Raw genomic sequence first — 144,179 nt, 5'->3', positions numbered from 1 at the left:
GACACATACAAACCTATCAAAATCAACGGAATTCAAATAAACATCGCATCAACAATGACCTTGCACTGGTAGCACAAACTAAACGTAATATTCGTAGCTTATGCATGCAAGCACAGAAAATAGTGAAATACCAAAATATATACATAGATACGATATGTACAAATGTAGTAAAAAAAGCTGAATAGAAATACAGTTAAATGTCATTATGTTGTTATGAAATCCGAATTCAAAATTCAGCAACGATTGTCTGGCCGCAGGAAGCGTCAAAAACATATACAAATACACGAATAACATGCCATGTCTAACTATATAAATCTATACATGTGTATGTGTGCAAATATTTGAATATGTATTGCATTTGGTATTTTTGCATAATTTGGCATGTAAAACATTTACAATATTGCAGTGCAATGCAAGTGCATGTAAATATTGCATTCGATGTTGGCAAAGCTGTGCGGCTTTTCATTTTGATTGCAGCTGTTGCTGTTGTTGTTGTGGTTGTAGCTGGAAAATACGTCAAACGTCGAACAACAACTTGCACGTGCTTAGGCGCAGCTCTGCTCTGCTTCCCACAAAATTATATGCAGTAAAATCTGTTGAATAAAATATGTATGTATATGTTTTTCTCTCTCACGGAAACACACAGAACTTGCATTGTTTATCGCCCGGTTTTGCTGTTGACAATATTTATATAGACATTTTTGGTCTCGTTTTTTACCTGTTCTGTTGTTGCCTGTTTATGTTTCGGTGTCAGAGTGGAACATTTTTTATGCAAATATGCCAAGTTTACTGCAGTCTTTTGCTCTTCATCTCTCTTCTTTTCACACGACTCTCTCGCTTTCGTATTCAGTTTTTCATTTATATAGTTTTTATTGAACCAAAAACAATGCGACAAACTTCTGTGGCGTCGCTTTCGCATATATTTTTTTTCGACTTCAGTTGTTTGTCTTTTGTGTGTTGGAATCATTGCTAATGTTGGAATTTTTTTTCTTGTGCAATTCTTGCTTCTATTGAAGTTTTTAGACTCGGTATCCAACGGAATAGTCTGTTCGTCTGTCTCACTGTTGATATGAACACCTAAATCTCAGAAACTTCTGTTATAGTTTAGTATCAACAATTTTTGTATAGGAAGTATTTCTTTAAAAGCTATATCCATAAGATTTGACACTGATGATCTGTGCAGACGTAAAGTATGTGAATATTGTTAATTAGCAAAAAAAAAACGCTATATGTAAAACTTACAAGTTATTCAATTTCTTAGAAAATGTTTTCATAATGCTTGAGTATCTACAGCTTATTATTTGCCGTGCAGTTATGGTTTTTACATATGTGTATGTATTTTATAATTTTATTGTTTATTTTAATAAGCAATTTCTATACATCAGTCTAGCTTTCAGTTATGGCAGAATTTTTAACGGCCTATTTATCCAATCCTCACATAGAGTTATGTAAATATTTGTGTGTACGTATAAATGAATGGTTGTTATATACACATATGTATATGTACATATTCCAGGTATATGTAAGCATCTCTTTGTAGGGAAAAGGTAAAACAGCATTCTTTTTCCGCTAGCCATAAAACGTTTTTATTACTCATTTGACAATATGGTCGGTACCCCTTGAGCTTGCTTCCCTTTGGGAGATGTGGATGTTGTTGTTTTGATGATGCCTGTAAATCTAAATAATTTGGCAATTTTGTGCGGATTTTATTACACACCACAAAGGTACATTAAAAACGCAACTCTCTGTGTGGCAGATATGTCGACAAGATCGGAATAAATTTCGCCCGCATTCATGGCGTATACGTAATCTGTGCAGTTTCCTTTTGTAAAGTGGCTGGCATAAATTTCAAATTGCAATAGCTGAATAATGAAAAATTTGCTAATTAAGTGACGACCTGCACTTCATCTGCAGGTAAACCAAAAGCAAAATCTCAAGTGTTTCCCAAACTTTACTTGTAATTTTCTTCACTTTTAATTTTCCCACATATTTTTTGTGGCCTGCAAAGGTATGCATTTTATGGCAAGTGGCTGATTAAACTTTTTCAGCTGCACTTTTGGGCTGGTTGCTAGGAGCAACTAAATGTGCTTAACTTTAAGTGAATTGCTGCAGGGCAAGGAAGTTTTCAGCTTTAATTTCTTCATGCCACCACGTTGTAAGCAACTGAGCAACTGTGAGAGCTGTGGCACAAGATAACTCCATGCGGGCAAAGAGTTTATCATTTTTTTCCTTACTGGAAAGGCAAATGAAAATTCATGAAATTTACTTGCGTTTTTCGAGTGCACACTATTGCTCTGGGAATATAGTGACAGATTTTACTCGGTATTCATCTCTTCTTTTTTGTCCAGTCGAAAGGCAGTTCAGTTTTTAGTTCCATTGTGACATTTGAAAGCGGATTAGATAAATATCATGATATATATGTATATTTAATAATAAGCTTTCAAAGATCTGTATTTATTGTAGAAAAAGATAGCTTATTACAATTTGAATAATAATTTAAAAGCGTCTTTGAACTAAATCAGCATTCTATATAAACTAAAAAAAAATATATCAAATATTTTTGTCAAACTTAATAACAGTTTCGGTCAACATCTTTTCATCAAATAGAGTGCAATTCTGGTCATTTAATGGTCGACTTTAAATAGTGCAATTTACAAGAGTGAAGGCAAAAAATATTCTCGTCCATCCTTGAACAACAAGTTTTTAATTATAAAATAACTTTGACCAGCTTTACTGCCACAACACAGGCGATGTGCATGTGCAAAAGAATTACGTATGCCACCCACTCTTGGGCTACAACAAGAAGAGCAACATTAGTCCGGCTACAATTGATGGCAATGCTGTGTAATTAGCCACAAATTGTTTAGGCCTAGTTGCACACGCTGCCAGATGTTCGACTTGCCAGTCTAAATCCAAATATGCGCACATCCAAAACCAAAGATGACACAATTTGGGGCATTCGCCTATCTGTGGCTATGTCGGGTGTCCACATGTGTGTGTGTGTGTGTGTGAGTCTGTTTCTGTTTCTGTGCATGGCAGTTTGTGTGTTTAACCGTATTTGGTCAATTAAGTAAGCTGCCCTCGTACACACAACGGCTCATGTCCACGCAAATTAAAATTAAATTTTTCTTGTTTTTTGACCCAAAAGCTGTTGAAATTTTGCGGCAACTTGTCGCAATTGAACTTTTATGGACGTTGAGTGCGTTGCACGTGTCGCATACGCAATTACGCGTGGCAGCAGCAACGGCAGCAGTATATTGTGTAATATGTTATACTTATGCATGCAACAGTAAATCCAGCCTAGAATGTTTTCAAGCATTAATTGGATTTTTGAAACATTTTTATTGGCAAGTATTTGTTTTGATTTTAAATAAACTTGTCCATAAACGAGAACGTCTCCAAAATAACTTTCAGTTTTGCATTCCTACAATATATATTATATATAAGGAATTTTAAAAAAATAAAGATTTGTACCAAAAGACCGCATTAGCTGCCATCATTTTTATTTTGCGACTCCCACTAACATCTCCTTATCTCATGAACCAGGTGATCGGTATATAGCTCGATCTGATCGGACGGTATTAGCAAATTTTGCATTTCAGCTGTATATATTGCAGGTCGCCATTCGCACCCTTCGTGCTGCTTTCGTTGCTAGTATATACTATTATATATAAATATATATGCCATTAATATTTGTTATTATAAGACAAATAATAATAAAATCAAGAATACTGGGAAAATGAATGAAAATCAAAAATAATTATAATTTTCTGGCTTATTAATTGAGAATATATAATGATTGTTATTTGTTATTATTTCTTTTTACAAAAACAGGTTTATTATCAGATCAGATTTTTTGTATCAAAAGGAAATGTGTTGGGACATAGCCCCTTTTTTGTTTTTATTTAAAATTTACTAAATAACTGTTATTTTCAGTTCCTGATGCATCTAATTAATTTGCTGTAGTAAAAAGAATTATTGCAATATTTTTTTAGCGTTAGTTGCTAAAAATGTTATCTTTTCATTTTGCGTTGTAGCCGTAGTTGGCTAATAAATTGCATTGAAATAATGTTGCGCATACGCAACGTTGCCGCAGTGTAACAACAAAAGCTATTGCCATTTCAGCAGACATTTTCAGCAGACATTTCATAGCATTTTGGCCATTTCAATGCATTTCAAGCAGTTGTTGGCTGCTTGTCGACAACAGATGCAGGTCCTTTGCTCCAGCTAGAGTTCTACTTTCTCCGTGCTCTCTCACTCAATTTATCCTTCTCTCTTTCTCTCTCTCTGTATTTCTTACAGAGCCATCTCCTTTGTCTGTGTAACAGGTGCAGGCATGCAGTATTTTTTGTTTGTTGCCATTGTTGCTGTTGCTGCCACAACTCAATTTATTTCAACATGTACTTTTGAAACAATGAATTTCACTTTAGTTGCTAATGGATTTTGTACGAAGCAGGCGAAATGTGTATGTGTGTGCTTATGGCTGCTTGGTTGGCTTTTTTGTGGGTCGGGTCAGCTGCCAAGAAATTGCGTGAGACAAGCCAAGCACCAGTCGAGGAGTCGAGTCCTTGCTCTTGCCTTGTGTTAATGCATTTTGTTTGCTTTTGGGTGACATTTTCCCTTACACTCGCACTCACACTCACACACACTCACTCTCACACACAATGACAAATGAAAGTTGACGTGCAAGGCGTCCTCATTGAGACAAACGGCTGACGCAAGGACATTGCATTGGATTTAAGTCCTGCTTGAGCAGGACAAATAATTATGCAAATGCAAATGATTGCAGCTCTGCTCTGACGCTAACACAATGCAATTAAAAATGCACCGAAATTGCTGCTGGACAGTTGAGCGGCGACTGTGATGAACTTCAATGCAGGACACTTAATTAATTTTCTTTTTGCATTACAAGTGCCGCACAGTTGAATCAACATTTTGTGGCAGCCACGGGCTAACGGCCAGCAATTCAATTCATTGTTGACACTGGAAAGTAAATTTTCTCCTCTATTCAAGCAATTGTTGTTGTTCTTCTTGTCTACGCAAATACTCTAAGCCATTTTGAGGCCCTGGACCTGCTTGTCCTGCCGTTGTCCTGCCATTTGTCCTTGCGGCCATTGCCAATGTCATTGTGTTGTTGTCGTACACTTTTATGCTGTGTTTATAGTTTTCATGTTATTTTGTGCCTACGGCCAGACACACAGTGCCACATAATAAAAGTTGCCTCGTTGCAACCTGCTGCCACAGTTTCCAGCGATCTTCCCCCTCTCCATCTTATGCTCCCCTGTAGGCTTTACATTTACATTACATCTACATGTGTCTCTGATTTAGTAAACAACTCGTATTACACGCCGTGAACTTGTAAGCCCCAATTGCTTTCTGCAACAGATATACTTATGTTATTTTTTGCCGAGACACGAGAAAGTTAAGACAGGTTGACTGTATACATATTTTTGTGAGTGTGTATGCCACATAAATACCTGATGGCCTGCAGCGTTATGACCATAAATGCTTAACCAAAAATATAGTTATATTAATGTAGCAAATGCCAACATATAAAAATATTAAAAAAAATATATTCGACAATAGACAATTCGAGAATAAAAAGCTATATATAGTAACAACATGATTTGCTTGAAAAAAGAAATTCCAGTCTACTTGGCTTTTTTTATTTTAACATTTCCATTAAACCTACTTAGCACAACTTTATCCATTTATTTATTATTTTAAAAAATCTCGTCACAAATGACTTTGTTAGATGAAAGATAGATTTGTTTATAATCTTTTTTATTCAAATTGAAGCTATTAGTAAGATTTCATATGTCTAGAAATATGCAATTTTTTTGTTTTCTTTTTATTTTTTACCTTTGTAAATTTAATAATATTAAATTTGTTAAAAAAATTCAAATATTTATTATCTCGTTTTCTAATAGCATATCCAAAAAATCAGTTAGCAATTGGTAATTGGTAGTCGAAGCACTAAATCAAGTCAATAAATAAAGCCATATACAAACACTTTGAGTTTGTGCTGAGATTTAGTTACCGTTAACATGTGTCAGGTGCAATCAAATACGCTTTCAAAGCTTAAACGCTTTTGTGGCGTTTTGAGCAAAATTCAAAGAGAGATATAGAGAGAGAAGTTTCCGTAGCAACAGAGAAGTGAAATAGGTTGAGGAAGAGAAGCCGTCACGTTATGTGGCCAAAAATGTAGGCTGGCAAGCTGCACATATGTGTGAGTGTGTGAGTGTGTGTGTGTGTGTGTGAGTGTGTGAATGTGTGTGAATGTGTGTGTGTGTATAGGTGCCGAGTTTGGTTATGCCTTTACTTTTGTGGCATTGCTTACTAATTAAATTAATGTACACAATTTCCAAACAAAGTTTCTTACAGGAAAGCCCGAAAATGCTGTGAGAGTGTGGGGCGGGTAAGGGGGGCGGGGTGTGCCCATGTTGTTGGTATTCCTGTATTTGCCACGACACATGTGCGCGATTGAAATCAGTTTTGGCAGCGCCAAGCGAATTGAATTTGTAGTCGTCGTCTCGCTCTTCTCTCTCTCCCCCTCTCTCACTCACTTTTGCTTTCTATCTTTCTATCTGTTGCTCTCTCTGTGTGTGAAGCAATTTTAAAACAATTTGCTCGTTTAATGCCAAAACATGTAAAGTTTTTTAATTGTGTACAAATTGGCAACATTTGTCGCTGGCAGCAGTCGACGGGTGACAAGGGGCATGAAACGTGAGGCATGTGGCGGGTCTCCAGATTTAAAGACAAAGCCAAAGACATTGAAAAGTCGTCGCCAAAGTTGGCGTCGCCTTCTGCCCAAAATTGTTGGCGTCACATGTTGCACTTGGCGCCTGTTTCACAGACTTTTAATTATATTTAATTGAAATTCGAAACCACAACAGGCCGCATTCGTTTCTATCTTAAATGAGTTTCATTTGCGCATTAAAAGCAGTTTGTGCAATTATCCGAAATTTTAAGATATAAATCTATTTTATGACTTCATTTGTTTTTAAATAATTCTAAATTGCATTTTGATTTTAACAAAATTTATGCGGAAAAGTAAAGTTGAAATTAAACCTATGTCTAAAGCTGTTTACACAGTACGCCTATGGGTAAATTGACTGATATATATATATCTCTACGAGTATTACAGCAGAAGAACGAAAATTTTTTAAGAGGTCTGAAAAGAATACATATTTATGGAGTAAAAATAAAGTTAATAATCGAATAAAAAGACTTAAAATCAATTTGAAATTAACCTATTTACTATATAAAATCTGCCATTTAATAAAAATTATATTAAAATCAGAAGTAAGAAGAAGTGGCAGTCGAACTTTGTGATTCTGAGAATACGTTCAAATATTGAAATCTCTGACATTTAAAAGCATTTGTCACCAATACCTGTAGAGAACTGCGGAACTCGCCTGATACTTTGTTATTAAACATTTATTCGTGTCACCAGCAGGTTAATTTGTCACTTTCTGTGACCTTTAGCCGAGGTGTGATTAAGCCCCACAGCAATAGACACTCACACACTCACACACTCACAGACGGGCGTAGTGTGTGTAAATGCAAATTTATGTGTAATTTTTATTGTGCAATGAAATTTCAGACTACTGTGACACTATATCTCTTCCGCTCACTCTGTTTTGCTCTCTCTCTCTCTCTCTCTATCTCAGCAGTTGCCACAAGCAACTTGAGAGCGACAGTTTTGTAGCGTGCACAAAACTAATTTGCACTTGAAACCACAACAGCTAAAGTCAGAGAGCCGCCGAGGCAACCGCAAGTGTGCCGCATGCCGCATGCCACATGTCGCATGCCCCTTGTTTCTGCCCCATGTCGCAGTTGCAGGCAGTTTTAAGCAGCGGGTCATGTGTCCTTGGTGTCCCTGCCGAATGGACTGTAAATGAGATTTTTATGCAACACCAGAAACGACCACAAGATGCAACCAAGTACTGTTGCTTTTTGTAAAGCCAACATTGCGACAGTTGTCCCCGCTCTTTGTTGTTGTTGTTGTTGTTTTATTTTATTGCTTAAGTTGCAAGTCATAAAGCTCATTATGGCCAGGAAATTGCATATAACATTACAGACACACAAGACGCTACGTTAGCAGCTAAGCAACCGAAGAGCCAAGTGATGCAGAGCTTAATTAATGTTCTAGTTACACAGGCAACATCAGCAACCAGAACAACAACAACACATGCAACAGCTTGTGGCAGGCAACTCGTCTTGCAACACTTTTACCGCTGCCTACCCATTCGCCTCGACTCGGCTGCTGTTGACGTTGGTAAACGATATAGAAAATGAGAACATGTCAGGCTTCAAAAACATAATTGTGTTAAATTTGCATCAAATATGTTTTTCTTAGTAACCATTGTTGTTTCTTGCGAAAATATTGCCATTTTGCTATTTGCCATTTGCCATTTGCCATTTTCCGGTTTTGCCCATTTTCTCTAGTTCCCTTCAACTTCTGTGGCTTGACGTATGCGCAACGTGTGTGCATAAGATTAAGCATACGCACGGTTGGCTAACCTCAAACTATAAATGCTACACGAATGTCAAGGCATGACATTCAACGTAGCTCCTATGCATATTTATAAACACATGTACAGTGTACAAGTATGTGAATTTTACATACATTCGAAATAGAAATGGCAAATGTATTCGTATTTACATTCACATTCACATTCCCAAATATAGTAAACTACCTGTCGTAAGCTCTCAATTTACTGCTGAGGGATAGTCTGACTCGACAGCAGCCCAGTGCTAAGATAACTTACAATTAACCTAACCATATAGCGTATAAAATATCTCGAGAGAAATGCAAAGCAAGAGTTTGCACAGCAAATGTTATAAATTAGATGCAATCAATCAAGTTAATGAAATAAGTGTAGAAAATAGAAAAAAGAATTCATAAAGATTTTAAGTTATTTTTCATTTTACTTCAGTTTTCTAAATTAAATTGCAATTGATAACGAAATCAACGCTTAATTACAACTGCCATAAACTTCACTGGCGATGAAACTTTTAGAAGTTAACTTTTCGAATAAGCCAATTTTAGCAAGCGTTTTTTATGCTTCATAATTATGAGAAAATTGACTCTCAATTATTGACATTAGTCAACTTTAAATAATTAACGAGATGATGCCTAAATTTATTTATTTGAAAAAGTAAGCATTATTGAAAATTCTTATCAGATTTTTGTAACTTTTCTAAAATTCGATTTACCTAATTTGTATTGAGTAATAAAATGCAACAAGCGGTTGTGAGAATAGTAATCAACGAGGAATTCTAAAAAGGTTTTCCCCAGAAAATAAATTCTCGAATGGTGGGCGACTTTTGATGAATGATGAAGCTCAATTTTGATTTTTAAGCAGTCCTTTTTAGAATCGTTTTAGATTACGACTTTGATAGCCATTTGGTAGCGAAAAAATTACCCACTCTAATACACACATTCATTGTATTTAATTATTATTAAAAGCTTGGAATTTTTACGTTAAAACAAGTGTCATTTAATTGTTTGCATAAATTCAAAGCTAATTTGAATTTAATATTATAAGGATAAAGTATAAAAACAATAAAGTTGATAAAATTCTCTTAACTAAACAAATCTCTTTATGTTATTAAAACCAATTAATTGGTGTCCGTTGAAACTGTCAAACTTCGCACAACTCATCAGAAACAGTTCTGTGTGTGTTTGTGTGTGCGGTTAATTAGTTCTGTCATCGTGTAAATTTCGCCAAATTATTATCAAAACTGTTTACAATTTATAACTATGGAGGGTTTGTACGTGAAAGTGCAATTGCGATATGACAATAATGCTATCAAACAATCAATCAATTTATGTCTGCTTGAATTAATGTTGAATATTATGTATTATCATCAATGTCATCATTAGCACTAAATTCAATTATCTCATGGCAGGAAGGCAGTTCGTCGGGCAAATGCTGCTTGACATCAACAACCGATGATTCATCATTGTTAAATGATTTGAGATGGGGAAGAATGGGGAAGGGATGCCAAACGGAGTATTCCTTGCTTTTAAGATCCAATTCAGCAAAATGAAATAAAATATTGAAAGATTATCGAAATTCAAGTAACAGAGAGGCATGCCTGGCAATAACTATTGCCCAACAAGTCGCATTCATCGTGGTGAAGTCGTGGAGGTGTACTATGATGTCTATAACACTGGATTCTTTTCCGTCTGCTGCACACTGCTTGCATTTACCGTCTTTGTGCTCTTCCACCTAACAAGACAACAGTAGAAACCAGTGAAACCAATTTCGCAGACATGTTAATATTCAAAGAGTGCTCATTTCAAACAACATTCTAACTTAATTCAATACGCCAAACGGATTTGTTAATCTCATAAAAATTAATTTTTTTTTTAATTAATCTATTTTTTTTGATATTATTATAATTATAAAATATTAAAAATTATACAAAATTATTAAAAACTGAATAATAACTGTTCAACTCATACTTAAAATATTTTAAAAGTATTTGAGTTTGCACTCATAATTACATGCACACGTAATTATATTTATTTTGTGGACCTTGCAATGTGGAAAATGTGTTTAAAATAGTTTGTGAAATATTCAGCTATTTGCAAACATCACAAAAACCTTGATAATCAGTTTGGTATCGCTAGTTAACACAAAGTAAGTTTTTGAAAGAGGTGCGGTATTCGGCTAAAACACACCCAGTGAAGGTAACAATTAAGTAGCTATGACAAAACAGTTATATTCAAAATTGTAGTATTTCATTACAATTTTGCAAAGTTGTCAATTGGAATATACCCTTTATAAAGATAAACAAAACAATATTTGTTTTCTAATTCTGTAATATTAACTTATTCTACATATCTATTTGTTTTTTCATATAATATATATGACCTTTGAATGTACGCAATTATGCGGCGATCCAATAAAGTTATGTTTATTTATCAACAAGCGACTCACCTTAATGCAATTTGCTTTACACTTTAAATGTGTGGATGCATGCATATACACAGATACACACACTCATATGTCTACCACAATCAGTGTGTGTCCAAAAAAAGTGTGCTTCACTTTTTTTACGCACAGTCGAATGCCTCGACAAAGACTCATTCGTCCTGTCGCTGCCATGTATATAATATTTTAACTTTATTTGATTTATGCATCATTCACGAGCAATTTATCGAGAATGAGGAGAGAGTAAAGAGGTGTGTAAGTATGAGGGCTTTGTATTCATTTTCATATTCATACTCATATTCATATAGTCGAGTGTCGTTTGACTTTTTGATACATAATGCAGAGAACATAACTGATTTTCAATGTTTACTCGACTTACAAGCATTTTGATTTATACTGGTTGTGTGTGTGTGCATCAATAACAACATCAACATGCAGCTACAACAACAACAGTTACAGCAAAAACAACAGAGAAACTGACAGTCAGGCATGCGTAAGCCGCTGCGTGTTTATATGTTTACTTAACTTTTATGGCCTTGCCTCTTTGTTTCTGTGTGCGTGTGTGTATGTGTGTGTGTGTGTGTGACTGTATTTGTTTTCTCCAGCACTCACACACAGAAAATTTGCATAATATTATGTAAACTTTACACACTACCACATATACACAACCGCATTAATATTTGCATATGTCACAAGCACAACGAGAAAGAGACATCGGGCGTACATCTCGTATGAGTGATGCTAGCAACGCCTATTTTTACGCATCTTAACTCTTGTCTGCCACGCCAACAAACCAACATTCAAATAAATGTTGTAGTTGCCCTCATTTTAATAATATTATAGTATTGACATTAGGTAAAATTCAAATGATTGACAAAGTTGTAAGAAAGACTAACAAAAAAATGGAAAGTAAGTTTTCTTAATTTTTCGTGCAAAAGTAAATTAAAAAAAGAGAAAAAAATAAATATTTCGGTAATAGGTTCTACTTCGGCTCTGTCCATTCGATTCCAGTATCAGAAGCAAGTCAACAAGCAAATAAACTTGCGGAAGTTGCTCTTTTGAAATGCAAAACTTACAGCATCACAGAGTTTTGCAGTTCAAAATTTTTGTTTTTTATCTCTGCATTTTGCAGTCAGTAATAGAGCTTGAGCGATTGACGAGAGAGAAAAACACTGTGTTACGATGTGCCACAAAATTTAGAATGCTGCGTCAGGGTGGATGTCAGAGGGTGTCAAGTTACTGGGGACTTTAGGGGGCGGCAACCAACTTGAGACAGATGCCGCAGGATGTCATCCTGCAACACTGGCAACTGCCTTTGTCAGTCCTCACTGTACTAAGTTAATGTACAGTTGATGTACATTCTAATGGGCAAGCCTTAACCAAGGACTCTTTGCCACAACTGTCTGCAGATTTGTAGCACAAAGTGATTGCCTAATGCCATTGTCAAGCTGCTGCTCTTTTCAGTTGCCGAACTGCAAAATCTAGTTAACATTTCCGCTGCTGGCACTTTAACAGGTAGCCTGAAGCTCTTCTACCCAGTTCTCAATTCACCATGAATATGACTTTTAGCATGCTGATAACAACAACAACAACAGCAACAACGCATTGAATGGGACAACAACAAAAGCCTTGCCTTGCCTGAAAAGCAAAACAGCAACAACAACAACAACAACAACAACCATTACTACAACAACGGCAACAGCATAAACTTGCGGAAGTTGCTAAATGTTGGTTTTAGTTAAAATTTTGGGCATTAAAATCAACTGTGCATGTTTTTTGGAATTATTCTTTCTGGCGGCAGCTGCGGCACATTTTACTTAATTTGCAACCTACTTTCTGGCCAACGCGCCATTGCAAATAACAGCAGTTAAAAGCCAAAATAACACAATTTACAGTTAATCTAAATGTTGGTTTTTATTAGCCAAGAGAGCGGCTCGAGTGAACTTGATAAATGGGAGTGCCACAGGAAGGCGGAGAAGATGCTGCTGGGGAAGGGGAGTGCATGATATAGCAACAGCACAAGTGACTTTATTATAATTCTCAACTTTTGATTTACTGCGCACTTTGAGCATGTCTCTCTGTCTCCCTCTCTTTCACTCTCTCTCCTTCTCTATTCTTCTCCATCTACAGTTGACTATGGCTTTGTGTGTGTATGTACGGCTCAAGATGCCAACAAGGCCAATTCCTACTCCTACTCCAACACAGCCGACTCGGCCTTAGGCAGCCAACACAAAAGGCAGCAACAACCAACCACACACAAAATGATGCTAATTTTTACACACAACAACAGCAACAACAACTGCTACAACATTTACAATAACAACAGTAACAACAATTGTTGCCAGAAAGATAGCAACGGCAAAGACAACGGCAAGAAAACACAATTGCAAAAGTTTCTCACAAAAAGATTTACGAAATAACAATAATAAAAACAACAATAAAATTAAGCATTGTAATATGGTGACACAAAAATTGTGGAACAATGGAACAAATTATATCAATCTGAATACAAAACGAATTAGAAATACTCTTGTCAATTTAAGTATACCAGAAAAAATTATTTATTATTAATTGAGTGGAAAATTACACATTAAAATGAAAAATACTTTGGTAATCATAAAGCTCAAGTGACGGACTTCAACTCTAATAAAATATGCTTGATATAAGTATGGTCAGAGAACTTGACTAAAACATATGACACTTGAATACCTCAACATATTTCAAGATGTGGCCAGTTTGAAGTGCTTGTTAAATGGATGCTTGAGATGAAATTTCAACAGACACATAAATTGCACATTCCCCAAAAGCGATTTTCGGCTTTATATTTTGATCTGAGAGGTGCGACTTTAAACGACGATACTTGGCGAATAACTGTGAATTTATAATTGGGTTTGGGTGTATATATAGGTGTGCATGTGTGTGTGTGTGACTGTGTGTCTTTACAGCGTACCTGGCACGTGTCATAATTGCAAATCAATGAGGTGCAATACAATGGTGGCACTGATTATGACGATGCCATAACGATGATTACGCCAATTGTATACGAGTGTGTGTGTGTGTGTGTGTGCGGCACGCCTAGCTGTAAATGTACGTGCATGGGCTGTATGTGTGTGTGTGTGTGTGTGTGTGTATGGCATTTTAATAAATTACGTGACAAACTGCATTGCTCTAAGCCTTCCCATGTGGCTCACACATTGGACAATCAGGAGGAGAACGCACTGTGGTAAGGGACGGCAGGGAGGGAGGTGAAGCAGCAGGTGGCACTCGCTGCGGTGCGTGCCCGAATTCCGTTAATGTAGGCTCATTAGTTGGAGCATTAAAGCAGTATTATGAGCACCATTACAAGTAAGAGATTACGCTTTGAATTGGTCGAGTTGCATTTGCATTTTGCTGTTGGCAACGTCTTGCCACAATTTGAATACTCCTGATTGTATCTTGTAGCTATTTCACCTCCTCTTCCTCTATTACCTCCCCCCCTCTTCGCACTGGTATCTGTCGCGCTTTTAGTGTAATTTGCAAAATTAAATGACAAAGTTTTGCGCACAGTTAACAATATTAAATCGGATTTCAAAGGCAACGCCGACATAGTCCCGGCTCCAAATGTAATTACATTTTCTGTTTTGTGTGTTAACAAACCGTATAATTGGCCTGGCGCTTTGTCGCGCTGAATGTTATCGTAGAATTCAGCTAGCTGCCTTTGCCGTTGTCGTTACCATTACTCTTGCCCCTGTTTGCCTTGGCCAATGAGCAACAGCCAAAAGCAACAGTTAGTCACATCGACATACGTACTTTTCTCATTCATCACTTCCTCCCTTCCCATGGTTAATGACTTTGGACAGTGACTTGCATGCAATTAATGTGAAAGCAATGCGATTAACCTTATGGATTAAAATAATCAGAAAAATGAATGCAAGCCTTGGCTGCAGTCTACAAAAGGATCCACATGTCGTATTATCAAGTTAAATAATAATAATAATAATAATAATAATAATAATAATAATAATAATAATAATAATAATAATAATAATAATAATAATAATATAATAATAATAATAATAATAATACAATAATAATAATAATAATAATAATAATAATAATAATAATAATAATAATAACACAATAATAATAATAATAATGTAATTATAATAATAATAAAATAACAATAACAATGTATAATATCAATAATAATAATAACAATAACATAATAATAACACACAATAATCATAATAACAATAATACAATAACAATAACAATAACAATAATAATAATAACAATAATAAATAACATATAATAATAATAATAAACAATAACAATAATAATAACAATAATAACAATAATAACAATAACAAATAAAATAACAATAATAACAATAATAACAATTAATAACAATAATAATAATAACAACAATAACAATAATAACAACAATAATAATAATTAGAATTAATTATTTAATCATTGAGAATTTCAGTTAGAGATCTTCATTATATGTCATCTGCCTAACAACTGGAATAATGCTTTGCATTGTGGTTTGACGCTTTTCCAGTTACCAACATCTCCGAGTAGATATGTGCACCTGCGTCAATCCGCATTGAGGGATAGAACGAGAAAGGGAGAGGGGGAGTGGGAAAGAGATGCGCTCGTGTGTAAATATGCAGCTGGCATATTACTTGGGTACAATTGCATAGTCCCTTTGTCATATTTTCGGCATGCCATCAAGTAAATTTAATGAAATTGTTGCGGCTTTCCGAGTAGAGTTGCTAGGGAGTAGAGCAAAGTCTGCGGCTCGGATGAGTCGTCAACGTCAGAGTCATCAGCGCCATCATCGTCATCGTCGTTGTGATCATCATTATCGTTGGCACTTGCCTGTTTGCTCAAGCGTTTGCCCAATTCTCAACCCCCAATCCCCAGCCCTCTCCGGTTGCCCACATTGCAGCAGGGGGCGGGGCTGGTCCAAAAGTGGGTCAGTTGCACAGGCAATGCGGCATGAAATTTGAGTTGCTTGGCATGTTAAACAAATTTTGTGGTCAGTTGTCAGCAACAAAAAGCGAAGCAACCAAATATTTGCTCAACCAGCTCAATATGTATCCCAAGACTCCCCATCCCTGTCCTTCCTCCCATCCCTTTAGTCCGAGTCCCAAGTTCTCAGTCTCAATTCAACTTTTCTTGATCTCATTATAAAAGCGAACTACAAAATTTACCACAACAGAGACTTTGCTCTGGCCACACTCAAACCCACTTCCTATTTTTACCCCTTGGTAGGAAATTTAGGGGCTGTTTACCCAAAATTGATTTGCTCTCTCGGGTCCCAGGTTTGTTTGAGTTGCACTTGACACATGCTGAAGCCATGCGTAAATCTTTTAAAACAACTTAAAAAGGAAACATCACATTAATTGATTTCCAACACACATGAATGAACGTACGCACACGCATGCACCCAAACATTCATCCACACACATACATATAAGAACTAGATATATATGTTAGGAAAAAGAAATAAAGGACTTTGAAATACTCAATTTGATACTGTAATTATCTAACAAATATATTCCATAACAAAATATGTATAAAATGATAGGAAAATAATTTGGAAACAACATTCGATTGCAATGAGTTTTCAGAGTCTTATCAGGTAATAATTAATGCTGATCTGTATGCTTATAAAGCGAATGACCAGAGAAGACAATATTGGAATACAGAAAATAATTATTGCTTATGTATTTACTTAATTTGAAAAAAAAAAAAAAAATCTTAAAGATTTTATTGAAAAAAAATTGTTGAACAACATTCTTGTACTGGATCTCCAAAATATTAGAAAATGTTTAAGCTTATCTGTATGCTAATCGAACGAAAAATATTTAATATTATCATAAAATAGCTATACTTTGTTAAAATTTCTATATTAATTATTATTATCAATAGTTTTTTTTATACTTATAACTTTTTGTAGCAGATGTTCTGCCTGTCACTGCCTTGGTAGACATACGAGTATTACAGGGTATTTTGCAAAAATTAAGCTGATTTGTGGCGCGACAGAAGCTGAAAGACTAGCAGAAGGAGACATGGGAAAGAATCCAGGGCCAGGGCCAGTGAAGCGTGTCAGGCGCGTGGCCAACTGACAATGGCAGCACAAAAGCAAAAGGCAGAAAGCAGAAAAAGTTGAAAAAAAAAACCAAAGAGATACAAAAAAACAAGAAAGAAAGAAAGAAAATGTTGAAATAGTTGATTTGCATGCCAAGCGGCGCAGTGTGCCAATTTTTCATTTAAGAGGCCGAAGAACGAAGAAAAAAATTGTGAAAAAGCAATGTAATAAATGCGTCTGCATTGTGTGGCGGCAACTGATGAGGAGCCGCAGGAGCGAAACAGGCGACCGATAGAAACAAAAACAACAGGGGGCGGAACAGAAACGCTAAACTGAAAATGAAACTGATACTGAAAATGAAGCCGCACTTTTGCCTTTGGCCTATAAACGCGAAACGTTTCTCTTCCCTTTCTTTGCCCCCATGCTTGAAACAATTTTCACATTTTGTGTAGTCACATCCATGCATTCCATCAGATGTTACCTGTATCTCAGTCTCTGTGTGTCAGTCATTTTTATGTAGCTCACTTTAAGGCGCATAAAAATGTCCATTGCCATTTGGGGGCTGTTTTGGGCCCGCTTTATCTTTTAGCCGTTTTATGTCGCATTTGCGTAGTCGGCGCTCCAGCTCGTTTTATTGTAATAAATTTAAAACATTTTGCACTCATACACATTTTATGAATCTTCAAGATGCCGGCGAATAAAGTGCAGCTGAGCTAAGCTGCCGTTGCCGGGGCAAATATTTTATTTGGCCATTGAGACACACGGGTATGGCAAAGTGCACTGCAATTGGGATTTATGCAAATGGTGATATATATGTACACTTATATGTATATATGGGAAGCCCTCTATCTCTTTCTACGTGTTGACTCTTTCCCTCTCTTGTTGTGTGCAGAAAACTTTCAACATAGATTAAAAAATGTCAGCGGAATTTATGCGAAATTATGCAGCAGCAACAGCAACAGCAAAAACAACAACAACAACAACAACAACTTCAAGTCTCTTGCATGCATATGCAAAGTTGATATTACGTATACGCCACATACGGCAAAAGTTGTTGAGTTGCTTTCAATGCCACACGCGCTGCTAACAATGCACCTACTCGTTGTTGTTCTCTATTTTTTAATAATGCTGCCAAATACATATTTTATAATAGCACAAATCGTTGCCAGCTGCGCGGTAAATCAACATGCATTTTAATAACTTGAACTGCAAATACAACTACAAATATAACTGCAAATACAACAACAATTGTAACTGTAACTTTGAATTGCGACAGCAAAAGCATCGGCAGAAATATCAACAAGAAAATGAAGCTTCATTATGGCAGCCAGCAAAATTGTTATGAAAATTGACTTTTTAGCCTCAAGCTAAACTAATTTTGTGGCGTTCTCTCTCGCTCGCTGCCTGGCATAAAACTCAATTGGCAACGGCATTGACTTTGGCTTTCAGTCTGCCTCTGACTTGGTTGGGGCAGCAGTTATCGATACAGTCGTTATCGTTATCATTTGACTGGCCATTTGCTGCTTATCAAAGCTGATTGCAAATGCCCCAAGCTTCACTGTAGTTGCTGCTCTTTTTCAGTTTCTGATGCGCTTTCTGTTGCTCCAATAAAGTCATTCTGCATACTTATTGCACAGTCTTTCGGTATTGTCCTTTTTCATTGTTTTTTTTTTTTTTTGTGTTTTCCTGCCTTTTGATTTTGGTTGTTCTCTCTTTGCCCTGTTATTGCATATAAAGTTCATAAATCTTTTGCTCGCTTAAACTTTTGCAATTGAGTTGTGGATACAAATTAACTTAACTTGCTGCTCAAAAGTTTTTCCTAAATAACAACAATAATAACAACAATATTCGCTGCAGCCGACCTCGCTCCTGTGGCATCTGTGGCAGCAACAATAATATTTGCAAATAGTATATCTCAAGTTTAACAACTTCTTCCTTCCAAGTATCGCAAGATCTCGTTGGGGTCAGACTTAAAGCTGTCTGTTACCTAAATGTTGAAAATTCTTCTTTGGAGTCTATGATTGAGGCAGACGGAGGAGAGAGCAGAAAGGAACGGAAAGAGAGACTTTAATACATCTTCACTATTTATCTAGAAAGATGTATTTTAAGATCCATCGACATATAGTACATCGAGTAAAACAATAAAAAAACTAAGAAAAGAAAATTTAAATTTATTAAAAAAATTTAAATTTGAATTTTATTACGTGTACTAGTTTATCTATAGGAGAGAAATTTGTATTCCAGCAGAGTTAATCGCGTTTTTATTTATATGCTTAAAATAAAGTCGTTTGCAATAAAGAAATTTTATACAGTTGCTCTAGCACACTCAAAGTATTTCAATGCATAATACAAAATAAGAGATTTTAAACTTGACTAAGACGAACTCAACACATAAATAGCATGCAGTCAAGTTTAATTTCGGATCATTGTAGAAAAACACATTTGTTTTGCTATGGGGAGAGTCCTTAAAATGTAGGCCTAGTTTGCCAGTGTCCAACCATTTAGAAATTTACTTTTCTGGCTTTGTCTGCCTTCTCACAAATATTTTTCATTTTTTCTGCCAGTAATTTTTTTCCCCTTTTGACCAACTTTCAGCTTTTGTGGTTGTGCAGAAAGTTGTCGTCGGTCGGAAATGGGCAGCATTTGGTTTGGGATCTGTGATGGGTCCGAGTTCGAGTTCGAGACCGAGTTGGTGTCCAAGTCGCGAGTGACTCGATTTACACTTGAGTAAACATTAACGTGCCGGACGCCGCATTGAAATTCAAGCGTGCAATTCATTTCCACTTAATTTTCAACGTTTTCCTTGTGTTTTTCATTGCTTTTCCATTGCTGTTCTTTTTTTGTCGTTCACACAAGTTTTGTGCACTGATTTTTGTGATTTTTGTCATTTCCGTTTTTGTCCAGAATACCCTGTAGAGTGTAATTAAGAGAAGGAGTAGCATAAAAAGAGGACAATAAGAAAATGGGAAAGCTTTTATTCTAGTATTAATCTCTATCGACTCCAGCACTTTCAAATATTTCAAATATTTATAAGGTAGCTGTCTCTATTATTTTTTCTTTTTTTAAAAATAAATTTTTTAGAATTTAAATATTTTTTTTTGACAAAGTTTTGAGTGCAATGTGTTGCAAAATTGTCGCAAGTGTCTTTATTCAAAATCACGATGCGTCTTTAAGTCAATTTCAGTCAAAATGTTTCAAAAATTAGAAGATAAAAAATAAAAGAAAGTAAAAGAAAGTATAAATAGAGATGCCATGCTTCTGTCTCTTTGCGGTCACTCTCACTGACTTTGCTGGCCGAGTAATTTGTTGTAATTTGTGGCACATTGAGTGTCTAAATTGAAAGTAATTAAGTGAGGCACGTGGCAGTAGCATAACTTACATATAGCAGTGTGGCAGAGTGTGTGTTGGTGATTTGATTAGCCGCATGGGCCTTATTGAAATTGATGGAGCGTGTGTTAGTTTTGAGGCAAGTGTTTGTTTTCCCCATTTTTAGTTGAGAGCCAATAATATTGCCTGTGAACATAACATTAATTTTGATGGTCTGATGAAATTTATTGAATTGTTTGCTCGACCGATTACAAATGGTATCTCAGTTTGTTTATTTGTGTTGAATGTGAATGTCGAACATAATCATTAGCTTCAATCTGCCAAAGTGCTTCTGGTTGTTTCTGTCTCCATTTAACTGTCACTCATAGCTCCGTTCCGGCTCTTCATTTGCCTATAATTTGTTTTGTTTTCCTGCCTATTTAGCGTTGATTTCATTTCCCGCCAGCCTAATTGTGAGGCGGCAAAAACTTAATTAGATTGCGGCATTTGCCACCTCAGGTAATGATGGGATTCACTCAGCTCTTCACCTACTACAATTGTCATCTTCATCAGGCAGCCTCCATTTCAGTTGGGGCTGTCTGACTGGAGGGTCGGGTGGTTACGGTGGTTGAGTGGCTCAACATTTTGTTGTAAATTGATTAACTGACTGGCAAAGTGAACGACTGTAACTGACTTGCAGGCCCCATTGGCGTTTTGCTGTTTGTTTTAATTAAATTTCTATTTATCATTAAATATATAATTACCTTATTTCATTATGCTCCAAGTTATATAAAACTAATTGAATGTACTTGTGCCATCAGTTCTGTAAGCAATATGCAGATAGTTGTTTGATTCTAGGCTGTAGAGAAGCTAATCAATTAATTTGTGTGAAAGTCAATCCAAAGATAACAAATTAAAAATATACAGGGTTTATAGATAAATTAAGGAGAGCTGTTTGACAAACAATTGAAAGAGTTAAATACTTTGTTTGAATGGGAGAGTCAATGCCAACAAATTGATGTTTAAAATATAGTTTGGATCAGAATTTCAGAGAGAGTCAACGCAAAAAGGTTTGAGCTTCTGTCAAGTTCGAGCAGAATCACAGTTCTAGCTTAAATCCAATAGAAAGTTTTTAATCCTTCTCTTCTTAAACCTTCAAATGACACTCACTCTCCGATTTCACTCAATTATAAGTTGAGTTGTTTTGAACTTTTAGCAATGGGCAGCAAAATTCAACCTTCAGCATCACTTGAGTCAAATGTTTACAAACTGCCAGACAATGTCGTCTTTTTTCCAGCATTAAACCCGTCTGGGATTATGCTCTAGAACATATTTGTTGTTTTGGCCACAACACGAAACAACCTGTGTTCAAGTTAGTTTATTACTTAATTTTTACTAGCTGCCAATTTCAGGCGACAATTTTGTGCACACACACACAAAATCACCTCAGACGCCAATGAACTCTGTAGCATTCCGCAACTTCGACTCCGGGTCCGTGTCCGTGTCCGTGTCCGGGTTCGACTGCGACTCCGACTCCGACTCCGACTCCATGAATGTCTACAGATCATCCTGCTTATGCGGGCTGTGAGTTGCACTTGTTACGCACCCGCAGCGGGCAACGAGTACATTTACGGGTTACATTATAGCCAACAGTTGCTCTAATCCTGTACAGTACTGTTCACCCGCCTCCCCTTGAAATCCTCATCCCAAACTTGCACTGTCCGGCTTTTATGGCACGTTGTAAACACTGCGCATAAACTTTGCACTAAAGTGTTGTCGTATAAATTGTATTATGGCAGCTCCCAGGCCGGCCATTTTATGTGTGTTGGCCAAAGAGAAGAGCGTGAATGAACATAGGGGATAGGGGCGATGTTGGTAGATTGTGTGAAAAGTAACAAACAGCTCAACGTCCAGACAAAGCGCACAAAAACGACAAAAGCAAAAGTAAAAGCACAAGTTTTTGTTTTACTTTTTGCCAAGTTGCTGTTTGCCAAGATATTTATCATTTTGGTTAGCGTTGCTTTTAATTACAATTGTTGTGGCAAGCTTATTCTTTTTTTTTCGGTCTTCATGTTTGTTGCACTTGCCCTTAAACAAAGTCCACAGCCAGCAGCAAGTTCTGTTGATTCTGATCACCACTTTCCTTATTTTCTCCACTTTCCTCACTTCCATCACTCTCCAATCGTAGCCAGTAAATTGCATTTTCACGCCCAACTGCATGGCAGACGAAAACGCATCCCATTCCATCGTTTCACATCGCATCGCATTCAACATTTACAGTTTCTGGCAACGGCTCGTCAGTATACACATCCACATCCACATCCCCATCATCATCATCACCATCATCATAATCTTTATCATTGGCACTGACTGGCCCTTTTTTTTTTGACCGCTTTTTCTGCCCAGACTTTGATAGCTGTCTGTCTGTCCGTCCGTCCGTCCATCTGTCTGGTTGGCGGACAGTGAATTGCCCAGATTCGTTTTCATTCCATGACCATTATTTCGGCTGTACTATACTACGTACGTACTGCACAGAACACCCGGAGAATTCGATCTGCCGCTGACATAAACGATGCCATCCCGTTGGCCACACATTTCTGCATTTCTGTTGCTAAACTCATTAACATGATTTTTGGCTGCGTTTCTTTTCTTTATGTTCAGTTTCATTACACTAGCCTACAAAATATAGAAAAAAACTGAATCCAAACTATCGATGTTTTTTCCTTGTCTGTGTTTGACTTTAGTTCGATTATTGTTTAAGCTGAAATGATTTATACATTTTAGCTTCATGGCTGTCAATTTATATTTTTGTAGTAAAACTATATAAAAATACTTGACTTATTTTTCGTACTTTTAAAGTGCATTTAATTCGATAGTTATTTCATTGATAATAATCTTTGTCGAATTGAGATTAAATTACTATAGTCTTTTATTTTAATGCAAATTAAGTGTTTTTTAAATAGTTTAGTACAAAATATTCTATCCTATTTTATTCGTTACAGTTCATCATAGTATCTTTCCAACTTCTGAGCAACATTTTGTGACTCTGTGGACTAAAATTTGAAACTACTTATTGACTTTTAAAATATTCGATGATCTAATTTGTTCGTATCGTTTATAATTAATTTTCATAGTCCAGTCAATTTCAATGTGTAATAATTTTAAATGTAATTTATAATTATTTTTTATCCGTTAAAATATCTTAGTTATCTCAAACCTTACCTGGACATTGAAAAAAAAAAATTTAAAAATATATATATTTTTCAATAAATAATAAATATATATTTTTTATTGTATTAAACCAACTTTAAAGATACACTATTTTGTTACCTTGAGTCGTTGTATGCCAGAATCTATGTTATTGCACTTTTTGTGCTAGTGTCGAATATATGGATATTCAATAATTTAATAGGTACCTTGTGGCAACTTTCCTTTGCCACCGCCTGTGCTGCATGGCCATAAATCATAGTTACCCTTACGATTGTTTTGTGTTTATTGTTGGGCCTACGGCTGCTGTCGCTTGGCTGACAGTTTTGAAGGCCAACACGCGCATGTCGACCACAAAACTGGCCACATAACGACCAATTGAAGGGGGAGTTGAAGGAGGAGGTGCAACAGCAGGAGGCGTGGCATTTATATTGCAGCGATGACTACAAATTGGTCGCATTTTCCTTGCGTAAAGTTGCCGAGCACAGGAGATTCGGGCTGTGGATGTGGATGTGAACCTGAAGCTGGGCCTGCGACGACAGACGACAGACGATGAGTCAGCCGCGGGCGAGCATAATTTTTCCTTGAAATAAAAATATTTTCATACTTTTTTCTCTGTTTATTTTTTTGTTCGAGTTCTGTCTTTATTCGCTGCAATTTGAGTTTTAGTTTTTGTGTTTTCTGCATTTGACATTCTGTGACTTTTGCTGCCGCGCGCGTAATTTATGTGAGTTTTGCAATGCGAAGTTTGCTTTGCCTCCGAGGGCACTAGAGAATGCCAGGGCGAGAGAGGAAGAGAGAAAGAGCGGAGAAAAATAGAATAGAGCGCGCGACTTTAACAACGAGTGACATTATGTGAAAAGACTGTTGCAGAGTGCAGACAATAACAACAACAAATGGCCCAACTTGCCGCATAAGTTTGTTGCCATTCTCAGTACTTGATCCCTCCCCCCACCCCTTCCCCATCTCCATGACCCACATAAGTGGGTAAATACTCGTAAGTAAGTAAGTAGTTTGTCCACATCCGGTAGTTCTCTCTCTCTCTCTCTCTCTCTCTCTCTCTTAGTGACTGTCCCTACAGCTGTCTGTCCGTCTGTCCGTCTGTCCGTCTTTTCGTCTGTCTCTGTCTTAAGTTTTTGTTTATTTGTTTCGCCAGTTTGTTGTCAACTTGAGTTCTGTCGCGAATATCTGTCTGTGGCCTCATATGAGTTGCTTGTTATTCATATTCATTAGCACTCCATTGTGTGCCATGAATTTGCAATAGGACTCCAAATTATGCCACCAATTAAATGCAAACAAATAGGATAATATACAGTTGCAGCTGTGCCACAGCGTAGACTGTTGAAAACTACTGCGAATGCTTACCAATAAATCAAGTAAAAGTCTTGAATATATCTTAGCCTGTACAACAATTAGAGCCATTAACCAATTATTTAAAATATTATTTTGGATTAGGACACAGATCATTTATTAATTTCAGCTTATAATTCTGAAAAATGCATATAATTATGAGCTCAATTTTATATGCATTTTCCCTTTTCAGATGGGCCTGAAATGCTCCAAAATTTCTCAAACACATCATCATTTCATCTCTGAAAAACCCGTCAACCAACTACACCTAAGCCTTTGCCTTTCCATTATATATCATTCTTACTTTTGTACCTCGACAAGCAACATCTAAATTATTTTTTGTAGTCTCAAATTGTGTTGGGTTTCGGGTAAGTAGAAAAAATATCAAAAAATATTGAAAAAAAAATGTAAAATAAATAGGAATTATTTTCGATAGAACATTTAAAGGATCAATCATGTGCTGTGGACCTTGTGGTGGCTGCTGTGGACCATGCGGTGGTTGCTGTGGTGGCGGCTGCTTTGGACCTAATGTATGTGGACCGTGTTGTGCGACTGGACCGTGCTTCGGCTGCTGTGGTGGCCCCTGTTGTGGACCTTGTGGTGGCTGTTGCAGTAGTTGTGGACCTTCATGCTAAAACGGATAGATCCTAGGGCCTTAATTGGTGTCAACCGTCCCAATTATGGTTCGTTTTCTAGAAACCCATGAGTCTGCTAACAAATGAATCGAAATATTGGTAGAAAAAATAAATGACATCATGTAAGAATTCAATGGGTGTATTGCTTTACTACTTTGTGCTTCGGTCTTATTTAATAACTTTTACCTTCAAGGTAAAAAAAAAAAAAATTAAATATGTACACGATTTATTAAGGATATGAAAAATGTAAAAATAACTGTTCGTTGAATTGATTTTCCATTGCCAACAGCCATAAATTATAATCGCATATCCCATTAAACTAATTTCTTGTTTACACGCTTTTGATTAAATTACAGTTTAATAAACTGACGGAACATAATAATATTTGGCATATTTACTGACCTAAATTACAGTCACTGTCATACCGATATCTTAACACCCTAATAACTCAAAATATTCGGAAAATCTTTAGTAATGATGAAATTGTGATTATCATGAAATTACCTTTTTGAATTACAGTACAGAGATAAGGGAATAAAATGGTCTAATCTCATTCAGTGAAAGATAAAAATGAAACCATAAAAATAAAGCTGGTTTTTGGCTCAAGTCTCTTATGCGTTGAGTTGCAAACATTGCGATAAAGCTAAAATCCGAAACATTGGATATAAGTCGTATGTGCATGAGGCTGTCATGAAGGGATAACAGTCACCCGACCACAAAGCGGGAGTGCTGCCAACTCTATTTAACTGTTTGCCAAGCTGTCAAGCGCTAGCTAACTGCCACAGTGCCACACAAACAAATACACCCACACACACATGGATCGAGTGCTGAACATTTTTGGGGACTTTGGGTTTGATATTTGTGCGGACGGGGGGAGAGTGGTGAGTGGGGGGCAGGGATTCTTGTAGTGGTCCTTGTCCCGGTTGCGAGTACAGTGTAAAAGCCAAAAAGGAAGCTCGCTACATTTGCGCTCAACGTGTTTGCCTTTTGCGAGGCTGTTTTACGCTTCGATTGCATTGCAGAGGCGACTCGAGATACCTGAAAAGCGAGAAAGAGATAGTCAGAGACAGAGAGAGAGAGAGAGAGAGAGAGAGAGAGAATGTGCACACAGAGGTACAGCAACAACTGCTGCAGAAATGCACAGCACACACACACACTCATATATTTTAATCTAGCTGCAGAAAAATGTATTCCAACACCCACAGCATCAAGTATACGCGCTGTGGTACCGAAATTAAATTTTAAATATTTATAAAGCTGGGGCCAATAAATGGAATTTGCAATTGGCCTGATTGGCTTTTAATCGCAGCAGACAGTTTTTAATAAATATGCATACAGCTGCCAACCGAAAGAGAAAGGGAGAGAGAGACAGAGATATACGAGATAAGAGATAGATAGATAGATAGAGAGAGACAGACTCATATCTGTGGATAGTAGCAGGTTGATTGCAATGAAATTGCAACCGACATAAACTGGACACGCCCCAAAGCCTCAACAGCTAATATCAATAACGTAGAGTAGGGCGTACGGCAGCTTCTTACGGATCCGGATTCCGGACTTGCAACGGATGCTGCATTGTGTTGCGTAAAAATAGCGGAAAAGCCAAAATCAAGTGAAATTTATGATTGCCATAAAATTGCGTGGATATGTAGCAAGTGCCAAGTGGCTGGGTGTGTGGTTGTCTGTGTGTTTGTGTGTGTGAGTGTGTGTGAGTGTGAGTGTGTGGCTAGTGTAGATCCTGTGCCGTTGCTTTCAACGGATGCCTGATTTCGAGAGCTATTACTTATGCTCATAGAACTTCGCAAATAGCAAGAGTATCTCGTATCTCGTAGATACACATTGTTGCAATTGATGTCCGCTTTGATGGCGAGACTAGGCACAGTACATAAGAAATGCAATCGGGCCCAAACTGCAATTTCGTAAATCGAACAAAACTGTTAGCCGTCAGCCAACTGCATTCTGGTTTCTGTATTGGGTATTCAGTATAAAGCAAGCAATCAAAGTTGTCCAGTATGCATCGATCTCATCATCATCATCATCCTCATGATGATGAGTAGCATCATCAGTAAACTGAATCATCGTCTATGCTTGTCACATTGAGTTGAGAGTTGAGAGTTGATAAGCAGAGCTCGTAATATGCATGCCTGAGTGCCTGGTTCCGGTTTTTCCACTCGACTCCAGATCCAAGCCCAGACCAGGACCCGTACCCGTACCCGGACCCGGACTCCTGTTTATTTGCTAGCAAAATTGTGAAATAATGTGCTGCAATCAATTCGCAATACATGAACACTATGCCGTTGCCTTTTCTCCGTTAGATATGCCCTATTCTCGTGCAGCGCAAAAATATGTGCACCCAAGTGTTTTGAAGTGGCAGCTGCCACGACAACTACACCAACTATCACAATAACAACAACAACAACAACAACAACAGTTCTCTCTGGCATGTCGTGATGAATATGTTAACATCAATAACAAAAACTCGGGTCAATAATGAAGCCTGGTTGCAACTTTCAGCTCCTGCAACGCATGTGGCAGCTGCCGCTGATGAACACGTCAAAATAAGTTTACTTTGTGGTTTGATAGCAGCGATTGCAGCAATCAACTTTCAACTGAAGCGGCAACAACATTCCTCTGCTTTATATTTCCTCTCTCTCTTTCTTTTTTCTCTCTGTCTCTCACTTACTCGGAGCGAAAAAAGCTCCTCGAAATCTGAAGCAGCTTCCCATAAGGACACTTGATGGTAGTGCAATTGTACTTAAAAATCTAGTTTTCTCTCTTCAATTTCACTCATACAATGGCATATTGATTAGATACTTGTCTCTACACTTCTCCCACTATGATTATTTTTAGCTCAGCAGTTAATTAATTAACACATATTACATTAATGGTTTTTGGATTTGCGAATTTTTATTAACTTACAAATATTTGATTATGGAACCGAATTCAACTTTCAAATTATTTTTCTAAACAGCTTTAAATTTATATTTTCGCAAACTAAAGTTGAGATTTATATTTTAAATTAAGCTGCGATTATATTGTCGAAGAGGTGATCTATTCCTTTTAGTTTAAAATTGAAACTTATATTAAATGTACATAAATTTTTAAATTTATTATAAATATAGAAGCTAATAATGATAATGACTCTTGAATTTAATCTACAAACTGCTGTATTTATTTTTTAAGTTCACAAAAGTACGGGAAAAACCAACTAATGAACTTATCCAGCTATAGTAAACATTTCCTAAACTGTCATTTTGCTGTGATGAGAAGTAAAGTCTTTTTATTTAACGACAGCACAACATATAGTGTTATCAAAATTATTCCGCACAGAAAAAATAAATTTATCTAATTGTAAATTTCATACTATATTTTCTAGTGCAAAGAGATGGAAGGCGATGACGTTAAGGGTATACTGAAGATCAAGGGTGTGCAGAGTAATATTTTGAAGACGGCCAAGTTCGATGAGCTGAATGTGTTGGAAACTTTTCATCCGGCGAACAAGGACTACGGCCATATGATAATTGATGAGCCAAAAACGCCATTTGTTTTTGAGAATGATTTGCCACATGATCTGGACACAGATACGTTGATTGAGAAGCTGAGACTTGCCGCACAATCAGAGACTCCGGCCTTTGGCATTGATAACGACTCGGATGATTCCTCCGACGATGATGACTATCCGGAGTCTGTCGATGAGAAGGTGCGTCGACTGGAATTCGAGCGTCGTCGAAAGTTGCACTACAAGGAGTTTTTGTCTGTTCCCCTGGCACGTCGTCTGATTGCCGAGGAATTTGGGGATAAGAGTAGCGTCGAGCCCTCGATCAGTGATGAGAGCTCTCCACAAAAGGAGGAGAGCTGCTCAGCTGAGGTGTGTTCCAGTCTCCATGAGCAGACACAGCAGCCAAGCTATCAAACTCCGATATCAAGTGTTTCCCTGATCTCGGTAAAACCCAGCATGGAATATGTACCGCCACCAGTCGAAGTTGAGCCGGGTTTTCAACCCGATCATCATTGCTATCAGAAGCTAACAGCTCAAGGACTTGAGCCAAGAGACACAATCACATCCCTGCTCCCAAATGCAGCATCGGAGAGCAGTAAAATTACCAACGAGGAGACGGGCAAATAACAACAATTGACCAACAATCTAAATTGAAACCACAAACTTAAACATGCGAATTAATCGGCATCTGTATCTGTATTTTATGTTATGCATTTAAGACTGCCTGCTAGCTAGATGTCTATTAAAATTGTTACGTTCAAGTAATGGCTATTGTTTTGAGCTAAGCTCCTTCCGGAAATGTCTATGCATAAAATTGTTCAAAGTCTCAGAAGCTGGCCAATTGTTTTCAATATGATTAGCCAGTTTGTGCTATCTTCCTGTCTAAGCACATTTAGCTGTTGAATATTTAATTACGTCGTCTCTGTATCTGCATCTGGCCAGTTTCTTAAGCTTATCCTTGTTGTTATTGTGTCTTCTGCCTGCATCTTAGATCCCAAGTCTTAGTCTTGTTATGTGCACTGACTGTCGCAAAACTTTGTTTAATAACTAATTTCGACATTTTGTTTTATTGCCTTGCAATGTAATTGAAAATTCCTTCGGTCAACTTCCTTTACGGACCAAAGGAAGATGTGCAAAATAAATTAATTTTGATTTATTATTGCATGGCGCACCTCAGTCTTGTTAACAAATGATGCCATTTGAAAACGATTTTTGGCCAGAGAAAGATGCAAACTAATTTTTGGCATCGTTAACGTGTTTGCCCAGTTTATCAGTGTTTTAAGTGGCCATTTAAAATAATGGTACATGATGTTTAATTATGCCATCAGATTTTATAGATTTAAAGTAGAAAAAGGCTTTGCATTAAGATTAAACTAAATGGTGTCATTTAATTTAATTAGTGATACACATATTTAAATAAGGAGTAACATTATCTTAATCAATTAAAGTGAATTATTTAATTGACTATTAAATTGTGTATTTAATCCCGCTAATTTTTAAGTTTAAAATAATTTAAATGAAAAGCACTATGTCACTTAATACAATTATTTCTCCTCAGTTCTCCCGGCTGCAATTACTCCCACTTTTTTCCACCGATCGGTGGCACGTAGTTGTTGCAGATAAAGCCTTTAATACGCATTTGCTGGCAGCAACATGTGCGAAATGAAATTTAAGTTGGCCCAATTTATAGTCTGGCCAAGAGCCAGATACAGAGCCATAGCCGCAAACGTCGCCATCTTTATATCCTTCCGAGTATCCTTCTTCTTGTGCCGACAATTGCCGTGTACATTTCATTAAGTGCATAAGCCGTCGCCTGTCAACGTTGCGTGTGCTGCGTTTTAAGCCGGAAAATTATTTTTAATGCTATTTACAGGCACAAATGAAAATGCAAGCGTAAATAAAATAACGGCAGTCACGAACTGGCCAACTGGCCAACTGACCAGAACAACAAACTTAACCGTCCGTAGAAGCTGCACAACCAATGAAAGCCGCACAACAAATAGACAAAAATCTTTAAGCAGACTAAAGGGTGGATGGAAGATTGGAATTATAGAGGAGGCAGGGGAAGTAGGGGGAGCACTGCTAGGGGATTTGAAGCACACGCGCGCTCTCGTGTCATTGCAAGTGCAGCTAAATATTTGCCAAAGCATTTTTGGTATTTACGACAGCAGTTCGTGAGGCATGTGGCCACTTGGTCACAAGGGATTCGCATTCGGCTCGAAGGTGCAGTTCAACTGCTTCCCCCTTGCCACCCATTCCACCCTTTGTCCTTTAAAGTTTGGAGAGGAAGGAAACGAAAGACAGCGAGAAATACTTGTACACTCAGCTTGGGCACATCAATTTTCATTTTGATAAATTATAAAATGGCCAATGCTGCCAGTTGCAGCTTAATGGATTGCCTCGTTCTCTCTAACTTAACCCAAAGGTGACATTAAAATGCATTGCAAATATTCTAGAATAGATTTGAAAAATTACAGCAGAGAAACTGTTGAAAAATGAACTAGGATGGATGAATAAATGGACAAAATCTATTATACTCAAAGTATTACATTATTTTAGATTAGCTGTTAATATTATTTATGAATCTATTTCAAATAAAGTTTTTGTGAAAGTTTTCTAATTATACATTTTTCTTTCATTTTAAACTAGTTAAATTTTTTTTTTTTTAATAAATTAAATTTTGATGATACTTTTAATTTGTGTGAAGATTTAAATATGACTTATTTTAATCCGAAGTCTCAAATAGTTGCGTAATAAAAGAAAACCATAAAATATATTTTTTTGTAACTTTTTTTTTTGCATCGAAACTTCTATTTTAGAAAGCGGTTCGCTTTAGGTTCGGGTTTGCAAAGTTAATAATTTCAAGGGTTCGGCCTTTGATCCGCCTTAGGCTGCTTAAGAACTCGAACCGAACCGGCTTGCAGCCTTGGTTGAAAGGTGATAAAACTTAAGATGTATTAAATTGATTAAAACAAATTTAAGACTAATTTGTTTCTTGTATAAAATTTAAGTAATTGTTGTATTGATATTTTAAATAAATTTGGCACATTTTAGAACTTTTAGATTATTTTTTAAAAATATTTAATATAATTTAAAAAAAAATATACTTATTATTAAGTACACATTTTAACTTATTTGTATGTTAAAATGTCCTGTATTATTAATTTTTATTTTGAATATTTAGTTTTGCAATGAGTGCTTACGCCTCAGAAGGTAATGTTATATTCAACCCTTAGTTTATAATTAACTTAAACATAACAAAGAGATATTATGTAAGTTAGCATAAAATATTGTAACATTATTACACAATGCAATAGATTTTTTGTATTGAGATAAATTTGAGTACATACGTGTTATATCGAAAGTTTTACCGTTTGAAATATAAGTCAAACTCTTAAATCTCACTATTTAGTGGGTTAATTTGATAGCATCAATGATGCGTTCAGTTAAGTTTAACTTCGACTCATGAGAAGCTAAGTCTCTAGTTAGATGAATGGACGGTAAGAAAGAAAGCTGTGCACTTGGCATTGGTCAACCCTAGACTTGATGTCCTGTTTCTATGGAGTCCTTGGAGTCCTTGGAGTCCTTGGAGCCCTTAGTGTTCTGCTCGTTGAGTGCATTGCTTAGAAGCTAAGTAAAGGCTCAGCATCATGTTAATTGCAGAACAAGTGACATTGTCTAATTAATTGTCGTTACGCTCAGTGGACTGCACACAAATGAAGCTAATAAAGATTTATATGAAACGTAAGTTTGTTGATTTTTTCAAGTGTGACTTGGGAACAATTGCACCTGGTCAAACAACAAGTCAAGGCAGCGACTCTGACTTTAACTTTGGGGTGGGTCAGGCTTAGGCTCACAATTTAACATATGTGCGCGTGCCCTGGGGTCAGGGTCAAACGGGTTACCCCCTTTTTAATTTTTTTCATGGCCTAAGTAAATATGTACCCTCCCTCTTCCCCTTCCTCTCCTTCTCGCAGTGTTTACTTGTAATCAATTATCAGATATCGTACGACAGCTGCCTCGGTCTCTGAATTTTCTGACTAGTTTTTCGATAAACTCGCAGCTGCTTCAAAAGAGGCCATATTTTTTGATATTTCAATCGAAAGCAAGTACACAAATAATTATGACACAACACGCAATCGAATCATAATTTATGCAAATTGTTTGCAATTTTTATGTGTTTGCATTCTCTAGAGTCATAAATTGAATTTACCACTAGACACTTAATAATTAATTATTATTATAAAATAGATTGTATTTAGCTGCGTATAGATTCAACAAAACATAGAATATAATAATTATGGAGCATAATTCCAGTCGCAAAGCGAGAAAGTAAAGGATTTTGACAGCTTTATAAGTTTATGCACGCTTAAATCTGGATTATAATTAGATGCCTCTCTATCTGTTAAGCTGTTGATAAGTCTATTTAAGGCACACAACTTTCATGAGGGCTTAAGAAGAACAACTAACTTGATAGGAGGAACTGAAGAGTCGAGTTCCATTTCAATGCCTTGAATTTCCGTTGGGATTCTCGATCTCAAACATGTGTAGGGAAAGCAGAGCGTAAATTATTTTCACAGAATGCAGTCACGATTTATAACAAATGAAGCAAAGTTTGTCAAAAGTAAAGTTGCTTGTGTGGTAGTTACTCCTTCTCTCTCTCTCCCCCTTTCTGTTGGTGGTGCTGCATCTTTATGCGCATATGTAAACACTTCCGGCTCGAGTTGGACTCAAGCAAATGCGAAAATGTAAATAACAAAAGCGACAAAAGCAAACAACGCGAATATTTTGGAGATTTTATTTACATTTTGGCTTTGACACTGAGAACATTGATCAATTTGAGCATACCAGCATATTTTAATCGTAGTACTTGCTATTGTGAATATTTTCTACATTTTTGGTATAGTTTAAAAGCCAGTAAAAACTCCGAGTTTCCAACAACATTCAGTTGCTTTTGTTTTGATTGCGTGAATATTTCATAAAAAAGCAAAAGCCCAATGAAAGCTGATCTGGCTAACGAGAAAGCTGGCCAATAGTGTTTGCAACAACAATATAAAGCAACAAATACTATCGTTTTTCAGTATTCACATTATTTAACAGCAATTTTGATACACTCAACAGCGTGTGCAACAATGCAACAAACTGAGATTGAATCTCTTCTTTTTTGTCAGTGAATTTGGCAAACGTTGTGAAAACCCAATGCAGCCAACAAATCAAGGGAAAAAGAACAATAAATATATGTACATACATGAGTATACATATAATAATTTAAATGTTCTTTACATATACATGTGTAGTTTATATGTTAAAATTTCGAATATGTATATTTTGCTGCACTTTAAAAGCCAGCTGAAAAAAACTTTATTGAGCTGACCTGAAAATTTATGAGCGAAATGCAAAATAAATATGCTGTTATTTGTTTTTAGCTGCACCATAAATATTTTCATTGATTTTATGGCAAATGAATTTTAATTTTACCTGCGCCAAAAAGGTTGACAATGATTTTCATATTTGGTCAAAGTTCAGAGCGAAAATATTTTTTAAAAATTTATTTCTCACAGCAAAAAAAAGTTGACACCGGTTTTGGTTTCAAAACTTTTAAACTCAGTTGGAGTTTAACAAAAATAAGTTAAATTGGTAAAGTTGAGTGGGATTCACTGCAATATCCCATACTCAAATTTTAGATATTAACTATCATCATAAAGCGATAGATGGCGGTTTTGATGCTTTTTTATATGAATGCTGTAAAATGTTGCTTGCTGAGTAACTTCAATATTTTGATATTGATCATAATGAAATCCTTAGAAAAAAATGAAAGCATGGTGTTATATAAATGGTAAATAAGAATTAAAAATTATAGTTTCATTTTTTTAGAAAGGAATTTTAAAAATAAATCAAATCCGAGAATATTACCCAAATTTGGTTACTGAAGTTTTTGAACTTATAAAAGACATAGCTCTTCACAATGATCAAAAAATCGACTGTGGCAAAAGCATTTAATTAGTTAATGAAATTCACATAAAAAAATAAAATATTAATTTTCGATGTTCTTGCAAATAAAAACATTTAAGAGTTATTTTTTGATAAAGAATCAATTAATATAGCAACACAATATGTTTCTATAAAATTCGTATTGCCTGTAAGTTGAATCTTAAACAACTGTTGCAAAATATAGAAACGTACAATAAATGAAATAATAATAAATTGTGCTCGGACAAAAGCTTTGACAATTTGTCTACCTCTGTGTGGCATTCTCTCACCACTCGACTCAAGATGATGACGATGGGCTGCTGTGGCATTTTGCATAGAGGGTAACATTTGTTATTGTAGAATGTCACGGGATGGGAGTTCCGTGTAGGCACCGAAAGCTAAAGCCAAAGCGCCCACAAAATGGCCAAAGCCAAAGCCAAAGCGCTCACACAAATTGCTATACCAGCTAAGTAATTTACGCACAATAATGCGCATCGTTGAACTCTGCTGTTGCCATTGCTCCGGCCAGATGATTGATGTATGGACGTGTTAATTAGGTCTACTCCTGGCACATTTACGCACATCTAACAAAAGGCAACTAAACACAACTAAGCAGAAACAACAATAAAAGAAATAAAAACGAATCCAATAAAATTCCAGATACTCGGCACAAAAAACTTGAAGAATTGATTGATTTCTGTGGGCCAGAAGTACATTAATCAGCATTGCGCTTGTTTGATTGCTGTTTCAACTTGCCAGCCAGCAAAATTAGGCAGTCACACACATACACACACACTGATACACTGCATAGCAAGCATGTAGAGATAAAGTTTGGCTAGGCTTTGATTACCGCTAACTGTCAAGTGGCCAATGCTGGACATGCACTTTGCATAGGCCGACAAATTCAATTTATTTCCAGTTTAGTAAAGAGGAAAATCAATGGAGCAACACCAACAACAACAGCACAAAAAGTGCAAGCTGTTCACTTAATCAAAAACAGATTTTGGCAACAAATTCGTTATGCACGTGACATGTCCAAAGAGCAGTCAACACACACGCATACATACTAACACACTTCAAAAACTCCTCTCGCCACACAGCCAAAGAGCACTGTATGTGTGTGAGCGTATGAGCACCTAAAAGAAATTTGAATAAGTGAATTTAAAAAGCGTTGGCGGCGGCCAAAAGCAACACCCAAAAAAAGAAATGAGAGGAAAAAAGAATGTCAGGAAAATAGGAGCTCATGGTAAAGCCAAGGACACTTTTCATGAAATGCAATTTCGCACTTGTAAACTTTTATGGCTGCATGTGCCATCAGAGCTGTGCAGTTGGCCATTTTATGGCTAATGAGTAATTAATGCATTGCATTCTCACTTTGATTGTTAGCTATATTCCTAAATTATAAGAACAATAATTATAATTTATGCTATTAAATTGTCAATAGTTAAATTCTTATTTAAATATCCTTTTCTATTTTTCCATCAACTTACTGACTCTTATTTCCATATTTTCTGCTAGCTTTAATTTTTTTTTGTGCAGTCCTGATAAGTTGTGAGTGCTTTCAACAACATTAAAAATTAAATGTAATAATAATAATATTAATTTTATTTCAATTGAATACTATTAAATTTCATTGGAATGTCTTATTTTCAATTTTCTAAAGTCCAATCGAATTAAATTATTTAATCAAAGAATGCTAAACAATTTTTTTTAGCGCTTTTAAAGATATTCTGTCTAATTCTAGCTATGTTAAAGCAATGTTAATTTTAAAGTCACGCAGTTTCAAGTACCGCTGTTAACTTTATGTTACACTTTTATTAAAATTTTCTTTAGCTACAACTATTGGAGTATTCAGATAATTAAAAAAAATTATAATTAGCATGAAACTTATATAACTTGTCTGATTGATTTCAAATAAAATACTACTATAATATCAGTATTCTTTATTTTAATTCATTAAAAACTGCATGGCATTTTGCAAAACAACCGTATACATTTACATTACAATACATTTCCAATATACATTAAGAAATGTTGGTTTAAAATTCAAGCGATGTAAGCTATGGAGTTTTGCAACCTCAGTTGCTTCTTTTGGCCATCTTTGAGCAGCTCCCCTGGTCAATATCTGGCAACACTTATCTGCTTTTGCTGGTGTTGTGGACTTTACTGACAAAATGCAATGACTCCACTGGGCAGCTACAATATGTGAACAGCTGGATGGACAGCAGTGTACCCAGAACTTCACTACACTCCACTGCACGTACGTGTGTACTCCATGTAGCACTTGTCACTACCCCTACTTCCCGAATTTTGATCAGTAGCATGCAAATCTGCTCGGCGTTTGACTTTTGATGGCACATTTGTAACAGATGCTTTTGCTGCAAACTTGTTTTTTCTTTATTTACCCTCTAGCTATTTCTATAGCTATTTTTTATGTTTATTTTCCTTTTTTATGTGTGTGTGTGTGTAACTTGTTTATTTGCATGTTGTTGTTGCTTTCATTTGCTTGACTAGGCTCAAAAAGGCAGTCGTCCTTCCTTCATTTATTTGCACACTTTGGCTAATGGATTTATTTATTTTTTTTTTTTTGTTGGTTTGCACTCTGTGGTTGCACACGGCGTATGCTTAATATTTGAGCAGCATTTGAAATTATGTTTTATGTGTTTTTTCCCTCATTTGGTTTGCATTGGTTTCTATTTCAAGGCTTGCCTCTCGAGGAGTGAACTTGTTTCCCTCGCTGCCATTTCAGCGACTTAATTGAAAATTCAATTAGACCTGTGCAAATATTTTGGGCAAAAGGAGCAGGGCGTAAATTGAGTTACAGCTGTTTATCTAAATAAAAAGTGCAGCTCCCAGTTGATGTTGCTATTGCTTCTATTGCCTTTGCTACGGCTGCTGCTGCCTTTGCCATAGAGCCTGGCGTTGCATTTTAATTACAACTTAAATATCTCAGTGCGGTCGGCAGAAGCAAATTACAACTTCAGTGAACCGCAAAATGAAAGTTGTTTATTTTAGTTTTTCGCCGTTGTATGTTTGCTTTGCCCTGGAATTTCAGCTCGGGCTTTTGGCAACTAAATCAATTTTGATGAAGCCCCCAAGTTAATTGCATGCACTGCCCTAGCTCAGAGTTTATTAAATAGTTTCCCACTTTCACTGACCGTCCCGTCATCAAGCGGAAAAACATTTATTCAGACATTGTGCTGTGCTTTAACTTCTACATCTCTCTCTCTCTCTCTCTCTCTCTCTCTCTCTCTCTGTTTCTCTTTAGCTCCCCTTATAATGTGGGTGGTCTTTGCTTTTAGTTTTGCCTTTGTCCCCGCTGCTGCACGTGACTTGATTGTCAGTTGCAATTTAAGAATTTGATAGTTTGACAATGCATTTTGCCTCGCTTCACATGACGCTCTGCGTTCGACTCTCTCGCATTTCCCTCAATTCAGAGCAAACCCCACAGAGCAGATTCTAAAATGTTTTTCTTTGCTCGACACTCGACATTCCACACTGGCCATGTTCCTTGATGCTTTGGCGTCCTGCTAGAACATTAAAATGCGGCATAAATAATCGTACATTTTCGGTAAAGTGATCAATAGAATTTCAAATAGCATCAAGACGCACTCTTTGCAATTTAACAAACATTAAATATAACAATAAAAATAAATAAGAGTATTAAAAATAATAATAATACTTACTGTATATTTCTTTTCAATCTGTTCTGCTTTTGTATTAAATAATCAACATCTAATATATTTTCTGTATTTAAGACTAATGGATACTTTCAATGGATTTAAAAAACAATTTTTATAAGGATATATTTGTAACCTTTAAATCAATAAAATATGTACATTTCTCACCATTACGATCATTAATATATTTTTCACAACTCAATGTAAACAACTTGAAGTTTTTAGCCTGTTTTCAGGATCATGTACAGCAACGTTGATTAACCTGTTGCAAAGTTGTTAAGCTACTTAAATCAGTTGAAGCTGCCCAAAGGACGATTCACTCAACGCTCTGCATATTGGCATTACAGTCATCTGGCAAAATATTTTCCGCCTTTTTATTACGTTTCACACTCTGATTTTATTTATTTTTATACATTTCTCCGTTGTTGTTGTCGAGTTTAAGCCATTCATGTGCAAAACTCTTTCAATGGCAGCTCGGGCTGAACCAGTTCGAGAGCCAACCCCAACTACAACAAAAACAATAGCAGCAACAACCACAGTTCATTTGAGCGTGTAAAAACATAAATCAAAAAGCATGGCCTAATAGCAGCCAGCCTGGCTGGCCACACACAGCTTGCAATCTCTCTCTCTCTCTCTCTCTCTCTCTCTCTCTCTCTCTCTCTTTCTCTTCTTCTCCAACTATCTTTTTCTCTCTCTCTCTCCTTTCTATTTTTACTTCTATCTCTATCTCTCGCTCTAACTGTTAGCAAACAGGCGACAGCCATATAAAGGACATGGAGTGTATATAAATTGCCTACTTGCATTTTAATTAAACTGACTAAAAACCCAGCCAATGTCAAATGTCCTCCCCCGTCGCCTTTCTCCCCTGTTGCCCATCCTCTCCTCTGGCAACCCTCCCCTCTGCCCTGATGCTGCTCTGCGGTTGCTGCTGCTGCCAATAGCCGGTGGCTATAATAACACACAATGGCAGTCATGTGGAAATTTGCTTTAAATTGACCAACTGACCGCAGTAACCTTTAAACAAATTAGAAAAACTTGTGCTCCATTGTTGTGGCTTCTGTTCGTTGTTCTTGTTGTATCTGTAGTTAGACATAGGCTATTTTTTATTGGTCCTGTGATTAGCGTTGGCTTTTTAATAGCCTCCTCCAACTCTCACTCTCCCTTTTACTTTGCTCCTTAAGAAGTCGCAGCTGTGCCGCCTTTGATGTGAATAATTTTGCTAAATGTTTTTGTTGTTGCTGTTTGTTGTTGCCTTTCGCGGCACCTTCATTAAATTTACATTTTGCAGTTAAAAAAGTCGCCAGAGAATGAGAGAGAGAGGCAGTAGCATAAGCTGGAAGGGATGGGAAGTTGGGACAATTTGGTCAACATGCAGCAGTGGACAGTTGACAACATATGGCACCTCAGTCGTTGAGTGCCAGAGACAAAGAGAGTAGAGAGGGAGATGCAAGGACTGAGTAACTGTAAGGCACACAATGACAGAGTGAGCTGTAGGGGCGCGTGACCAGGTAATGGACTGTAATTATGCTAAATAAGCCTTGAGGAAATGTAGATGTGTGTGTCACGCTACACAACAAGCAGAACGGCTAAATAGGTAGCCGTATCGGAAGGCGAGAGGAGTACTACGTCCTGCCATCACAGCTAAGAGAGGGTAGTACAAAACTAAATTTAATATCATCGGAAAAATCGAAATAATCTTACATTTTCAATAATTCAATAGTTCGAAATGTCTTTCAAGTAGTGATGTTAAAATATATCGAAATGTCGACATCTCGATTTTCGCGAAACGATTTTCGAGTACTTCAACTAAATAATTTTTTTGACGATTTGCAGAATTAGGTTTAGTAGTTCCATTTTTGATGAACAAATTTGTCAAAGTTTGAACTAGGCATGAAAACGATGCAAGAAAAATGTGATTTCTAATAAAAGTACGCGTATATTTTATGATTACAATATCGTTTTCGAATTAAAAAAAAAACATTTTTTTGAGAAAACTCCATATTGGCAACTCGATCTACTATTTTCCGAAATATCGACAGCTCGATATTTATTTATGCCAATTGCCTATTTCAATAAAAAACTCGATCTAAAATTTGGATTTACATCACTACTGTTAAGAATAGGTGTTAAAATGACTATACCTCAATAGGTAATAAGCAAATTTATTTTTGCAATATTTTAATGTTTAAAAATCTAAGCATTTATACATATTTATAAAATATATCTTAAAAAAATTTATTAAAATTTTTAATTATTTATTGTTAACCAGTTTTTTATTTCAAATATTATTTTTTAATTATCTCTGCCTTAGTTGATAAATAAAATTATAAATTATTTATGGTATATGATAAATAAATATCTTTAAGTTAATTAACTAATTAATTTATCTATTGTGATCTCGACTCAGTTCTGAATTGCGCCGCCTTCTGACAATACTTGAAGCCCACGACTCAGACGTCAGTTCTATTTATACTGCCAGTTCTTCTTCTTTCAATACCGTAACAAGTGACTTCCACACTCATAGACAAATGCAACATGATAAGATACGGTTAAGAAAAGGACATAGTTGAAAAAGAGTAAGAGTAGACCGAAACACAAACAGATTAAAATAGATTGGCAGACATGCAGTCAGCTGTTCTCCTTGTTCGCTCTCTTAGAGCTTCACTGTCTCCCTCACACATACATAGATAGACTCTTTAATCAAGCATATAAACATAAATAAATATATTCCAAAATATTTATAAAGTACAAATATTTAAAGCTTGATTAGAACATATTTCCGCTTGAATAGTTGTGAGGAGAACTACCAAAATAATAAAACAATTTCGAAATACGTGACGAATAAAACTTTTATTACTTGATTACACTGATAAAAATTTTAGAATTTTTTTCCCAAATATTTAATATTAAAATGAGACAATAATAATATAACAATAATATAAGAATTCTTTAATTACAAATAAAATGTGTTTCCTTATTTTTAAACATTTTTGGTTACCTTTAAATACAGAAAACATCTTGATTGTAAGACCACCTAATTGCGTATTTTCTGTGATTTTCTCTTATGTATTCTAAAATATTTAAGACGATTATTCTTAATTTTAGAAATCTGTCGTTTTCAAGAGTTTTCAAGCAAACTCGCTACAGGGTATCCAAAAGGTCAAGTCAACCCGGCTCCTTACTTCCTCGTAATCAATCAACTTGCTTTGGGCTACTATAAATAAATTCCACTTAACAAAGCTTAAAGTGGAGCAACAGCTTATTGCACCTTTTCAATTAAACTTTTAACTTGAGGACAAAAGTGTTTTATGGCTCCACCTACATATGCATGTATGTATGTGTGAGAATATATAGAAGAATTTCTGATATCTAATTTTTAAGCTCGCATAAAATGATTGAATGTATTTCCTTTCTGTTTTTCTTTATTTCTCCTTTTTTCCTTCCACTCTCTTTCAAAAAGAAACTTTCCGAGCAGTTTGAATATACAATACGTAGAATTGCCAACCAATTTTCAGTTTTACGCCGCAGTCAGCTTTATAAATAATTTGCGTGCCTTTTGCTTGCTCATCCATCTGTCCTTTTTGTGTCTATCGCTATCTCTCCTCTTCTGCTCCTCATCTTCTTTTTTTCCATTTCTTGTCGCTTCGTTTTGGGGCAACCCACGCAAAGGCCTTACATTTATGATTAATGAGCCTTAACTTTTGCACTTTTGCCTGGCAATTTATGCGACACGAGGGCGACATGAGGGGGTGGCATGAAGGGGCATAAGAGGGGCGTCTGGCCAAGTTGGCTTGCCATATCTTTTGCCACTGCGTGTTGTAAGTTGAGACAGGCAACAATTGTAAATGTTTGTTGTGCAATTAAAAGCCAGGCAAATGTTGTCATTCGCCGTTGCCTTTTTGTAATTTTTGCGTAATTTGATTTACTTTGCCAGCCCACCCGGAACGATACGGCAAACGAGCTTCCAGTCTTGCCACAAATTGTCAATAAACATATCAATATGCAGCACGAAATTGGTATAATGTCAATCAAAAGACAAACAGACAGACAGACCGTACAGGCAGACCAGACCATGCAGTCAGTCGGCTTATCATGGCCATAGTCATCCATCAGGAATATTGAATAACAACAAAAAAAAAAGGAATGAAAAAACGAACATATAAAAAACGATAGGAAAAACTGTAAAATATTTACACAAATTCAATAAAGAGACAGGCTCTTATATGTCTGTTAACGAAGAGCGGGGCAGGTGAATGGCAAGAGGAAAGGGGTGTTGTAAGCAGTGTGAATAAATTGTTTAATATCATACTTGATATATATATAAACACTTTGATCAATTTAAAATTTAAATTTTTGCTGTGACAGAATTTGAAAAGCTCGAGAAATGATTAAAGTCTGGTATCTTCTGTGCTCATCTTTTTCCACTTATAATAATTACAACCTAAACAATAAGCTTTTATAGATAGTTCAACCCTTAAGTATTACATTCTAGATTTTGTATTTTTTTCACAATAACTTTTCATATATTTATTCCGTGCTCTCACATTGATTTAAAACTCGATTCACAGTTTGGAATTAATTCACTATTTTCATACTTCTTGTTGACATTTTTTTTTATTTTATACTGTCATTATTATGTCAAAATTTTTCCAATTTCCTTCAGGAAAGTCAATTAAGTATCACAAAAATTTAAAGCTACTGATACTTCCTTGTGAACGCTTTGCTACATTTATCTGCCAACAGCTAATAATCAAATTATCAATAATAAAAGTTATGAAATTAAAACTATCTAATAAATGAAAATAAATTGCATGTAATTGAAAAACGACTTCTGCAGTTGGACATTGATAACAAAGAAAACTTTCGATAAACATTTCATATATTTCGATTAAAAAATTTGACAAGAGCAGAAAAGTAGCACAAAGTAGCAATCTTTTTTATGATACATTCTCAGGTATCATGATACGGTATCAGTCCCGTTCAACAAAAATATCAGAGGTATCACAAAAAATATCAGGGTGCAAACTTGCCTGGTGAATGCAGCCAATTATACCATTTATAGACTTTATTCATTCGAAAATGTCAATTTTTTTTCCACCACTGTCAATTTTATCCATACTTCCCATTTCTTTGCGATTTCTTTGCGTAAGCTAAAATTATTTATGGTTTGACTTCTTATTTGATTTAATCTCAGAAGTGCCCGTGTATTTTGTAATTCCAATCAAGTCTTCAAACTAAAAAATTTGGGAAAGCTCGAATGGTCGAAATATATTGACCGATTAATCGACAAATCGATTGTATTATGTTTACATTGTAATCTTAAACTCGATTTAAAATTTAAATTTTCATCAGTAAAAAAAAAGTGTCGAAACCAAATATTAAAAGCTTCTCTTTTTAGGTCTTTATACTCAAAATAAGATATGCCAAACACAGATGTATGTATTAACAAATGCTTTTCATATTTATGCATTTTCATTGACAAAAACATTTTCCCGATTGTCTATTTTGTCGAGGGAATTGTGGTAGAAATTGTCGGCGGCATTGTCGGGGGCATTGTCGAGGGGCAGAGTAAATCTCGTAAAACTGTCGCGTGAATCACGCTAACGTGCTAATTTCCTGCTCTAATTTACGTCCAGCCAGAGGGGCAAAAAAAGGCTGACACGCCCACTGCGGATAATACGGACATCAAGCGACGGCTCGCATGATTTGCGAATTTCGATGCGATTTGTATGATGTTTTCTCCATTTTCGCTACTTTTACTTCTGGTATATTTTTTGTTTTTTTTTTTTGTTTCTATTTTTCGCCAGCCCGCGTCTAATTAGACCCCGGTTAATGGGGCGACCGTCGCGCAGACTCAGCTGCAAGTCACGAAATGGCTATTTAGCGGTTATAGCCGCTCTGAGTTGGCAGTTTGTGATGCTTTTTGCACAACTTATAATTTAAGGCAAATGTTAGATTTGCATGAAATGCGATACCAAAAATAGTGGAGAGGGAAAAAAACAAAGAATAATAAAGAGGTTGTTGGGTTGATTTGTGACTTGGGAGAACTGCATTTCTACTAAGTTAAAATTACATCTTTATTAATTAATGCACTTAATGCACTTTTAATGCTTGCCAAATGTAAAATAATTCATTCGCTTATCAGCACTGATAATGATTAACTTTTTTTCCTTTTTTTTGCCTGACTTTGTCGCAGCTTCCGCACAGTCAAACTCATCGCAGCCATCAATTATTTTAAATTATGCGGCCATTGCAGTTGCATGTAATTGCAAATAAATCAATATTCAGAAGCATCAAAATTTTAATTGGTTATGATTGAATTGCAGATATCCTATAATTCAGTTAACTTTTTGCTTCCTTCTTTTAATTTCTTAAGTAAATTGTGTGTTTTTTTTTTATTGTACATAGAATACCTCTATCTTTTTGTTATTTATGCATTTTTAAAGAGAAATTGTAAATTTCACTTGCTTATTCTTTTGTTATACAAGGAAACTGAGGAGATAAAAACATACTAAGTTTTTAATAAACGACTTTATCATTAATTATACCCTTTCTTTACTTTTACCTACAGGGTACAAAGTATACAAAAATATATGAACATATATAAAACGTTACATGAAAAATTATTGGCGCTTATTTATGAAAGTGACAAATGAAAGGAATTGCATATGCAAATATGATTTTGTAATTGCAATTGCCATGAATATTTAAAATGCAGGTCATCGATTGTTCATAAAAGAGAGGGATTAATGATTGATACCTGAAATCGCTCTAAGTAAAGGGAACTGTATAAATATTAATTAAAATTATATATTAACAAAGAATGATACTAATATAATAGCTTATTGTTGCTTTATATTATAATTGATATTCAATTATTTAAATTAATAAACACGATTGTTTTGATTTAATTATTTTATAATTAACAAATCATTAACTCGTAATAAACCAATCACTTGGTTGCGATTATAACCTTGAAGGTGACCTTATACTTTAAATTTAAATTTATAATATTTTTGATGGAATGCTTGACAATAAACGAACTAAGAAAATCAACTAACATCGGAATTCTAGTATTTTGGTCACCCTTAAATTCAATTTTCATGCTGAAATCTAGGAGATTGGTCAAGGAAAATCAATTAAGTAGTCCACAATTCAATTGAACTTTACTCTTACACTCGTGAGCTTTTTCGATTTAGTTTGACAGTGACTGCTTAAAGTTTAGTTACTGAAGAAGCTTATTTTATAACTTTAAAAAAATGCAACTTAAGATCAAATGCCATTCAAGACGTCTCCCACTCTCGTTTTATTAAATACTATAGCTGAATACAGTTAAGCTGAGAGAAGAAAAATAGATAGATAGATGGGGAAAGAGAGATGGGGAATCTATACGCTCTGGACAGTGACTGGACAAGCACTAGAAAGCTTTACACTGAGTGCAATTAATTAAGCAAAGCTGAAAGTCATGCACACTAACGTCCGTTGTTTCCCCACTCCCCCACACACGCACACACACAAGTACTGAGAAAGAGAGAGACAGAGAGAGAGAGAGAGAGATGCACACACACATTTAATTGCTTACAAGTTGGAAACATGGCAAAGAACAAGCAGCAGCAACAACAATTAAAGCAACAATTGTAATAAAGCGTCAAGAGCAAAGCAAGAAAAATTGCAACAAATGTTGAACTAAACCATAAAGTGTGATTAATTGAATATTTCTTATGCTGCACGTAGCATAGAGTAGAGTTGCCCCTTTGCGTAGAATTCACTTAGGAGTTGCCCTCAATGCGAAAGTACTTTGGCCACTTGGCAAATTTTGTGCTGCTGGAAAACTCTTTCTCCACGGCAACAATGCCCCAACCACTTCCACCCCATCCTTTCTCCTTTTCCCTCTCCTGTGCTACCATTTGAATCCCTAGAACCATTGGTCGAGCACGGTAGCTGGTGGCAATAAATTTAAATAAATATACGATTATGCGTGCGTATTAAGTTGCCCCAACCGAGACCAAGTCCCCTTCTCCCCTCCACTCCGCAGCTTCCTGCGGCAGATGAGCAGAGTCAACAATGCCGCCTCAAACAATGGCTGCCTCTCCGGTTGCCGCTTGCTACTTGCCACTTGCCGCTCCCTGTGGTTGCCTCTTCTCATGGCTCGTTATCTGCTGACTTCTAATTCAGCCACAATAAATCAATGCAACGTGCTGCAACGGCAGTAGCAACACTTTGTGGCGCAAATGTGTAAGTGAACTTGATGAGTGTCTCGCTGCCCACTCCAAGGGTGTGGGGAATGTGGGGTGGGGGCGGGGGCGGGGGGCGTGGCTATGCCGCATGACAAACACAAATTTTCTCGCCCGCCACTTGCCTAATCGAAATTTGTTAGCCATTTGTGCTCATTTCTTTTATAAATAATTTTTTTAATGCTTTTTCTCTTGTTTTTGTTGTAATTTCTATGGAATTTATTTATGTATTTTCCGCAATGGGCTCGAGTTCGTGTCTCTGTGGTTATTTTTATTCGCTTTTAATTGGCCATAATACAAATTTATTGGCCCAACTTGTTAATGGCTAGTTAATGCTTTAAGTTTTGCGCTGATTTTCGCTTTGCTTGACCAAAATTTTCCCTTTCCATAGCTCATTCTCCTAGCGTGAGTTAATCAGGGATTTCAGCCTAGAGACATTAACGCTTTGAGGTTTCAAAATTAATTGAAAGCAAACAACAACAACAACTCGAATTTTATTCGGTGATATATAGGAAATACCCTATAAATATTATATTAATGTCAATAATGTTCCAAATACTATTCCGATTATGATATCTATTAAAATTTATAGAAATTCCTCCAGGGCTGATCGCCATATAAAGGAGCAGTAAAATAAATTATTAATAGTAATAAAAATGATTGTGTTGAGATCCGCCAAAAATATCTCAAAGCGTTACATACTTCCTGTTGAATTCAATAAACCCTTTACAAACAAATATAATAGTTGTAATTAATTGAAATTTTTTGCAACATTATATAAAATGGCATAATTAGTTTGTGGATTAATATAAATTTTTTTGACAGAATTATTGAATAATTGTTATTTTAACTAACAAATCAAACATGACATCAAAAGAAAAACATTGAATAACGTCACATAATAATACTGGACAGCCGGCTATCAATTGATGAATCAATCTCTGAAATATGATACACACAAATATATATAAGTATATAAATATACTTATGTGTAATTATGCATTTATCCATATTATTTCGCTTAATAATCTGTTAATTTGCGTTTCACCGTTATGAATATAAATCACAACAATTACCTGAATGCATTGTATTTAAATTACCGACATTTTATTTGCATCACTAGCATTACATTCCCCCAAGTTAATTTACTGAAAATTTATTGCAATTTTTACATTTTTTTCATAACCATATCACAAAGGAAATTGATTTAAAAATATGAACCAAAACTTGTATTTAGATTGCAAGGATTCATTTTATAAATTTGGTAAAAATTGTAAATAATTTCTGTTTAAATTTAAATTTGAGTAAAAAGTTAAAAATTTCTAAACTTGAGAAAATAAAGAAGTATTTTTTTTTAAAGCTACAAAAATATAAAAAGCACATAATCTTGAATAAATAAAAAAGACCCATATTCGCAATATTTTTTCCCTTTGAGTTTGTCCAGTAGCTGAACTTGTTTTGCTTGAGCTTAAAAACTACCGAATACTTTGTATGACACACTACCCCAAAAAATACTGAAATCGAGCTGATTATGTTACACAACATGTGCAAAATTAATACTTACAACAAAAAATGAAAATAAAATGCGTCTTTATAAAAAGAGCAATTTAACTTAGTTAGTCAAAGGCTGACAGTCAAAGGTGTTCCGTTTAGCTGGTCACCTGGTCGGCAGCTGCCACTGAAATTAAATCCTCCAATCAATTTAAACACTCTTAAAATATCCACATTGCAACCGGTTGTCATGCAAAGCAGCTTGCCCAAGACGGAGACACAGAAGGTGGCAGACACCGTTGCCAGTTAAGAGTCACAGTATCCAATGATGCCACTGTTTTATCTCTCCCTCTCGTTGTGTCTTCCTCTGATCTGTCTACCTGCATTGAACTGTCGGCATCTTTGGCTTGGGCACGCTCTGCAGAAGGCGTTCGTGTTTAAACGCGTCGACAACAACAATAAAAGCAATCAAGAATAACAATAACAACAACAGTATCAGAGACAGACCTTCAGCTGCAAGAGACAGACCCTGAGACAGAGAATGAGAATGAGACAGGGAATGAGACAGAGACTTCGACCCTTTTCGATGTGCACCTGATGACGCGTGCCAAATGTGGCAACAAAGCACTTCGAATGGATATGAATTGTTGCCCCTCCCCGTTTGAATGCTGCTACCCTTGGATGGTTTGCTTTAATTTGTTGCATATCTCATATACAAAGTATTGTAGTTGATATTTATTTTAATTATTGGAACAGATATTTAGATTTTATGAGGAATTTCGAAAATACTATTTTTAACTAGCCATTAAAAATTATATATATTAGTGTGGAACCAGGGTTATTAATATAATAAATATTTAGAAAACATATTTTAGAATATTTTTAATTTTTGTTGTTGGTTTGAGTTGTAGATTTAAACTGTCCAAACTATGTGTGTTCTCAGGGACATTAATAGCATTACTATCCCGTTCCCACATTAGTTTAAATTAATGACTGAAAGGAATCTTCAATATCAATATTTTATAGATATAAAGAATGCATATTTAAGCAAATAAAAAATTAAGTAAGACCATTTAAACCATGAAATACTCAATTTTTTTCGATTAAAGAAGTAGATGTTAAGTAAAAATAAAAAAGTTATGATATAAAATGCAAGACTATTTTTCTAGATGCACACTTCTTGTTATAAAAGTCAACTTAAGTTAAATAGTTGATGCATTTCATTGCCATGAATCATTATGAGTATTTATGAGTGTACTCATAACTGGCATTTGCAGCTTTTTTGCGTGTCGAAATTAATTAAGTCCCCCAGCTGTCGGCACGTCATATGCCGTCTCCACTACCCCTCTACCCCTCTTCTTCCCTACACTCCCACAACTACAGTTGCGTTTTTCTTCATTTTATGCGGAATCGCTTTTTAAATTTGAGTTATTTTCCTCCTTTATTTACTTTTTTTTGTTACAATATTTCACTTTCGCTTTAGGGAACGGCTATGCCGTCCTGGTCTGCAAATTGCATGTCGACGCGTGACCCCTGACAACAACAACAACAACAACAACAACTGCAACAACAATGTGAACCCGCAACACTCACATATGGATACTCTTTGTTAGAGTTCGAGTTTTAACTCCTGCTCTGGCTATAAACTTCAATTTTGAATGCATGTTTTAAGTATTTATTTGAATTCTTTGTTATACTCGTAGCTTATGGTCAGTCTGTTATTTTTTGTTTTTTGCTTTTTTGGTTTGTTGAACCCTAGACTGCGAGACTGACAGACAGGGTCAAAGCGACTCACGTGAATGCTGAGTCATTTCAGGTTCACTTTTTGTTCCTGTCGCGTGCTGTCCATGTGCGGGCTGTGGGATGTGAATTGTGGGCGTGTCTGCCTCATTTTCATATATTTTTTTTTGGGATAGTCAAAACACGTGTGTCCTTGAGGGAAAAAAGGAAAAGTTTTTTTTTTTTGGTACTTTTTTTGGTACTTACACCATATAAAACGACTGAGTATTATGCAATTCATAATGATTATGTGTGGAATTGAGCTCGTTTGTTAGCATTGGTTAAACCATGACTCTGCAGAGTGGAATATGACATTCACATTTAGGAGAGAGAAGAAAAAACTTTGTTTGATTTCTATAAATATTATAAATGCTTTCCCACAAAATCACTACATATTAAACTAAAATATAATTTCAACTTTGTTCCAAACTGTTAATTGATGTCGTGAATTTTCTAGATCATATTTTTATACATTTTTGAATTTTTAAAGAAAGGTGATTCAGTTAAATCTATTTAGTATTTGAAATTTAAATAGCAACATCTGTTAGAAAATCTCAATAACAATAAAACTAAATACATTTTAGCCGTATAACAATGCCATCAACTGCATTAAGAGCTTATTTAACAAGCCAATACGTCTCTTGTTTGTTGTCTTTATTTGCTTTGGCACTTAGCCACATTAAATGTCATAAGAGCCTTAATCAACAATAATAAAATAATCCACGTAATTGCTCAAATAAAATGCTGGCTTTCAGAGTATAACTTTGCCAAAATCCCAGAAACATAAGCATTTGCCACTTGAGGCAAATACACGAAAACACTTGAGAAAAGCATACAGAAACACTGATGAATATCAACGAGAGTTTGCGAGTGAGTGAATGAGTGTATGAGTGAATGAGTCGGTGAGTGTGCTTAGTTTTGCATAAGCCTTTTAATCAACTTTATTAAAATTAATAAGCAAAACAACTGCCGGCAACAAGAAGGACAACAACAATGCCAAAAGTGTGGGCAACAACTTAACAATTAGGACTGGTAGGAAAAATACCCAAGGGGCAAGTTCGCCGACTGTAGGAGTAGGGTATGGTTTGGGGGTTGCGACAGTACTTAATAGTAATTCAGTTAAATAATCATTAGTCAACATTTTTTTCTTCTTATTGAACGAAACCTTTTCGTGCCCCAGGGACTGAATTTACCTGAGAGCACGCGAACCGCGAAAACACCGCCAAAAAAAAAAAAACAGAAACAAAATAAAAATTATTTTATACTTTCAATGGTATTTGTGGTTTGAATTTGACTCAGAGCTGAAGCGGGTTAGGGGCAAACAGTGCGCATTTTAATTGAAATTCAAGTACGCACTTCATTTCCACTTAATTTCTGACGCTGTGACGCGTTGCCTCTACAACAAACTCCCTTATCAGATTCCCATTTCTCCACTTTCTCCCCTTTCCGACATCAGACACATTCATGCCAACTCTTATGACACAATACTGTATTTATAATTTCAACGTTTTTCGACAGCCTCTAAATCAGTATTATACTATATTGTACATTTACTCTTTTTTTTTATAATTCGCATTAGTTACCTAAACCTGAACAATTTTGGTTTCTATGGAGACCTTAAATATGCGTTACATTTTGGATATTATAGACTACAGAAAAGTGGAAATAAGAAGCAAGAAGAAAGTAGTCTATGATCTTTGTCGATAGATAAATTACTTGATAGATAAATTAGCTGTACAAATATTTCTTTTAAAGAAAAAATGAGTAGAGAAGGCAAAGAAGTTTTTATGAATTTTATAATATATTTAGGTGGAAAGAAATAAAAATTTGTTTTTCCATTTCGATTCCAAGTATTGCAAGCTAACTCTTATTATTTAAAGAACAACTCACGAAGATTTTCTTTTTAAATATAATTAGGTTCGTATAAGCAAAAAATATTTGAAATATTGTATCATATTATCAGATAAAAATGTATTAAATAATCTTTGGTTTTTATTAAAGAGAAAATTTAAAATTTGAAGAGATAGATACACTCCTAATAAACCTACTAATTTCTTACGTTTCATAAAACAAACATTTCTTAAAAGCGGCTATTATCGTTCTTCTATCAATTTTATCGTATTGCCGACTGAGCTATCAGTTAACTTGTTAAAAGCGCATTATTTATTGTTCAGTCCACCTTGAAGTCTAATTGTTTTTGAAGGCGTGGCAGGAACGTGCTGTGCATATCAATGGGCTAAAAGGATATCAGAGTTTGTTTCCAATGCTGACAATGCCATTTGTTTTAGTCCTAGTCAAGGATCGCGCTTATCCCTCACAACCCGAATGCAGAAAACCAACCGCAAAATAGAAATTAAAACAGGTTTGTGTTCGATGCTTTCAAGTGGACCCAGTTCTCTAGCTGCTCTTCTTTCCATTGCCTGCTTCTCACTTCTTGCTCTAAATATTTTCTACATATGTCAGGCTGTCAATGTTTATCTATTTTGAAGCTGCCTTTGCTTTTGCCACACGTTTATATGCGAGTGTGTGTGTGTGTGTGTGTGAGTGTGTGTGTCTCATTGACGCTCAAACACGAGCCTGAGGATTACGGTGTGCTCCTATTGATTTATGAGCACACAAATACCAATGGGTTTCAAATGTGATTGAAAACTGATAAGCGTATGCCAGGCAGGACTCGGGCAGGACTCGAGCCGCAGGATGCCGACCCTGTTTGTTTAGCTTGTTGTTATTGGCATCTACCATCTACCCAAGGGGAGAGGGGGACTATGCGCCGAGGGGAGCCTTTTCGCTGTTTGTTATTAGTGTAACTGTTAGCTGGCAAAAGTGTTGAGTGCGCGTCTGTCAAATGTGGTTGAGGTTGAGGTTGAGGTTACAGGGTGACCCAAAAGGGATATGGCCAGGGAGCTGTACCCCCAAAATATAAGCAGCTGCAGCACAATTGATGGCTTAATTTGCCACTAATTTGTGCTTATCGGCTACAAAGCCCCTAATAGCAACCTCCCAATCCCCTTTCAACTCACCTCCTCCCCACCCAACGGAACTGTTGGCGGCAGCCTGTCATCAGGCTTGAATGCTTCACTGCATTTGCAACTGCAACTGCAACTGCGACTTTGACTTGAATTACTTCGAATCCACATGAGGTGCGTACAGTTCCAGTCGGAGTCAAGACAGGCGTGCAAATTGATTTCGTAACGCCCGTTTATGGGAATTGGCAGCACTACGAGAACCAGAAGCAACCTATGTGATAAGCATATTTAGCATAAACCATTTAATGCCGACAAAGCAATGTAGCTTTAAAATTGTAGATATTTCAGCGGGTTTTCAGAAAGCACATTAAAGTCAAACGTCTTTAGAGATTCGAACACAAAACTGTTGAAAGTGGATATACAGTTTTAGATATCTGAAAAATATATATACATATGAATATCATACAAATAAAACCTATTAGATGTTGTTGTAGACTTATAGATCGATTTCTTAGTCTTTTTAAATCGTTGTATCGTTTCTATATTAAATAATTTTTTTTTTAATACAATTTGAGAACGTGCAAAGAGTTTCAATTAATTGTTTCCAAATATCCAAAGTAAAACGGTTAATAATTTAATTGCTTACAAAGCAGCAATCAATAAAAATGCAGACTCTTTTTAGTCCGATTTTTTTTTGATAAAGTTAGCTTGAGGAAAAAAAAATTAAGTACTAAATTTTAAAAAGAAATCAAATGAATATACAAAATGACAATTTCTAACTATGTTTAGTAATTTAAATTTAAGCAATATTTATAAATTGTGACTATTATTATTAATTTTACTATCATTTATTTATCCAAGTCTCCGTACTCTCTGTCTCATTCTATCAACTATAGGCCTAAATATAATTATTTGTTTTACATAGAAACCAATCTCTAAGCAACTGTCGCCAGATGTTAAATAACTAACTAAAGAGCAAATTGAGGCATTGATGATAGAACGTTGCCTATTGACAACAAACATCAGCAAAAACAACAGCAACATCAACCAACTCAAAGAGGAGTTGCCGACATTAGCAGTCTCTTGGCTTTTGGCCATCCTTTTTAGGCCGCATAAACAACAAGAGGCACAGAGAAGCAAGTCGAGCTCATAATAAAGCAATAAAAAACTAGGCAGGTAAATGGCAACTAAAAAGCCACAAATGCTACCTGCACACACAGACCACGTGTGTGTGTGTGTGTGTGTGTATTCTCTTTTTAACTTTTTTTGTTCACTTTTGTTTGGTGCATTTGGCCTGGTCTAATTTATCATCAAACAGCAGACACAAAAGGACACCGAGGACCAAAGGCAAAGTGTGGTAATGGAACAGCTGGCTTCCTGGATGGCCAAGAAGCGTTTAGATGCGGGCTGCCTACAGTTAACCTTATTAGTTTATGGCTAAATTGAAACAGGTTGTCGGCACAGTGAGTGAGTGAAGGGGGAGGGGGGCAGGAAGTACGACATTGACTTGACTTTCTAGCGAAAGGCGAAAGCAATCTCCTTGCCGCTGTCAATTTGTCAATCAATCGTGCATCCTCACACACTCACACACTCAGACACACACACATCTAACTAACGGTGTCTCCAAGTATCTATTTACACCAAAGAGCTGCACATGCAACACTCAACGAGCAGAATTTTACAGCAGTGGACATGGCACATAAAAATATACAAATTTTCCACTTTTAATATTTCTTATGTTCTGAATTTACCTCAATTCTTTCCACAAATATTGCAAAAATGTCATTATTTTAATAACCAAGCCCATTTTTAAACATTTAAGGCTGTTCCATATTTTATTTTGCTTAAAATTTTTTAATTTAAATATCCTAACACTACAGATTTTCTACATTTAAGTTTTAAAGTCAAATTAATATTTTTAAAAATATTTTTAAATAAAATGTTTTTTTTTTTTGTAAATTTTAAATTTATAAATTTGTCCTACTTGTATGGCTATGACTGTAGATAAAAAAAATTCCTCTTTGTTTGCCTGCCACTTGAAAGTGCTTATCCTTGTTTCGGGACTTATCTCACTTACAAGTAATTGTAATATTATCCCCAATAAGCAAAAGATTGATAGCATTCCAGGGAAAACAATCAACGGTCCAAGTGCCCGGCCTCATAAAAGGGGCCAAAAATTATTGAAATTGCCGAAGTCAAAGTCTCAGTCTCTCTTCAAATCTCAGTCTCACTCAGCACCAGCTAAAGGACACACGCTTTTCTCAGTCTCTCCCTTTCTCTCTCTTTCTCTGTCTGTCTCTCTCTCTCTCTCTCTCTGTCTCCTTTCTCAGCTATCTGGGCTAGTTTGTGCCGCTGGCTCTGCTCATCATCACTTGAGTAAACAATGTCATAAAATCATCAATCAAATGTGCGTCCTCAGACTCTACTCGGACACGGACTCGGACTCGGACTGCGACCTCATCCTTTGTCTTGGGCTATTTGTTTGTCCGCCCGACTGTTAACTGTTAAAGCAAACACACGACGACGCACTTTCTTCCTCTTCCCCTCCCTCGGGGTTCCTTCGTTACGGTAGCTCTTGACCTGAGATTGGGTTGTGCCTCAGACTCAGCCTGCTAATACAATTAAGTGTTATATTTGTTGTCTTGGGTTTTTATGCGACTAGCAAATTGTTTTATGGGCGTGCCGCCTATCACAACACACGGAGAGAGAGAGGGGGAATGGGAGATGAAGAGAGACATTCTCCGACTATTATCAACGAAGGTAAAATGCGCTACCCACTCTGATTGATGCTCAGCGTGTTGTCTGCTGTTCACATTATCGCCTTCATAATGATAAGGCACTTCTCTCTTAGTTTTGGTTGAATTTTCAGGATAATAGTTTATATCATAATAACACAAGCTACTTGTATAAATAAGACAACTTTCAAAATTCAAATAAAATAATATTTCGTTGCTCGAGAATGCTCGACTAGCAGATGTCCTGTACTTAGTTTACAATATATACTGTATAAAAATCCTATCAAAATTAAAAAATATAGAAATAATCCTATTAAAAATATAGACGTTTATTATTATTTCAATTTTAATATACCTTTAATTGTTTCAGAAATACATAAAATAGATACATTTTTGTAAGATACTTGCTATAAATAGGACTTTGATTTTATAATGTATATTTTATAATAGTCGTATAAATATTATTCCTATATATGTATTATAAAGAAAGTATTATTAGAGCATACAGCCCATTATCTACAACTGGCACACACATTATCGCACACATGTATAGCCGCTCAGCAAGATCCTTGTGGATGACCCTCAATTCATTTATTATCATTCGCTTTTAAATAATTGCATCTTGACATTCTCACATTAGGTAAATGTATGTATTAGTGCAACAAGCTGCTGCCCATATCATTGTTGTTGTTGCTGCATCTAGACCAGAAATTAATTACATCGACCTATCCAGTGAGGAATTTGTTATCCTCGTGCCAACCTTTGAGCAGCAGCTGCAAATGTTTCCCCTCATCGAACCAGCACGTGTTGTAGGCACAACAGAGCGCTGTTATGTTAAAGCGCTGTTAAGCGTACACGAACAGCGTATAAGAGTGTAGTACGCAGTAGTTGACGCTAGATGGAGCCACATAGCTCGTCCGGCTGTCCCTTCGTTTGCCTGTTATTCGGCTATGTTGTAGCATAAACGGCAATTGTTCCACGCATCGTTCGTATGGGTTCGCCTCGTTAATGCAGCCGACAGCTTCGTGTGTTGACCGAACGCACATCGTGCGTTTGTTGCATGCGCTTGTCTTGTCTATGCTTATACTTGTATGATTCAGTTTGATTTAGTCTTTCACGACGCGTGCAACGTAACGGAACGTCAGTCACGGACGCCCACAAAAAAAAAACATACGAACGCTCTGTGTGTATTATCAGTCAGTCAGTCGGTCAGTATCAGACGCTGCTATCCAAATTTACAGTTAGCTTCGGCTCCGCTTCGTGCTTCTCCACATCGTAATGCTGTGCAGTGGGTGTTGTACTTGTGTGCGTGTGCTTGTGTGTGTGACCGTTTGACGGTTTGATTTGAATTTCGAGAAATATTAATCAAAGATGCTGCCGATCGGAAAAGCGCAACAAAAGGGAAACGAGAAGCGCGTGTAATCGAAATCGAAATCGTATTCAAAATAACCAAATGAAGAGCGCATTTGTTGATAAATGAACTGAGATTAAAACGAGACAAAATCGTTCCACAAATTTGTTAGCATTCGTGTAAATTGGTGTAACCCCATCTCACTCGCACACCCGCGTGTGCTTGTGCTTCTTTGTGTATGTGTGTGTGTGTGTGAGTGTGTCTATATGATTGTGTGCCTAACAATTAATTAGCATTTAAATCGCTCATTTATCAGTTTCGGCCTAATCAAAAGCCAAACAGAAAAACCGAAGAAAAACCGAAAACCGAACAACATTCTACACTCTTCTTCTTCGCCGCCCTCTGAAATTGGAAGCGTAGGAAAAAAGGGTTACGGGTAAGATTTGTTCACCTGCAAAAATTAGCATAAGACAATTGTTAAGCGAATTAAATAAAAAAAAATCCCCGAATTTGAATTAATTCCGCGAATACTCTGAAACATGTGGGTGTTAAGCAAGAAAAACAATATGAAAAAAGCAAATTCTCTGGACATTTACATTCTTTACAAGAACCCAAAAAAAAAGACCGCCTCTGCCATTCGAAAATAAACAAATATTTGCATTAAATAAACACAGTGTCCTCCCTGCTTCTGCCCCTGCCACGCCTCCCGCCTTCAAAATGGTATTCCTGTATCCCCAATGCGGCTGTTGTCCCTTTTGTTTTTCTATTTTTTTTTTCTGTGTTTTTATTTTTTTTCGGTCATTTGTCTTTTTGGGTCAGCAAATGCGTCCAATTTTTCCGCGCGAGATTTTCAACAGTTGTATATTTGTTTTTCTCCCTATCGTTGATGTTGTTGTTGTTGTTGTTGTCACGGCTGCTGTGCGTGGGCTTTCCACAAGTTTTTCTCGATTATTTACACATTTTGCCAGCGAAATTTCTTAACCCTTTTCTCTCTGGTTACGGTTCATGTTTTATCTCCCATGCCTCAATTCAAAAGAAAAACTCAGACTTAGAAAAAATAACAATGGATTCCCCATTAAAAGTTTGATCTGATTTCATTAAACATTTGCTTAGAAATGTCTCCATTAAGTAAACGATCCTAAGCTGAGATTTCAATTAGATTAGCCATCAAAAAAGGTGTTGAATGTGTGACGAACAACTGGAATCCATAGATAAAACCCTATAAAAAAGAACTATTTAAATACCCTGTTAAAAATAGAGCATAAAGTTTCTATTCATACAAAATAAATACATACTTTTTTAAAAGTAGTTTCCATTGTATATTAGCTTTTAAATCAAAAAAGATTCCTGCAAATAAATTTTAAAGAATTTGATTCAATAAAGTTCTATACAGTCATATTTTTGTATAGAAAACTATATTTAAACGCTTTCAAATTATGGTTGTCAAATTGGGTTCAATTCTTTGAACTGATTGTCGGTTTGATTGACAGAAATATTAAGTGTTTTCAATTCAATGAGCAGCTGAAAAGATAAAAGCTAGAAAATTTTGAGGTTATTTATAATTGATCAATGATCGTTATAAAACTATATTGTTCTTCATTTGTTCAATTTTAAGCTATTCAACGATCTATGTAAAAAATTAATGAATCTACGAATTCTCAAGATTAACTTTTAACAAAGCTTTAAGGTGTTTAAAAAACATTTTATATTCTTTACATGGAATGTATTTTTTGAGTCGATCTTCGACCTCTAAAATGGTTCATCTTTATAAACTGTATTTTGAAGCTTTTTAACTCTAATTGACTTAACCCAATATATGCCGCAGATGAGCTTGACCTTCTCAAGACCCGCCCAAAATATGTGATGCTAATGGTCATGAGTTGCGTATTAGAAAAATCCCTTGACTCATGTCTGAATTTTTGTGGCACACACTCAAAGTGGGCGCCTCTCTTGCCACTTTCATGAAAATTAAATAACAACAATAAGTGGTAGAAAGAGGAAAGAGATATCTTTCAGTTTGAGTCAAATTGATCCCAATTGTCAACGATTTAACGCATTTGTGTCGATCGTTCGCTTCGACCAGGCTATTAGCATCACAACAAATTAACCTGATGGCCGAAAGGGGCCAAGACAAGCACGTCGCGTTGTCTGATGTTGCAGGTTCTGCGGGTGTTTGTGCCATAAATCTTTGGCAACGGCCTCGTCGCATCGCATCGCATCGCATCGCAAATGAAAATAGCGCATTTACAAAATATTTTCATTAAAATTGAGAATGGAAAAAAATAAAAGAGAGAAAATATATAAATTGTAAGAGGGCTGAAATAACAGGGTCAGGCGAAAAGGCAGCATAAACATTCATCAATCTGTCAGTGGGGCCTGTCAGCTGTTTTAAGCACCCACAAAGTGCTGTTGAGGCAGCAACAACAACAACAACAACACAACCACCGCATTTCAATAAAAATTGAAGCGCCGATGAGAAAACCAAAAACAGAAAAATCCCCGAAAAACAAAACGAAAAATGGAAAATGTAAATGTTAAAAGGAAAATGTTTCAGCTCGGTAAATGCATTCCTGTCTCTGCTTGTCTACCTTATAGATGCGAGCTCAGACCCATAAAAAGAAGATGAAACTGCTTATTTTTTTTGTTTTTTGTTTTTATACTTTACCTACTTTTTTGGCTTGTCTCGCCACGCGCAAAACGTGCGCCAATCAATTGGCCCAATGAAGTAAAAAGCCAGACGGAATATCACAAAAAATAAAGAAAAACCGTGTGAAACTTAACGAATCCCACGGCAAAGACAAATTAAAGTAAAACAAAGGCAGGCGACGAGAGTTGTCTTAAAATTAGAGACAAAGGCAATTTGTCTTTGGCAATTGTTCAATATATTTACAGCGACGCGCTAAAGATACAGGCATTCACCAAATGTATCTGGCAGATACATTTGATGAGCAGCATCTTCTTCTTCTTCTTGTTCGTTTCCACCCCATCTTTACATTGACTATTAAGCACGCGTGTTGATTGATTTTTATTTGGCTCCATTTCGAGATTTCCATTGCGGTTTTCCCAATATTCCTGCCCTTTGCATTTTCCAATGTAAATGAGTCCTAGACTTGTCGAAAAAAAAGTAATTGTTGAGGCAAAGTCAGCTGCTAAATCAGTCGACACTTGAGCTGCATTTTTCGGCTGTCCGTCTTGGGGTGAGTTGTGTTTATTAATTACACCCAAAGACACACACACACACACACACACACATAAGAGTGAAGTGTATCTGCTAATCCGTAACTCTAACCATATTTGTATTAAAGTAGTGCAACTTATTGGGGCGTGTGAACCATTATCTCTCTCTCTCTCTCTCTCTCTCTCTCTCTCTCTGACTTTCTCCGTCACTTTGAACTTTTCTCAACACTCTCGTAAATAGATTTCAGTGTCACTGTGCACTTAGTAGTTGCTATGTTTGTTGTTTCTTGTTGTTGTTTTGCCACACAAATTGATTGATTTTATTTGCACTCCCCCCACACACGATGACTTTAACATCCACTTCCAATTCCACTTTCCTCTCAAGACCCCCACAAATTGCTGTGCGTGTCTGTGGCTTTTAGGTGGGCAGAAGAGGGAGGGGAGGGGAGAGGAGAGGAAAGTCGGCCTTAGGTGGACTAGTTGAACACTGACATATTGCGGTTAACTCATTTACACAGTCATCGTCTTTACCCTTTTGCCTTCTCGGTGCTTCTTGTTGATGGACGTGGCGGTTATGATGCAATGACACTAGCTGACAGCGACCTCTCAATATTCGATTGGTTTTGCAGTGAGATAGTGAAATTATGTCGAGCTCACAGCTTGAAATATTACAAAATTCGAAATTCTATTCTCTATGCTCTCTCAACATATGTTTGGCTCTCATTTTTAGTTCGTTGCAAGCTTTCAAATCTCTACAAATTTATTTGCCTAAAATTTTAAACTTTCAAAACAATATCTAAAATGTCATGAGCTTTACATTTTCAGGCAGCTTAATTTAGATTGCTCCTCAAATTATATGTTCTTTTAATATTTACTTGGCTTTCATTTTGAGCTATTGATGATTACTTGAATGGGCTTTCAAGTATCTTATTTCTGCTGTCAAAATATAAAAGAAAAATAAAACTAGTTATGCCAGTTGTTATAATGAACTTTCAAAACAATCAAATTACCTCATTCTGTTTGCCATATGCTTTAAATGAGCTTACAATATTATTGGGACAAATCTAGTTATTAGTTGATTGATCTTTAAACTTTGATTAAACTTTAAGCCAGTGTCATTGGGTTAAATATTGTTTTACCCCTATCATTCGTCTTTCACCCTCATTTATATTTTTAATTTGCCTTTGTGGTCTAGTTATGGAGACACTCAGTATTACGCTTTGCTGCATTTGTCTGGTTGGACTGCCTTCACTTTTATTTCATTTTTCTACAATTTGTGGCGAACATGAAAATCATAATTGCATTATTGATAGCCTAGCATCGACGCTTATATTCTTCTCGTAATAATAGAGCAAAAACAAAATAAAATCTAAAAGCACGTCGACATCACTGGAGTGTACTCCTGAGATGCCAGGGTTGTCATGCATAATTGATGTCTGTTTCTGTGACTAAAACACAGAGTAGAAAAAATCTCAACCAAATTTATGAAATATTCCCAACTGTCAAGACCCTTGTCGATTTCTGCTCTGGCAATTCATTAAAAATACTTATTCACATGCTGAAAATCATAAAATGAAAGGCAAATATCGTGCAGGCAATTAAGTTGAACTTTCACTATGCACACACACAAGCACACACATTCCCACACACTCTCCCACATACACTCCCTTACACATTTCAGAACATGGGCTGTAACATTACATGACATTGAACAATTTATTCATTCATAAGAATTTTCAATTGTCAAGAGTAATTTGCTAAATTATAATGTATATACAATATTAACAAAATTTTATAATAGAAACACATTTCAGTATTTTTACTGAAAGTACCTATATTTTTTTAAGCAATATTGAATTACTATTTTCCCTACTTCAAGGTGATGTTATTCAATAAATTCAATTTACTGTTAAGAATTTATGCATTACGGAATGAATTGTGAATTATTTTCAATCCCAATCCATCAAGCTGTTAGTTAGAAATATTATATAAATTACCATATATTAGAAAGAGTTAAATAATGTTCACACAAATTTATAATAATTACATAGATGATATGATTGAGTAAATCAACTAATCTGAGAATTTATAGGAAAATATGCTCAAAAACAATTCGATTTATGCATAAACAGAATTAAAATCCATGTTGCGAATTATCATGCATAACTCATAAGAATTAAACACGCTACAGCAAGCGAGCAAAAATAGAAAAAGATATAAAAATAGCAATGAAAAAAAGCAGGCCAATAAACAAATGTGAAATAAAACGGGGACAAAATGATGAAAACCCGATGGAAAAACTGCAACATTTCCATTGATTGACAGTCAAATTAGCGGCAATCAAATGGAGGTCTCGCTGCTCGTATGTCAGATAATTTATAAAATTATTATATGATAGCAAAAGCTACCAGCTGAAAAGCCATATCAATCAAATAAATTATGGAATGTCTGAAACAGAGAAAGAAACGTAAGAGGGGGAAATATAGAATCAATCGAATAGATACAAATGCAAATCAATATGGGCGAAATGTGTGCAGCAAACAATCAGTCAGTCAGTCAGTCAGTCGGCTTGTCTTTCTGACAGTTGGGTCTAAAAGCTTCAAGTGGCTCTAATGTGCATAAACATGCCAAGGGGGGGGAGAGAGGAACTGCTGCCAATGTCTCGCTTGATTTGTTGACGTTTTGTAGCCTTTGAATGGGCGCCACCGCCAACTGCAACCTAATTTTGAATCCAGCAAGTGGCGCTACATCAAGCATAGCAATCATATGCTGTGAATACTCAAGCACACACGCACACACTCACACACTCACACACACACACATACACACATACACCCACAGCAGCTAGGGCAGCTCTGCATGTTTACATAGGCATCATCACTCATACGTCACGTTGCCCGACTACATATCAATTTGGCACGATGTGTGTGTTTGTGGGTGTGCAGGGTGTGTGCTGGATGATTTGTAATAAAATACTATAGCTGGCAACACCGAAAAACTCAATTGCATTGACGTTTGCATAAATATTCAGCTTGCAGTACTTACAGCATTTTCCAATTTTCCCCCCCAAGTTTATAAATTTATAATTCAAACTCGCACAGTGGCTGCTGTTGATATTTTATAGCACTTGCTATTGCTACTGCTGTTGTTGTTATTGTTGTTGTTATTCTTGCTGTGCATTTAGCACAAAATAAACAAATTAGAGAGAGAATATAAACTCGCCAACTCCAATGAGTTTTCACGAGTTTTGTTTATAAATTTTGCTTCGCCTCTTGTTAGTTTATTAGCTGAGATTTTTTAATGCGCCCCTTGTTTTTATGGCCTGGCCATTTGTGAGGCCTCCTCGTCCTCTTGTTTATGTATGAGTAGTTTTGAAATCGATTTGGCAACGCAGCAAGTGGACGGAGACCCTTTCCTTTTGTGCCTTTCATGCAAGTTTTGCTTTTCTTAATTAAAAGAAAATACGTCGAGCTTCAATTTGTTGTTCGTTTGATTTATTAATTGGTTTTAATTATCGGCTATACTTCAATTCGTTAAGTTTGTGCAATAGCTTAGGGAAGAGAAGTTGAGCTGGAGGAGTATTTCTTTGTTTTTGTATCTTCTGTGAATTCCATCCTTTTGCAATGGGAACCCTGGCGTATACAACTATTTCCCAATGCAACTCGAAAGTTAGGAACCTGTTCATTATCATCGCATTCTATATCATCTCTGACTCCATCTTCATCAACATTTTTATGACACTTTTCACAATCATTCAGACCATCAATATTTATTAGTGCGTCACAGCACTTCATAAACACTTTGTCACTGGTCTTCTTTTTGCAACAAGCTATTTCTTTAACCGTCGTGAGCTTATCGCAATTTCGCAAATTACACGTCATTGTTTGTATGACTAACAAAGTTAGGAGAAAATAAAAAAATGTTCTCATCTCGCCTTTCCAAATCAAACTAATCTGGAAACTCTGAGAATGAATAGTTAAATTAAAGCATGCCAGACTGAATTTTCTATGCTTTGGTTAATTACAAAATTATAAATAAAAATTTCAGAATAAACCAATATTTAACTTTCGCATTTATTTAAAAACTTTTTTTTTTAATTTACTTGACCTATTGAGCACAGATTATTAAGCTTATTATTTTTATAATTACAATAAGAAGTTGAATATTACATTATAAGACATTAATAAAATGTTTTAATCTTTAAAATCAGTCTTTTACTATTTACTGATTTGAACGATTAGGAAATTTCTTTCGTTTACATTTTTTTGTTATTGGATCTACTTCACAGTCAGGTGCCAAGCTTTTACCAAGACCATAACACTCAGTTCTCACTTGATCGATAAGTAATTTCTTTGAAAAAGACTCCCTACACAATTTGCAACTGTTTTCAATATCCATCCGCTTAAGAAATTTACAGCAAATTGTGTATCGTTGATCTCGCTGTGAAAACTCCTGTCTTATTTTACTCCTCATGCAGGTTAACTTTTCGGTGGTTATAAATCCAATATATCCAGTGTTCTCCAAACTGCAGATCTGTGTAATCCACAGCAGCAAAGCCAGAAAAATTAATGCTTTCATCTCAACGATCGCAATTGAACTGATTAAAAAAAATAAAAACCTATTCAAGTTGCAAATAATAAGGGTAAGAGCAAAAGAGTTTATTTATAAACGTATTTGTAATTTATATACATACACATACAACAAAGGCGTGTTTATTTATGTATTATTACACTTGTCACTTAATCTGAACTCAAGAAATTATACCTAATAATAAAAATAAACAGAATGATTTATTTAAATACATAATTTATTTATAAATAAATAATGAGTATAAATAAAAAATTAAATAAATATTTAATTGTACTTGATTTGTTTACGTTTGTTTCTTACTTTAAATTGGCAAATGACTTGAACTTTGGCACATCATAAATTTTCGTGCTCTTCGTCGCTGTAATAAGAATTGAGTTTAGAAAAACAAAATTCAATTACTGCCACAAATGGTAATCCGAGAAAGCATCTGAAACTGTACCAGCTTTCACAGAAGTACTTGAATTTATTTTATTTTACGTTTGCTATTGTCTTGGGGCTAAGAATTGAAACATATTCGAAACAATCATACAGTGGCTCTTGTAATTGATAACTTTACTGTTTCCATAGTGTCGTTGTAATGCCATACTTTTTAAAAAGTCACACATTTCTGAATGGGCCAGACCTGACAGCCAATGAAGAGAAATGTAAAAGTATCTTGACATTGTTATGTTAGCACAATTTTATTAACACGGTCAGAAAAAGGTTGTGACCGCTTGGTCACTTGTAGGGTTTGACTTTGGCCTAAAGCTGCCATATACAGGGAGGTGTATTGGGGGCTTGTTTGTGACTTGGCTCAAATTACATTTGAGTCTTGTTACGCTTTTCATTCAAGTTGACGAGCGAAAATGTGCTGCTATATTCTAATTACAATTGGGGCCATAAAAATAGCTTGCACCTTAGGTGCCTATCTGTTCATTCGATTACATTTTGCCGCCACTTAACGGCCAAATTATGCAAATTAGCCGAGACACGCGAATAGCGCGAGTTTCCCCTCCCTCAACTTGTTTTCTGCTCTCCCTGTTATCTGTAAATTCCCGCTGACTGCATGGCATTTGCTTTGAAATTTGTTTGAAAAGAAGACGTGTGTGTGCACCTGTCTGCCCAAAAAAAAAAAAATACGGAATAAAAAACAGCATGAAAATACAAAATAAAAGACATAAGGAACTAAGGAAATACACACCCCAAAAGCAGGGCAGGGTATGGTTCTGTGTGGAAGTGTTACCATGGCATTTACCAGGGGTTGCTTACAACTACATCGACAACTACAACTACCTTTATCTGTATCTGTATCTGTATCTGAGTATCTATGTATCTGTCATCTACACAACGAACAGGGAGACAGGCGGACAGACCTATAGACAGATACACATGTACTGTAAGTCATTGGGGCATTTAGGGGCTAGTTAGGTCTGTGCACATTTCAAATGGGGCCTTGGGCCGGGCAAATATCGCATGCTATTCGATTTGACAATTGTTTTTAGTATAATATATGTCAGTCAATCAAAAATATAGCCAAACACGGCACATATGTTGCAACATTACAAAAGACATCGACAAGAGAATGGGAAAAGATGAAATGGGTTTGGTTTCAATGCCTAAACATTTATTGGAAAATAAATTAGAATGAGAATAGAAAATATTAACTTATTATTTTAATCATATATCAATAATTAAAATAATTAACACAAGATCATTGAAAATGATCGTTATCGTTATAGTTAAATGGAAAATGGAATCAGAATGATTATTATCTATACTTAAATAAAAGAAAATCAATAATATTATAATCTATAGATAGTTATTTCAAGCTCAGTTTCAAATACCCGTAATTACATAAATTGCCTGTTTATTTAAATTGTTAAATTGCTCCTAATCTTCCGGCTGTTAATGCATAAGCCAAACGTCTATTCAAGCCAAGCAATTGGCCATCAATTAGAGGTAGGCAGTGTAGCAAAAGGCCAATGTATCTAATTTAGACAAACAGTCCAGTGGCCCCAGTCAACCAGTTAAAGAAACCTCTAAGCCCACCGCCCACCCACACAGTGCAAATGGAACGGAAATAATTCATGGCTTCTATGGAAACCAAATGCAAAGGCACAAAATGTAAGCTAAAACCAAAAGCAGATCCGTAATCGTAATGGTAGTAGAGGTAGAAGAGTACAAAGCAAAGGCAAGAAGATAAATGACCAACAATTAGTCACACCTTCGATGACAATCATCGAATGATTTTCAAATGAAATGAAAAGCCTCTGGATGTTAGATGGATCGAGAAAATGTATTGGGAGATGGATCGGGGTAATAGGAGACGAGGTTTCGTTGCCGTATTTGAAACGGATTCCGATTTGGATTTCAATTTCGTTTGTGATTCACATTTTGGACAATGGGCAAACTAATGAAATTTCTTTTTGTTTTCAAACTGAGGGCGTGTCTTTGTTAAACAATGAAGGGAGACAACGCCTAATTGCCCATGAGTATAGATCTATGTGTGTGTGTGTGTGTGTGTGTGTGTGTGTGTTTATAGCAGACTTTGGTGTTGATGGTAATGGCACATTGACACATGTGCCACATGTTGCAAGTGTACGAATATGTCTATGTGTTTGTGTTCCGTTTTGATTAGCGGCATGCCATGTCAAACAACAATTTGTAGGAGCGCATGACATTTGAATGATGACATCGACATCGACATCGACAATGACAACGACAACGACACAGGTGGCGCTTCCGCTTGACGCTTGTTTTCGGCAACGCAGAGCCAGAGCCAGAGCCAGGGAAAGAGAAAGAGAAAGAGAAAGGAACAGAGATCCGGAATAATAACCGGGGAGGTCTGGTATCCGTAATGTCTCTATTATGGCGTGCTAAACAAGTGACGAATTGCATGTGTCTGTCGCATCGATGGGGCGTCTTTAGGCGTGGCCGACAAAAACAATTATTGCGATGATGACGATATGCATATCAACCAGTGTTGCCAACTAATCTCCACAGTAACAAGGAAGAGATCACAAATAATAATTATTTTCGTTTATTTTAACTCAAAAAATCAACGACTAAGAAGAAAGATACAAGAAAAAGAAAAACACCATAATGATTGTTTCCATGATATCTTTACATTTTTTTCTTTGATTCAAATTTTTTAGATTTTTATGGATTTTCATCAATGTAATGATTATTTTTGAGTAAAAAAAAAATCAAAATTCCCATATTCCAGCCCTGATTATCATCACATCTGATTTTTAGTTTTTTTTTTATCAAAATAGAAATCAGTGGCAATTTATAGCTTACGCGTAGAACTTTTTTCAAATTTTGTTGCATGTACTTAAAAAGGGAACTCAGAGAACCCACAACGTGCAACAAAATTGGAAAAAAGCTCTACCCGTAAGCTATAAATTGCAATTGATTTTGATTTTATTTTTACCAAAATAAAAATGAGTTGCAATTTATAGCTTACGGGTAGAACTTTTTTCCAAGTGATGATTATATGTAATTTTTTTTTTTTAACCAAAAATAATCATTATCATTGATGAAAATCGATAAAAATCATGAAGTAGTGGTTATATGTAATTTAAAAAAACTAAAACTTACAATGATTACGTTCTCTGGTAATAGCACAAATCGATCAGAAAAAGACAACAACAAATTATAAATAACCTAAAATTAAATAATTGTTAAAGTTAACAAATAAAAAAAAATATTATATTTATATTTATAATGACAAAAATAGGAAAAAAATTAAGTAACGTGTATAAAAATGTCTGAGGGACCTAAAAGAATTATTTGATTCAATATTTAAAGGGAGAAAACCTCAAATCAACCAATATTTATATTCTTATTAAGACTTTGTTAGTACAAAAAGAATTTGTGCTAATCATTCTTTAATATGTATACTGTATTATTTAGTGAAATTGGCTAAATATATAAATTATTTGGCTTAGTTTTAAATCAGCATGGATTTAATATTTTAGAAATTAAAAAACAGGAATAATTTCCTTATGCATGTTTTTTTATATTGTTTAGCTAACATATGAAATATTTAACCAGAAAAATTCTATATGGACAACACTGATAGTGTTCACTATATTTCTCACCCACTGACTCACACTTATTCTCTCTCTCTCTTCTTCCAGATTGAGCGTGACTTTTGTATGAATCAAACGAGCACAATTATAACTTCAATGAGCAAAATGTTTGCCTGCTTCCATTTATTCGTCGTATTTCTCCTCATTGGGATATTGAAAGGTAAGTGGGTAGAATCAAAAATCGTGCATGTATAGATATGTGTAGGTGTGTGTGTGTGTATGTGTTTGTGTGTCAGGGTGTGTGTGGCATGTTGCTGCCTGCCGGCTGGTGGTCAATTATGTATTTCGCTTCGGTCAGCTTCATTTGTCGCCTGCAAGCTTCGTCATTCAATATGAAATTTCACACTTTGGTTGACATTTCAAATAGCAAATGGCCAAAATGGCCAAAATGGCAAGGGGTACAGAATGGTGATTGGCAGAGGGGGTGGGGGGTTCAGCTGGCTGGCAATGCGGATAACTACAACATGACCCCAGTCGCTTAACGCGGCGCCGTTGACGCCGCATGCCTCATAAATTAATTTACACTTGAAACTCTGCGGCACTGTGCAGCCAGAAACAGCAACAGCAGCTACACAAACAACAACAACAATAACAACGGCCACAACAGCAAAAACAACAAAAACAACAGCAACCGCAACAATAATGCTTAAAAGCTTAAAATCAAATGCAACTGAATCTGCCGCCACCCATGGCGAATGGCGTTGCAAAAGTCTGCGGTGTTTTGGGCCAAGTGCAGTTCGTTATGGCCACATTAAAGATTGAACTGTGCAGCAATTGCCATTGTTGTTGCTGTTGCTGTTGCAGTTGCAGTGTTGCATGACATTCCGTTTAAGGGGAAACAGTGAACTAGTGAGCACCATGGAGTAAAAGTGAAAGCACGCTTGAAAAACTTAATCAACACGTTTTAATAAACCTAATTAAGTTAATAATTAAAAGCAGCATTTGAAGCACCGAGCAAATTTAAATATGAAAATTATATATTTTATTTGTTTCTTAATTCTTTGAATACTTATAAAATTTTATTGACATGTACTTTCCCATATTTATAAATGTAAATGAAGACAGTTTAATAGTATTTAGTGGTTCTAATAAATATAATTTTAAACAAGATATTTTTTGACAAATAATGATTAACACGTATTTCAATAATTTTTTATTTATTTAAAACAAATCAGGAAATAATAACAGAACCGTTACCGTAACAGATATCCGTTTTTCCGTTGTCGGTTGTAGCGGTATTATATTGGTTTATGAAAAACTTAGGTTTATCTTGATAAAATACATAGCATGACCAACTACTAACTTTTATAGCTTTGTCCAAACTGAACCGATTTTCAAGCGGAATGTCATTTTGATCATGGATATAAATTCTATTTATTTCAATTTATTTAATTTCGTTGAAATATTTTTTTCGCCATTTTGGATCTATTAAAAGTTCGAAATATTTAGCGACAAGTTTCTATTTTTCACCTACAATTTAATATCTTTCTTTTTCATTCAGTATCTTGCATTTCCAAAAAACCACTTACGAGTAGTTGCAACTGTTTCTAAAAATCTAAATTTCCACCATAGACCTTGAATTTTGAAAATTCGATTTATTGCCTTGTAAGTAAGCCGCTTTTCCGTTGAAAATCTCGTTCAGAGTGCGGCCGATTGAGGCGGGAAAACCGCTGGCTGAGTTTTGAACCGCTAAGCTGCAAGTTGGGCGCGAGTTTTGACGCAGTGGCGTCTGCGGTAAGTTATCAAACACATATGAGGGAGTTGCCCAGGCCAGCTGGTGGTAACATCATCATCTTCATCCAAATTGTGATCATCATCGATGATTATAATGATAATAGCAGGGGCCACGCGTCTGTTTAATTGAAATTGACGCTTACTGCGTTTGGTTTCTTCACACTGGGAATTTGTTTATGAACAAGAAGAAGTCGAAGAGGAAACATCAAGTTGCTGCGGTGCCGCAAAATAACGGCAACGTCTGTCGTAATAATTGCTGCAATTGCATGTGTTTCCAAAAGATTTGTCCCCAAAATCCCAGCCCCAACCCCAAACTCAATGGTTTCCCGTTTCCCTTCCCGATCGCAGCTCCCTCTTCCTCTCCCAGTGCCCATTTTGCCATGCAGATGCATAACCGCAAACTGCGTTGCACTTCAGCATACGCCAAACGCCAGTCATCATCCTGATGTGTACATGTCACTGCGGCATTTGTTTAATTAACAAAAGCCCTCGCCCATCGCCAGTGTGGATTGTGTGGATACTAAGTGGTGGCAAGAGCAACGCTGACGTTGCAACTTCAGCTGCTGCTGCTGCTGCTGTTCGCCGTGTCAGTCATCGTTTGTGTTTGTAATTTGTGCGTTGATGAGTTATACTTTTGTTTGGATGCCCCGACTGATTAATGGGCTGTGGATCATATGCTGCGCATGCGGGTGCGTTAGTTACAAGTTAACTCAAATTATGTGGCCTACTTGGTCAGCTCTCTCTCTCTCTCTCTTTTGAAAAGCTGAGGAAATCTATTGAAATATTGTTGCGAAACGCAAGTAGATTGCAAATTTCGTGTTTGGCTATTTCAAAACTGAAGAAATTTAATGTAATATTGTATAAGATCGCATGTGGATTGTGTGTGGATATCATTTAGCTCGAAATTGTATGGTTAGCTCCTTTTAAAACTGAGGAGTGTATGTGGAGTGTGTGTCGATGTCAAGGGAACTTTAATAGTGACGAGATATTTTAATAAACTGATGTGGAATGCATGTGGATGTCATATTTATATGCTGAAATCACATAGTGAAGCCCAACTGTGGAGTCTATGTGGAACTTGTGGACTCCAAGATTATATTAAGATATTTTAAACTTTATTTAAATGTATTTATTCTCAAATTTACTCTGCTGTCCCAAGCAGAAGTTGTATTCAGTGCTCAGCTTGTGGCACTTGTTGACTTCAGCAGGCAAACTGTCGTACAGAATTTCATATTCAAAATATGTAAAATTTGATTTGCCGCCTCCAATTTTCAGCACAGACAGCAGAAGCAACAAATCAACAATGCGTAAGGAGCCACAAAGTCGCCAGCAAAACTTTCTCAATAAAATGCTCAACAATTTGAATCAAATACAAGCACCAACTACAACAACAAGAAAAATAAATAAATAAATATAACAAGAAAGAAAAGTAAAGCATTTGAACTGTGAAAAACTGTTGCTGACATTCTGTCGTAGAATAAGCAAAACGAGGAACGAGGAATGAGGAAAAACCAAACAACATTAATCATTTAATTTGATAAGCAATAAACGAAGTTTTGATAATCTTTTTACGTGCAGGGAAAGTCACATTTTTTTGAAATGGGGCCAAACCGCAAGGCAAAACTAATGGTTGCCCAGGGGGTTGTGATAGGGAGAGGGTGTTGAAGGTGGAACGGGTAACGGGGAACGAGGACTTTCTCAGCCATTGCCTTGGCTTTGACTTTGGCGTGCTGATGACGCATTGCATGCAATTTCAATTGATTATGCTTCGCTTGAAAAGGCTTCAAAGCAGCACAGAAGGGAAGGGGGGCAAAGGGTGCATTAAAGAAAAAAAAGATGAAAGACAGCTGGAAAGAAAAACTACTTTAGCTTTCACTTGCAGCCAAGGGCGCGACCAGGAACAGCAGTCCTTGGTAAATGAGGGTTGGCCAAACTTGTCGCATGAAAATGCAATTCAATTGATATATGTGCTCAATGCAATTACCCGAAAAGCAAAGGGGAGGCAAAGAAAGGGGCTGCCAATAAAAATCAAGCTGGGTTGCATTTGACAGCCGCATAAATTGCTCCGTGCCCCACAGACACCTTGTCAGTAGGTGTGAAAATGGCTGCCAAGCTAAAAATCCAAAGACGTCGACGTTGCCGGAGCTAAAGCTGGGAAAATGGGTAAAAGAGACGACACAAAAGAGTGAATGAGAATGGGGAACGGTAAAAGGGGGGAGGGGAGGGGAAGTGTAAGCCAACAAAAGTCAAAGGGGGCGTCACATTTTAGGGGCGTCACTGCGGCCAATTAAATTTATTGCCTCGCTCTGGGTGCCTGCAAAATTGTTTTTAATTGTCCCGGCAATTAAAAACACGCCCAGCAGCTCTGTCTTTTGAGTCAGCCGTGTGCCCAGATAAACAACAATAAAAACAGCAAAAACAACAACAATAATATCGAGCAAAATTAAAGTGTGCAAAGTTTTGTGCTTACAAATATATTGGCCAAAGGGTGGCACTCGTTGGAAAATGATATATATATATATTAGAGATGAACAGAAATTTATACAGTGAAAGGTTCACTTTGAGATCACTTGATATGGCAGTCATTGGGGTAATAAGAGCTTGGGTATATAATTTATAAGCCTGCGACAGATAGCTGGGAAAGCTTAATATAAGTTTCCAAAAAATAATTTACATTTTTACAGTTTTATTAATAAATGTATATTTTAGTCATACAGCATAATTAATTTTTTTTTTCGAATTGACAGAAATTTAATGAAATTTATCAAATGATGCTGAATTCATTTACAACTCTAACACCATTGTATAGAACAATATTGCAAAATGGACTTCGCATAAAGAGAATATTTACTTATTGGTACTATTTAATCCCGTTTCCATTAGGCTTAACTTTTCAAATCTTCATTTATTGCTTCATTCCTGAAATTTACATTGGTAAATTTACATTTGTCAAATTATCTGACGAAAGTCGCGGCGAATGTTGAAAATACTCAGTATCTGTCTTGTTTCTGCAGTAAACGAATGTAAAAAATATAAATTTAAAAAGACAATGCAACTTTTATTATTTATAGCTCACTCAACTTTCGAAAAAACGAGAATCTGAATCTGAATGTAAAAACAACAACATAAAAAATAATGCACAGTTACTTATATATTTACATGAACATATTCAATTATGGTTTTATTTGTAGAGCTCAATAAGCATTATTAATATTTTAGGACTGAATGCATATAAACTTTAACCTTTTAGCTTGGATATTCATAAACTGACTAATCGATTTGACGACCACCTGTTTCCGCTTTCAGCTTCCAGCGTAAACCAATAAAAGTCTCTTAAATTTTTGTTGTTTCTTCTGCCAAGCTGCTTAGCAGCAACAACAACAACTACAATAACAACAGCAACAACAGTCAATAGCAGTTAATCTATAGCATGCAAAAAAAACAACTTTTTATGGACTGACGACCAATGTTTGCTTTCCTTATAGCCCGAGGTTTAGAGGCCAAGAATCTTCTGTTTAAGCCACTTGCAGGCGGCCAGCTTCGCATTATTTATTTCTAACTTCCACTCCATCCTATCTCTTTATCTTTTTATCTTCAATTTTGTCTGTTATCTCCCAGAGCGCAGTCTGTTTTTGCATTAAATTTCAGTGATAAGATGAGAAATCCACAAAATCGACATAATGCAATTTTAGCTATGGAATTTTTTCATAATTTCCTTCTTTGAGTCGACGCCGTTTGCCGTTTTCCGTTGTAGCCAGCTCGCAGGACGTCAGGCTTTTCATCTTGGCTTTTAGCTGACAACCGGCTGCTGTTCATTTTGTATACCAGGGCTCCACAAATGCGACGCCATTTTGTTGCACATTTTGTATAAATATTTTCGCTTGCTTTTTTTGCAAATTAAGCTGCCACCCGTCGACGGACTGGGATTGGAGGTAAGCAAATCCAGAAACATAAATCAAACTATGTGCTACAAATTGTTGGCGTTGTTTTTGATGTTGTTGCTGTTGTCTGGCTCGCATGTGAGTGAAAAATCAACAGTGCGAAAATGCTACGTGTTGCTTTTCCGACTCGTCGCGACACAACGCTCCTCATAATTTTTCACTTTCCCCTCAGCCAACTTTCGCTCCTAAAACAAGCAAACAAATCGTCAAATCGCGTTTTTTGCATTTATTTTGATTAAAATTCCATTTGCAGTGAACATTTTGGATTTTGCTTTTGGTTTATTTATTTGCTGCGTCTATGATTATTATTTCATTTGCCAGACGCTTGATAAATGCATTTGAACGAGTTGGCAGCCCGGATATTTTGGTTTTACGCTTTTCGCATTTCGCATTTCGCATTCGCCTGGCAATTGATTAACATTTAAATTGCATGCAATGTGGCATAAAAATGAAGCCATAGCTGCCAAAAAGAAAACAACAACAACAATATTACACATGTGGCCAACAATTTGGCCTGCTGCTGACTAAACAGATGCCGCCAGCGTTGCAATGGTTGTTGTTGTTGCTGTCGCTGTTGTTGTTGTTGTTGCCGTGTCACAGTTGCACAGTCGCAAACTCCATTGCCTAGAAGCAACGGCAACAGCAACAGCAGCAATGAATTGCAAATAACGCATTGACCGCACTGCACCTTTGGTGCCACCTTTTGTGGACAAGTAAGGCGAAGCCTACACACACACACACACACACACACACACACAATTCATGCGCGATATCTGTCGGTTCTAAATGCATGTTGCTGCCGGCGAGCAACATAAGTGCCAGCAGCAGCAACGGCAACAGCAGCGGCGGCAACATGCAATGCGTTTGCCGCCAAAAACAGAAAACCAAACAAAAGCAACAAAAACAAGGGGAAACAACAACATCAACTACAACAGCAACGAAATAAAACACAAAAACTGCACAACACGAGCGTAAAATTTTTCATGAATTTGTAATTTATGTGCTAAAATGTTATCGTTGTTATCGTTCCTTTTGTGTGCAACCAACAACAACAATACGAGCAATTCTTGTTGCTGCCGTTGTAAAACTGCTGAGCACTTTTGGTTGCCATTAAAAGGAAAGCTAAGGGAACCGAAGCAAAAGGTTGCAACTGAATATTGAGAGTGGACCATTTGAGCTTATTGTTGTTGTTCTTATTGCTGTTGTTGTTGTTCTTGTTGCTCGAGTGCTTGAAGGCTGAATGGATGGAAATTCATATGAATAATAGTTTTATGAGAACTTAATTTCATTGAAATGAAAACAACAACTCGAGCACATAAATTACAACACAAACAAAAAAATAGTATTAGATTTATTTCCATGCTTACGTAACTACATATATAAATGCAATTTCTTGCTTACAAATATTAAATTTACAAGCAACCGATTAGTTCCAGTTATGTGAACCACATACGAACTTCTCAAATGGTTAATTATATTTTTGTATGTTGTTTCCTGTGAATATTGCTTTTGATTAAAATACAAAGACTCTCCCCTATATAATTTTAATAATTTAAAATTTTAAGTCTCAAGGTCGACTCTTTATATCGTAGGATTTTGGATTTTCTCTGAATAAATTCTCAGTAAATTATTTTCTGTACTCTGAACTCTACAAATTTGGAAAGCAAATAATAACATATTCACATTTATTAATGCGCACAAATCTGTCTGAATTTACTCAAAAAATGTTTCTCATTTCTGTATTAGTTTTATCGAAGAATTCCGAAAAATAGTCTGACATTAATAGGATGCTTACCTCATTATTAATTCGTGCCTTTGTGCTATGACATCATTTGCAATATTATTCCCATATTGAAATCAAAATCTAAAATAACAAAGAAATAAGAGCTCAAGTCATTTCCAGATGTTATGCCTCATGCTTAATATGACAGCGACAACAATTCAGTATGCCACTGTTAAGTCAAAGGTGCTGTCATGCTGTTTGCTGCTGTTGTTGTTGCTGTGGTCATGGCAAACCACCGACAAGCGTTGCCAGACAACCCACAGGCAGTACGCCACGAGCTGAAGTTGGACTCAGCTGACTTTGTCGATGAACCGCCAGTCGGTCAGCCACAATATTCAATTAAATGCCTCAACGAAAAAGCTCAAAGGCGCAACAGAGAAATGCGGGCACCACACAAATGGACTGTTGAAAATCGAGTGGATCACTTCAGCCAGCAATCAGTCTGTGTCCAAGTTGAAGTCGATGCTCAGGCGAGACGTCACAAAGGTCACCGCATAGACCTTTTCTTTTTCACATTTGTCTCCGACTGCTAAGTAAACCGATTTGTGGCGCATCGCATTAAACTTGATAATGAAATTGAAAAAATGCCACGCAAAATAACAAGGAAGGAAAAAACGAATACATATCCAACGAAGATTTAATGCACTGCCAGATTGGCCAGCTTATTATGTGGAGAATTATATATCAAGCACCGAAAATATCATACAAAAATATGGAGTTACTTAAAAATGCTATCAGAAAGGATAGAAATGTCAAAGAAATATCATTTATCTTTGTTTCAGTTTTATTTAGATTATGATTCCAGGAAAACGTAGCATCACCTAAACTGTGTTATATTTAAAATAAATTCTTCACTAAACATTAGCTTGTCTAACTAGTTAAAGCTATGATATTTATTAATAATGTCACTAAAATCTTACAATGCTTTTAAGATTTAATGAAAAAATAAGTTTCTAACATTTTTGAATCTTTCCATTTTATAATATACATATTAATTTAATTTATAGTTTCAAATTATATTTGGAATTTTGAATATAACTTTTAAACACTGATCTAAGTTGACGTAAATATAAAAAAAAAAATTAAATTTTTCCATGCATAGCATATTCGCTGACAAATGAAGTATAGCTTTAAGAAAGTGTATAACAAATATACATATAGATACTCGCTCCATTTGTGCGTTGTCGTTGTTGTAGTTGTAGTTGCTCTTGTTGTTTGTTATTTGTTATTTGTTGCTGTTGCATATCCATATCCATATCCATATCCATATCCATTAAGCTGCCGTCAGCTATTCATGTGTTCACGCTCATGTCCAGACTTCGTCGTCGTCGTCGTCGTCGTCGTCGTCGTCGTCGTCACCGTCAGTGGCCGTTTTGCTTAATGCAACGCCAGTTGACTCCATCGTCATGCAAAGCGTGGACGACTCAACCCCTCTCTCTCTCTCACTTGCTCACGCTATCTCTGTTTGCCTCACGACGACATAATAAAACTCGCTGTATGTCCAGTTGCTGAGTCTTTGTTTTGTTTTTTTCCTCTGCTCTTTTTTTTTTTTTTATTGGTTCTTTGTGCCGACAATCGTAAAACATTTTTATAATGCGCCGATGTCGATGTCGATGTCGTCCCCACATTGTATCTGTATCTCTGTCTGCATCTGTATCTGTATCTGCATCTGACTGGTGTCTGTGTGCATCCGCTGGCTATTTGCATTTCGTAGGTGGCTCAATTTGCCTGTGGCCCTATCAAATATTAAGCGAGTTTAAGTGACACTTTACATGCGCATTAACATGTGGAAATTCACCTACATTTTCCACACATTCCTCGTATCCACTGTCTGCTCACCTTCCTAACCCTTTATGACTCAGCAATGCTTTTAGCTTAGTGGTAACACAAAAAGTTTTACTCGATCGTAAAATATATATACACTTCTATACATATATATGTTATATGTGCTCCCATTCCAGTCTTGTGGAATCTCTGGGCATTGATTTGTTGGCATTTCTTGATGAGAAACTGAGAAAATGAGTAACTGCTGAGTTGATGGACTGATTTTATGATCTCGAACCCGCTTCATTTGCCACCTTTGGCATATACTACATTCTTTCATTGTTTAGTTGCAGTTCTTAATGTTTATCTTATTGTTAGTTTATGCTTTGCTCGGGTAATCTTTGATCTTAATTCTGTGTGGGCACTAATTAGACCGGCGTTTCGATATTGTACAATTTGTTCCGGTTTCATCAGCCTCAACTCAACCTAAAGAAAAGTGGGATAAAATAATGGAATTCAAAGTTCTTTGCGACTGCCAAAAGCCGCTTTCGACAGCTTCCACAACGGAAACGGAAAGAGCTTTGTGTTGTTGTTGCCGATGTTGTTAATGTTGTTGCTGTCAGATGTTGGGAGTGTTGTTGGCGCCTGTCAAGCAGCGTGAAATGCGATAAAAATCGCAAGCTGCTGCATTTCCCACCTTCGTTTGCACGCCATTATTCTGTACATATAGTATCCAACTGGGGTGTTGGCAATGCGGGCTCTCTGCATACTTTGAGGCGAATAAAGCCGTGCTCACAAAAAGTAAATATGTATTTAGATAAGTGGCGCTTATCGCTACCAAAAGTGTTGCAACTTCACTGTCTCTCTCTCTCTCTCTTTCTCTTTATTGCTGTACTGTTTGAAGTACTTCAACTGCCTGACTGCCGCACACGCAATTAATTCTTTTAATTGAAATTGCTGTCACTACCCGCCTAATTGGTAGTTACTCTTCACTGTGGCCCAATCTTCCATTGTGCCGAGTACAGTCAACATTGTCGTCGTCGTCTTCGTCGTCTTCATCGTCTTGGGGCAACAACTGAGCTAGAGGCACAACCGGAGACTCGGGCATATCAGTTGCATGCGCAAGTGGCGTCGAAATGAATGCAACGGGCAGACTCCACAATGAAAGAGGAAAATAAATATATGAATGAATTTCCAAAGGCATTTGCACACTGATTCCAAAGACCTCCGTAAATTCAAGAATTTTATTTTAATAGCTCAACGCGCATATCTCGAAATGCTATAAAAATTAAATTCCAGTTTATGATTTTGTTTGCTGCTAAGCAATAAAAACTATTTTACACAAGATAGAGACCAAGTTTAACAAATTTATAAGTTTTTTGAGGAGGGGTGATAGATGGATAGATATATAGACGGTGAGAGAAATGCTTAATGAACTGTTTGTAGGTTCTAATTACTCTTCCTCACATAAATTCATAACTGATGACAAATGCTTTTATTCAAATTTAATATGATAGCACAAAAAATTTAGAATCTTTTAAGATGTTCATATTTTTTAACGAAAATAATAGTAAATAATTTAAGGTTTTTTTCTTTTAGTTCAGCCTGTTGAGTTTTATATACTAATATTGTTGATTTAGTTATACTTCAAAAAATATCTTAGAGACACCTTTCAATATATTAACATATTTTTTATAAAACTTAACCATTTTTTAAGTTAAATTAAAAAAATTCATGAGGTATCAAAAATGTTTCATAGTTTATAAAAATGATTGTCGAGTTTATGCAACAATAAGATACTTTTAAATGAATTTAATTTTCAATTAAGGAATTTGCTAATATTTAATAATAATTATTATTATTTACTTATTTCGATTAACTAAAAATTATTACTTATTAATATATTATTTTAATTAATTCAAGTTATTATTATTATTCAGATATTGCAAGCAAAATGAAGTTCGAATACAAATATTCGTGCTCTCGCGTCACTGTGCAGCCGGGTGGCAAATGAATGAATATAGTACATGAATTCCATAGCAATTGGGCAGCAGCAAAAGTAAAGTGTAGTTGAGAGCGAGAAATGCAGTAACTGGAAAATTGCGCGACAATTAAAGATTTTGCTCGCCCGAGACGTCAGCAGCGACGCGACGTCGCGACGTCAGCCCAAATGTAAGTCAAGTGAGGCGTGAAGTGCGTGGAGGAAGAAGAATGAAAGAAGGAGGAAGATGACGGAATGAAGAAGAAAAGGAGGAGGAGGAGTGTACGTTCTGTCGGAGTATACACTTGGTAGGAAACGGAGGCTGGGGAAATGCCTGACGCGTTGTCCTAGTCAACTTGTTGCGGAGCACTGAGAGAAGCGAATGCGACAACTTGCCTGACAAAATGCTAACAAGATGATGTCTCTGTGACGGCGACTTTGACGTGGTCGTGGTCTCTGCGTTGGCGTCCCTTTCAGTTTATGTTTTTTAATCTTTTTTTTGGCTTTATAGTGTTTGTAATTTGCAGCAACAAGCGGTGGCAACAAATGACCAAATGCCTGCCAAGTGTCAGAAGGGACCACCCAGTCCCCAGTCCCCAGTTGCACGTTGCAAGTTGCACAGTTGCAAGTGGCAAGTTCCAGCGGCATTCAATTCTTTCTCGTATAGTCAACTTCTAGTTATTTGCATCAAACGCTTTTGCTATGCCTGAAAATTTATGTGCAATTTGTTGTTTTTCTTGTTGTTGTTGTTGTTGTTGCCATGCTGCGTGGTGGCAACGTCGCGTATGCGCAATTTTCCATTTTGGGCCGTAAATCATGCGGGCAATGCTTGACTTTTGTTTTCGGCCTGCCAGCCAAGCCTGTCGTGTGTGTGTGCGTGTGTGTGGGTGTTTGTGTGCGTGTGTGGGTGTCAACGCCTTCTTTTGCACGCTGTGGGCGTGCCACTGCGTATGTGTGTGTATTTGTGCGTTAATCTTCGCTGCAGTCGCTGCTGTCTCCAGTTTCTGCCACTGACAGGCGAGGCGGCATTTAGTTTTAATTTATGGTTTATTTTTTCGCCGTCCTTGTTTAATATTTTTTGCCTCCATTTCGCCAGCGGCTAAAGGGCCACGTCAGTGTCTCAAGTGGCGATAACTGCACAACTCATTTGGTATCCACTTTTCTCTTTCTCTGTCTCTTTTTATTCCCGCCCTTAAGTCAGGCCATTATCAGCTTGAGATGGGGCCAAAATGACATCCACATCCACATTCACATCCACATCCTCATTCTCCAGCTCATTGACAGCGACATGAAGACATCATGATGATCTCGTGGTCATCGTCCACTTGCACGTCGCCAACATTGTGATAATTGTGCCTAATAACTTTTGATGGCTGTAATTAATTCCCATAAACGCTGCCTGACGCTTGATGCATGTGTTGCTTCATCTTCTTGACTTCTACACGGCAGCACAAACAACAACAACAACACAAACAACAAAAACAACAACACCAATCATAGCTATGGCTACGACAACAGCATTTCAAACGGTTTGTCAGCCATGAAATTGACACGTCTTTGGTATTAAGTGACACATTGAATTGTGCAAATTAATACTGATGTTGCTGTTGTTGTTGCTGCTCCTTCTGGTTAGCCTTGCCTCAACTTGAGAGCCTACTTTGAGTGGGAGTGACAGTTGCCCTGGCAGCAACTTTACTTTACTTCTCCTCATTTCGAATAGCAAAATTTTTTGACTTGCAAAGCAAAACAAGTTACCAGTAAATGCCGAGAGTCTTTTCCTGGAATTCCTTTCGCAAAACTTTGTTAAATTTGAACAATTTTGCTGTGCAGAAACTTTTCTAAGCTATGGTTTATTTTTTTTACATTGATGTGTCATCATTTCCATTTCATTTTCTCAATAAGAAATGTAATAAAGTTTGTATGATAATTAATTTTATCTTCGAATTTCAACTATCCTAATTTTGTATAAATCGAATCAATAGCCAGGCAGAATATCGACTGTTCAATTTTACCTTAAGTATAGTTCTGAGAAAGTGTTAAATATAAATGCTATAAGTTAGATATCTTCCTAGACACTTGTCTACCATAACTCTTACAACAACTAAATAAATTTATAGATTTTTATTAAATATTTTCTTACATCATATTAGAACATTTTTGTAATCATTCCACCTTTTAAAACGTTCATGCTAAATGTGTAATTTTCAATTTAAATTCTGAAACCTAGTAAACAATATTAGATTTCCAATCAAACTTAACTGAATTGTGGCAGCCTGTAAATTTTGTAAAACACAACCCCAAATTGGAAATTACGAATACGATTGAAGTGCGCTGTATACTCAGTTAACCCTAATGAGATTCATTTAACAAATAATCGAAAATTTCGAAATTGGACACGAAACACAGTTGAACTCTGTTCAAATAAAGTTCCAACCGCACACACACTCATTGTTCACATGGACATGGAGCCGTGAGTGGTTCAGGCCTCCCGGGAGCCTTAAAACCGCAATGCCCATTTGCACACTCATCTCCCCTTTGTAATTCCCTGTCATTACTCATGGCGATGCCAGATCGCTTATAATTTGTTCGTGCACAGGAAAATCTTTCAAAATTGTCACAAAATCGTAATTAACACTTACACACACACCAACTTAAATGCTGACGCTGCAATTAAAGTCCCCTCCCCCAATCCACCATTCGACAGCCCTTCAATCCTATTAACAACACACCAACACGAAACAAAAACAATAACCTTACTTTTTTTGTGGGGGTTCCCCTCATTTCCAATAAGTGCTAAAACAATTAGAAACAGCCGCGTATCGTCCCATGGTTGGTTGCTGTCCATGGCGTGGTCATTAAAGCCAGCTTTTCCACCTCTCACCACTCTCTCAGCACACTCTCTTCTCTCCCTCCGCCTTCCTCTTGCTATTCTCTTATGTTGCGACAACACATAATTTGTAATTTTGGTGCAATTTTCGTGGCAATTTTCGAAAAGTTCACAAATTTTTGCAATAAACGCAGACAGCGAAAAGTAGGCGTCTGCCAGTGGGCGTGGCATATTGAAAACATTTGCTGAAGAATATATTTTAAAACTTTTTGCTTCAGCCTCTCTGTGTCGGTCTGTCGGTCTGTCTGTCTGTCCAGCTGGTGGCAAAGCTGTTAAAACCAACAAAAGACGGCGACAAAACTGCGGCGACGTGTTGATTGAAGCAATTAGCAGTTGTCGTTGTGTGTGTGTGTGTATATGTATGGTTTGCGTGTGTGTGTGTTGCATGTGGTGCTGTGTGAGGGTTGCAGCTTGCAGCTGGCCTCGACCACGGGCAAATGTTTGTCTAATTACTTTGCACAGCTTTCAGCAAGCAAGCATATGTCTTCATTTTGTCACATGGCAACAACAGCAGCGACAATAACAAGTTGAGAAGAAAGAAGAGCAAGCTGAGATGCAACAACATCGCTCACTGTTTGTTTGTGCTTGTCAAACTGCAGCAGCAATAGCAGCAACATCCCGACAAGCACGCCAGCAATATGCACAACACGCCAGCAACATCGACAGCAACGTCGCCATCGTCAGTCAACAGCAGCGGCAAAAGAACGAAAAAAAAAAAGAAAACGTTGCGGAAATTAATGTGGCAAAGTTGCATGCACCTTACCGCCTCCTATCTCTCTCTCTCTCTCTCTCTCTTCCTTTGACTATTACACTCTCCTTTCTGATCACTCTTCTCGCTCAACTGGCAGCAACTTCCTCGTCCGTTGTTGCTGCTTTTGACATTTTTCGCCTCTTTTGGCATTTGCTGCAACAAGGCGGTTGGAGGCGCCCCAAGAGCACAACTTGCTGCATTTTGTGGTTTGCGCCATAAACTTATATTTTATGGCTTGTGCCAGCGTTATAAATAAGTTTATGGGCGCCCAAGCCAAATGTTTAATTATTGCAATGCCCCTGCAGCCACATTGACTAACCGGGGGGCGTGGCAAAAATAAGGGAGGAGGAGGTTGGGTCTATGGACCATGGGCCACTCCATAATTGTCAATGTGCGCACAGACGCTTCTAGGAAGCTGACAAATTGATTGATGATCTGCTATAAAATGTCTCGTTTGTTGTAAATGTAACGCATCATAAATTCGCAAAATTATGGCAAAAGAGGCAGCCCACCAAAAAGTGGAGCAATCCGACCTTAAAAAGGCGCAAAAAGAGTGGGAGAGGGAGAGAGAGACCAGACTAAATGCCAGACAGTGACTGAGACAGAGAAAGAAAGAGAGAGACGGCAGAGGTGGTTGTTGTATGTGGTTATAATTAAAAACATATGTGCCGGAACCGAGGGGTGTTGGTGTGGGTGAAGGGGGCAGGGGAGTGGGGATTGGGGAGAGGGAAGAGGGAGCTCAGCTAACAATGGCAGCTGAGTCAGCACAGGACGATGGGACAGCACGACTTGACTAAACCAGTATGGGTTAATTAGACGGGTGTTGAAGGGTTAAACGGCAGCTGCTGCTGCTGCTGCTGCTGCTCCAAACGACATTGGATGGCGTCTGTCCCTGATCCCCCATTTTCGCCCTCTTTCTCTGTTTCTTTCATACTCTCTAAAGTTTATTAAAAGTTGCCATACACTTGAGTGCAACAGCATTGCCAAGGTCGAGTTCCCATTCAAATTGGAGTTCAACATTTTATAATTGTTGGCTAGTGTTATACCAAAAATTTTCAAAGTTTGGTGAAAATACCCAAACAAATTTCAAAATATTTATAAGGAATATTTGTGGCTTACAAAAACATGTTTAAGCTTTTATTAAAACATTTAAATTGAATAAAATGTTTAGATAAAGTCTTAAATGTAAATAAATAATTTGAAGTGATTTTTCGGTATTAAAGATGAACTCCTGTAAATTTCTTAAAGTCAGCAGTAAACATTTGCAGTATAAATCAGTTAATGATTTAACAATTGATAGATAAATCCAAATAAGGAAATAGAGTATTCGACATATGTTTGAGGAATAGAAATTTGAATAATCTGTGTCTTAACTAAAGGTCTACTTAAAAATCAATATGACATAATATTAAAAATTGATCCATTGTAAAGTGTATAATGCTTACTTTACAACAGATAAAATTCCCGTTGTTATTTAAGATACTGCTTATTGTTCAGGTTATTGTTCAACAAGTAAATAAAATCGATATATTCAAAACTTATTCAGCTTTCCGGCTGTCTTATCAATGCGCTGCTTTCTCGGCACAACAAACAATATAAAACAAACTCCATTGACAGTCATGCCAGGCAGGAAGCCCTTTTTTTCTTGGGCCATGTAAGAGAACGAACAACTTTCACACACACACACACACACACACGCACGTGGATGTGTTGGAGAAACGAGTACTCGTAATTCACATTTTTCACACGCCATTCGTTTTCAATAACTTGACACACACAAATGTATACAGTGAGCGCAAATTAGCACACCCAAAGATGCCAAACCATATATTCCTTATTCTTAATAAATGCATATATATATATTGTGTATATCTGGGGCAACTGAATAGTCATGCTGACTGTCGCGCAGCATCATCAATGCCAACTTTACACGAGCCTGAGGACCTGAAGAATGAGGCGAATTCTCGAGAATGAAATGGCAAAGTTTATGTAAGACGACGCGTAAATTTTCAGTCAGTGTGAATAAACCCCCGCCCTACACTCCCCTCGGCTTGTTAACGAATTGAACTACTGCTCCACCTTTTTCGCGTTGAGTTCTGGTCGTAAGCAGTAGGAGAGAGGAGAGAGGAGAGAGGGAGCAACAGGAGCAGCCTCAACAGATTGGTATTTCTTGCCGTGACGCTGCTGAAAAAGGATCAGGCAAATGTGAAAAGCAAAGTAAAGGAAATCAGAGCGAAAGTATTCGCATATAAGTAAACATGCGATGTATTTTGCTCCTCGTACTCCTCCAATGTATCTGGCAGGCGCTATAAAAATTACTTTGTTTGCCTCATGCAATTTTATTGAGCTAGAAGCACACACGCTCTGCCAAAAGTTTTCACACAGCTCCAGCGCGAGTCTTGGCAAATGAAGGGAGGGAGAAATGGCAGCTAGAGGAAGAGGAGTCAGAAAAGATTTCTCAGATGTATTGCGCTAGTTTTCGGGCAATGAGCCGCCGTTGGCAGCAACAACAGCAACAACAACAACAATTGCAAATAAGAACAGATTCTTTTTTATTGCTATATAAACCAAAATCGTAAAAGTGATTTTGTGACGATTCAGCAATTCCGCAAAGGTGCTCGGGGAACCGGTAGAAACATTTGTTACTCCGCCTTTGCAATGGCTTAAAGTTTTTCACAGGAGTTGGGGATATTCGTGGGTCTTATACATATAATCAAAAGGATGCGCGAGAAGAGAAATTGTATTGGGACCACAATAAATGTGAATGTGAAATGTGAGCAAATAACTTACGTCATTTACTAAGATGTACCAAAAATTGGCTCAGCTAGTTTAAGAAGATAGACGAGATTTTAGTTGAAACTGTTCGAGATAATATTAAAAAGTAAAAATAAAATATAAAAAAATACAAGTGTAAGAAAAATTTGAATGTACTTTAGTATTTAGCAATAAATTTAATCAACAACAAATTTAATAAACATTTGTATATTTAATAAAAAAATTAAATAAACAAATTTCTGACCATTTATCTAGTTTTAAAATTAAATTAATTTAATTTAATAGTATTTCAATTTTATTAAATTTAAAATTGGATTCAGAAATACCAAATACTGCTTTTGCAGTTAAGTTAAGAGTAACAATTTTGATATCTACATCTATATCTAAATTAACATGTCATCATAAACACTCTCTCCCAACAAACTCGTTCCTGACTGACATTATAAGTGTGCATTAAGTGTGCCATTATACATCCTGATGTATACTTTCCATCCATTTCAAAAGGGGACAACAAACTAATTAGACGTAGTCCAATTACTGATATGCGACAATCACATCGAGAGATACTGTTAACTGAGTCAACTCCACTCAAGTTCTAATCCCAAACCGTTTGGCAGACTCCTATTGCAACAACTACAACTGGCAACTGGAAACTTTGGAAACAGGATGACTCAAATTAGGTTCCCAAAATTAGCAAACTATTCTCATGTTATGCGCACGGCCTGACTCCGGGCTTTGCCTCCGACTCCGACTCCGACTCCGGCACATGGAGACGGACAGTTGCCGGAAATCTTTTAGCCGAAAATATTTAGGCAAATTCAAACTGTTGCGCCGGCCAAAACCGGACCCCCACAGGCAGTAACAGTTGCAGACACAGTCGGGACACTTTAAGCCCAAAGCAGACCGGAAGGCGGAAGGACAACAGAGCGGAAAGTAGAAAAGGAGGGAGCTGGGGACGAAAGGCGCACAACTTGGCAGGCATATGCGAGCTGAAAGTTGTTGCCACGTTCAAGTGTGAATTTAGCAAGGAAGTGAGCAGCTGAGTGGCAGAACGATGTAGCCAAGAGAGGGATAGAAAGAGATATAGACAGGGAGTGGAAGGTGAAGGGAGCTGGCCACTTGTTGCACTTGGCAGTCGCTTGGCGGCTTGGCGGCTTGTGCAACGTTGCGCTTTTTGTGTGCAATTTTTTAGTAGGTATTATTGGCAAGAACGGCAAAAATCGCCAAGATCCTTCTACTGACAATGGCAGTTGCCTCAAGTGTGTGTCTGAGCTTAACATCCCATGTAGTGGATGCTAAGAGAGAGACACAGCGACAGAGTGAGTGAGAGTGAGAGTGAGAGAGGAGAGAGAGGGAAGTAGTGGTATCAGCGGATAAGAAATCTGAAGTAGCTGCCACTGTTTGTGCCACACTTTAAATGCACTCGAAAGTGTTTGCTTATGGCACTCCACACACACACACACACACACACCGTGCAGTTAGTTTTGGCTCTTGCTCATTTCATGCTGCCCGCCTTTAACCGGTTTGCCGGCTTCATCTTCCTCTTCCTCTTCTTCTTCGTCTCGTATTTTTCTCCGCCTTTTCGGTATTTTTTATATATTTTTATTTCACTATTTTTTTTTATTCTCAGCTGCTGCTCAACTTGCCTTGCATTTTAAGTGCATTTCGGCACAACGCCGCACACATTTCAGTCTATGCTGCAACATATTTGTTGTTGTTGTCGTTGTGTGTGGGTGTGGGTGTGTGTGTTCGTGTTCGTGTGTGCACCTTTTGCTGAGCCATTTTTAAGTGACTTGCCGACGACATTTGCCACCGTCGCGACTGCTGACTGCCACTTACATCCGCTACCCTCTTTCCACCCACCAAATGTTGCCCACTTTGTGTTGCATACTTTCAAGCGCTCGTTGGCAGCTATAAATCATTTGTGAGTGCCATAGTGTGGCTGTCTTAAAGCGTTAAGTCAGCACAATGCGGCAAACTAGCGGCAATAAAATTTGCACAAATTTGTGAGGCTCAAACTTAGCCCCTAACCTTTACCCAAGTATCCACATCGCATTATTTAAAAATAGCGAGTATGATGAACCAGATGCTTAATACAATGTTATCAAAATAAGTAATTTCTAGAGTAAATGAGAATACAGATTTCTTTAGAGTATCTCTTTTAAATATATAATATATTACAGAATTAAATGGCATCCTAGAGTTTAAAACTAAATCGTAGATTAACTTGACACCACTCGCTACTCTTTTCTTTACTATCTACTCGTTATTCGTTATCATTTACCCATTTAGTTTTCCACTCCTTTCCACTATTCGTTTGCTTGCCAACTAGCTACTTATTACTTGACTGTCTAATTACTACTCGTGATTAAATCGTGTACTTACCACCCCTAAATTAATTGTCTACTCGCTCCTCGTTATTCAGCTGTATCTAAACGCTATTTATCTGTCAAGTTTTCGATATTCAACTGAATACAATCTAGTAATTTTATACTCGCGACTCATTAGTTCATTATTCGCAAATCAGTTCGCTATTCTCGATACCACTTAGCAAAAAACCTAAAGAGTTTTCATTTCATACATGGACATAAGAAAAAGAACCGTCCTTTTTTTTAGGTCCATACTAAATTTCACTGGCGGACGCAATGTCTGTGTCCATAGGTTATTTGCTTAGTGTCGGTAATCAGCTTGCATAATCCTTAGTCGAACTTTTGCTCGATATTCAACTTTCTAATTATAAGTTATCTCTTTTCTCGTTATTCAACCTACGATACTTATTCGTTAATTCTTTACTCTTTGTTCGACGCTCGTTTCTCATTCTTTTACACGTTTAATTTAATTTGATTGTTTTTACTTTTTACTCGATAGTTCATTATTTTGAAAGCTTGCTAACCTTGTTCAAGTTATAATTCTCAGCTGTTTGACTTGTGGTCAGATTGATGTATGGCCACTTAAGCGACAAATAGCAGATAACTACTTACGAGTATAATTAAATTCCGATATGTATAAACTTTCTGGATTCACTTGCTTACGCACCATTGAAAATCCGATAATGCTAATGCTAATGCTAATGCTGTTAGTCAGTGGAAAAATGTCATCATGCGATTATATCTAATGTTGTTGGTGTTGCTGTTGTTGTTGTTGTTGTTATTGTTGTTGCTGATGCCAGATGTTTTGTCGCAACAGCAGCAACTGAAAGGAGGTCGCCTAATAATCTGTACGTTTTGCTGCAAAGATTTATTATCGTTTTATGCGGATAAAAGATTTACGCATATCAAGAGCGGGGTGAACTTCATCTCCATCATGTAGCTGAAATCCGTTTCTGGACTGTTTCTTAGTTGCGTCTTTTTGTATTATGTTTATGGATATGGATATGGATGTGAATGTGAATGAGTGTGAGTGTGAATGTAAATGTGAATATGTCGCATATTCCGACACATTGGGGATGCAATGAAATGAAGTCATTTCGTTCGCTGATTTGGTTATTTATCATTATTCCCTTATGATGCCAGCATGTGATACAATATTTATTGTGCTTCTCCCAGTTTGAGTTATGGCAACCATCTGACATTGACATAGTTGCATAAATCAGCTGACAAAATAAGATGTGGTATGTACACGTACATATACACAGTGCTAGCCAAAAGTAAGCTTACCACTGCCACTCAACCCTTTATCAATTACCAGCTAATGTGGCTAAAAGAAGGCAAGCCTATTATGGCTGTCAATTTGGCCAGGCCAATAAAATGTAATTCGATGCCCGAACTCAGGGATCAGTTAACATTAAGTCTGGGTTGTTCAGCTGAAACTTCTAATGCCAATTGATTTAAATGTGCGACAAATTTCCCTAACAAAAAGCGCATTAGACAGATTGACAAAGCTTTCAGACCCGCCAAGAACTATTAGCATATGCAAAAGGAGAAGGCAAGAGAAGAGCAAAAAGGAGAAGAGCAATTTAGTTGGCAATTTCTGGCTCAAGGCAGGCGAAAAACTTTCGGGCAAGTTAATCATTTGTGGGATATTATCAATCCATTTTTGGGTTTTACCCTCAACGATATAGTGTACAGCATATACTACATATGTGTGTGTGAGTGAGTGTGTGGGTTGGGTTGGGGGTGAGGGTGTGGGGTTTAAGCACATCGTTACATAAAATTCCCCAATGCAAGGCCGAACTCTAGACGGCAGGTCGTTGGGTCGTTGGGTCGTTGGATATACTGCTAACCATAATAAAGCTTATAACACTTTGCATTACACTAATGCAAATACAATAGGGTTGTATGTCTGTATGTGTGTGTGTGCGTTTGTTTTTGTATCTCGGGTGTATTGTGTGCTCGCCTCTGCTTCAATTATGCCATATGTCTAGTCACTTGGGTTGACTTGGCCTAAACAAAATTTGTTTAAGCTCCAGCCTGGTATTAAAATTGCTCGACTCAACTTAGCCGCAACGTGGGACATATTCCAGACCCCACACCCCAGATCCTAAACCCCCAAAGGCTTCGTCTCCAACTCCGATCCCAGTTAGGCAGCAGGTCTCAAGTTTGCTGTGGTGCCTGCTCCTTGTTGCTGTCGTTGTGGCTGTGGCTGTGGTTTTGGCCTGTATTACCATCACCCACACAAACACACACACGCACACTCACACTTATAACAACCAAAGTAGGGTCAGGAACAAGTACTTGGTTTCATATCTATATATAACCTGCAGGTGTAGGAAACAGCACTTGCAACCAGAAATGTGCCTCATTATGCTAACGTGGCCAGGTATTTGCTGTATTTGCATATGCAGCTGCAATATTGGCTATTGGCTATTGGCTTATTGTTCCACTTGGCCAAGTCCCTTGACCATTTCACAGAATTTTGAGCCTGTTTGTTGGTGTAGTCAAGTCGAATATATTGCCTGAATTTACGTTATTCATTTAGGCATAAGTTGATTGTTGCTCCCCATATGCAAATCAAACTTGAAACAAATAATTTCGTCTCTTAAAGCTGATTTATTTATTGTCTGTAAGCAAAATTCGTCTCTTTAGAGCTATGTAAGCACATTAAAGGCTGAAATGAGTAAGAGAATGCACTTTATCAACTCATTCTCATTAAAAGTTTGAATTTTTTTCTTTCTTTACATGATCAACTTTAAAAAGATGATGAGCTTCGAAAACACCTTAAAGCTTGAATTTATTAATTGCACATAACTATTCATTCTATACTCAGCTTGATCGCATTAAAAAGTAAAATTAATAGAATCAATTGCAAATAGATGTTGTTAAGCTTAAGCTTTGAGAGCTCATTTCTCAGTAAGACTTCAATAATTATGCTATTATCTTAAATTTATCAGTAAGGAGATTACTTGCAAAGGAGTGAGGTTACTTCTTTAATTTCCCTACTAGTTCCATTCTCGCAAATGTCATTAAATGTTGGGAATACTAAATGGCGACTGCTCTTTAACACTTAATTACGTCCCATATGTCAGCTTACCGCGCTCCGGCAGCAATCAAAAAGTTTAGAGCCAAAAGGCAATTCGACCACAAACTAATTTATTAATCCCGTTTCTCATCCAAAAACCCACTCACACACACACACATAAAGAGAGGGAGATAGCAACGTAAACTTTAAAAGTCAAGTCGAGTTGTAACCACTCTTGTCCCTCCTCCTTCCGCCTTCTTCCTTCCTCCTGCGTCCTTTGTCCTTTTTGCTATCCCCAACTCAGTCGTCTCTCTGCTTGCCATTCGTCTGTTGCCGCCATCCGCTTTTGGACATGGCTAAAATATGCAAAACTAACATAAATCTCAATTTAGAGATTTATGAAAAACACACACACATTCAGGCACACAGCGCAGTAACCAAAAACTGAAAAAAACCCGCAAAGTAATAAAAAAAATTGTTGTAATTCCAATTCAGTAAACGCTAAAGCCAAAAAAATAACCGAAAAAAATTAAATGAAAACTGAACACAAAAGTTTCTCAACGCCAAATATCACCAAAATACCGCAAACGGCGTAACAATATAACAAAAACCAAAACGTATGACTACAAAAAATGGAAAAAATGAGGAGAAAAAAAAAAAGGAAAAACAAAGTTTAAAGTTCAGAAAGCAAAGCGGAAAAAAACGCTTTAAAAATCTGTGCAAACTCGTTGGCCACAAATGGCCAACATGCAAGAGATTGCACTGCCAATTGAAAGTGCATAAGTGAGATTGCATGACGTTTATATACCCTGTATTCATTTTTTATCATTAGCACTACGTTGTTAACACAAGACTTTATCTCTTTTATTTAGATGGTATTTCGATACAGTTTCATTTTTTTTTATGATGCAATCTTCAATAACTTTTTATTTATTATTTGATGCTCATAAAATTTTAATAACGTAAAAAACAAATCAATTTAATAATGTGACAAACAATTATATATTTTGGTTGCAAAGTATTTTTGATCTGGTGTCAAACAGATAGATTTTATTACTTTGTCACGTTATGTAAAACAAACAACATTTTTTAACTTTTTCATGGAGATAATTCTGGGATTGGAAAGCCATTTACAACATTCGCTGAATGAAAGGGATCTAATAACAGCGGTAAAATGGTTTTGGCACGGAGAATGCAAATTTGTGCGGCAAATTGAAAATCGTGTATTGTTTTCAGTGTTGGCGCCTGCTACGAATTTTTCTGGTCGCCGCATGAAAAATGACAACAAAATTTGTGCAGTCATAAAAAAAAAAGTTAAAGCAAACACAAACAACAACATACACTATCAAGATAAATGACTTAATGTAAGTTGGCGACGAGGCTGCCGGTGCACAACATGAGAAATGCAGCGAAAAAAGATATGGAATGATCCCACAGACGGAGGAAGGAACAAACTACGGTACTGCCAAAAATGTCGAGGCGCCATGACTAAACAGCGTAGTGAGGAAGGCCTGGTAAAAAAGGGTTTTGTGCCTGTCCCATTTTTTATGGGGAATCCCCTCACTTATGTCTCCCCTTTGTGCGTGTACAAAATCTGTCGCTGCCTCAGCTTCAATTATTTTTTACACAATTTTCTTGTCTCTTTCGAGGCGACAGTATTTTTTTTTTTTTTTGTCGCTCTTGTGTCGACTGTTGCGACGATCTTCCATCTCAACTTATTTTCTTTTCTCTTTGTTTCTTGCATTTTTTTGTTCCTTACACATTTTTGGTGCTGCTCATAAATTTTGGTGTCCGTCGTCTGTCGTGTTTGGGGGGCTCCGTAAAGAATCACTGCTGTTATTCTAATTTTATGGAAATTCCTACACTTTTTCTTGCCTTTTCTTTTCAGCGCACGGATTTGCGTTTGAGAAAAATCTGTTTGTCATACGCTTGGTTGCGCCTCATTTTGCAAAAAACTAAAAAGGGGAAAGAGGGCGAAAAAATATTGTTGGGCCTGTCTTACAGCTGGCCAAAACTCCATCGAGTGGTTCACAGCTGGCCAGTGGCTGCCATCCACCGAAAAGCCGAAAGACCATCAAGAAAAAAAAGAAGAATTTTCCACATCGCATAAATTTGCTGCATTAGTTTTGCGCCACATAATTCTTTCAGTGAAACATATGGAATGAACAGGGAACAGGCACAAATTTGATTTTAAAGCTCTGCGTCAAAGTGGATTTTGATTACACAAACTCAAATAAAGAAACAATTCAACAACTTTTCAAGTAGTTATTTTTCTTAAGACTAGAATTAGTAATCCTATAGACGTCATTTTATAAAAATATATATTTTTTTTTTGCTCTTATCAATACAACGGATGTTAAAGTAACAAATATAACTTGTTTGATTATACGGAAAGAGTTATTTTTTTAAATTTAACTTATGATCCCAAGTTATTGCAAACAGAGCGAACAAATTAGTATGAGTGTTCTCTTGCAGCTCTTATATTAATAAATAAATGGCTAATAATTCTTGAGGCAAAATTACTTGTTTTAGAGAAAAAGTAATTTTCCATCCGGTACTTTTTAATCCCAGAGACTCAAACTTGAAAGAGCAAATTTTGTATACTGACACTCATAGAGATCTTGTACTAACCTAGATCTTAATTATGGATGCTGCGACCATGTTATTTGTTTAATTTAACGCTTGAATTAAAACGAAATGAGTCGCAGAGATGGCATAGAAAATGCACATAAGCCTGAAGAGCGCCATCTAGAGATAGGTTAGCATTTTTTATGGATATCTGCATAGTTTATTGTCAGTTTTATGACCCGAGTCGCCCCCGCTGCAGTTTTAAATGCTTGACGATCAGTGTTAATGCCAGAGTCAAAGGAAAGCCCCTCATTAAGTGGGACAACAGCAATAGGAACAACAACAATAAAAGCAAAGACTACAACAACACTTTTCTCACCTTCAAGTTCCCGTTCACGTTTCATTTGTGTTCACTTTTTCTCATTTTCATCCCATTTCTTTTTTGAGGTCATGCCAGGGCCTATTAACTTTTTGTGGTCGGCGACATCCGTCGAGTGTTGACAAAATTAGAAGCGCGTTGGCGTTGAGGCGTGAGTGAGTAAAGAGTGTGATGAGTGAGGAGTGAGGAGTGAGGAGTAAAGAGCGAGCGGAGAGGGGAGTAGGGGAGTAGGGGAGTAGGGGAGTAGGGGAGTAGGGGCAGTGTGGAGTGATGGGGAGCAATTTCTTTTCACACTTTCCACCAAGCCATCAAATTAATTCATATCATAAAAACGTCAAACCTTAATTAACATAAATAGACAAACGACAACAAATATTACACGATTCATTTGTTTCTTTTAGCTGGAAAATGGAAAAAAGAAAAGTGCGAAAATCGCTCGAGTCTTTTCATTTTTTTTTTTTCCAATTTTCTTACATTTTTTATATATTTTTCTTTCATTTCCTTTACATCTAGATCATTAGTTAAATACATTTAGGACAAACTTGACACTAATTTGTTGGCATGTCATTTAATATATTAAATTATGTGGATATTCTCAAGCTGGCATGAATACCAATTAATTTGTGCTCATTTTTAAGATTTTATTTGGTATTTTAATGATGTGTGGAGAGCATAAATTAGCTAGTCTGTTGTGATTTAAATTATTGTTAATTATGGCAAGAGTTTATTACTGAATTGCAAATGAGTCATCAAAATAAAATTGATCAAATTGCATACATACATTTTTTATATTGATTTTAATTGATTTGCTGTGTATCTTCAAGTTTTATATGCATTTCAAATACCAATCGAGTTGATGTGATTGGCAATGCCAATGTCAACTTTCGAGCACTTCAATTGCATTTGTCAACACTTTTCGGCACACAGTTCTGACAACTTTTCCACGCGCAACCCGAAAATGTAGAGTTATTTTTGTATAGTACAAAAAAAATCGATTGCATTCACCCCAATCGCACACACACCACACACTCATGACACATGTCAAAAACAAAAAGAATCCGTTTCAAAAAAACTGAAATAAAAGTGTCATAAGGCATTTGGGATCCGCCAACTACAACAATAACAACAACTGCAGCTCCAACTTCGAGTTTAGCTCCAGCTGCAGATGGAAGAGGAACGTTGCCTGCTGACAAATAAAACTGTCAGTTTTAATAACTAAACACAACAACAACACCAACAACATTGACAGCGACAGGCACAACAACAAGTGCTCTTCACTTGCTGCACTTCTTACGAAGTTGTTGTTATCTTTGTTGTTGTTGCTGCAGCATTCGTCAATGAGCAACACAGACCGCCCGGCAGAGAGTTGCAAGAGCACTCGCATTGTCTGCCTGCCCCCCACCCCCTTTCCCCAACCCCACTCGACTTGTTTGCCCCTAACTGTTGGCTCTGTCCCGCTGACAGATTACAGCTGCGATAAAGCGCCAGAGAGTGATGCACTGTGGTGCAGAGTGCCACTGTGGTTGCCTTCACCAAAATAATATTCCAACTTTTGTCTCTCTATATATGAACTTTTGTGTTTTTTGGGACATTTACTTGAGTTTTTAATTAAAAGTAAAGCAAACGCATCGCTGATAACTTTTTGTGGCTCGCTTTCAGAGTTCTTCATACTTTAATCTTAAATGCCGTGACAGAAAATAAAATCACACACACACACATACACACACATATAGAAAAGAAGAGCTCTTCCGTATTTACTCGATGAGCTCATAAATATATCAATTTTTATTTTTATTTTCGTACATCATTTGAATAGAATCGAAATGTTTCTTTTTTTTCAAGTCTTGAATGTCTTGACTTGATTAGGGGTCACTTGCCTTATTGATAATCTCTGGCAATTAGGTTTAAAGAAATTTATGTTTATATGCAGTGTCTGATAGTTGAGCTCTTTATGAGCTCGGCAATGATTGGGGGAGACTGAAAGACAGTGGAAAATTTAAAGTTAAAACTAAAATTGAAACTGAAACTTTTATGCAATTTTCATACTTTTTCTCTTTTTCGTTGCAGGTAAGTTGCTGAAAAGTTACATCCCTGGCTAAGGTAACAATAACAAAAACAAAAGAAAACAAGCCAACACTCAAGTTGCATAGTCTGAGGCTGCTGCCACTGCTGCTTGCCACAATTGTGTCAACGCTGGCGTGAAAATCCATTAGAACTAAACTATGTCAATCGATTGAAACAAACGAAAGCGGAATGTGTGAAAGGGGAAACGAGTTGAACACAAACAAACCACTAATTTCCAAAGCATAAAGAGAAGTACAAAAATGCAAGCAAACCCAAATAAACTTACACACAAACATGCAAATACATACATACACGTATATGCATTCTAATGTCTGCCTCTGTATTGAGATACATTATCGATGCTGCTTTGAGGCAAGCATGAATTATTTAGCTTCCAGCTCCACTCGCCCAAATGCATTTCTAATGTCCCCCCTTCCCCCCCCACATTTCACAAAAGTGCAAATGAAATTTTACTTCGGACTTCAACTGTAACCGAGTTACCCCACAACGGATGTCCCTTCAAATCCACAGCCCCAATTTAATTAACTGTCCAGGTTCAGGTAGCCAAAAAGTCATGTGACTCACATACAACTTTTGGGTAGCACATTGATTTGTTGACCGCCCGTCTGTTCCCCTCTTGCCTGGCCAAGCCCTCAGTGCCTTTGCTTGGGCAGCTTTACAAAAACGAAACAATAACAACATTAAATTAATTTCAATTGAATTTAATTGACATACATCGCTACAAACATGAACCGAAACTCAAACCAACTCCAAGACTTGTTCACTCAATGTTGAGTTAGACTTTTAAAATTAAAGAGGAGCATTGCCTTACTTACATAGATTATTAGATATATCTTACAAAAAACATTGCTCCGATTTAAAGTTGGAATTACTTACTCAGTGAAGCAAACGGAGAACGGTTCGAAAATCTGATTAAAAATAAAGTAGCTGATTAACTAGACGAGATCTTAGCAATTGAAAGAACTAAGATAATTGACGTCTTGTTTCTGTTTCCTTTGCTTTTAAAGTTACGCAAGGAAAAGAGAAAAACATTGAAAAAATTATAAACTTTTATATGTAGCATTAATTCCACACAAATACAACTACTGAAATTTATTTATTTCTTTTATTTTTTAAAAATGCATTTTGTTTTATTTTCAAAATAACATAGTATGATTTTAACGATTTCCTATTCAGCTCTGTTTATTAAATGATATATTTTGTTTAGAAATATTGACGATTTACTTTTTATATCTCTTGAAATATTTATTTTTTATACAACTTAAACTGTTCTCTGCAGATATATTTCTTTTATAGATAATGCATCTAAAAAGGCCTTGAGCACGATATACGTTCAAACTACTTGTATTATCTATTCTATCTGTAGTATCTAAGTAGCTTTTGTTTATTGTAACTAATGTATCTGTTAGATACTAAGTTGTAGTTGCATTTGTCAATCAGTTGGCAAACAGTTGAGTTGCCTCATCAGCAAAACGATGAAGGCAACTACACGGCAACTGTGGCAATTTTGATTGATGCCATGGTGACAGACACCCTTCTCCTCCTGATGCTGCCCCTCTTCCTGCTGTTGCAGGCAGTCTGTCAGACAGCTGTTATTATCAAATAAGCGAGCATATCAAATAACAGAACAGCGACTTTTGCAGGCGCTGCAAAATTTGCGAGAGGATGCGAGATACTTTGAGACTCTGAATGTGGCTTTGCTCTATGCACAAATGGACTTAAATGATGTTTACGAAGCCGCAGAGATGCTGACGTCGACTGCAGTTCAGTTCAGTTGCAGTTGCCACTTTATTTCTTTCTCCCATCTTCCTCCCATCTTTCTCTCTCTTTCTCTCTCTCTGTCGCTTGCGTTCTCTTGCGACTTCTGTTTGCACATTTGTTTGTACTTGCCAGATATTTGTGTATCTTTTCTGCATGGCAATTGTGTCTGTGTTCGCGTGTGTGTGTGTAGGTGTGCAGAAAAGTGCAATTTGATATTATTGCCAAATAGCAAATACTGTTAGCGCCACATGAAACAGTTTGTCTGTTACTAGTCGGGATTTGTAGATACTACAACCTGAGTATCTACAAGTATGTAACCGTGTATCTGTATCTGTATCTATAGCTGTGTATCTGTGCTCTTGTGTGTGGAAAATATTGCCATTTTGTCACATTTACTTAACTGTGGCAGAGCCAAGGCAGCTGTGATATCTGTGGCATGTGGCATGTGGCTGCTGAGGTTTTCACTTCTTGTATTGTTCAAATTGTGGCTGCGGTTTTACTCCGTTACTTTCCTGTGTTTTCTTCTCCTTGATCCTGTTGTGCTCGTTTGCGCTTTCCATTTTCCACGCTAAATATGATTAAATATTTCGTAATGAGACTGCGGTTTTATGACGATTGCTGTGTTGAACAGCAGCGAGCTGAGCAGCCAGCCTGACATCAGGCATCACCGACAGACGCAACCACTGGCAGACTTGGAAGAGGTTTACTAACGTCATCGCCTTTACGATGATACAGGCGGTTGTCAAGATACTAAACTCTGTGATTTAGAATGTTATATTCTACCCTCTGGCCCATTGGAACTTTGACCCCGCCATTGCCTTTCGCACTGATAAGCAACACTTTGCATAACTGAATGTGTATGAAGTGGTTAAATGGATACGCGAGCATTATTCAAATAGCTTAGCAGCAAAGTATGCAGGATTTTGTGTCTTGTGTCGATAGCGGGAGATCATGAATATGGCATACAAGGACTACAGTGAATACTGTGAGTAGTCGTAAAACATGCGGCAATTGCGCAATTATGGCGACCGCCTCATGCAATATGAAATGCGTCCGGGACATTAAACCTGTGTATTGAATTGTAACTGCGCTGTTGGCTCCACATGCCGCACACAAATCAGTGGCAGTTGTCCTGCCACCTGACCAAAGGACAGGTCCCTGTATTTGCTGGACAACTGCAGTCGCGTTGCTGCTCTGGGCTCTTTAAAATTGGCTATAAATGCGCTGGAGCATAAATGGATTTACACATGCAGCTTGTTGCTGCAATCCATTCCATTTGCATCCAAACCCTTGTTCCGTTCCTTTCCATTTATGATGCATGCAATAACAAGCCATCGCATCAAAGCCACGCCCACTGTAACGCCCAGCCATTGCTCATGTTTACTTCCGGTACTGAGTACTTGTTCTTCAAAAACACTCAGTGATGCTCGGTACCTGCTACTGGTACTCAGTACTGGTTTTAGGTACTCTGAATTCAGGACCGCTTATTGCGCTGAATATTTTGTGTAAAGTATGACGCGTTATTAAACTGTACAACTGTGGTTCTTCTTGTTGTTATTGTTGTTGTTGTTAATGTTAGTGTTTCACCACTCGTAGCCTCAAGTGGGCAATGAAATCATAAATATACTTTTAGGGCACTGTATGCTCTGTCCTCGATTCTTCTGATCTTCCGTTTTCCTTTATTATCAAAAGCCAAAGCTGAATCACTGGTAATGAAACGAATATGAACATTATTTTGGTATTGCTTTCATTAAAATTGAAACTGTAAGTTTTTGTATAAATAATAATATAAAGAGATCAATGAAATAGAACAGCTCGCGTACTAAGTTTTTTATACAGCAAAACAATATTCAGCTGAATGTAAGTTTAAATAATTAGTGGTACTTTATTAAATCTGTTTGTACTATATTAACAGCATTAGAAGAAATAAATAAAAAATTGTCATTAGAAAAGTTATTTGTTTCATTCTTATTGAGTTTTTTCGGTTCTTAAAATCTAATTTTCGTTAAATGGATACTTATTGCTCCATTTTGACATGTTTCGTTTTAATTGTTTACAAAACTGTTATCTTACTTATCGAATTGAATATTCCCTTTTATGCGTTCTCTAGGTATTCAACATTTTAATGAAAAGCACTTGAAGAGAATGGCAAATCTAATATCACTTTTTTTTCTTGTATACTATATAATTCTCAAGAGCCCTGAACATCATCATGGTTTCGGTTACGGGATTGAGGAAACGTTTAGAGTGGTCTCGTTTAACCTAGTTGTAATTCCGTTTTGCGATGCCAACTTACATGAGTGATGAATAAGAAATGTGCTCTTGTGAAACGTTTACAGAAAATTTAACAATATATATACAACAAAACAATATTTAAATTTGCAACGAACCTGATTTATATTGCGTACTCAACACACTCTAATTTACTTTAATTAGAGGCAATTGAGAGAAGGGATTACTAACTGCTGAGTATAGAAATGATTGTATACATTTAATACAAGATATTTGAAGACCAACCAACCAAATCTTTCTATAGCTCGATATAATAAAACCGAATCTTCTCGAAAATGTTGAAGGCTGCAGACACTTTTGATTTATGAATAATATAATCATATTTTTCAGTAGAAAATATGAATATATAATTGTTCTATTTCTAGAAATGTCCCACATTTGGTTGAATTTTAAAGCAAATGTTAAAGCAAAAGTAAATACAGTGACATTACCATTTGGTCATAATTTGTCTTCACACACTTTTTGCGGCCACACAGGCCAGGGAAAATGTGTTTAAAAGGCAACAGCAACAGCAACAACATCAACAATAGTACTGACATACTATGCATAAGCATGACGAAGGAAGATAAAAGTAAAGGTTAGGCAAGGCCCAGATATGCTAATAACGGGGCTTTATAGCAGGCCGTTTGACCACTAAAACATTGCACAGCGGGCTGGGGTGCTGGATTGGGTCGACTTTCTTTTTGTTTGATGTTAGAGCTTGGTTTCCAGCTGCTCGAGATCTAGCTGCTCGGTAGCTGCCCAATAGAAATAAGTTGCGCCTCAAAGCAGGCAATACAAAATTTCTGCTGCTACTTTTGCCATTTCAATTCATGCACTATGGTCCGAATGACGATTTTTTTCGGAATAAACATAACTCGAGAACGAATGAAGATTTTTTTGTCTAGTTTGCATTGGGCCTATAATATCAATACGCAAATGGCCTAGAAAAGTGGGCGTGGTGCATTTTTTATTTTGATTGTGCGATAATGGAAATTTTTGTTTTTTCAGTTTATCAGCACCAAATTGGCAGGTTAGGCGTGCTACTATGCCCCAACGTGTTGGTAAAATCGATTTAAATCGACAACTATCATATAGAAATAATAGAAATTATCGGTTGAAAAGTCACTCTGGTATAAAAACCATGCTATTTCCAAATATTCGACCAAACTGAATATATATATGTGATATCATGCTCCTCAACATTCACAATATATAGCAAGATCGAATACTGTCATTTTATAATATCATATTGTTCAAATTTATAAAAATCAATGAACTGACTTTTTATATAAAACTAGAAATTTATATTTTTGTCGATTGTAAAGATTTAACATTTATTCAATACGTAAACACAAATTTATGTAATTTTCGCCAATGCAATAAAATAAGTCAAAAAAATTATAATATTCGTTTGTTTTGTCTCATGTGTTGTCGCTACACTTTATCAACAACAACATTATTTTCAACGTGAGGTTAGCTGCACCAAATTAGTTACTCTTTCTGAAAGTTTAAATTTGCTCGAAAAATTTTTTAACGAGGCAGTTTTTACATTACAAAAAACAAATACATGGCACGTTGTTTTTCAAGAATGCGATATATAAACACAAAGCACAAGCCAACAATGAATATAATCCATGATAAATGAGTGAATTTAATTTAATTTAATAAAGTTTGAATTAGGGGCTCTAAAGTAATTAAATATAACCTTAAAAATTGAAATAACAGTTTCATGCCTCTGTTCAATAGCTGGTTGCTAAACAGTGTTGGAAAATGTGAAAATTTTTTTTGGCTATAAACATTTGAGTTGGAAGCATTTGAATGATCGCCATAAAAATCGTTAATTTGAACAACGTTAAATAATGACTTTAGTCCCAAAAATCGTCATCCGGACCATAGTATTTGTTAAGACTATGCTGTCTGTATGTGAGTGTGTGAGTGTAGGTGCAACAGTTGAACGTTTTGAAATTTGAATAAATTTGTTACATTCCTTACATACTTGTGTGTGCGTGTGTAGGTAAACTTGAATTTATAGAATTGTGCACAAAACTTTTTCCATTTTGCCTGGGAGCTGCCATTGCCACCGCTTTGTTATGTGTGTATTGTGCTGTGTGTTGATAGCCTCAAAAGCATGGACTCATGCATATGAATATTTTATAAGCCTCCATATATACAATAGATGTTTCTTGTGTGTGCGTTGCAGTTATTTATGCAAAGGAATGCCCACTGGATGACTGAATGTAGGCAGACATAAGCGCAACAGCAAAAGGCAGAAGAAGCTGATGGCTCGTAATATTTAACACCAAATGCTGAAATACTTTGGACATGAATGCCACAGATATCAGATACAAAATTATGCAACGCATTAATGAATATACACACATCAATAATATCATCACATCACACATGCAACAGCAACACTTAGTCAATCAACTATTTGCATTGAAATTGAAATGCTCAAGAGGCTTTTGTGCCCAAACACAATACTGGTTTGGGCGTTTGCTGTTGTTGTTGTTGTCGTAGTAGAGAAGTAGCACCAAGGTGTGTGTGTGTGTGTGTGGTATAAAGGCATTTACTGGTCACTAGCTAACTGTATTAAACTGACTGACTTCAAATTTGCATGCCAGCGTTGTGCAATGCATTGTTGTTTTCGTATCTCTAATTTTAGCTTTTATTTTACATGCTTTACAAGTGTTGCCGCTGTAGATCAAATGCTGTCTTATATTTAAAATCTTCAGGGTGTAACAACGATAAAAGCCTTATAACACTCATTGACTCAAACCATAAAAAAGATAATCAAATGAGATGCTGAAGGAAAAGATTGAGAAAGATGATGTTGTTTTTTTTTTTTAAACCATTGCAACAAAATCCCTTTTCCTTATACTCAAAATGCCATGCTTAATGCTAATCGCCTAATGCCAATCGTGCTAACGCTAATGCTAATGCCTCGCCACGCTAATGCCAATGCCACCGCCAATGCTAATGCTAACGCTAATGCCAACGCCATCGCCATCGCCATGCCATCAGCATGCATGCTTAACTCTTAATGTGCTAATGCCAATGCCAATGCTTCACGCTAACGCCATGCTAATCGCTAATGCCACGCACGTTAATGCTAATCCGCATGCTAACGCTAACGCTAATGCTAATGCTAATGCTAATGCCACTGCCATGCACGCTGCTTAATGCTTATGCTAATGCCATGCCATCGCTAATGCTAATGCTAATGCTAATGCTAATGCCATGCTAATGCCAATGCTTAACGCTAACGCTAACTGCTAATGCTAATGCTTATGCTAATGCTAATGCTGGTGCCAACGCTAATGCCAATGCACGCTAATGCTAACGTTAATGCTAATGCCACGCTAATGCTAATTCAATGTTACACATGCCACATGCTAATGCTACATGATTCATACAATTTTTAGGCAAGCGGCAAATGTCGAGTCGTAAGTTCCGAGTCGTAAAGTCAAGTAAATATATATTAAACTTGCAACACACTTGAAACTTGGGAGTACGAGTATTCGTAATTAACATTAATGTTGCAACACCTTTGAAATGTTGCCTGAGTCCGATTACACGAGCGATATGAAGTAGGTAAAATGTTGTTGGGGGTCGGTAGAGTTCCTAGAGCGTTGCCGTACTTAGTAGATATGGTCAACGATTCGTGCATTGCCAATGCCATTTACATTCAGTTGCTGTTGTTAACTTTCAGTTGTTAATTGCTGTCATTTGTTAGGGCATTTTACTCACTATGTTTTTTCCGCTCCCTCGTCCTTAATTGAAATGTTCAGCGGGCGTAATATTGCCAGAAAGTCGCATCGCATGTTTGGCCACATAATTCCCCCAATGACTAAACTCAGCCGCACACACACACCAGCACACACAACCAGACACGCACAGTTCTTAACCCTTGTGCAGCCCCCAGTCAATTAATATTAAATTATGATTTTCATTGGAAACATAGAATATTGTACAACAGTTGTGGGCGGAATACGATTTTCTTGTGGGTGTTGTAATTTTTTTGTGTGTGGGTGTGTCTGTGTGTGAAAATAATTGTATGAATGCTTGTCTATGATGAGAGTCTTTGCTACGAATCAGCTTCAATAAACTCAAGACCACAAGTTCAGTTTATATATGAGTTTATTGAACACTAAACACAATATGTGGCAATCAAAGGAATTTAAAATTAATTTTTAAATTACAGCTGGATATTCTCTGTGATTATTATTTTACTCATAAAATACATTGATGTTGGGCTTATTCAATTATTAAATATTAATATCGTTGTATGTTTGCCACTATTTAAGAAATTCTGAGCAACAAATGATAAATAATGATTAAATTCAATACACTTAAGAAATTAATATAATAATAAATGGGTCGTAAATTTATAATACATGAAATAAATTTACGACACATTTATTATTATATTAATTTCTTAAATGTATTGAATTTAATCATTATTTATCCTTTGATGCTCAGAATTTCTTAGAGTTAGCTACAGAAAGCTACAGGAAAGCATACGCTTTTAAGCTGCGTTGTCAGCTCAAACTTAAAGAGAAAAAGTTCTAAACGTGGGAGAAATAGTATGAGAGTAATGTAAATATTTCAATGATTTAATTTTCAAGAGTGCCGTTTAATTAGTGAAAGGCTTTTATCTACAAGACAAACTTTGAACTCAGAAGCTGCTTCAATTTAAATGCGAAAATATGTGTTTAATAAGATATAAATCATTTGCAACGTCTACGTATTTTTATCTGTACTATTTTACCCAACGACTAATAACAGAAATTGCCAGACAGCCAACGAGCCAAGGAACGCGAGTGGCACGCACAGTTTGGGGCAGGAAAAAAGCAAAAAGTGTCAACTAGTTGACCTCATCGCAAGTAGCCAGAACAACAACAAAAAAATGTCAAGCCTGGATAGAGTAAGAGACATCAAAATGAAGCTGCACGAACTACAAAAAAAAATGAGAGAATGAAAAAAAAATGGAGAAATGAAGTACGAAGTAGAGATGAGGATGATGGGGCATGCAACGAATCGAAGCAGTGCAAATGAAGTTGCTAAAGCTGCTTGCCTTGCGACACAACCTCACATCTAGTTGTGTTGCACCAAGTTGTGGTTGTTGTTGCAGGGCAATTACAGTGCAACCGATGGGTCGCTGGCTCGAATTGAAACCGTGCAGTGCAGTGTGTGCAGTCACGAGATAAACAAGTTGGCAGCACTGCAAGTGGCACGACTCCGATTCCGGCGGAGACGTAGACGTAGACGTCTCCATCTCGGGCTTAGCACAGTGGAGCTTTTGACTCTTTTAGCTCGAATTAACTGAAAACTAAGCCTTTATTTTAAACACTTATTTGTGCAAAAGACATAAAAGAACATGCATTATATATATTTTAATATATTTTAAGTATAATGTATTCAAAAATAAGTATTTAAAATTTCACTCTACCGTACTGAATCTATATGTGATGATTACCATTAAATAGTGATTTACCATGATAACTGCATACTTACTACTCTTAAAATGTACAACTCGCAAATGACGAATGATAATATTTCAATAATATTATCCACTCTTCAGGTTAAGGATAAATCAAAAACAAAATAAAATTTTGAGCTTAAATGAACAAAAGGACCACTGTGCTATGGATCGACAATCCGATTCTCTATGTCTCGCTCCGCCTGTCATTTCGAGCTTTGCGCTCATTTTCGCCTTTCGCAATGGCGGCGTTTCCTTGCCTCTCTCTTCTCTTTTTCTCCTTCTCTATTATTTTTTGTGCCCTTTTACTCGAATTGCATTGTTACGGCTCACGGCAAATGCCCAGGGAATGAAATTCAGCATTGGGTGTTTGTATCTGTGTGTGTGTGAGTGTGTTGAGCTCAGTATCTGTGTGTAGATGTGACTTGCGGTTCGACAAGCGTAAGACATTTTCAATTACAGTTGCCAGCATTGCCGCTACGTGGCAAAGTCCCAGATGCCCCTTTGCCACTGCCACAGTTGCAATCCCAGTTGCTGCCATGTCCAGTTTCAGCTTGAGTTTCAGTTGAAGTTGCAGTTGCAGCTGCAGTTGCAGTGGAAGATGCTGCATTTGGCTCTTTTGGTCATGTGACACTCGTTAGTGCAGTGCCGCCAAATCAAGTTGCATGCCACTCCACGCATGTTGCCATTGTGTTCTCGTCGGCTGCTTGTCAGCCACGAAATGCGTCAATTAGACAAAATTGCAATTTCTATAAGCAAATGTTTGTCCCTAACTCGGCTCTCAACTTCTGCCACAGGCCCAGTTCTTGTTGTTGTTGCTTGTTGTTGCTGTGCAAATATGCCCATAAATTCATGTTGTTGCTGAAGTTTTTCGTTTTCGCACTTTCCTTACATTTGGATTGCGGCACAAAACTTTTATGAGTGCTAATTTGTGTTGTCAACAAAGTTAACACGTTTGTACTTGTTCGTTCCTTCAACTAACTTAGACAAGCACTAAGACTTGCCCTGAGATTGTCCCTACATTTTATTGACAGTGCAAGTAGTTTACAATTTAATTAGTTTATCTATTATTTACTTATGTCAATTTCAGATAATTTCTTTTACAAAATAAGCTTTATAAATTTGATTCATTACAGTTTGATTATGTTCAGTTTTTCAAGTCTTTTCTTCGTCATTTAAATTGTTAAATTCGTGAATCTATTACATATTTAAAATATATTATTTATTTGTTTTGCCTCTGTTGTGATTTTGGTATATTGAACATTATTTTTTGTTCATAATAAATGAGAATAACTTTTTTTCTTATTGCTTTTTTTGGAATCTATTACTTATTTAAAATATATTATTTATTTGTCTTGTCTCTGTTGTGATTTTGGTATATTTATTTATGCTTAAAATGTAAATAAAAATTCCAATATTTAATTGATGCAGTTCTGGTTTAACTGAACATTTTTTTTTGTTCATAATAAATGAGTAAAATAACTTTTTTCAATTTGCAATTATTGCATTTTTTGGAAATATTAAAATTGTATAACAAAAATATTTATCATGTTTATGTATTTTTGGACAGTAAAGATTGATTTTTAATAATTATTTTTTTATTGATTATTTATTGAAAGACAAAGGGTTTGATTGTAAGCGACTTAAACAATTATTTTTTACCTATTTAAATAATGTATATTTTAAGACGATTCCTTTCTTTTCTACATAAAAATGGAATCTTGCTAAAATTCTATATGCATATTCACTGAGCTTTATTTTATTCCCTTGGATGGAATTTCAATGAAATAATTTCACATAGGCTTAAGAAATAATAGTATAAAAGTATCAGATATAATGACAATTTTTTTGTTTACTGGTTTATTATTTTATACCTTGTTTGCCCACCTTCGCACAATTCTTATCAGCTCATTGCACTCTTCAATGTACAGATAAGTCTATGTTTGATCTATGGCACTTAAGACTCCAAAACTGTGGTGCATTAGTGCCCTCACCTCTTGTGGGCTGTTAAGTATCAACACCCGAATGAGACTCAAGTGCAATTAAGAGTGCAACTTTATGAGTCACTGTCTATCAGTGTGCCCAATAACAACAACACTCCCATGACCGCGACCCTAACCGAAAGAAAGAGAGAGAGAGGGGAAGTCGCAGCGACCACACAGATGAGCTGAGCCGCTAAAAGAGAGACGCCTGTCAATCAATTCCAGGGCAGCGGCATTTGGGCACTTGGGGCATGCCACGCAACTTGCAGTCGAAAACACTTTAGTCGTAAATCAATTAAAATTGATTTGCGGTCCCTCTTGTCATCCCTCTCCCCAGCTGTAGTAGAAAGAGACAGCTGGCAAGGGACTCTGACAAAACACAGTGCGAATTACGAGTGTATTTTCAAATAAATTTATATAAATTTTTTCTTTTTTTTCTTATTCAATATTCTGCATTTTTCTTATGCGTACAATTTCAGTAATGAATAGCAGCGATGCTGGAAATTATCTAGCATCAACTAGAGTTGCATCTACAGTCTGGTTTATGCCACAGTTTGTGCCACAGTGTTTTTTTTTCCCACTTAGACTCGTTTGAGCGATTTATTTGAAAGACGCAAAGTTGCCTTACCCCATTTACCCATACAGCATTCAACATTTCCCTATCTGCAACATCTTTCAGCTGCTGCACAGACCCTTGAAGCTGCCCCTCCTATTGCCCCTTCGGCTGCTGCTGCTGATGTTGCAGCTCGTCTTATCTGCCGGAGACAGCGCTGAGCGAGTCGAGCAAACGAAGCGTGGCCAGTCAGGGTCGCAGTTGCATCCATGACTTGACATTACCATTTACTTTATAGCGTATTTACGTCTTCTTCTTCTTCTTCTTCTTCTTCTTCTTTCTTCTCTCTGCTTAACGCACTTTAAATATTGGCAGCTATTTGCCAATTGCCTCAACGGGAAACAACAACTATCTCAAAGTGTCCATAATTTTGTTATGCTGCCTGTCTTTGGCACATTTCTAACTCTTTTTCGGGCCATAAATAAAAATGTTTTTATATTTCTTATGTGCAACTGCTGCCTGTGCTTTTTCTTCTTCTTCTATTGCCACATATCCAGGCAACAGCTGAGCTCAGTCGAGTCCTGCCATTATCATATGTACTTTTGTTTGCATATGCATATAAATCGAGATGCACACTGTCCGATAACTGTCTCTTCTCTCTCCCTCTCCCTCTTTCTTATTCTCTTTCTCTCTGTCTCTTTCTCTCTTTTTGTGTGTGCAATTTTCATAAATATTTCATTTAGCGTAACTTATACACTTACCAAGAACTTTCCGCTCTTCTGGCTGGCATTTTTGCTTAGCTTATCTTTGGTTTCGCATCTTTTACTTTGTTGCATCTTCAAAAGGAGACGACTCCTGTTCGAGACAGGCAACTGCTGTGCATTCCTTCTGCTGCTTGTTGCTTTTGTTGCTACTTGTCATAAATTGGCAAAAAGAAAACTCAAACACACAGCACAATAGAAAAAGAGCTTCGCATATTTATATTTTTATTTTGTCTTCTCTTTTCCTCTGGTATTTTCTTGTAGTTTGACATTTTTTTTATACTCTGATAAATGAAAGTTGCAAAATATAATGGCACCATGAAAATATCTCTTATGTTGCTTTAAATCTGAAATAATTCGAGGGTGTAGCTAAAGTTATTTACCTCCGATTTTCCTTTAACAATCTCTAAACAGTTTGCTGCTTCGGGACAACTCAACAATCGTTCGTTAACTGCCAATGGCAACTGTCCCGCCCAACATTGTGCTGAATCAATTACAAAGCAATTGGCTGACAGTGTTTAGCTGCTGGCCAAATGAAGAGCACAGTGGTTGGACAGGTCAGTCGAGTACCTGCTAATTGAATGTTATTTATAACGGCTCGAATGCATTAATATGGCCCAAAGCAGGCGCTGAACACGCTGACATAATGATTATGGAATGTTATATAATGTCTTTATTTTGAGCAACAGCTGGACAAGGAGGAAGAGGTAGCCAAGTCTGGTGAATGCCATTGCTCCTTTTGGCCAATTGCAGTGAGCTACGAACAGTCAGCTAGGGACATGGCCAGGGATAATGGCTCGCTTAGCATACATTAAAATACTAATTTCCATGAAAGTAGCAAAAAGCGGTAAGCGAATAGCATCAGCTCCCCTTTTCAGTCCCCCGTCCCTCGTACTTTTTTTACTACATTCCGCCCACTGTCGATGGAGCCACCGTCTGGCAGGCGTTGCCTTTTAATAGAGCTACACTAATTACATGCCGTTAGAGTGAACGCCTGAGAAGTCAGTTCTGCCCAGGGACGGACACGCTGTTGCATGCCTCTCCATGTGGGTGGTTATATGAGTATCTCTCCCTCTATATATATATATATATATGTATGTGTGTGTATGTGTATGTATGTGTGTGTGTGTGTGTTACCATTATAGCGACATCGCATTTGCCGCTTTATTCCTCACGGGCTGTTGGCTCATTGCCCGTTTCTCTGTTTGTGCAGCAGCCAAGTCAAATTTGTAATTAAAGCAACGGAATTTATGAAACGTTACATTTTGTAGACAAACACACTAATGAATCTAGTTTATGCATTGTCTATACGTGATCTGTGCTTAATTGCAAATTATTTTAGCAGTAAAAGAATTCCTTTACGATGCACTTACCCAATTTTAATTTCAATTTTGACTTGATTTTTAGTAACTTTAAAGACTAGGTATAGTATTTGATCTATTAATTATTCTTAATTATTTTAATTACTTACGCGAATCAGTTTCTGATGTATTTGTTTTAATATTTCTTAAGAAATTTTTCATTAAGTATATTGTGGACCATTCTATATTCTGCTTATTACGATACCACTTTACTTGGCTTAATTCAAAATTTCTTATTTATTTTCATTAGATTTGCAAAGAGTTGAAAGTCATCATAAGTACCTAATGTCCCTAAGAATCTTCTTTAAAATTTACCTACCAGTCTAAAAACTCTATTAAGATTCACTTATTCAACACTTCTTCGGTATTTCTTATTAATTTCGTGTATTATTAAATTGTTAATCTTATTATCCTTTATTTTTGCTTTTTTTTCGTTTAAAATTATTTTTTCTTATTACTGATGTAATGATACTTTACTATGTTACAGAAAATTTCATAACGTCTCAAAAAGTTTTGTTTAAAGTAAACGAGTTTACTTGTACTGTTCTTTTTCATTATTTCTAATTAGTGTTTACACTTGTTCAGTTGATATAGAAAACTTCAAAATACGTATCGATTGCAAAAGATTAATATTATTACTTATCTAGTCTTTAATAGCTATTATTTCATTAAGGAGTTTCAATTATCAAGAATTCTGTGCATTTCGCAATTAAGACAGCTGCATAAACCTAATTAGGACTCGCTCAGCTTGTTGGTCTTTTGCTGTTGTTGTTGCTTTGTGCTTATTTGGTTGCAAGTGCATTTCATGTTGTCTCCTTTGTGTGTGTGCAAGTTAATTTTGTTAACAGTTTTTTTAATGTGCAGTGTAAAAGCTCAAAAAGGAAACTGTAGTTGCAGAAGCATCACTTTTTTGCCTTTCTTGTTTTCTTTATATTTATATGTAAAATGTGTGTGTATCTAGCAGTTATGCTTGTAGCCACGTTCACATACAGTGCGAGTTCCTTGAAAGAGCTCTTCAAATTTTATGACCACATAAGCGGCCGCATTACCATCACCATCACCAGCTTCAATTTGAGTCGATTCAGCGAGAAAATTATGCCACTCCACACACTCATATATACACACACACACACTCACAGACTCCAGCTGACTTGAGGATGCCCAATTGGCAGTAGTGAGAGGAGGGTAGGGATGGGGGCCAGCGGTCAGTGGGGTAGCAATATATAAAATTTATTAGCAGAAATTATGATTATTTCGTTGCTCTTTGCTGCGTGTATTTTTAATATCCATTTCACATTTTTGCCCCTCCGCCCCACCCCTTTTTCCTCTTTCCTATCGCATGTCCTGTTACCACTGTGAGCTCCTTGTGCTCCTTCTGTTCCTTCTGTGCATTTTAATGACCACCGCGTCTGTCTTTTGCCAGCTGCATCAATTCCGTTGGCTGCTGTTGCTCCTCTTGTTGTTATTGTTGTTGCTGCTGGTTCTACTACTTTTTTTCTGCTCCCTTTTTTACTTTTTTTGAGTGGGGCTCGTTAAGCTTGCTTTAATTTTTACTTGAGACCATAATTTTTGCTGTTGCCGTTGCTGCCACGGGAAAGCAAAGCGTTTTTTATGTACCACATAATTTGCGTGAGTTTAATTGTGGCAAAATGGCTGGCAAAGCCGACGCTCCATTTTCGCCAGCCGGTTCTGGCCATTAGACTTACCAAATTGTGTCAGCCTCAATATGTGTAAGCTCAATATGAATTGCCTATAGTTGAATCCGCTTCGTAGCTTAACTCGACATATGAAAAAATAAATAACGTATAGAGTTCTAAAAGTTTAATATAAAATTATTAATTAAATACAGTGGAAACAGTAAATAATGTATGATATGCAGTAAATTTATAATTTCATAATTCAATTGCCAATTTGGTAATTTTCAATTTGTGCGCTGAAGCTTAATCAAAACCACTCAGCATAAAATTAATATTATTATTAACCGATTAATAAAAGTGGCACAAAAAAAAAAAATACCAAAAATTTAATAAAAGCTATAAAAATATATATTAACTTTATTAAAGTGGGAATATTAAAGATAAATGAAAAAAGTTGTTTTAGTTAATTATAATAGTGTTAGATAAGGAATCACGTTAAAGGCATCTTATTTAGTAGATTTATCACAGCATACAATATTTAAGTACGCCACATACTTGCACATAGAGCACATTTCCATTACAATATTTAATTTTGCCTATATGCAGTCTATTTGTAAGTCAAAAAGCCCGCAGCTCTGCTACCCTCAAGTGTCTTCTGCCACTCTCCGGAGACCCTATAAAAAAAAGACAAATGACCCATTAAACGCAAAACTTGTGCACTTCCATTGCAAAGCCGGCAAAAGGAGAAGAGAGGCAACGAAATGCAAACGGCCAAAGAAAATATTGCCCCGCAGCAAAGACAACAAACTCTTGATTTTTATAGGAGCAGAAATACCTGCTGCAGCTTCTCCTCCGGGCAGAATGGGAATGGAAATGGGAATGGAACGGAAAGGATAACGGGCATGAAACGCTAAGATATGCGGAGGGCTTCACGCAGCGTCTATTTTTCACTTGGTCGGACCGTCACGGGGTTCGTCTTAGGATTTGTTGTGCTTATGAAAGCATTAAACTTTCCTCATTTACGGCAGCGCACTTGAGTTGCCTTTTTTACTGCAATTTCGTCCTTCAACTGTTGCCCCTCTCCACACCCGTCTTCCATCATGCTGCCGCCGACACGCCCCACTCGTTGCCATTGTCGTTGCCGCTTTCGTTGTCGTCTGATTATGGCTCAAAGCTCGCAGCGCTCCCAATTGATACCCCTTTAGCAAAGGTAGTAGCGGGTAGTTTATGCTTATATTATTTATAATTTTTGCTGCAAGATTAGCTTAAGAAATTATATAATTATTTTTTGTTTAGTCTATTTAAAACAAAATCAGTCCCCAAAAATAAAAAAGTAAATGGTATTCATTCTTATATGAAAAATTAAGAGAAATTCGTATTTATTTGAATATTTATTTATCTCAAAAATACAAAATCACTCTTTAGCACCATAAAATTATTTTATTGTCACTTACACAAAAAAACAATATTTTTAAGCCAAACGAAAAAGTCTGAGATAAATCCATTCAGAATGCAAAAAGTGGTTTGTTTGTGATCGGCTTAGTTAAAGCTAAGAGCAATTTTTAGTCTTGTATAATAGTCAAATTGTAAATAAATTTTGAATATCAATAAAATTTAATATTAGAATTAAATAAATTGTTTATAAGACTTTAATAATGAAAATATAGTATGGTTTTAAGCCAGTGATGTTTAAAACTTGGATCAAGCAGGCAATACAATTCAATTTTGTAGCACATGTGATAGGAAAATGTATTTCTTAGCCTACTTTGGACACCATTGTTTAAAGCTATATAAAATAAGGATATAAATTTAATTAAAACTAAATTAATTATTATTTATGATTTACAAAAAATATAAAATTAAAACTATTTAAACATATTTAAATGTAGGGTATTTTAAAGTCCACTTTCAATCTGTGCTAAAGCATTGTCTTTGACTTTTAACAAGTCGCTCATTTAACCCGATACGTAAGCGTTAAGACTGCCACAACTCTTAGATCTGTGTGTGGGTGTGTTTGTTGAGAAATATTATGTAATTTCTACACTTAGACAATCTACACACTTCCACAGCATTTTGATGGCGCCCTGCGGCGTTTTGGGAGCTGAGGCTTTGCTTCGCCATTTTTTTGGGCTTCATCATGCAGTGATAGTGAGAAAGAGAGTGAGGGAGAAGACAGTTGATGAGCTGACACAGACACACACATACACATGCCTCGCAATCGTAATAAATGAATTTTAAAACATGGCGCGTTGTTTGTTGTCAGCATGTGGGCGTGGCAGCTCACAGCTTACAGTTTTTGCTGGTTCTTCTTTTTTTTATTTATTTTTTTTTTCGGTATTTTGCAGCATTATAATGCTTTTTGACTTTGCTGTTGTTTGTGGAGCCCTTTGTGCCAGCGACTTCCTTGAGGGATTTCAGTTGTGCCACGTCTGCTGTTCAGCTGCTCAGCTGTTTGCCTTTATTTTCGCTCCCTCTTTGTTTGCATTCTGTAATGTGAGAGCAAAAAGCAAGAGAGCTCAAGCAAACAAATAAAAGTCTAGGAGTAAGAACTGTGACGACTGTTGAACTTTTGCCGTGGCTCAGTGGCACTGCAGTGCGTGCAACTTCAACGGCAACGGCAACGGCAACTGCAACTGCAACCCGAGAGCTAAGCTGCTTTGGCTTACCTTTGGCAACAGGATCAACGTCGCAGTCGACAAGTCAGCGCGTGTCTTAAATACATTTGATGTGCAGCACTGCCAACAAATAATATAAGACACAGCTGAGGCACACAGTGCCACTGCCAGGGCTTTTCCTTCAGATAGACACGTTTTCCAAAACAAAACAAAACAAACAACAAAAAGAAAAGAGAAGTAACAACATATTTAGCTCACGGCGCGACGCTCATATTTGCTTTGTAAAGGCACCGGCAACAATAATAATAATAACAAGAGCAACTGAGGCAACTGAATACGATGAATGTTGAGGCAGCAAAGAATGCATGCGACATATCCCCAAACCTCCCTCCACGTGTGGGAATTTTCATACGGCGCGTAGCAATTTCACACATTTACATAGTTAAGCACACACACAGAAGTACACAGGCACACACACATACATACTCGCACAGTAGCAAAAGTGTCGTCGCATAGCGGAAGTGAAAGAAGTTGTTGCTCCGGTTTCCTTCCCCCCCCCCCCCTTCCTTCCCTCCACGCCTCCTGCTCGTTGTCAGGAGCGTAAAAAGGCGCAAATTATATTCCGTTGTAAGGCGACGGCAAACACAAACAACAACAACATTTGAATACATGGCAACATACTCTCCTTTTGTGTGATTGTGTGTGTGTGTGTGTGTTTGCATGTGTGTTGTTTTTATTACAAATAAACAAACAAACGCAACTCCTGCAAGCATGAAATAATAAAACGTAGCTTGCACTGTGGATGAAAATGTATTTTGAATAAAATAATTAAATTTTTTCAATTGCTAGAATGCTAAAATTTAATATTTATAATATTTAATAGAACACATACTTTAATTGTTCTAAATAATTTACAGTTTTTAATTGATTGTCTGCTGATTTCATTGTCCTGCACATTGTAATATTGCCCACAAAAGTAGGCAACACTTTTGTTGCATGACTTATGAATGGGATTTCACTGTTGGGACGTTACTGTCAAGACATGCGTCACACATAAACATAATTCACGCTGTGCACAAATGCTATAAATGCTCACACACATACATATACCCGCCCACACACTCACAAACTGTGTGTGGGGGTCTGGCCTACATGACGTATGAGTGACTTTTATGTTTTAATTGCGCTACAGTTTAAACTGATGGGCGCAGCTGGGCAAGCCAAGATGCGCTAATTGACAGGGAAAAGACACAGCTTTTCTTTGGAAAATTCACTCTATATGTGTGTAGTTTTTTTTCTCTTGATAAAATTAGCAATAATTATACGTGACAAAAGAAGCACAAATTTTCACATATATTAAAACTGACTATATGCATGGTTGTTATTGTTCTCGTTGAAGTTACTCATTAAAATGTCCATACAAATTTGCATAATTTATTGGGTTTGGAGTAATATTAGATCAATTTTAATTGGTTGACAGGTAAAATAAAACTGCTGTAGATTAATGTCAACCGAAAACCGCCAAACAATTTATGACAATTTCTTTTTACGTATACAAATATTTTTTTTATCGCGGACATAATTAAAATTATATACTGCCTGTAATTGAATGCAGCAAAACTTTTAAAAAAAAATTTTGTTGTTGTTATAGGTGGCAAATTAAAATTAAATTGGATACCTGATGGCGTTGAGAAGCAGAGAAAATAAGCTTGCAAATAAATGACGTGCAGCGGACAATTTTCTTACATAGGCAAAAGGCAAAGGGCTTCAGGCATACACACACACACACACACACATAGCCAAAGAAATACAGATACACATACACATACGCAGACAAAAATTAATTAAATAAGAAAAAAGGTAAACCAAGAAGTTAAATAAGAAACAGAAAAGACAAACGGAGCACAGTAAGTGAAACTTGAAATTAAATAAAGCCCGTGGCGGGACGCGGCGACGGAAACGTAGGCCGTGGCGAAAGTGAAACCAAGACAAAGGAAAAATAATGTAAAACAATGCCAAAAACGAAAATCAACAGCAAAATGTGCCCACAAAGTGGCAGTGCGAACGTCGTGGTTGCTTTTTCTTTGGGGGTGGCCTTGGGTGACCTTTTGAGCCACCCCATCCCCAGGTGTCCACCAGTCCACCTGACCATATTCCATATACTCCATGCTCTGTGCACTCCCTTAGGAGGGAAGACTGTAGCTGGGCATTGGGCGCTGCACTTTGGCTTGTCGACAGGGCTCTCTCTCTTACCTTGAATGATCATAAGGAGAAGGAGGCGCCCACATGATTAAGGTTTCACAATTTATCTAATACAATTAGTCAAAAGGTGAGGTAAGGTCCCTCTGCTTGGTTGCCGCTCCTTTCTGGTAATCGTAGACGTTAGCCGTGGTACTTTCGAGTACCTTACATTAATGTCAGGCACTTCAATGTCTATCCGAAGGTGTATTCTCTTCCCTTTCTTTTGGTTTGTCTGTCTGTCTGTCTGTCTGTCTGTCTGTCTGTCTGTCTGTCTCACTCCCCAGACTGTCAAAAGGTGCGACGACTTTTGAACTTTTGACGCCAGAATGCAAATGGAAGGCGACTCACATTTTCTGGGCGTGGCATCAGCAAAGCCACAAAGTTTAATGAATGCCAAAAAAGGTAGCGAAGGTTGCGAGTGTTTGGTAATTTGGTTTTATGTGCAGTTTGGCTTCGCCTTAAACTCATGTTGCTCCTGTAGAGCGTGTTTGTTGAGTACTTGATAAAGTACAAAAAGTAGAAATGGGGAGGGGGGATTACTAATTGGGCAGCACGCTCAGCGGGAGCATGACTAATTCCATTAATGGTCTTATCGACTGCACACAAACACACATTCACCGTGCATTGTGGGGAAATGAATAACTACTCTCCATTTTGAGCCCTCAAATGCACTTCAACACTTGCATGCAAAAGTTTATTTTGCAGCAGATGCAAATAGAAAACATTTTCCAGCTACAGTTTCTGAAGCGTTCTCAAATTTTGGAGTATTTTGCCTACAGTTCTCAGCGAGTGCAACAACTGCTCTCAGAAACCCTTCGGTAAACGAAAATAAAAATTGGTTTTTGAGCACAGGTGCTTGAGTAATTTGCAAAGTACTTAGGAATTGTTGGAACTAAGTGCTAAATTTAGCTGAAGAAAGCAAACAGCTAAATATAAGATATAAAAAAAATTAAAACACAAAAGATATGTAATGAGCTAAGAGCCAGGAAATTTAGTAATAAATCAAAAGAGAATTAAAGATAGTCTTTAGTTGGAAGTCCTAAAAAGCAAATGTTAATTTAAATAGATAATAAACTGTCGTATCTATATTTTTTATCACAACTATTTAATCTATACTGACACACACAACATTTTTTATATTTAATTTTATAAATTTTGAAAGCAAGTAAATGACTTTGCCCTGATAATAGAAAACTTTTATAAGAATTGGATTATCTAATAAAATATTTTATTAATATAATTACAAAAAAAAATTAATTGTATATTTACTTAGCTGGGTGACCTAAAAAACTTACTTTAATAAAAAATTAAACTTCTTTGTCAGAACTGATCAGTCTATAAAAAAAATTGTTAGCTATTCTTTTTAGATATTCACAATATATATTAATATTAGTAGGTCTTGCTGAGTCACCAAAAATAAATAATATGAGCTTAGTGTAGTAATGAATGGGGAAGACCAATAAAAGAAGAGTAAAATCTTTTCAAGTTGATAGGTTTCAATTAGAATTGATATATCTGTGCTATTATTTTATTAGTCCCCTATTCCTCCAAGCGACTTTAATCCATTTTTTCTAAAAGTCAACTTGAATGTATAATCATCAACAACAAAGTGTTGCTTAATAGCCATACCCACTTGGTCATCCACACTCGTAAAATCTCAGTCATAAAAGTTGCATTCAGTTGTCAACTGTTTTTCAATTTTTTGTATGTTGGCCATATCAGAAAACCGCAAAAAGCCAACTAACTTTGTTCGCCAGTTTGGCCGCTCTTGTTGTTTATGGATAGCTAAGAGAGTGAGTGGAAAAGGGGAGCATGTGGTGTGGGAGAGAGAGGGGGAGTGTGTGCTTTTGGCAAAAACTCCCACAACTCAATGCACTCAATCAATGCACACAAGCAGATTCAGCAAGAGCAACAAAAACAGCAACAACAACAGTCGCCTTTTGTTCCTAACACTCAACACAAAAAGCTCTCATCAGAAAATAACAACAACAAGCAAACAAGCACCAACAACAAACTGTGGCCACTAAAAAAGCACAAACAAAAAATTTATAGTGCTGCAGATAAGTTTGTGGCGCAAAGTGAAATGCCAAAATGGAAATGGTCAAATCAACAAACAATTTTTGCAACTCTGAAACCAGAAAACAAAATCAAAAGCAAAAAGCATTGAGAAAGCAATGGAAGTACTATAAATGAAATACAGCTGCCCATTGTACTTGTTGTATCTATGTATCTGTAAGGTACATATAGATATCTGTGAGTATATACTTACTTATTTTGTATCTTCTGGCATGCCCCAAAGTGTTGTTAACAGATTGATTTCGAAAATGATAATGTGCTGTAGCCAGCTCGTTGCCAAAGCCGCAAAGCCCCCAGAAACAAGTAGCAAGAGCAACAACAACAACAGCAACAATGGCAACTGGCAACTGGCAACTGGCAACTGGCAACATTCACAGACCATTTGACGGCTTAAGGTTGGCATTGGGGTTATCGCCTAATCGCATCGCTTGCCAGTCGCGTTAGCCTCTACTCTCGTCCTTCTTCTCGTCCTCTTTCTCTTCCGCATCTCGTTTTTGGGTATCGGTATCGGTTTCCTTGTCTTTGGTTTGTTTTTATATAAATTTTATGCTGTCTGCCTCTCTACCCCAAGCGCACAATCATTTTTCAATAAACAAACAATTTCATGGGCGGCTTGTCTTTTGCCAAATCGGATCTAAGCCTCAATAAGCAGCCAGCGACAAGACGCACTTCCTGCCACAGCTCTCTTCAAGAGGTTACAGCCATCTGATGGCTATCGAGACTGCGAAGACTGTTGCTTTTGTAATCAGCCCATCCGATTACACTGCACAACCTCATAAGGAGATCAAGTATACACTTAATTTGATTTGATACAAATTATAATTAGTGTTTTAAATTCCATAAAAATGTAACTTCAACTCGTCTTTTATTTACAAATATATTGGACTTTCTGAATACGTTTTTGTTGCTTAGTGTGACTGATTGATTTGGGGCAGCAGCATTGACGGCTCAATTGATTAATAATTGTTTGTGTTTAATGTATCTGTCGGATACGTGACTGAAGTTAGCTTGGGAGCGAACGCAATATCCTGACAAATTTCAAGTCAAATAAATGGCTAAAAACAGATCCAAGGAGTAATTACAACCCAAAAGCACAGACATAAAGAACGAACTAAGAACTAAGACAAAGAGAAGGAGACTGATGGAAAAGTGTATCCGTATATCTATGTGTGTGTGCTGACAAATGAAAAATTAAACAATTTCCTAGTCGCCTCAGGGCTGAAGCTGTGCTCTGCCAACGAATTGCTAAATTTAACAGAAACATTTATTCTACAGAGAGCACTAAATTATTCCAGCGCTTGGCTCACCAGCCAAAAGATACAAAATCCGAATACGAACACAAATACGAATAAGCTTACGAATACATTTACAAATACCAATTGCGAATAGATTCTGGGAAGAGCTCAACACTGCAGCTTAGTTTTCTTTTGTTTGTTTGTATTCATGTGGCAAATCGTCGACATTATCGTCATCGTCATCAGCATTAACAGCTGCCGTTGACATCGACTCCGACTCCGACTTTGTCGTTACAATTGCAGCTACGACTCGTGCCAAAAGTCATAAAAAGCCAAAAACAAAAAATATATAAAAAGAAAATATACAAGCGGAAGCTTCCTTTATCCTCGCACTCGACTTGGCGCCTTTCATTAATATGCGCAAATTATAACGACAAGAAAAAAACAAAGACAAAAAATCAAATATGAATGCAAAGCTTGCTGAAGATCAACTGAAAAATACCCCATAAATAGTTCGTTGATCGTAGTTCTAATATAAATGCATCTTGTCATACTAAAGATTAGATGTACAAACGTTCCTGGTCAATAAAGTAATTCAGCAAAGTTGTTAAGCTTTTAAGCCTTTACTTAAACTAGATTGAAAATAATAATATATGTACCTATTTTTTGTTTTTTGAAGATTAGATTCTTAAAAATTATTATACCAATTAGGAATTAATTATAAATTAACTACGGCATAAACATTTTACCTAGTTTTTGAAATAGATTTTTGTAAATATCTTCTTGCGGTCGTCACTTTATTATACCCATTTGGCTATTCCTACAGGGTATGCGAAAAGAAACGACCGAACTGTCAACTGTCTGTGTGTCTATCTGTTTGTGTTTACATTTGTATTTGTGTGTGTGTGTGTGTGTGAGAGTGTGTTGAAAGACAACTTCATTTACTTGGCTCGCATTGTGCATTCGTTTTATTCGTTACATTCGTTACATTCGTTTTCATTGTCGTTTTGCCGTTTTTTGGACGGTTTTCGTTTTCGCCAACGTAAGCGCTTTTAATTTTCAGCTTGCATGCACAAAAGTATGCAATATGTTCTTTTTACTTTCCCTCCCCTCTCAATACAACACAGACGATGCAATTGCACTTATGCATGCATGACATCCAGCTGTCCCTCTCCCTCGCACACACACATACACACACACGCACACACATTGTATGGCTGACAATGGCTTACATAAATTTTAAGCTCCATTAGCAAAATGTTACAGCCACCGCACCGCTCCCGAAGCGACGTGTGGCAAAAGCTCGGCAAGCGAGTGCAAGTGTACTTTCTCTCTCTATCTCCCACCCCCCGTCGCCCTTTCTCTCTCTCTTTCTACTTTTTTGTATGTGTGTGTCCAAAGTTCAAGTGCAACAAAAGTTGGTTATTGTGCTCGGTCTGCTCTATTATAATATGAAATGCATATTACAAGCATGGCAAATTTCGGACATTGAAGAAAACTTTTTGCTTACCTAAGGCGTACCCTGGCTAATTTCTACATAAATTAGAAGACATGCTCGGTTGGCCCTCTGTGTGTGTATGTGTGTGAGTTACTTTGAGGTAATTTATGCAATCAAGATTACAGCTGACCAAGTTTAAAATGTAACTCAAATATATCCACAATTTATTTAAGGCTTTGTTCAACATTTCAAAGTGCAGGCTATAAAAACGAATTTAGTTTATATAGTTTTTTTTTAACATTTTTAAAAAAAAATTTTAATTAAATAGTTTACCTTTGGGCCAATTTGCTAAAAATCTGATGAAAGCATCGAATATCGTAGTAGTATATACGTATACTTTAGCACAAAAATTCTTAAAAATGCAAAACAAAATCTTAATTGTCGGACAACTTATTTTCTTTTTTATTCCCTAAATTTGTCTTATTTAAGGAATAATATAAATAAGGCAAAAGTTTTTTTATTTTAGAATACAGTCTATTTAATCAGTAAAGGTATTTAGTGGTCAAACTAACCAAATTTTTTTGTGAAATTAAGTTTAACTTTGAAATGTGTTTCCGGTTTGAGTGAAAATGAATTTTCTTTTCTGTGCAATGGTTGGGTTTTTCATCTATAATTTGTTGTTAGAGTCTCGGCCAAGATTCTTAAACCAGCACACTGACAAAAAAAAAAGGGAAAAACACGGCTCAACTAATTGCAAATAAATTAACTTGGCTTTTAATGGCTTAGGCCGTCTACAGCTACAGTTGCTGTTTTTGGTCCGGCCAGCTCGATGGCTTGGTGGAAAAATAAAGAAAAGAAAATAATTATTTTGTGCTTAAATACGCAAAAGTTGAAGCCGTGGCCAACATGTGGCATGCGGCATGTGGCATGTGGCCGCATCAAAATCAATTCGACAAACAAGCAAATGAGTTGCGGAAACTATTACTTACGAGTCAGTGCTAGCTGCAGGATCAGCCAACACTACAACGGGCAGACTTCTTACTTTCCCCCGCCTCGGCAAGTAGAATTTGGCAGAGGAGAGTGTGGTTGGAATGGGGAGGGGAAGGGGAAGGGGGCAGCTTGTGAATGTTGGTTACATGAGCCTGGGCGGCGCACAATGAATACAAATTGCTTGGTAAATAAACAACATCTCAATAAGGAGCAAATTACTGACGCCATCCAGCGAAAAAATAAACACACACACACATACACATACGACTACGCACACATGTAAATACAATCACACACACACACATTGAACGCAAGTAAGGGAAGATGGTAGGACGTGGCGGGTGTGAAAGGGGGAAGGGCGAAACGAGCGAATGGGCAATTCGCGCACTGCATAACAATAGCAACAATTTGGTTTTGAACGTTTGCTTTTGTATGTGTGTGCTCAGCGTCAGTGTGTGTCTTGAGTGGGCTTGTGTGTGTGTGTGTGTGTGTGTGTGTGTGTGTGTGTGTGTGTGTGTGTGGCGCTAATGAATATAATGGCGTTACATAAATGGCGGCATGGCCCCTGTTTGGAGAGCTGACAACCATTCTAGCTGCCATTGTTGTTGTTGTTCTTGCTGTCATTGATGTGTGTATATATATATATATATGGAAGGAGCAATGGCCAACAGTCTAGAGAGAGAAAGCTGAAGTCCAAAAAACAGAGATGGAGAGTTGGAAAGTTGGTGTAATTGTGTGTGCAGGAGAATAGCAAATAATGAGCGTACATCATGGTTTAACGATAAATACAAAACTCGTACTCTTTCTCGATGTACATGTGTATGTATATCCTACAAAACGATATATGGATAGCAAAAAAAGTTTCACATTACAATTCATGTAGAACTACATGAAGTGCGCCACAAATTCATGTTGGGAGCGAAAGGAGTGAGTGAAAATTAATTAACGTGCAGTGAAATCTGTTGTGGCAGCAACCAAAATATAATAGCACACTTAATTTGTGAATCGCAGACGTTAAAGCAACAAACATATTTAAATTCTAATTAAATATCAAATACCACAGCTATTATTCGGAAACTCAAAATGTTAGTCAGCAAATTAAATTAAAAGAACTTTCAGAGTAATTTGATTGATGGTAAGCCCTCATTGAGCTTTAACTAACGGAATAAGCGTTTAATAAACTTTAATTGGTCTTGACAGAAATATTTGAAATTAATCCAATATTAAAACAGCTGAGAATATTTCCTTCGATAAGTTTTAATCAGCTTAATAAGCTCTCAATAATTGTATGTTAGTTTGAAGATATGTCTATGAAAATATTTCAAATATCCGTTAAATTTTTGTTTGCTACTTAATGAATAATAATAATAAATGAATAAATTACCTAACCAAATACTTAATTATTACCATACACAAATTAAGGAAAGCTTTTAAGCTTGATGCGTTAAAAATGTTGAAGCTTTTGTCAAGAATATAAAATATTAAAAAACTCATTGAGCTTTACCATTCCTGTAATTATGAAACTAAAAGCTCTTTTGAGCTTTTCTATCCTCCATTATATACACAACAGAGCTTTCATTCATATATTTAATTTCATTTCAGTTAGTGTCACTCCGATTCATATTCTCAACTCTCAGGCAAAAGTCAACAGCCTTACTATTAATTCCCTTTTCCCATTGCTCAATTACAATTATTTGATAGCCCCGTCTAATTAGGCCAACAATTGTTTTATCCGACAGACGAGCGGCGAAACAATTAAATATGAATGCATTGCAGTTTTTTAAGCAACAACAGCAAAGGGACAACAGGATATTATGGAACAGGACTAAAACTACAGGCGATGTCTATTTTAACCTCCAGTTGAACTCAGAGGCCCAGAGGCCACTACTTAAAGGCCGCTTCTTGTTGTCTGTTTTCTTTTCATTTTCTATACAGTTTTTTTTTATCACTGCTGCTGTTGTTGTTGTTGTTGTTATTCTTGCTGGTCTGTGCGCTTATTTTCCATTTCCCATCTTTTTTTCCATTTTTTTTTCGTTTTGATGTTACCCTGGGGAGCGCTGAAGTAATTGTTGCGCTTGCCACGCCCTGCGGCCGGTTGGGGCACAACGCACATTAAAGTCACGCCGGGGCCAGTGTGTAGAGTCCCAGTCACAGGTTCAATCCCAATCCCAGACCCATTTCCATTTCCACTTCCATTTCCATCCCCATTCGCATTCGATGCGAGTGAAAAGCGTGAGTAACTCGGGCATATTTTCTCATTTGGCGTGGCGTATTGCATTGGAAATGCCGGAGAATTCTCGAGCACGCCGCGGACTCGTAATACTAGTCAAATATTTTTTCATTTTCTCCACAGCTTTTATGGCAATAAAAGTTGTGCATTTTATTTGTGGCATCTGATTTGAAGGCAGGATCTTTTCCGTTAAGGATTTTCTCGTTAACATCGTTGAATCAATTTCCATTTTCTACGATAGATTCCATTTTCAATGGCTATACATAGTTTGGCTTATTTAATTTTATCAATTTGATCAACATAGAGGGAGATGCATGCGGTGAATGCAAGCTAGGCAATAGTTGTCCTGTTGCTCTCCCGGTGGCAGGACATCTTATGAACTTTTACGTCTCCATTATATGCAAATGATGAAAGCAAGAAAACAAATATTGCTACCTCGGGCGATAGCCACGATGGCTACAAGAGCACACACACTTTGCCACACACGCACAACATACATGAAAGGCATTGTTTGGTTGTAAGGAGATGGCTGGGAGGGAGGGAGGGAGGGCGGGTGTAACAGGATGCGGTGCGAGGCTCATGTGCAGACATTTACATAAGCAAACAGCTTCTGTTTTTATGTGGCTGCTCGACGCAGTCCCAGCAGTCGCAGACGCAGCCATCTTTCCATTCTGCCATCCTGCCATCCTGACTCTGTGTCCTGTGCACGAACTACTAATAAACCAACAACAGCAGCACGACAATGGCAGCGGATATTAAGCTGAAACTGCCCCGAGGACAACAGAGTCCCCCCCAAAAAAAAAATAGATAACCGATGAGCAGCGAGATGAAGTGTAGTTCGAGAAGAGGAAAAGAAGATGGAAGCTAACTTGGCCAAAAAGAGCAAAACTGACCGAAATTATGGAGGCACGTTGCTGCTGCAGGATCTGTTCCATTGGTATTCCCTTTGTCAATCTCCGGGCCATGCCAGTAGGCCCTTTCAGCACGCTTATCAACTGATAGCTTCAACAACAACAGGCAATGGGAGAAAACCGGACCCCGGGCCGAAAGTCCCATCCAGCAACAGTTTGAATGGACAGTTCTGGGAATTCATGGAGCTGTCGAAAAGGGTAAATTGCCATTCAAAAGTTGCCCGGCAAATGATTTGTCGTCTGAAGAACAGAGGATGCAAAACTTCCTCATCATAATCAGCATAATCAAGTTGTGCGTTCCCTGAAAATGTATGCTACATAAAGTTTTTGACTTGGAAGCAATTATGCGGCATACGAAGTTGTGTGTCACATGTGTCTTCAAGTTTTTGCTTTTCTTTTTATTTCGTTCTTTCTTTTTTTTTGGTTGTGCAAATTTAATCACTTAACCCCAATGAAAGCCGACGAATGGCGAAAACTTTCCGAAGCGGCGAAAAGTTCTCACTATATGATATTATAAGAAAAGCGCAAAGAAATTTTGCCTTGCATGTTGCTGTGTTGAGAGAGGGGGGGAATTGATTTTTCACTTGGTCGAGGTCACAGCATGAGCATATTAATTCCACCACGCCCAATACTTCAGCTTTCTTCTCTCTCTCTCTCTGTCTCACTCTTGACAGTTACTACAAGTTTTTTTTTTGTACGTTGACATTCCACTCATAGTGCATGTGTTGTGTGTCTGTGTGTAGAACCCAAATGACAAAGTTACTTAAATTACCAGACAAAACTTTAGTTTCGCTTACTTTGCCTCAACTCAATGCCGTTGCCAATGTTGCTGTTGCTGTTGCTGTTGCTGTTGCCAATGCCGATGCTGACTCTTAAGCAGAATTAATGAGTGGAGAGTTGGTTTTTCTTTCACATTTTCCTTGTTTTTCTGCTGCCAGTGCAAGTGGTTTGCTTTAGAGTTTGACGATCCATGCAACCTCCAATTCACTTTACAAACGCAAGAGTCGAGTGAAAGTTTCTATATGTTTTCTATGTAGACACATATAGAACATACATGTATTGCACTTTGCAAACTTTTTATTATTTTGGTATAAGTGTGTTTGTGTGTGTGTATCCTGACAGAAGTTTGCTGCTAAAGCTCGTTTTCTTTTTAAATTTGCCCTTAGAGTCATGAATGTCTTTCACTTGCACTTGATATGTCTCGAGCTCAAGTTATTTATGTTACTCTTCGTTGTTATTATTGTTCACATTGTTGTCAATGTTGTTGTTTTAGTTGAAAGCACTTATCTGCAGGTTGTTGTTTTTTCGTGTACGCTTCTATGCACTTTGTATCTGCATCTCCTGCCAGATCAACGCCTTTGATACATCTCAAAGTTGCACAACAATGCATTTTCCATCTCGAACACATTTTGTGGCAATTTGTAGTTATTTTTTAGTTTGATCATCCTAAAAATATTTCACAATACCTGAACAATTATTTACATACAAATTTATGCTGAAGCTTTAATTTTACATTTTTCTTTTGGTGCATTGTTTTGAAAAGTTGAAAAAAGTTGATAATATTCAGTTAAAAGCAATTTGTATTTAATATTTATATCGAGTTTATGCCCTTTGAATCAATAATATTAATATTCATTACCTTTGTCAACAAATTATGTTTTTTTTTTACTCAAAAAATCAGCCTGATTTACCTCAAGTTTTACATCTAAATGTTTAGTATTCATTTTCATTACACAAATTACACCTTTGTTAAATAATTTAGATGGCTTATGCTCTGTGCTCTGAATATTACACAATATATTTACTTTCTCTGTCAACAAATTGATTGCATGAAGTCTGACCTCAATTTATAGTTAATTTTTAACGACATAGTAACTTATTTTGATATTTTTCATCATTTCAAAAATTAAATTTACGAAATGGTTGAAATGCTTTAATTACTTTTGTTTTTGTATTCTGGGCTTTTAAGCTGTCTTCGAACCATCAAAGGACATGACATTGCACTTCGTATCTCACTTGTCTTGTTGTAAAAAATAAAATACAAGAATTGCAACGAGCTTCTCTTGTTTTTGTAGCGGAAGATGCTGAAGAATGCTCCTTGCAGGCCGCATTTGCCAGTGGAAGCTGAAGAGTCTTCAGTATGTGTGTGTGTGTGTGCTTTCTACTTCTAGTACAATAATATCCTTTCACATTTTATTACACTTGTAATGTGCAACGATTGGTTGCTCGTATGAGTGGAAGAAGAAGTATCAACAGCAGCAGTAGCAGCAGCAAAAGGTCCTCTCGAGTCCTTAGAAGCAGCACAGAGAGCAGTCAACAGTTGAGGATGTTGCTGCTCATGTTGTGTTTGTCTGCCCAAGGCTCTCTAATAATATAATATACGCACAATGACCTACATACATGTGGCAATAGGTGGCAGCTGTGTGTGTGTGTGTGTGAGTCTGTATCATTGTCAATATTGACAATAAACAAGTTTGCCATAAAATGTTACATGAGTCGAGTGGAGCATTCAAGTGGCACATACTCATCCGCAGGACAACAAGTTTAATGCTCAGCCCAAAGAGGGCACATAAATCAGGCACTCAATCAAGCTGAAGGCCAAAACCAAAACCAAAATCCCAACCCCATTACCCACACGTCATCACGTTGACTTATTAATCGGGAATATTCTCGTACCAGACAATACTTATATATACATATATATATCACACACTGTACATCATATATTCGCATAGTTTGTGTCCTTTTATGCAGCTGTGCACTTTAGCAAATTAAAAAAAAATAAATAAATAAATAAAATGGCCCTGACTCGTTGATAAAATGTTATTATAAATTATATTAAATATACATAAATTGTGTTGAATTATAAAAGCAAAAAGGGTGAACAAGTAAAATGCAATCAGTCATTTGGCCAACGGGTTGACATTTATGCAGAGTAGCAAAGAAACTTTTATAATTAATTAACATTAAAATAACAAGAGGGTCGTTCCGGCGGCCAGTCAGGCAATTTGTTTAAACATAAATCAATCATGAGTTGGTTCACATTAACAATTTAAGCTTACGCAGGCGTAAAACTTTTGGGAAAAATGATACTTACTATTTAAATATTGCTCGTTTTTCAGATTTCACAGCCGGACTGCGTTTGGTCGAGGTACGCATACCAAATTACGTGATTAAGGGCGCCACAGCGCAATTGGAATGCCTCTACGATCTGGATGGTGAGGCACTGTACTCGGTCAAATGGTACAAGGACGGCAATGAGTTTTATCGCTATGTGCCCAGGGATAATCCGCCGGCGCAAACGTTTCGTTTGCCAGGTGTTGCCGTTGATGTGAGTATGCCTTTAAAAACCAGAGAAAATACGAAAAAACACAAAAAATAAATTACGACCCACGTTGGGCGCCATTGTGTGCACTAAAACTAAACATTAAAACAACATTGCATACTTTGCGGCATTGCCAGACAATGGAGAAAACCGCCTTCCCCCAACCACCCTGTCTAGCTCTGTGACCTGTGTCTTGTGGCTGTACTTAAAATGAACCGCAACAACAACAACACCAACGACAACAATAATGTTCATCTCTGCGTCGAACCGAGCAGACAATGCACTACCTTGGATTCGAGTTTTTGTCTGGATTTTACAACTGCCTGCGAGTATTTAATTTCGAAAATGCAAAAAAAAAGACTCTTTTCTTTAGAAAACATACATTTCGTTTTGTTGTTCAGTGGCAAGCCGACAAATAACTTAAATAGTCTTAGGCCTATTTATAATTGAAAGCCTCCACCATTAATTAAAATATGTCTTGATTTGTTTCAAGTATTCAATTAAGTACTCATTTTGCCTTACTTACCTCATTTCTTAATTTTTCATTAAATTTCTCATTTCTTGTCTAAGAAAACTCTATAGTTAAAACATTAACCAAGAATTTTATTAAGTATTTAGTACCCATTCACAATAAGAGCTTCTCACAGTTTTTAAAATAAAGCGCACATCAGTTTGTCAGTTAGAGACGTCAAGTTCCTCCCCAAATCGAACAGTGATCATAGACCCAACAAGAACAATAGCTATAGAAGTGGCGCACTTAAATGCCATTGCTCCATTATTTTTGCCACTAAAACTTTTGCACGTAAAATGCGCTGCACGTTGCCGGTTTGGTTACCTTTATCCGCCTACCCCTTCCTTTTATGCCATCTTCATCCCCTTATTGCCAAAAAAGAAAAAAAAACAAACCGAACTCATACTGAACACACGTTTAGAGTTGCCAGTGGCACTTCCAGTGCTGGTAAACGCCTCGGTGAGTTCAAGATAAGCACGTGAGCAGAGCAGACGCCCCAAACTGAGAGTCGAGTATTCGTATAAGCTATAACTATACACTGCAACAAAAAAATCTTTGTTTATATAACAATAATATGATCATAAAGAGCATTAGTCAAAAATATGCGCTTAAAAACCAAATATTTAATTCAGATAAAGTTGTATTATTAAAAAACATTAATATTAACGAATTAAGAATTGTGTATTCTCAATATTTTGGTCAGTGTATATAGTACACACTGGTATGAGCAAACCGCACTAATCGTCTACCGAAAAAGTGAAACTGCTTGGCATGCATGTCCTGGCTACTCCTACCTCTTTCATACCCGTTTTCCTAAGAGAGGGACTCCCACTCCTTCAGCTCATTCTGCTTAGTTCCTGTTCCTTAGCTCTACATGTGTTTCAACTTGCGAGTGCAATAAATTTTTCAAGTTGCGCTTTTCACTAGTGACTGGCGGCGGTTGGGCGTGGCCGAACGTGTCTATAATGCGCGTTATAACAAGCGAGTGGAGCACACACACACATACACACGCTCGCACACATGCACACATGCACACACGCACATGCCGCCTGGCGGTCTTCAGGCTTCTCAACTTTGATGTTGGGCCGCAGATAAAAGGCGAAACATGTTGCAAAAAGATACAATGGGGGCGATAGTTGCGGATACGTTTTGGCTGGCAGCCAATGCTAATGGTTATATCCAACTCCATTGGCGGATATTGTTTAAGCATAATCGATTCAAGTGACTGACGTGGTCGGGCTAACAACTTTTTGGCCAACATTGCTGTTGTTGTTTTGGTTTTGTTTGGATTTCAGTTGTTTTCTTTTATTGCAGTTGCAAATTGTTGGCTGCTTGGACGTGAGCTTTACCTAAGGGTCATGCGTGTGTGTGTATGTGTGTGTGTGTGTCTCCCTGTGTGTGTATGTGTGTGAGTGTGTGTGCTAGGTAAACTATAAATTAGGTTAAAACAACAGCAGCAGCAGCAGCAACTGAAGAAGCAGCAGCACAATGAGCACAAACGGATAAAAAATGCGCAATAAAAGATAACAAAGTGCACTTTTCGTTAGCCAGATAAACAAAACCCATTCGACTCTGGCAAAACGGACCTTTACAACAGTCAACAGCCAACAGTCAGCTTAATGGCTTAAAGTTCAAGTGAAATATTTGCCTAACATTTACTTTTTGGGTTCGTTGCTGTATCTGACCCTTAAAGTGAACAGAACCACTTTAAACGTAAACATTGAAAAAGCATTTTAAGAAAAGTTGGTTGGACAAAAAACAATTTCATTACATTAACGTCCAGAGCAGCTGCAATTGAAGCTGTCAACAAACGGCATTCGACAGTCGACAGTCGTCAGTCGTCAGTCAGCTGAGGATCCTTCGACACGAACATCGACGACATTCTTCATTCTTTTTATTGGGCTTACAACTTTTGCCACTTTTCGCTTCAACTGAAGTTGCTGTTGTTTCAGCTGCTTGTGATTTTTAATTGTACTTTTCCATATTATTTTTTGTGTTTTTACTCATTCAACAATTTTTAATTGCAGTTGCACAACTCGAGCGACGCCATTGTTAACCTGCACAACGTCAATCTGCAGTCGGCGGGACGATTCCGGTGCGAGGTTTCCGGCGAGGCGCCATCTTTTCAAACGGTCACCGAGCATGGCGATATGATTGTAGTGTGTAAGTATCATTATCTTTCTCTTATAATACTCTAATGTGTGTGGAATAGTCAAGCGATTACTATTATTATTTCGAATTAGGCATTTGCAATTGAAAGCTGTGCCTACTATTAAGGATTAGTAAACTAGGAAAACCTTTTATTTAGAGCTTTTTTTGTTTTAATTTAAATCTTTATATACTCCAATACCGTACATGATATTCACATCACCATTTTGCCTAATCACTCAGTTACGTGTATAATTCCTTACTCGTTGCTAATATTCCAATATTGTTTATAGTATTATAAAAGCTATTAATTTGTCAGTCAATTATCTTTACAGTCAGCCTGCGGTTTTCAGTTTCCTTTTTATACAGTCATTCTATGGATTTCCGTTGCGTTCCTTTACAGACAAACTATGATTCTTAACTGTCTTTCATTTACAGGCAGTCCTTTGTTCATTTGGGTGTTGCTTAGGTTAATTCAGTTCATTTGATCTGGGCAATTGAATGGCTCTTTTGGCTGCTCAGCTGTTGAGCTGCATTTGACAGACTTCATTTGATTTCATGTTTATAATAAGCTTAGGAAACTCAACAGAACTCAACTGTCCCCTTAAGCGTCAGGGGAGACGTAGGAAATGTGTATGGTGTGTGCTCCTTTCAGGATCCTTAACCTGTCAAAGCTTAGCATCTAACTCAATTTTGCAACTGTCTGTCTTGTTCAACAATTTCCTGAGGGCACAAGAACAACAGGAACAACAACAACAACAACAACAACAACAACGATAGCAACAACAACATTTTGAAGATGTTGCGACAAACTCGAAATGCAAACAGAACAAAATTTTGCAACTGCTTTAAGTGCCGGCTGACTGCGTGACTGAATAAATAGCTGGATGGGTGGACAGGAAAGTACCTACGACAGGAATTCAGCTAAAAGGAGGATTCAACTTCTATCTGGAATTCAAGGATCCCACGCTTATTGTCACGGACAACGTCTCACACGTGGACTAGGCAACCGAAACGCTTTGAGCTGGCGTTGACATTTCGTTTGTTCAATTATAAACTTTTGCATGGGCGTACCCACATCCTCTTTTACTATAGTTATTTCTGTCTCACTCTAGACCCCAAACTGGTCTGGCCAGTTCCATGTTTCGTCTTTGTTCTAACGCGCTATTGTTGTGCTTTGTTTTGGGCTTTTTGCTGCTCATATTGTGTGCTGCCTGTTTGGCTTTCAATCAAAGTTTTTAAAAGCTTCAACAACAAACTGCTCGCATATGACACAGCTTTCAACTCTCATCTCACAATTCTCCAGGCTTCTAACTGTCTGCGCCCACAGATGCCGTTAGTCCTCTGGCAGCTGCAAAAAAACCATTTCCGTTTCCGTTTGCAGAGTTTTGCTTACCAACGATTTATAGTCCTTGGAAGGGTATTAGAGCCTTGTCATGAAACACACTCGGCTTGACAGGAAGTATAAAGATCAGCTTTGTTGCAGCTTTTTCCGTTATCATATGATCGATGGACAAACTTTTAGTCATAAAAGTCATGAAAAATAAGTGAAATGTTAGTGTGCTAATTCCATAAGACACTCTCATTTAAATTTCAACACCTTTTTCTTTTTATTGCAACTATTGCAGAATATTTACGTTAAAATAATAATTTCGAAAATTAATTGGTTGTTTTTATTAATTTTATTATTTTAATTTTAAACTATATTATTGAATAGTTGCGAATAGTTGACCATTAATAAGAAAATAATTCTGCTGGTATATTAAATTAGAGAATGTCGGTTGCTTTTTAACTGCTGTAAATTTAAATATGTTATGACATTAGCCGATGAATTGGAATCTTAGTGCTGTTATCACCGTGGCTCTAAGATCATTAATATTTATTAACAAACTTTTCCAGATGTTAATCCAGTAAGGTCTGTGAAAGGATTAACAAGATATAGTAAATAACATCTCTTAGCATGTTTTTTCTGCTATCTCATTGTTTTTGTAAAAGATTTAAAATAAGGATGCTGCTTTTGTAAGGGTATTAACAAGCTCATTGCTTGAAGTGTCGATATCCCCGTCAGTTCCATTTTATTTTTATTCCTTATGTTTTTTGTTTTATTTTTTTTTATGCAATTTTATCAGCAGTCTGTCAGTGCATCAGCGGCTGGAACTTTTATTGAATTTCCGACTGGGCGCCGCCGATTTTGTTGTTCTCGCTGCTGTTTTTGTTGGATTTTTGGGTGTTGGTTTTTGGCTTATAACGGCATTTTGCCGTTTTCAGCTGTGTTTGCGTGCTTGCCACTAGACAGAGCTGAGCTGTAAATTAAATTTTGCACAGCTTGAATTCGTTATCCTTCTCCAGCATCAAACTAACCAAGTGGATATTGGTTCTTGTCATTTCCTTTTATGCAGCTCTGCCGGATCAGGGACCACCGAAAATAATGGGAGGACGTCCGCGCTATCAAATTGGCGACTGGGTGCGCATCAACTGCACTGCCGGTCGATCCAAGCCGGCTGTCAATCTGACCTGGTTCATCAATGGGGAGCCTGCCGATCCGCAAAAGCTGCGCAAATACGACACTGTGGTATCCGGCCGAGAAGGACTCGAGACCTCTGTGCTGGGACTGCAATTTCGCGTGGAGCAGCATCATTTTCGTAATGGCGACATGAAATTAAAGGTAAGTTCGTCTTGTTAATACAAGTACTCTGTAAAATCACTGACTTTTTTTTATAATTTTCTAACAGTGTGTGGCCGCGTTGTCCACCTTCTATTGGCGCAGCAACGAGGAGTCCGTCGAAGGCGATCGGCCTCAGAAGGCGCCGGTGCTCGAGTCACGTGAAAGTGACAGCGCCTTTGCCAGCAATTCACGCGCCGATCCGGTGCAAGGTATGTCATACCGGGAATTATTTGTTACACAATTCTTATCGCTTTTCCTTCAACCAAATGCAGCCAGCAAAACGGACTCGCTCCTAAAGGCCCGTGCACCGAGTGCGCTGTTGTTGCTCGCGTTGGCCACGGCTGCCACATTCGCCGGCAGCGTCAGCGTCAGCGGCAGCGTCTGTTGGCCAACGTCAATGCACAGCAAGGCCGGGGCCAAATCGATACGAGATTCGATGAATAATAATGTTGTTGCTAATGAGCCCAAAGATAAAGATAAGGACAAGCAAGCTAAGAAAATGAAAGATAATAAAAATCTTAATAAAGATAAACCAATTTTAGTTGTTGAGCTGCTCAGGCAAAAGCTCAAGAGATTCGTGCGGCAGCTGCGTTGCTCAGTTGCTACTGCTACGACGCAGCAGCAGCAGCAGGGGCAGCAGCATCAGGGGCAGGGGCAGGGGCAGGGGCAAGTGTTGTTGTCTGCGCGGTAGCTGCATTAAGTTACCCTCGCCCGCCTGCCATGCATTTTAGCCCCGCCCACAAAACAAATTTCCACTGAATTTCCGTCTTCGCTTCGCAGAAATGAAAGTAAACAAAAATATGAAAAGTTGCAAAAAAAAATGCACAAAAAAATCAAATAAAAATTGAAAACTAAAGAAAAAACCGATAATTTATTTATTATGTTAACAAAAGCTTTCTTGAATTTAATTTGTATAAACAAAAACATAACGATATGCATATAATTAATTAAACTTAAAGAACAGCAACTCTCACATTGTGTAGAGAAACAAATATGTTTTTAGCTGCCACAAAAACATCAACTTTAACATAAAGAGAAAACAAAATTGTTAGGCGTATTAATAAAATAACTGTATATAGCAAATATTTAATAAATGTATTGTATGTTATTATTTTATAAGTACGTTCACAAAAAATCATAAAACGGCGCTGCACTAAATGGTATAACATATAAATTGAAGTAAAATATACAATGAAAGTAAAATATAAATATAAAAAAAATTAAAATCACTCAAATTATATTGAATAAGTGACAACAAAAGATACGGCTCAAAGAATCAAACAATTTCAATGTAGTGCATTGCAAATAAAAATATGAATTTAAACTAAATAGTTGTAAGCACTCCCTAGCTAAAAAATAATATAAAACTAAGCATTAAAATTTCAATGGAAATTTAAGTAAATGCGCAAAACTTTATTGTACTCTCATGAGTGTAAAATATAATTACAGAATTCAATTGATTAAAGCACATTTCATTAAACTTAAATATAATTATTTAAGTCATAAATACGTTTTCGAATAATATTGTAAAATCTCTGAAAATTTAATTTATTTCATATTACGATTATTGCACTCAATGAATTTATCTGTAAATTAAGGCAAAGATTTTTTAATTGAAAATGGGAGAGAATGAAGCATACAATTTAAATTTAATTAAAACGGTAAAGAAAATAATGAAAACTCTAATAAAATCTAATCAAACTTAGCATTTAAAAGCTGGTGACTGTTGAAAAGTCTTAAAACTAACAAAAACATATCGTAAATTTATAAATTGCCAAAGTTTTTATGTATATGTATGTGTGAACTTAATTATGAATACAAAATGCATCGTACGTATACTAATTGTTATACGAAGCATTATAATGGAACTTTTTACTAATTAAGTATACCTTGTTCAAACCGCTCTCTGTCCGTATTAGCACATATACGAGAATATGTTTCTTTGTTCTTCGAATAAATATAAATTGAAAAAACAAAAAACTACTAATAACATTCCATGTTATTTTGCTGTCATCCTTAAAAAAAAAAAAAATAGGAAAACGCGCTATCAATTGATAAATTGTTGAATAGTTAACAGTTTAGTTAGCCAAATTTAGAAACAATAACAAAAGTCAAACAAAAACGGAAATGAATATGGAAAACCAAAACAATAGCGAAATGATTGTGATTCAGCCTTAATGAGGAGTTGAAATTAATTCATACGCAATTAAATATTATGTAAATAGCCCGAGAGCAGCGCCACAAAAAATTCTTTGTCCATTACAATTATTAATGCAATTTCCTTATATGATTACGTCTATTAATGTATATACAAATAAATAGAACTATTTTGATTTCCGATTTCCAATTAAGCGAATTTAGTTTCCATTACAAATATAATTATAATAATTGTCATAAATTTATATTTTATGTGTAAATACTTCTATTTAAATGATAACTCAATTAGTATTAAGAAGTCAGCTAACAAAAGCAAAAAGCAAAACAAAATATTGCGCCAATTTTAAAAATAGGCAATTCAATTTATAAATTGGCAGTTTCGGTTAGTCGAAGACTTGATACCCTTTCAGTGTGTTTGACATTTGATGAAGAAAAACAATTAAAAAAAAAATATTACATTAAAGAAACTGAACAATATATAGTCACGTTTCATTAGTATTTCTGATAAAATGAGTCGTCTCTCTGCAAGGGTATTACCAATGATATACATATTTAAATTAGTTGGTACAGCATGTTTGTTTGTGTGAGTAAATGTGTGAGTATTTGAATGAGGTGTTACGTAGGTCATAATATATTTATATAGTATACACAACTTTAATAAAAATAAATGTGCATTGTTGTAAACTGTAAACTGTTTTAAGGTCTCACTTAATGTCAACGCTATAAACTACAATTAACATGATATATATTGATAAATAAAAAAGAATATATAAATGGAACCCATTTAGGTCGGGTTAAACGATAAAAAAAGAAATAATTGTGTGCTAATTGTAAGTGTAAAATATTTGTGTATTTGAAAATCAATTTTTAGATGTATAAATAATTAAGATAAATATGCATTCGCATATATACGAGTACGATAATATAAACAAAAAGAGCTACACACTAAATAAAAAACAACAATAAAACAACAAAAGAAAGAATGATTAAACAAATGCCATAAAGTAATTTAACTTGAATTTACCAGCTGCTACAAAAAAAAACAACTGAAAATCTGTAAATATCTTTAAGCATAATTCAATGTACGATACGGAAATAAATTCAACAAACATAATGAATTAAGAATCTTGAAGAAGAATTAATAAAAACAAAAAATAATATTTGTTTCAAAATCAACTGTGGATTATTGAATAATTTTCTTCAACTATTTTCAGCAGTCATAAACGCAATTTATGTATGTGTACGTCGGTTTCTCGGAATATTGTTACAAATTTTTCAAGAGGCTGCACAGAAAATTGGGTAATTTTTGGAAAATATTTCAAATACGTGAAAATGTGCGGCACGTACGTGACGACACGATTCTAAGAACTGTCCGGCAATAACAAGAAAAAGGGACAAGCCAAACCATTTAGCAGTAAAAAAAAGAAGGACAGATATGGTACAGGACAAACCATAGGTGAAAGTCTGATCAGCAAAAATTGAAGCGGTTGAATTTTCAGCAATTTAAGTTAAGTAAGTAACTAACTACTTTATTTGTAGCTGACGTTTTGCTATTTCAAAGACAACAAATGTCTGTCTTATCCGAAAGTCGCACAGCTAATAAGCTGCCAAAAATAAGCACATTTGATAAATAGATGACAAAGCCAAACAAATAATAAGTAGCAAATGCTTGGGATGCCAGCACATTTATTAGCCAACAAAATCTTGGCCATGTTCGGGAACAACAAATCGCCGCAAATGAGCTAAAGTTCACCTGTCCACCTGCAGCTTTAGCTGTTGCCGAATGACAAAGAAAAGCTCCCCCAATAAGCCACATACTAAGGCGTTGGGCAAGCATCTTAGCCATTTGCTATTGCCATTGCTGCGGCTATCAAATGTCACATAAATCAGATTTGTCATTTAATTACAAGAACAACAAAGCCAACAACATTGTGTAAGTTTAGTAAATTCGTTAAGGAAAAACCATGTCTTAAATAGAGCTTATGCTTGAGCCTAAGCTGCTATTAGGCAGACGTTCTATAAACATTTTTTGCCTCATTTCGCTTGCCACTTAATCTCCAAGTCGATGTGAAAATATGTGTTGCCTACTTTGCGGTGCTTCCATTCCACATACACGAAAGTAATAAGTAAAAAATAGGAAGCGAGACCTTTTGAATATAAAGCTCAATTGTCGGCAGCTTAAAAGTTTTATGTTTGATTCTCGCACAGATAAGTCGCCATAAATTGCCGCACAGGTAAAGTTTTGATTGCCTTAATGATAAGTTAAACTGTGCATTAAGCGTCAGGGCCAAAGTTACACACAAGTGGCAATCAGCGATCCAACTCTGGAGCTGAGCTGACTCAGCTATATATATCAATTTTAAATCGTCTCGTTCTACACTTTCAAGTGATAGACAATTAAATTGATACCAGCATTAAATACATTAGATTCAGGAAAATATGAGAATACACTTTGAACTCGTATCTGGGTTCATTTAATTTTATGCTTTGTTCGATTCTCAATTGTCACGCAGTTTTTACGCAACCAGTTTCCTTTGTTTGCCCCAATAACCAATAGACAAAACTCAGACATTGTCTCCGTTCCCTTTTTCATACTCTCTTTGCGTCAATTTCCATGCAATACAATATCATGTCTGCTTGCAGATATTTCTGTCCTTTACTATGAGAATTGCTTTGTTTTCTTTTTCTTGTTGTTGCTGTTATCATTTGCAGCATTTGAAATGATTTGCAATAAAAGTGTCTGTTGCTGTACATTGGTCACACCCCATTGGCAAATTACGTGCTGCTGTTGCTGCTGATTTGGCCTCGTCGCCGGCCATTGTCATTGTCATTGTCATTGTCATAGTCCTTGTCACCGTCACGTAATTTCATTGTCTTTGTTTATTTATTTTTTTGTGTACATCCATTTGACTTTATTTTTTACACGCATGCTGGAACGTTTTGCAGGTTAAAGAGCGCCCAAGGCATCAGTATAATATTTAACTCATTTGTATGTTTGAGATACTTATTAATTTTTCTGGATTTATATTGCGATTCAAATTTGATTGATTTCAAAATATTAATGTAGAGTCTACAGTGTAGACTATTAAATGAAGAAAATAGTTTGTTTTTTTGGAGACACGCTTCAAAAAAATTGCAAGTAAATAATTATAATTTTATAGTTGTATTTTGACTACGGCTGATTACAATAAATACAAATTAAACATATCTCTGAAACATTGTGAATTATTCTTAAATCAATTGACGTTTATATGTATGTATTTTTAATAATAAATCAACATTTTTGGACTAAAATAAATACATGTCAAGCATGTCTAAGATACATTTGTTTCTATAGTCATTCATCTGTATTTTCACAGCGCCCAAAGCGCTATTCTCCCTAATACACTCCTGGCAACGAACATGAGAATATATGTTTCGAAAAGGAAGAGCAACAACAAAGCATAAATAAACAGACAAAAAAAAAACGAGGAAGGCAGAGAAACTGAGAGAGACAGGGAGAGACATAAAGAAAGAAAGAGAGAGAAAGAACAATGCAAGAGAAAAAAGCATAGAATAATCGTAGATACCATCATAATTTTTGTAATGCAATAAAAATGCGTGGCTAAATAAAAATGCTCATATAACGCTGGCTGCCAATTTCTGTCTGGGAAACAAACTGCTCGTCTGCAATTGCTGGCACATAATTTGGCATTGGCTGTTGCCATAAATTATATAGATTTTGCACAACATTTTTTGGCAGGCCGAGGACGAGGCCTGGCTTGGACTTGGATTGAATTGGACTGGTTGTCGCAGTGCTGCTCGCATATTTGGCCATTAAGAGGCATTTTTGTCCTGGTAATGGAAATGGAAATGATTTCATGTCATTGCAGCTACGTGATGCGAAGTGTCACGTCAATTTAGGGCAAGAAATAAACAAGGATTTCAACTTAAAGCCAGCATCCAATGCTTAAAGCTGCTGCAGGTTGCCTGGTTGCAACCAAATAATCTTTGACGTATCTGCATCTTCAGTCAATTCGAGCGGAAAAGTCAATGAGCTGCAGTCCAGAAATTGGAAAAAAAAACAAGTCTTGAGTTGCAGTTGTTGAAAATTTGTAAGTCCTTTCACTGACAGCTAATCGATGACAAACTTTGAAGAGGTAGCAAAAGCAGCTACTTTAAAAGCAACTGAAGAAAATTGCTTCCAAAGATGGTTTTTGGCTACACTTTCGTATTAATTGAGAAGAGTGTTTCGTTAGTTGAGCTAAGTTTTAATAACTTGAAAATACTTTACAGAATTTTACCAATTACTTGAGCTAAGCTCTTATCAATTTTATCAGTAGGTTTTTCCTCTCTTAACTTTATTAATAAAGTATTTTTGGAAATGTGCGTGCAAAAGTCAGAGCAAATGCTTAACGCACAATTTACATATTATCAGGATATCTTTTATTTTATTTTATTTTATTTTTTTTTGCATGTATCCCTTTTGAATGGTATCCCTTTCGGTCTGTCTATCTGTCTGCGCGTGTACCTCATTATTGTTTGCCGGTCTTATAAGCTTCTAAAGATTTTCAGCCAACCCAAAAGTTGTACCTTTGGCAGGCACTCTACACATATCTTTTGCTGATTTCATCAGTAAACGCCAGTAAAACGCATTTCGTTACCTTGATTTTTTATTGCCTCCTTCCTACAACATACTTATCTAAAAAAAGTGTGTATGTGTTTTGGGGGCCAGTTACAAGTCAAACACTCGTTGGCGAATCTTTTTGCTTTGCTTATCTGCCAGAAGGCCAAAGCGCCAGAATGTTTCATTTCATTTGATTTGAAATCCAAACCCAATCCAAACTCAGGCTGCTGTCCATTTGTTGCCTACGCAATGGAAACTCAACCGATATTTGATTTTTTATGACTTGGCTACTTTTCTTTATTTGGTTTGCTTCGGTTTTTGCTTTAGCCCTGGTTACTACTACCTTAACCTTTTCCCCACTCGTTGGCCAAGAGCCTTGTCTGTCTCTGTTAGCTGCAGCGATTTCCTTTTCGCTTAAAATAACAATTTCAAATGGATTTTATTGCCTTGGGGTTAGATTTGTGCTGCCTTGTCATGCTTTTATACTGATATGTTGCCTCCTTGCCTCCTTGACTCGACTTTTATCGTTTTGCATAAGCGCCTTTTACCAATTCTCTTACCAGGCCATTCTGACCACATTCACAGCCACTCACAATGAGTGTGTGACTTAAATCCTGCCCTTAAAGCCTTGGTATTCAAGTGCATTACACACACTGCACTTCAAACAGCTAAAAACATAATAAAAACGACAACGCTCCAAACTTTTCCCAACAGACAACAATTGAAAATGCTGTGGCGGTCGCTGCGTTTGTTAGCCAAACTTTGTGCTGTCATAAAATTTATGTTAATTGAAATTTATGTGCAGCCAGCTCTTCAGCAGCAACAAAAGCAAACCAAAACAGGAGAAAAACAAACCCAAACTTTAGTGCAGATGCATCAAAACTCGTTTGGCTGTTGACCAAACCTGTTGATAAGCATTTATTTCTATTTTTTGACATATTTTCCATAGAAATGCTACAAATATAAGATATTTAAAGACATATAGACTAATATCAATAAATAATCCAATATAGAAATGAACAGTAAGGAAACATATTGATATGAGAAGTCATTCTGTTGATCATCGTGCGTATACTTAATATGACAAGTGCTGTCTTATTATAGAAAGTATAAAAGGCCAAATGAAATAGTTTTATATGTCAATCGAAATGCTGCTCTTTTTGTAGCTATAAAAAATAGCTACTTTTTTTATGATAATGCAAATTTGCACTGGCACAGTTGCTGTTGTCATAAAGCGTTTCCGCTGCTGCCTTCGATTGCATTTCGGAAACGATTTCCCGCACATTATTGACACATGTGGGTGCATTATGCAAAAATTTATGGCGGAAGCATTTAGGCAATGAACATTTATGGGCACAGCACACTTAAAACTGCAGTAAACGCAGCGGACATGGCTTAAATTAGTTAATTTTATGCTTCCTCCTAAACCGCAAACTCCACCCCGTTCTGCCCAGGCCAACACATTTTAACGTTAAGCACTTGGCTGGTATGTGGGAAGTGTTTCAGAATTTATTTTATTTTTTTTGTGTTTTAAACTGTCTGGTAATTACGGACGGTGTTTATGGGCTGTTGGCAATATATATAAGTACTTGTATATACAATTATGTGCATGTGTGTGTGTGTGGGTGTTAGTATGTGTATGTGTGTGGGTGGGTGCCTTAGACTGTTTACCATAATTACCTGTTTATAATTAATTAAAATGCAATAAGCGTATATTTGATAAAACAGGCACGCACATGCTTACTTTGCAGCCTTTATTTTACTGTGCTGTGTGTGTGTTGCGTGTCAGCAATTTTTTCAGGCACTGTATATAGGCGGCCAAATTAAATGAAATTGATAAACTAAATTACAATCGAATAGATAAAGCGTAATAATGCGCTGCAGAAATTAATTCATAAATTATTCAGTGAATGCTGAAAAGTAGGCAATACTTTTTTCCTCTTTACTTGCAATTTACATTTACATTTCTGGCACAATTTTCGGCCCAAATGGCATGAACATAATTAAGGCCCACAAACCGCCAATGAGCCTCACAATCAGTTAAGTTAAGCAGCAACCAGTCGTTGAGAGGAAAGAAGGTGAAGGATGAAGAGGAAGAGGAAGA

At 36.6% G+C, this 144,179-nt stretch overlaps 2 protein-coding genes and 1 long non-coding RNA gene across 3 annotated transcripts; all 3 read left to right on the top strand.

Annotated features, from left to right (window-relative positions):
• Positions 1-25,186: 25,186 nt before the first annotated feature.
• Positions 25,187-25,615, top strand: LOC117780274. The gene is made up of 2 exons (XR_004617069.1): positions 25,187-25,259; positions 25,328-25,615. It is a non-coding gene; the product is annotated as an uncharacterized LOC117780274 (long non-coding RNA).
• Positions 25,616-28,780: 3,165 nt separating this feature from the next.
• On the top strand, positions 28,781-29,790 carry LOC117780469 (protein phosphatase inhibitor 2). Its single transcript, XM_034617018.1, has one exon. The coding sequence runs from the start codon at positions 28,912-28,914 to the stop codon at positions 29,650-29,652; it is 741 nt and encodes a 246-aa protein (XP_034472909.1). The 5' UTR covers positions 28,781-28,911; the 3' UTR covers positions 29,653-29,790.
• A 27,191-nt stretch (positions 29,791-56,981) lies between these two features.
• On the top strand, positions 56,982-136,341 carry LOC117781357. Its single transcript, XM_034618104.1, has 7 exons — positions 56,982-57,667; positions 69,120-69,231; positions 129,786-129,994; positions 132,527-132,662; positions 135,047-135,312; positions 135,380-135,521; positions 135,585-136,341. The coding sequence occupies exons 2-7, from the start codon at positions 69,138-69,140 to the stop codon at positions 136,001-136,003; spliced, it is 1,266 nt and encodes a 421-aa protein (XP_034473995.1). The 5' UTR covers positions 56,982-57,667; positions 69,120-69,137; the 3' UTR covers positions 136,004-136,341.
• Positions 136,342-144,179: the final 7,838 nt, after the last annotated feature.

Source organism: Drosophila innubila (assembly GCF_004354385.1).
Source record: "Drosophila innubila isolate TH190305 chromosome 2L unlocalized genomic scaffold, UK_Dinn_1.0 4_B_2L, whole genome shotgun sequence".
NCBI lineage: Eukaryota > Metazoa > Arthropoda > Insecta > Diptera > Drosophilidae > Drosophila > Drosophila innubila.
The sequence above is the reverse complement of the archived record's forward strand: the minus strand, read 5'-3'. Positions and strand labels throughout refer to the sequence as shown.

Bases quoted from the DNA above. Each gene is read 5' to 3' on its own strand.
- LOC117780469 (XM_034617018.1), top strand. From the start codon at position 28,912: ATGGAAGGCGATGACGTTAAGGGTATACTGAAGATCAAGGGTGTGCAG.
- LOC117781357 (XM_034618104.1), top strand. From the start codon at position 69,138: ATGAATCAAACGAGCACAATTATAACTTCAATGAGCAAAATGTTTGCC. The intron at 69,232-129,785 runs GTAAGTGGGTAG...CTCGTTTTTCAG, and splicing joins CCTCATTGGGATATTGAAAG to ATTTCACAGCCGGACTGCGT. The intron at 135,313-135,379 runs GTAAGTTCGTCT...ATTTTCTAACAG, and splicing joins ATGGCGACATGAAATTAAAG to TGTGTGGCCGCGTTGTCCAC.